The following is a 144,179-nucleotide window of genomic DNA, read 5'->3' on the forward strand; positions in this document are numbered from 1 at the left end:
AGGGAGACACCAGGCCGTGGTGAGGCCTCACATATACTACTGGAACATAGCTCTGGGGTCGGGCATGCAGGCACTGTGGGTGGAGAGACAAGTGGGGTTGGTAAGTGTGTGGGTTCTGCGGGTCGATGGGTAGGTAAGAGGTGGGGCAGAAAGCAACTCTGCACAGGTGGGCGGGCAAGCTGGCAAGCACTTGGGATGGGTGAGCAATGGGGCAGGAAGCACTGACACGGGTGGGGAGCCCAGGAAGCACCTGAAGTAAGTGATGGATGTAGGAGCCCTCAGGATAGCCACATTAGTTGAGCAACACATAGAACGATAGAATCATACAACATAGAAGGAGGGCATTTGGCCCATCATGGCTGTGCTGGCTCTTTGAAAGAACTATCCATGTAATCCCACTCCCCCGTTCTTTCCCCATAGCCCTGCAAATTTCCCCCTTCAAGTTTTTATCCAATTCCCTTTTGAATTTTATTCTTGAATCAACTTCCATCACTCTTTCAGGCAGTCCATGCCAGATCACAACAACTCACTGCATATAAAGTGTTACCATAGGTCACCTCTGGTTCTTTTGCCAATGACGTTAAATCTGTATCCTCTGGTAACTGACCCATCTGCCATTGGAAACAGTTTCTCCTTATTTACTCTATCAAAACCCATCAAGATTTTGAACACCTGTATCAGATCTGCGCACAATCTCCTCTGCTCTAGGGAGAACAGGCCCAGTTTCTCTTGTCTCTCCACATAACTGAAGTCTTCCATCATTTCCTGATCTACTCAATTTCCCTCGCCATTCTCATCTTCATAACTGCTTTAAGTCTCTCTTTTTTACTCAAGGCTCATCCCACTAGCTTCGTCCGTGCTCACCACTCACCAAATTTTGAAGACCCCAATCCACCACACAACCTTTTAGTCCTGAGACTTTTCAACACTTCATCCAGTTTTCACCACACACTCACCTCCACAACCCCTTCCCCACTCACCACAACCTCTTCCCCACACACCACAACCCCTTCCACAGGCACCACAACCTCTTCCCCACTCACCACCACAACCTCTGGTGGCCGATCTGATTGCCTCAGCTTCCTGATGAGAGGGTGAGGTTAAAATTAGCCCCTCTTCCCCTATAAGATCACCAGCTATGAAGGAGGTGCATCCCTTTAAATTTGAGCAGCAGCCAAATGTTTCTCATTCTGCATTACATGAGCTACTGTTACAAACTCAAAATGATGCCATGATCTTATGGTAATTATTGAAATGAGCTGGCCAAGCAGACTGTGGGCAATCAGCTTAATGCACCTTTTGTCAGCTTTGCACTAACAGCTCACCAGCCCCTCCTCTACTTCATCAGTTTCACAAAATGGGCCACTCCAGAGTCCAGGATGTGGGGAAATATAACAACATTGACAGAGAATTACATAGAATTTACAGCACAGAAAAGGCCATTCAGCCCATCAGGTCCATGCCAGTGTTTATGCTCCACTCGATGAATTCAATGGAAAGTGAGATCAGGCAGGGTGAGAAACTAGCATTGCAATATTTCCCGTCCGCATCCTGATGGGCAACTTATTAAAATTTCCCCCAACGTATCTCTGGTCTGTGCTTAACCCCAGCCAGCCTCAAACAGCTTGCAGTCCTTATATGGGCTCTCAACCCCGGGCCGGCATCACCCCTCCATGTTATAACCGAGCAGGTTATGTCACATGACATCAGTGAAAACCATGGCAACACAGAGGGACGTGGGTTTCACCAGTAGCTGAAGTGCAGATGCTGAAAAACAGAATTTAGTTTTTAAATTCATCAAATTATAAATGAAGAGATAATTCTTCTTGGCAATATCAGGGAAAAGTCATCGAGGAGACAAAGAGTGACATCAAGCTGTGAGTAAACAAAAGAATGAATCCTTAGTTGAGAATTACCCCAAGAATTAAAATGGTTTAACAGTGAGATTTCCCTTCAGATTGAACAGGCAGAGTCATAGCAAATAAAACTAGGACAGGGAAATGGGACTGAAGAGCCAGGAATGCCTCCTGCTGCCTCATTTCCATGGGAATGCTAGTAGGCCGAGTTCCAGGCCCAGGTCTGCCTCTTTGGTGAATCCTGGAGTGATGTAAATGGGTCATTGGCTCAGTGTTAATCATCTTCCCTCTTACTTCCTATCATTAGCAGCCGGGGAGAATCAGCTCCTTAATCTCTATGCGTCACAAGGCACTAAGACGTTGTTGAAAGAAATCAGAGAGGAGGTGTACAGGGCAGTGGGTACAGTAATGGAAGGTTCATAGAAAATGAACCTTAATTAAAGGAATATCTATTGGAATTCAGGGTAAACGGCAGAACAACAGAAGGAATTGGATTTAAAACTAGGAAAGAAAGAGCATTTATGTGGGGGGTCGATTTTGGGAGCCACCAGGACCTAGTAAGACCTCACATATACTGGTGAAAAAAGCTCTGGGGTCGGGCATGCAGGGAGGTTGGTAGGCACTGTGGGTGGATTGGTAAGTGCACGGGTTCTGTGGGTCGATTGGTGGGTGTCTTGTTTTACACACTTTGTATAAAAATAATAACTTGCAGGACAACAGAGTATTACAGTTTAACTCTTTTAATAAGCATTAGGTCTGTGATCTTACTCATACAGCACCATGGGGAAAAGCCTGACATTAGGACCCCTAGCCTGGGTCTTCAAAACAATAGTAGTCCTTACAGATGTCTGCAGGCCAATGACAAATCAGCATGTGATCACATGTGAATATAATAGGTATTCCTTACAGATGCCTGCGGGCCAATGATAATTCAATATGCAAATGTTACATCCCCTTTTAAAAGCAAAATGTTATGCATTACTTTTAAACCTTTCTTTTACATAATGTTCTCGGTAGCATAAACATATAAGTAAACTTAGCATTTAACTAGCACTGAAAACATCTCAACGTTTCAATAACGATGTACAGTTTTTTTTTAGGGCAGCGATCTGCCTACACCCTTTGACAGTTCACAAGTCAAGGGTAACTCTAGGCTTGACCTCTCGTCCTGACCTTGTGTGGTATGGAACTGAGCATGCTCCTGAATCGGTCAACAATTCAGGTTCAGGTTTAGGTTCAGGTAAGTATGATGTGTTTTGTGTATTGCTCTGTTCATCACACTCTGTTGAACTGATCCTCTCGTCGGAATGACGGTGTTGTTCCTTGGTGTTCAGGAGGTGCCTGCGATTGCGGCGGTACACCTGTCCTTCTGGGGTGCGGACATGATACGATCGCTCAGTGTCAGCTGGCTGGATGATGACTGCTGGCTTCCAGTAGTCATGCTCCTGGATTCTGATGGATTCTCCATTGTGCAGCGGCGGCAGTAGTCTAGCTGACCTGTCATAGTATCTCTTTTGGTGTTGCTGTCTCTGTACACGTTTTGCATGCACTTGCTTGCAGCTGACGACCTCTGGCTGCAGCTGCTGGTTGGTGCTTGGAAGGATTGAGCAAAGTCTGCGGCTCATCAACAGCTATGCTGGTGACTTGAAGTTGTCAACCGGAGTGTTGCGGTACTCAAGGAGACTGATGGAGGGGTCTCTTTTGTCCACTTTGGCTTTGTCCATGAGTGTTTTTGCAATCTGGACAGTTTTTTCAGCAAGGCCATTACTTTGAGGGTAATGTGGGCTTGATGTGACATGTGTGAAATCCCATGCCTTGGCAAACGACTCGAACTCTTTTGATTTGTATTGGGGGCCATTGTCTAAGACTAAAGTCTCTACCATGCCATGCCTGGCAAAGGCTGCCTTTAGCTTCTGGATCACAGCTGCAGATGTGGTGCTGTGAAGCTTGTCGAGTTCAAAAAATCTGCTGTAGTAATCAACAGCCACTATGTAGTCCTCGTTGTTCCATGTGAACAGATCCGTTGCCGCGACCTGCCAGGGCCTGTCTGGGATACGGTGAGGTATCATGGGCTCTTTGACATTTGATGGGCGGCGTTCTAGACAAATGGAACATTTTCCGACAATGTCCTCAATGTGTTTGCACATTCCGGGCCAAAACATAATGTCACATGCTTTTTGTTTGCATTTTTCCATGCCCATATGTCCAGCATGAATTTTTGTCAACATCTCTTCTCTGAGACTGGTAGGAATGATGATTTTCTCCCCTTTGAAGACGATTCTGTTGATTTGTGACAGTTCATCTCTGTGGTTCCAGAATTCAGATATGCTCTGAGGGCATTTCCTCCTTTCCTCAGGCCATCCTTCATGTATGACTTTGCTCAGCAGTGTGAGTTGTGCATCTTTCTCTGTTCCTGCTCGGATCTCCTTCAGTTTTGAGCCACTCCCAGGTAAGCTGTTGTACACCATGTGCACCTGCACATCCATGCCTTCACTGAGGCTGCTGTCCTGGTAGCTAAGAGACTTTCTGGAAAGCGTGTCTGCGACAGGAATGTCTTTGCCTGGACGGTGAATGATTGTGAAGTCGTACTTCTGTAGCTGAAGGATCATTCTCTGTAGCCTTGGTGGGGCTGCGGCTAGTGGTTTCCTCATGATTGACTCGAGGGGCTTGTGGTTGGATTCCACAATGACTTGTCGGCCATAGACGTACTGGTGGAAATGCTTACATCCAAACAGAATTGCATATAGCTCTTTCTCGATTTGAGCATAGTTGATTTCACTGTCTGTGAGAGATCTGGAGGCTTAGCCGATGGGCTTTCCTTCTTGCAGTAATACTGCGCCTAGTCCGTACTTTGACGCGTCCACTTGTAGTCTGAGCTCTTTGTTGGGGTCGAAGTAGGCAAGAACTGGTCCTGGTTCTCTGGTGATTAGGTCTTTCATTTTCTGAAATGCTGTGTCATGTTGTTTGTCCCACAGGAACTCATTGGATTGTTTGAGCAACTGATGCTTGGGTGCGTTGATTTCGGAGAGGCTCGGGGCAAACTTGGCTAAGTAGTTAACCATGCCTAGTACTGTCTCTAGCTCTGCGCGGTTCTTCGGCGGCTCCATCTTCTTGACGGCGGAGATTTTCTCTGGATCCGGCTTAATGCCATCAGTTGAGAGGCGATGCCTGAAATAACTGATCTTGGTCGATCCGATTATGTTTTTCTCGGGGTTGAGCCGGATACCTTTCTTCCGTGATCTTTGTAGCATCGCACGGAGGTTCCTGCCATGTTCCTCTCTATTCCTGCCATAGATGAGGATGTCGTCTATGATTGCGACTACTCCGTCGAGGCCTTCATAGGTTTCGTCAATCTTCCGCTGGAATTCATCCTGAGCTGAGATAAGACCAAATGGTAAACGCAGAAATCGGTAGCGTCCAAATGGTGTGTTGAACGTTGTTAGCTTAGATGACTCTTCCGTGAGCTTGATAGTCCAGTATCCTGATCATGCGTCCATTACACTGAAGTAACGTGCTCCCACTAGCTTGGGTGTGATGTCATCTAGCATTGGTAGAGGGTAGTGAGGGCGTTTGATAGCCTTGTTCAAATCTCTGGGGTCGAGACAGACTCTGAGCTTGCCTGTACGTGGTTTCTCAACCACTACTAACGCGTTGACCCACTCTGTCGGTTCTGTTTCCGGGACGATGATTCCTGTATTCTCCATGCTCTGCAGCTCCTCCTTCAGGCGACTACGTAGAGCAAGGGTATCCTTCTCGGTGGGCAAACCACAGGAGTTGCTGCTGGTTCAAGGTGAATAGTGCATTCACCTGGGAATAGTCCGATTCCTTTGAAAACATCAGCAAACTCCTCCATGACTGTCTGCTTCTCAACTGGTGCTGTCAATGATAGCACTAGCTTGACGAGGTCCATGTCTAAACATACCTTTAGACCTAGCACTGGAGGTGCTCAAGTGTCAACAATGTAAAAGTCCAACATCATGTCGCTTTCTTTGTACTTGCATTTCATCACGCATGTGCCTTTTATAATGAGCTGCTCACCCCCATAGCTGGTCAGTCTGCATGAGGTGGGCTGTAGCTCACACTCATCCTTCAAGGTGTGATACTCACTCAGAGGAATTACATTAACCTGAGCTCCAGTGTCTAGTTTAAACCTAAGCTCTGTGCCCTGTTTTGTTATCTCAATAACTGCAAAGGCTTGCTCAGTCTCTGAAATCTGTTTTTTCTGTGACACAGAATCAATAAACAGTTCCTCTGCATTTGGCTCTCTATCTGGCATTTGGCTGTCACTCACTGTGTGTACTGTTTTTCCAAAAACAATCCTGCAAACTTTAGCAAAGTGGTTCCGTTTACCACATTTAGCACATTGCCTTCATTTGGCAGGGCAGTACTCCTTTTCCCCATGCATCTGGTTTACACAATATGCACAGTTTTTGAAGCGTTTTATGTCTGTGTCGCTCATTTTTAGAACTCTCTCTGTTCTTTCTGTTCTGAAACACGCTCTCTGGGCGGTGTTCTTTGGTGTGTGTCTATTAACTGCATGCACTGTCTGTTCACGTGAGCTGTTCGTGGTGCCGGTTATGGTTTTCAACTGTGCTTGGGTTATCTCGTGCGATCTAGCTATGTCCATAATTTTGTCCAGCATTAGTCCGGACCCAACAGTCAAAAGTTTCTCTCTCACTTTAGCTGAATGTATTCCAAACACGATGCGGTCTCTGACCATCTCATCTTTATCTGCATATTCACAGTCTTTTACCAGCAGTTTTAACTCAGTCATGAACTGTTCAAACGACTCACTAACTCCTTGTACTTTCTCCTGAAACTTGTACCTGGCGAATATCGTATTTGTCTTGGGCATCACATATGATTCAAAATGGTCAAAATAACTTTTCAGTACCTTTGCTTCATCCGCGGTGAGAGACCATGGCCCAGAAATTTGGGTCCGGGGCTTCCCGCGGGTGCAAGCCCCCGACCTACACTTACCTAGCGTGCCAGCAGTTGACCTCTTGGCCTGCGTGGAATTCCTCTCCGAGGCCTGTCCCAGAGGCTGGCGCGCTATGCTGGCGTGTCCCAGGGGCGTAGTTAGTGCGAAGCGTCCCCTGAGATCACGTGAGCAACAGGCAGCCAATCGGAGCAGGGAATGCTCCATTCATAAGTCTTGACAGATAGACTTGTCAAAATGTATAAATGCTGAGGCTGTAAAACTGTACTTCACCTTCAAATAAATTTTTTAAAAAATCACACTTTTTAAATAAACTTTCAATGACATTAAATAACCATTTTAAACAAAAATTTAAAATTTTGAAAAAAATAATTTTATAAAAAAACGGGGCTGAAAATAAACTTACCTTGCTTTAAAGTATTTAAAAGTAAAAAACCTGTGGAAAAAATGTTTTAATTTTAAATAATTGACCACTTACCTTTGAAAATGAAGTCCTTACGGCTGCTTTTTACATTTCTAAAATGTACAGACTTACCCGCATGTTAAAACCTGAAAAAAAAAAGGAAGTTCAACGCGCACGCGCAGACTCCCGTGTGCACGCGTTCGACCTCTGAACCCCTTGGTTCAGAGGATCGGAAGTGCTGGTTTCCCGTGCATGCGTAGTGCATGCAAGATTCCGGCACTTCCATCGGGTCCACGCGTGAGTACTCCGTCCGTACTCACGCGTTGGGACCCGAATTTCTGGGCCCATGTTTTAAAAATGTCTCTTCCTTTTTCTCCGATTCACAGGAGTAGGTAGCTGCATCTTTCTTCCTCCCCTTTGCTTTTCAGCGGACCCGAGAACATCAACTCCACGTGTTGCTTGAACTTGCGCCATTCTACAGGTAAGCTCAAAGATCCCCAATCGATTCGAGGCAAGGGAGCTCCAACTATGTCCATTTTCAATCCCTGTTCTGACACCATGTCTTGTTTTACACACTTTGTATAAAAATAATAACTTGCAGGACAACGGAGTATTACCGTTTAACTCTTTTAATAAGCATTAGGTCTGTGATCTTACTCATACAGCACCATGGGGAAAAGCCTGGCATTAGGACCCCTAGCCTGGGTCATCAAAACAATAGTAGTCCTTACAGATGCCTGCAGGCCAATGACAACTCAGCATGTGATCACATGTGAATATAATAGGTATTCCTTACAGATGCCTGCGGGCCAATGTTAATTCAATATGCAAATGTTACAGTGGGTAAGAGGTGGGCCAGAAAGCAACTCTGCACAGGCAGGCGGGCAAGCTGGCAAGCACTTGGGAGATGGGTGAGCAACGGGGCAGGAAGCACTGACACGGGAGGGGAGGCCAAGAAGCACTTTAAGTAGGTGATGCATGTAGAAGTAGTTATGTAGGATCTAGTGAAACAGTTTCTCCTTATTTACTCTATCAAATCCCATCAAGATTTTGAGCACCTGTTTCAGATCTGCCCACAACCTTCTCTGCTCTAAGGAGAACAGGCTCAGTTTTTCTAGTCTCTCCACGTAACTGAAGTCTTTCATCATTTCCTGACCTACTCATTTTCCCTCGCCATTCTCATTTTCGTACCTGCTTTACATTACATCAGTGACTACACTTCAATAATACTTCATTGGTTTTAAAGCGCTTTGAGACGTCCGATGGTCGTGAAAGGTGCTATATAAATGCACGTCTTTCTTTAAGTCTCTCTCTTTCTTACTCAAAGCTCATCCCACTAGCCTTGGCTGTGTTCCCCACTCACCAAATTCTGAAGACCCCACTCCACCACACACCCTTTTAGTTCTGAGACTTTTCAACACTTCATTCAGTTTTCACCACCCACTCACCTCCACAACCTCTTTCCCACTCAACACAACCCTTTCCCCACTCAACACAACCCATTCCCCACTCACCACAACCCCTTCCACAGGCACCACAACCTCTTCCCCACTCAACACAACCCTTTCCCCACTCAACACAACCCATTCCCCACTCACCACAACCCCTTACACAGGCACCACAAACTCTTTCCCACTCAACACAACCCTTTCCCCACTCAACACAACCCATTCCCCACTCAACACAACCCCTTCCACAGGCACCACAACATCTTCCCCACTCACCACCACAACCCCTGGTGGCCGATCTGATTGCATCAGCTTCCTGATGGGAGGGTGAGGTTAAAATTACTCCCTCTTTCCGTATAAGATCACCTGCCATTAAGGAGGTCCATCCCTTTAAATTTGAGCTGTAGCCAACTTTTTCTCATTCCGCATTACACCAGCTACTGTTACAAACCCAAAATTATGCCATGATCCTGTGGTAATTATTGAAATGAGCTGACCATGCAGACTGTGGGCAATCAACTTAATGCACCTTTTGTCAACTTTGCACTAACAGCTCACCAGTTCCCCCTCCACTTCATCAGTTTCACAAAATGGGCCACTCCAGAGTGCAGGACATGGGTAAATGAAACAACATTTACATAGAATTACATAGAATTTACAGCACAGAGACAGGCCATTCAGCCCATCAGGTCTATGCCAGTGTTTATGCTCCACACGGTGAATTCAATGGAAAGTGAGATCAGGTGGGGTGCGAAACCAACGTTGCAATATTTCCTGACCGCATCCTAACGGGCGACTTAGATTAAAATTTCCCCCAATATATCTCAGGTCTGTGCTTAACCTCAGCCAGCCTCAAACAGCTTGCAGTCCTTATATAAGTTCTCAACCTCAGGCCTACATCACCCCTCCACATTGTAACTGAGGAGGTTATGTCACATGACATCACAGGAAAAACCATGGCAACCCAGAGGGAAGTGGGTTTCACCAGTAGCTGAGGTGCAGATGCTGAAAAGCTCTCGACAAGTAAGGGGTAAGTTTGCTTAAAGCTTACCAAAGTCTTTAAAATGTCTGGAGATCAAAATTGTTTGTTAACACAACTCAGTTTTTAAACTCATCAGGATCTGTGGTGCCCAAAACCATTTGTTTCCAGAATTCAGTTTGTAAATTGATCCGAATCTGTGGAGATCAAAAACTTTTTGTTTTCAGAATTTAGTTCTTAAATTCATCAAATTATAACCATAGGAATAATTATTCTTCACAATATCAGGGAAAAGTGATTGAGGAGGCAAAGAGTGACCTCAGACTGTGAGTAAACACAAGAAGGAATCCTTAGTTGAGAATTACTCCAAGAATTAAAATAGTTAAACCGTGAGATTTCCCTTCAAATTGAACAGGCAGAGTCACAGCAAATAAAACTAGGACAGAAAAACCAATGTGTTGAGCCAGGAATGCCTCCCTGCTTCCTTGTTTCCATAGGAACACGAGCAGGCTGAGGTCCAGGCCCAGGCCCAGGTCCGTCTCTTTGGGGAAGACTCAGGTAATCCTGGAGTGATGTAAATAGGTCATTGGCCCAGTGTTAATGGTCTCCACTCTTAATATTATTAGCAGCCGGGGAGAATCAGCACCTCAATCTCCATGCATCAGAATACATCTATAAGACATTGTTGAAAGAAATCAGAGATGTGGTGTGCAGGACAGTGGGTACAGTAATGGAAGGTTCATATAAAATGAGCCCTAATTAAAGGAATATCTATTGGAATTCAGGGTGGAAGGTGGAACGAGGGAAGGAATTGGATTAAAAATTAGGAACGAAAGAGCATTTGTGAGATGTGTGGGGATCGGTTTTGTGAGACACCAGGCCCTGGTGAGGCCTCACATATACCAGTGGAAGAAAGCTCTGGGGTCGGGCAGCAGGTTTGCAGGCACTGTGGGTGTAGAGACAGGTGGGGTTGGTAAGTGCGTGGGTTCTACGGGTCGATGGGTGGGTAAGAGGTGGAGCAGAAAGCAACCCTGCACAGGCCGGCCGGCAAGCTGGCAAGCACTTGGGATGGGTGAGCAATGGGGCAGGAAGTGCTGACACGGGTGGGGCGCTGAAACCGAATATCGGCGCGCTAGGTGCCGCAGCGCCACCCACTGCGGAGCGGCAGGCTGCGGTACTGCAGGCCTTCCTCCCTCTCTTAAGGGGGAGGTGCCTGCAACAGCGAGATCGCCACTCGCTAGTGCCGGCAAATGAGCCCGGCACCACGGAGAAGTGTCGGGCTCCCGGAAAACAGCCGGCAATGCCGTGGGGGGGGGGGGGGGTGGAGGAGGCCGGGGAAGGAGGTGCGGGCAGGCAGCCGCCGAAAAAGCGGCCGGCCGCACCTCCGCCTTAACTCGCCCCACTAACGCTACAGTACGGCCCCGTTTTCTGATCGCTGTTTGCGGCCGCTGCGGAAGAGGCGGCCGCAATTCAATATGGCGGTCGGGCCGGTAGCGGGGCGGTAGCGGGGCACTGCGCACACCGATGACGTCATCGGTGGCGGCGCAGCGCTACTGGCTAACGCCGCCATTACCGCAGCGCTGAATATCGGCGAAAGCTCAGCAAGTGGCGCAAAAGCCCTCTTTGGGCGAAAACTGGGCGCAAAGCCTACTGAATTTCTAGCCCTAAGTCTCTCTCTTCCTTACTCATCCCATTAGCCTCGACCATGCTTCCCTCTCACCAAATTCTGGAAAACCCACCCCATCACACAACCTTTTAGTTCTGAGCCTTTTCAACACTTCATCGAGTTTTCACCACACATGCACCCCCACAACCCCTTCCCCACTCAACACAACCCCTTCCCCACTCACCACAACCCCTTCACCACTCAACATAACCCCTTCCCCACTCACCACAACCCCTTCACCACTCAACATAACCCCTTCCCCACTCAACATAACCCCTTCCCCACTCAACATAACCCCTTCCCCACTCAACATAACCCCCTCCCCACTCACCACAACCCCTTCTCCACTCACCACCACCCATTTCCCACTCACCATAACCTCTTCGCCATTCACAACCAGAAGCGTTGGTGGCCAATCTGATCGGATCAGTTTCCCGCTGGGAGGGTGATATTAAAATTGACCCCCTCTTCCCATATAAGATCACCTGCCATGAAGGAGGTGCATCCCTTTAAATTTGAGCTGCAGCCAACTTTTTTGAATTCTGCATTACACCAGCTACTGTCACAAACTCAAAACAATGTCAGGATCTTATGGTAATTATTGAAATGAGCTGACCATGCAGACTGTCAGCTTAATGCCCCTTTAGCCAGCTTTGTGCTAACAGCTCACCATTCCCTCCTCCACTTCATCAGTTTCACAAATTGGGCCACTCCAAAGTCCAGGATATGGGGAAATGAATCAACAATTACATAGAATTTACAGAAAAGGTCATTCAGCTCATCAGGTCTATTCAGTTGTTTATGCTCCACATGATGACTTCAATGGAGAGTGAGATTGGGTGGGGTGTGAAACCAGTGTTGCAATATTTCCTGACAGTTTCCTGATGGCCGGTGTAGTGTATGTGCCTTTAAGGGGAGAACTACTTTTTACAGCTCCTGTATACTGTAGTACCGGCAGTGACCACACCTGTATATAACCCTGAGTAGGGATCTGTACTGTTTAGTTTTAGAGCAACCCTCATCCAGTAAACACCTGTTGATTGTTCCTCTGCAGTCTCTGTCGATTATTTGAAGTACACACTACCTAAAGATTCACGGATTCAACATTGGCGACGAGGTGATTCGAACCTACCTGCAACTCTGCAGAAGAAGGCCGATTCCATCAGTGCGGGCGTCGACCATCCTGAGAGGACTTGAGCAGGCAGAGGAGGCTGTGGAGAGCTGGGCTTGGTTCTCCAGCCGCGACGATCCAGCGCAGCGGGCTGGCAGCAGGTACGGCGCAGACCCTTCCCGGACAGCGGCGGCGGGAGCCGACCGACAGCACAGAAAAAGGCCGAGCAGCGTCGACGGGTAAGAGAGAGGGTAAAATGCACAGGGCGCAGCCGGGGTTGAAGACCGAGCGGCGTCAACGAGAGAAGGTGAAGCGCGCAGGGCGCAGCCGGGGTTGAAGACCGAGCGGCGTCAACGAGAGAAGCGCGCAGGAAAACGCGCAGAGCGCGGCCGGTGTTCAAGGGCTGAGCAGCGTCCATGGGGGAAGAAAGGGAAGCACGGGAGATGCCATTTTGAGCCAGCGGAGAAGAAGGGAGAGCGCGGGAGACGCCATTTTGAGCCAGCGGAGAAGAAGGGAGAGCGCGGGAGACGCCATTTTGAGCCAGCGGAGAAGAAGGGAGAGCGCGGGAGACGCCATTTTTAGCCAGTCTAACCACACCCAGGGATGCAGAAGAGTGGCAGGGTCACAGTGTTCGACAATGAAGTCGAAGATTGGGCGACATATGTAGAACGCATAGAGGTGTACTGCAAAGCGAATGAAGTGCCAGATGCCAGGAAAGCACTGGTATTGTTGAATTCCATGGGTGCAAAAACGTACGGCTTACTGCGAAACCTAGTCACCCCAGAGAAGCCAGTGGAAAAGGATTTTGAAAGCATAGTGGCAATCCTACAGGACCACTTAAACCCCACACCGCTGCTGATAGCAGAAAGATTTAAGTTTCACAAAAGGAACCAGCATAAAGATGAAAGTAATGCTGAGTATTTAACGGAACTGCGCAAGCTATCGAAACACTGCCAGTTTGGAACGGGACTAGCAGATACTTTAAGGGACAAGTTTGTGTGTGGGCTTCAAAGTGAAGGAACCCAGAAACGGCTTCTATCAGAAAAGGATCTTACGCTGGACAAGGCTTTCAACATGGCAGTATCACATGAGGCAGCCGCACGGGGCGCTGCAGAGATATAACGGAGACCGCAAGAATATGGCACAAATGAAATGTCATATGGAGCAGTGAAGTGTTATCGCTGCAGCAGAACAACACACGACCATAAGGATTGTTGGTTCAAGGACCAAGTGTGCAGACAGTGTGGAAAAGGACACATAATAAGAGTCTGCAGGTTGGGAAAGAAAACCAGCAGCAAGAAACCTCCACAGGAGAAGTACAAAAAGGTACATAAGGTGACGGAGAGTAGTTCAGACGAACAGAAAAGTGATACAGACTCCGGAAGCAAGGAGCTGGGTTGTCTGAAACTACATAATGTAACCAAAATGGAGGATCACCAAACTATCTGGGTCACGCTCAAGATAGACGGAGTCCAAGTGAAAATGGAATTGGACACAGGATCAGCCCTAACAGTCATAAACCAAAGGGACTACAAGCGGCTATTCTCACATATACCCTAGAGAGATACAGAGATTATCTTGAAGACGTACACGAGGCAAAAAGTCTACCCCAAAGGAAAAATAAGGGTGAACGTGATATACAACGGCAAGAAAACACCAAAAATGGACTTATATGTATTGCCAGATGGAGGACCACCACTACTAGGACGTGAATGGATCCGGAAGATACAGTTAGATTGGCATGCCATACAAGCACTGACGGTAGATGCCAAAAAGGATGACGATGTCACGCCTGGATGACTGTCAAAAATGCTAACTGACGCACAAGATGTGTTCCATGAGGGACTCGGAACACTAAAAGGCATAACAGCGATGATCAAAATAGAGGAAAATGCAAGCCCAAAGTTTTTTAAGACCAGACCGGTGCCTTATGCGATCCGCCCAGCCGTCGAAGCAGAGTTGGAAGGTTTGGAACGTTCTGGAGTACTGTCCAAAGTGGACTGGAGCAAGTGGGCTACACCCATCGTTCCTGGAATGAAGAGGTCGTTGAGTAATATGCCTGGGGAACCAAAGAAGATTCACATCTGTGGGGACTTTAAGGTGACAGTGAACCCAGTCCTTCACACGGTACAATATCCGCTTCCGAGGATTGAAGATATTTTTGCCTCGCTATCTGGAGGAAAACGCTTCACTAAGATTGATCTGGCCCAGGCGTACCTGCAAATGGAGGTAGAAGAAGCCTCGAAACAGTACCTCATGACCAACACTCACAAAGGTCTCTACCAATACAACCGGCTGGTGTTCGGGGTAGCATCAGCTCCGGCTATTTGACAAAGGGCAATGGATCAAGTCCTGCAAGGGATTCCAGGGACCCAGTGTTATTTGGATGACATCCTGGTCACGGGCGAAAATGACAGTGATCACCTTGCCAACCTGGAGCAGGTGCTCACTAGATTGAAGGAATATGGGCTCCGAGCTAATCGCCACAAATGCGAGTTTTTCCAGAAGCAGATCTCGTATTGTGGCCACGTTATTGATGAAGAGGGGTTACATAAGTCCCCTGAAAAGATTGAGGCAGTAGTCAAGGCTCCAGCACCGGAAAATGTGTCACAACTGAGGTCGTTCCTCGGGCTGGTGAACTACTGCCATAAGTTCTTGCCGAATTTGTCTAAGTTACTACACCCACTGAACACCCTACTGCAAATGGGGGTACCTTGGAAGTGGAATGACGAATGTAAATGAGCTTTCCAGAAGTGCAAAGAATTGATCACATCAAAAGAGGTGTTGGCTCATTTCAACCCAGCACTACCAATTCGGTTGGCGTGTGATGCATCACCCTATGGTATTGGGGCGGTGCTGTCGCACAAATTCCCGGATGGCTTGGAGAGGCCAGTAGCCTTTGCATCTCGGTCACTAACCTCAGCCGAGCGTAACTATGCCCAGATTGACAGGGAGGCCCTCAGCCTAGTGTGGGGAGTGAAAAAGTTCAACCACTATCTGCACGGGCAGAAGTTCAAGGGTGTTCCGGTGATGACTGCGCAACGGCTACAAAGATGGTCCCTTTTCCTAGGGGCGAACCAATATGAAATAGAGTATAAGGGCACGAAACAGCATGGAAACGCTGATGGGCTATCACGCCTGCCACTGCCTACTGCGGAGGAAGCACCAGCAGTGGACCCTGTCGAAATATTTTATTCGACTATAATTGAACGCTTGCCAGTAACTAACGCGGATATAGATAAGGAGACCCGAAATGACCCGACACTGTCTCGGGTATATGATTTGACGGTGAAGGGATGGCCAACACATGGAGACGCACTGTTGCCAGCATTCTCGTCCAGAAGAGAACAGCTGTCAGTATGCCAGGGGACCTTGATGTGTGGATCCCGAGTGGTAATTCCACCCAAGTTAAGGGAGAGAGTGCTCAATGAGCTTCATGAAGGCCATCTGGGAGGGGTGAAAATGAAAAGCCTTGCTAGGGCTTATGTGTGGTGGCCGGGGATCGATCAGCAAATCGAGGACCTGACAAAGAGCTGCTCAGGATGCCAGAAGGTCCAAAATGCACCACCACATGCCCCTCTACACCCATGGGAGTGGCCCTCCTCTCCATGGCAACGGGTGCATATTGATTTTGCTGGTCCATTCATGGACTCAATGTTCTTAATAGCAGTGGATGCGCACTCGAAATGGCCTGAGGTGATCAAAATGTCCTCCACCACCACGGAGAAAACGATTGCAGTCCTACGGACCATATTTGCCAGGAACGGCTTGCCAGAGCAGATTTGCTCTGATAAGAGACCACAGTTTGTGTCCGAAGAGTTTCAGAAATTTATGAAAAGGAATGGGGTAAGGCATTACACATCCGCCCCGTATCATCCAGCCACAAATGGATTGGCTGAGAGGTTCGTACAAACCTTTAAAAAGGCCGTAAGGGCCATGTGCGATGACGACATTCCACTGCAGCACAAGGACAATTTCCTCTTAGCCTACAGAAATGCGACACATGCAGTTACCAACCAGACCCCGGCCATGATGTTCTTTAACCGAAGGTTGAGATCTCGTCTGGATTTGCTCAGACCAAGTGTATGAAGAAATGTTGAGAATAAGCAATTCCAGCACATCAATGAGAAGCCGACAAGGCGCTTCAATGTAGGGCAACCAGTCTTGGCCCGCGACTACCGAACAGAGAAATGGCAACCAGGAACGATATGCACACGGCAGGGGCCACTAATGTACACAGTGAATGTTGGGGAGAACATTGTGAGACGCCATGTCGACCAGATCCTAGCGTCACAGGAACGAGTCAACCCCATGTCTCGCGTACCTAGTAATGATCCCAACATACAGGTAGCATCTACCCCAGAAACAGTAGTATCGGAAGCTGATGAACCAACCGACGACAGGGGGCCAGAATCGCCTCCGCACCAAGAGCAAGACACTCAGGAAAGGCACTATCCAGAAAGGACCAGGAAGCCGCCCCAAAGACTGAATTTATAAATGGACTATTTTCAGTTAATGTTGCATGTTAAAAGTGTTAATTGTTAAATGAATGTTATGGTACTGTTAATCTAAAAGGGGAGGAATTGTAGTGTATGTGCCTTTAAGGGGAGAACTACTTTTTACAGCTCCTGTATACTGTAGTACCGGCAGTGACCACACCTGTATATAACCCTGAGTAGGGATCTGTGCTGTTTAGTTTTAGAGCAACCCTCATCCAGTAAACACCTGTTGATTGTTCCTCTGCAGTCTCTGTCGATTATTTGAAGGACACACTACCTAAAGATTCACGGATTCAACAGCCGGCTTCAATTAAAATTGCCCCCAATGTATCTCAGGTCTGTGCTTAACCCCAGCCAGCCTCAAACAGCTTGTAGTCCTTATATGGGCTTCAAATTCAGGCCTGCATCACCCTCCACATTATAACTGAGCAGGTTATGTCACATGACATCACAGTGAAAACCATGGCAACACAGAGGGAGGTGGGTTTCACCAGTAGCTGAAGTGCAGATGCTGAAAAGCTCTCGACAAGTAAGAGGCAAGTTTGCTTAAAGCTTACCAAAGTCTTTAGAGTCTCTGGAGACCAAAATAGTTTGTTAACGCAACTCAGTTTCGAAACTCATGAGGATCTGTAGCGCTCAAAACAATTTGTTTCCAGAATTCAGTTTGTAAATTGATCCGAATCTGTGGATATCAATAACTGTTTGTTTACAGAATTCAAGCCTTAAATTCATCAAATTATAACCGAAGAGATAATTCTTCTTCACAATATCATGGAAGAGAAAGAGTGACTTCAGGCTGTGAGTAAATGAAAGAAGGAATCCTTAGCTGAGAATTACCCCAAGAATTAAAATGGTTTAACAGTGAGATTTCCCTTCAGATTGAACAGGAATAGTCACAGTGAATAAAACTAGGACGGGGAAATGGGACTGAAGAGCTAGGAACCCTGCTGCCTCGTTGCCATGGGAACGCTAGCAGGCCGAGCTCCCCTTTGGGGAAGGCCCAGGTAATCCTGGAGTGATGTAAGTGGGTTATTGGCTTAGTGTTAATCGTCTCCCCTCTTACTTGCTATCATTAGCAGCTGGGGAGGAACAGCCCCTAACACTCCATGCATCAGAAGGCATCTATAAGACATTGTTGAAAGAAACCAGAGAGGAGGTGTACAGGGCAGCGGGTACAGTAGGGTGGCCATACGACCCCGTTTTCCAGGGACAGTCCCCGGATTAGGTACTGTGTCCCCGGGCAAACAATGTCCCCGGAAGGGTCCCCAGTTCTGGAAACTAGTCCCGAATCAAATGTTCAGTGATTAAATGTATAATAGTTTCAGGTAATAAACAAGAACCCTGGCCTACAGATTTGGAAAATAAATTTAAAATTTCACCCCATTAGTTACGTCCAAAAACAACATATTATAAATTAGTTATCGCAGATACGGCTGATGTTTCAACAACCTTGGTCGTGATGTGCTGGAGGCGCCGCCCATCATGTCATCAAACCCCGGTGACTAATGTTTGATGGCGGAACTGACCAATGAAAGCAGGGGGAAATTGAGCTGCATCTACATTCATAAATAAATTAGACGAATAAAGTGTGGGCAGAGGCGGGATTATCCAGTGAAAGACGGAGGGCTAGTGGGTGGTGTACTTGTGAAAGAATGGAGCAAATACAGCGGGCCAAATTTAAGATATTTAACCAGTATCTTTTTAGTACTTGGATACCTTGTGTTCTTACTAATTCACATGCTTTATTCATCCCCTAGTTCTAAAGAACTCTGGTCCCAAAAAATAGATTTATTTTCATAGATGCTGATTGAGCTGTTTTTTTTGTTTCAAATTTCTAGATTATGTAGATTTTTAAAAATCTTATCTAATCAATCTTTAAAGCCCACAGATTCGCTTTTTAGCCCCTTTCATCTTTGATTTTAGCTTGTGTGCAGTGATACTGAAATATACACTTGTAGTACATTAGTGGCCAACAGTTTAGTGGGAATGGGATTAAGGGAGCCAGGAACTTGGTCTCATTCACCTAGATAGAGCAGAAAGTAAGGGAGAAACTAGAGAAAGGGCTAGGGCACAGGGGAGCCTTGGGAGAAGTTTGAGCTGGTGGACAAGGGGATTGGGGGATGTGGCAGAGGCAGATGAACAGATGGTCTTAATCTTTGTGACAAACAAGTCTGTGAGCTCCTTCCAGGTGTTGTTGGTGAGAACATTAGAATTTCCATAATACATACACTGGAGAAAATTCTGAAAGCTGAAAACCCTCAGCTTTTAGAGGGAAGGTGGGCTGAAGCAGGAGCAGAGATGGGCAATGAGCAGGAGGTGGAAGTGGGCGGTCTTTGTGATGGGATTATGGAGTTGGAAGTTCAGTTCAGGGAGGCTGTGGTGGCAAACCTTTTGGTTCAACCTGAGATAATGGCCAGAATAGAGAAGGAATCAATGGCCAAGCATCAGAGTGTGTGGTGGGACTGAAAACACTGGCTTAGGTGTTCCCAATGTTTAACTGGAGGAATTATTGGCTCATCCAGGATTGGATGTCAGATGAGCAATCTGACAACACAAAGGCAGTGGAAGTGTTGAGAGAGGCGGTGGAGAGGTAGAGGTGTGTGTCAGGCAGTCTCCAGAAAGCTTGGAACTAACGGGTGGATGCTGCTTGGTTGTACTTTGTGGTCATCAGTGTGCAAACAAAAGATAGGAACAGGGCATACCGTCAGAGACTAGTTGTGGTTGATGGAGGTTAATCTTTATGTATATTCCACTGGCAGAAGCAACAAAGTGGCCATGCCGGGATTCTTTAAACATGGAGATAGCGCAGCAATCATTAATAAATCTGTGAAAAATAAATGACATGGGCAGTGATATGAAGAAAGATTTTATGAATAGGCCGTACAGACAGTGGGTACAAAATACTGACGATCCCGAACAGTGTTATTGTATTATTTATAAACAGTGTCTGAGTGCATTTCAATAGTGTGACGTCACATCTGCGGTAATTATATGCCCATTTGTTTTGCATTTTTAGTGTATGTGTGCAACTGTTAAAATACAGGCTGCTAAAAAATTTGCCTCGCTACACTGCACAACCTACATTTTCCATCCTGGCTAGTTTGCTGCGCTCCCACCCTATGTGTTCCCGGATTTGGATTAGAAAATATCGGCAGCCTAGGGTACAGTAATGGAAAGTTCATATAAAATGAGCCCTAATTAAGTCAGGCGGCTTAGCTGGCAAGCATTTGGGAGGGGTGAGCAACGGGGCAGGAAGCACATCTTTACACAAAGGGTAGTGGAAATCTGGAACTCTCTCGCCCAAAATTTGTTGAGGCTGTGGGTCAATTGAAAACTTCAAAGCTGAGATTGATAGATTTTTGTTGGGCAAGGGTGTTAAGGGTTACGGAACCAAAGAGGGTTGATCGAGTTGAGAAACATCAGCCATGATCCATTTGAATGGTGGAACAGGCTCAGGGACCTGAATGGCCTACTCCGTTCCTATGTTTCTTCCTAATACATAATAGCCCGGATATTCCGATCCCTACGGGTGTGTACGCGCTGTGTACCCACCCGTAGGGACATCGGAAATACCGGTTTCAGGCATGCACAGCGCATGCGCTGAAAACTGGCATTTCCGATCTGTCAAGAATGGTCTTGACAGATCGGACGCCTGCCCGGGAGAAGGGCCTCTGCGGGCGGATAGTTCCACTTTTTGGAGACTCTCCGCCCGCAGAAAACCCTTACAATTCTTATGCCTGGTAAAAGCAGGTGTAAGATCTGCTTTTACCAGGATAAGAGTTGAAAAAAGTTTAAAAATTAAGTTTTTCACTGATTTATCATTTAAAAATACTTTAAAAAAGGTAAGTTTATTTTTAGCCCCGTAAAATACTTTTAATGTTTTGAAAAAAATAATTAATTTTTGTTTAAAATACTTAATTTATTGTAATTTCAAGTCATTTTAAAAATGTGATGTTTTTTCATTGATCTCCATTCATATATTTGACAGGTCTTCTGTGATTGGCTCCCCATGGCCCACGTGATCCCAGGGGCGCTGCGAACTACATGCGCCCCTGAGATATGTGGGCCCTGCACACTTGGGGGTCGATTTTGTCGAACCTGTCGGGAAGAAGTCGGGACTTCCCCTTTCGGGTTTCTGACCCGCCTACTTCGATGTCCGGCCAATCCGCGCGATTTTCCCTTGATTGACCTTGTTAAGCCCGTCCAGCGGGGCTCAGCAAAAAGAAAAAGGGTGGCTAAAGTAAATGTTGGTCCCTTAGAGGATGAGACTGGGAAATTAATGGTGGGAAATATGGAGATGGCAAAAACACTGAATGAATATTTTATATCAGTCTTTACAGTAGAAGACACTAAGAATATCCCAACGCTGGACAAACAGGGGGCTAAAGGGGGGGAGGAGCTAAACACGATCAAAATCACTAAGGAAGTGGTACTCGGTAAAATAATGGGACTCAAGGCGGATAAATCACCTGGACCTGATGGCTTACATCCTAGGGTCTTGAGGAAAGTGGCGGTAGGGATTGTGGATGCATTGGTAATAATTTTCCAAAACTCCCTGGACTCGGCAATAGTCCCGGCAGACTGGAAAACTGCTAATGTAACACCCTTATTTAAAAAGGGCAGTAGACAGAAGGCTGGAAACTATAGACCGGTTAGCCTAACATCTGTGGTAGGTAAAATTTTGGAGTCCATTATTAAGGAGACAGTAACAGGACATTTGGATAATCATAATTTAATAGGACAAAGTCAGCATGGTTTTATGAAGGGGAAGTCATGTTTGACAAATTTGCTGGAGTTCTTTGAGGAAGTAACATATAGGGTGGATAAAGGGGAACCAGTGGACGTAGTGTATTTAGACTTCCAAAAGGCATTTGACAAGGTGCCACACAAAAGATTATTGCTTAAGATAAAAAATCACGGGATTGGGGGTAATATTCTGGCATAGATAGAGGATTGGCTATCTAACAGAAGGCAGAGAGTTAGGATAAATGGTTCATTCTCGGACTGGCAATCAGTAACTAGTGGTGTTCTGCAGAGGTCAGTGCTGGGTCCCCAACTCTTTACAATCTATATTAACGATTTGGAGGAGGGGACCGAGTGTAACATATCAAAGTTTGCAGATGATACTAAGATGGGAGGGAATGTAGTGAGTGAGGAGGACATAAAAAACCTGCAAGGGGACATAGACAGGCTAAGTAAGTGGGCAGAGATTTGGCAGATGGAATACAATACTGGAAAGTGTGAGGTTATGCACTTTGGCAGGAAAAATCGTAGAGCAAGTTATTATCTTAATGGCAAGAAACTGGAAAGTACTGAAGTACAAAGGGATCTGGGGGTCCTGGTGCACGAAACTCAAAAGGTTAGTATGCAGGTGCAGCAAGTGATTAAGAAGGCCAATGGAATGTTGGCTTTCATTGCTAGGGGGATAGAATATAAAAATAGGGAGGTATTGCTTCAGTTGTACAAGGTATTGGTGAGACCGCACCTGGAATACTGCGTACAGTTTTGGTGTCCATACTTAAGAAAGGACATACTTGCTCTCGAGTCAGTACAAAGAAGGTTCACTCGGTTAATCCCGGGGATGAGGGGATGGACATATGAGGAGAGGTTGCGTAGATTGGGACTCTACTCATTGGAGTTCAGAAGAATGAGAGGCGATCTTATTGAAACATATAAGATTGTGAAGGGGTTGGATCGGGTGGATGCGGGGAGGATGTTCCCGATGATGGGTGAAACTAGAACTAGGGGGCATAGTCTTAGAATAAGGGGCTGCTCTTTCAAAACTGAGATGAGGAGGAACTACTTCACTCAGAGGGTGGTAGGTCCATGGAATATGCTGCCCCAAAAAGCTGTAGAAGCTACATCATTACATAAATTTAAAACAGAAATAGACAGTTTCCTAGAAGTAAAGGGAATTAAGGGTTACGGGGAGCGGGCAGGAATTTGGACATGAGTCTAGGTTCGGATCGGCCATGGCCCTGTGGGTAGCGGAGCGGGCCCAGGGGCCGTGTAGCCTGATCCTGCTCCTATTTCGTGTGTCTAATTCTGTTAGATTCAGGAGATGGTTCTGTGATAGTGGATTGGCGGTTAGGATCAGATCAGCCATGATTTTATTGAATGGCGGAGCAGGCTCGAGGGGCCGATTGGCCTACTCCTGCTCCTATTTCTTATGTTCTTATGTAATTAAGGGCCACCCGGCAACAGGTGACGTCACAGACTGCAATTTCATCTGTCAGGATTTCTGACAGATGAAATATCAGTGTCTCACAGCTGTTTGAAGCTGTGAAACACTGACAGTCTGATTTCTAAGCTGAGTCCTTTTACGCAGACTCAGTTAGAAATCTCAGCAGCACTAAAAGCTGCAGGCTGTCACTTTTGACAGATCGCAGCCGTTCAGCTTTAAGTTCCGGCTGACTGATGCGCTCCCGACGCCTACAGGAAGAAAGGCTGTTAAGGTAAGTAAAGGTAAGTAAAAGTTCTTTACACACTTTAGGCACACCAAACACACTTACCTTTACACTCATGCACCCATCACTCACCTGAGCGCCGACATCGCGACCCCTCCAACTCATTCAACCCGACGGCCCGCCGCGCCAACCTGGCGTGGTTTGGAGGTGTCGGGAAACCCACACGAAACCCCTCAAAATAGGGATTAGGCTAAAAGCTGCCTGTTAACTACCTGTTAACAGGCAGTTAATTGGCACTAATCCCTTCCCGCCTGGTTTCGGCGGGTCCCAGTGCGGGGTGGGTACCCGCCGCCCCTGAAACTTACGTGGGGCAGGGTTTTGGGCGGGATGGTGGCGGGACCCCCAAAGTCGGGATTTCCCCCCCCCACACGCCTGAAACCCCGCCTGACGGCTCCCTGAAAATCTAGCCCTTGGAGTTTGGTGAGGCCCAGGAGCAGAAGCATGTGCGTCCCGGGAGCCCTCAGGAAAGGGCGCAGATTTTTCCAGATCGCAGGTCTCCGCTCATCCCACTAGCCTTGTCCATTCTCCCCACTCACCAAAATCTGAAGAATCCACCCTACCACACAACATTTTGGTTCTGAGACTTCTCAACACTTCATCGAGTTTTCATCACCCACTCACCTCCACAACTCCTTCCTCACTCAACACAACCCTTTCCCCGCTCACCACAACCCTTTCCCCACTCACCACAACCCCTTCACCATTCACCACAACCCATTCCCCTCTTGCCACACCCACTTCTCACTCACCAGAACCCCTTGCCCACTCACCACAACCCCTTGCCCACTCAACTCAACCCCTTGCCCACTCACCACAACCCCTTCCCCACTCAGCAGCAACCTCATTCCCAGTCACCACAACCCATTCCCCTCTTGCCACACCCACTTCTCACTCGCCACAACCCCTTGCCCACTCACCACAACCCCTTGTCCACTCACCACAACCCCTTGCCCACTCACCACAACCCCTTGTCCACTCACCACAACCCCTTGCCCACTCAACTCAACCCCTTGCCCACTCACCACAACCCCGTCCCCACTCAGCCCAACCCATTCCCCACGCAGCAGCAACCTCATTCCCAGTCACTACAACCCCTTCCCCACTCACCACCACAACCTCCGGTGGCCAATCCGATCTCACCAGTTTCCTGCTGGGAGGGTGAGGTTGAAATTACTTTCACTTCCCGTATAAGATCACCTGCCATTAAGGAGGTGCATCCCTTTAAATTTGAGCTGCACCAATTTTCTCGCATTCCACATTACACCAGCTACTGTCACAAACTCAAAATGACGTCAGGATCTTAAGGTAATTATTGAAATGATCTGACCATGCAGACTGTGGGCAATCAGCTTATTGCCCCTTTAGCCAGCTTTGTGCTAACAGCTCACCATTCCCTCCTCCACTTCATCAGTTTCACAAAATGGGCCACTCCAGAGTCCAGAATATGGGGAAATTGTAGGAATTGACGAGTTCCTAACCAATAACTGAGGTCGACTCAGGAGATCAATCAAACAGGTCTTTAATGTAAGACTAAACGAGTTCAAACAGTTTGTTGAGATCGATACAGGAGAACCACGAAAACAGGTCTTAACAAGATGGAGATTCCATGAGGACTGCCCGGACAGTCACGTGGTTTGCGATGTGACGTCATCGCTTTTGCCCGCGTTTTCCCGCGCTCTTAAAGGGGCCACACCCCGTACATACAAACATTATATACAAAACACAGTAATGTCTAACACAATGGTACAGGCTTAGGCTGGTGTTAGAACATCATTAAAGGGAATTATATACAGTTGCCCAGAGTCATTCAGTGGCTCCGCCACAAAATAAATCAACAATTACACAGAATAACATAGAATTTACAGCACAGAAACAGGCCATTCAGCCCATCAGGTCTATGTCCGTGTTTATACTGCATACGATTACTTGGAGAGTGAGATCAGGCAGTGTGCGATACCAGTGTTGAACTATTTTCCATCAGTTTCCTGATGGGCAGCTTAGATTAAAATGTGTCTCAGGTCTGTGCTTAACCCCAGCCAGCCTCAAACAGTTTGTAGTCATAGAAACATAGAAGATAGGAGCAGGAGTAGGCCATTCGGCCCTTCAAGCCTGCTCCGCCATTCAATGAGATCATGGCTGATCATTCAATTCAGTACCCTGTCCCTGCCTTCTCCCCATATCCCTTGATCCCTTTAGCCTCAAGAAATATATCCAACTCTTTCTTGAATATATTTAATGAACTGGCCTCCACCGCCCTCTGTGACAGTCGTCCTTATATAGGTTCTCAACCTGGGGCCTGCATCACCCCTCCACATTGTAACTGAGGAGGTTATGTCACATGACATCACAGGGAAAACCATGGCAACACAGAGCGAAGTGGGTTTCACCAGTAGCTGTGAGGCAGATGCTGGAAAACTCTCGACAAGTAAGGGGCAAGTTTGTTCAAAGCTTACCAAAGTCTTCAGAATCTCTGGAGATCAAAATTGTTTTGAAACTCATCAGGAACTGTGCAGCTCAAAACAATTTGTTTCCAGAATTCAGTTTGTAAATTGATCCGAATCTGTGGAGATCAAAACTGTTTGTTTGCAGAATTCAGTTCTTAAATTCATCAATTTATAAACGAAGAGATAATTATTTTTGACAATATCAGGAAAAAGTAATCAAGGAGACAAAGAGTGACTTCAGGCTGTGAGTAAACATTAGGGAAGGCCCAGGTAATGCTTGAGTGATGTAAATGTGTCATTGGCCCAGTGTTAATCATCTTACCTCCTATCATTAGCAGCTGGGGAGAATCATGCGTCAAAAAGCATCGATAAAGCATTCTTGAAAGATACCAGAGAGGAGGTTTACAGGGCAGCAGGTACAGTAATGGAAGTTTCATATAAAATGAGCCCTAATTAAAGGAATATCCATTGGAATTCAGGGTAGAAGGCGGAACGAGGGAAGGAATTGGATTAAAATCTAGGAAACAATGAGCATTTATGAGAGGTGTGGGGGGTAGATTTTGGGAGCCACCAGGCCCTGGTGAGGCCTCACATATACCGGTGGAACAACACTCTGGGGTTGGGCATGCAGGCAGGGTGGAAGGATAAGTGGGTTTGGTAGTTGTGCGGGTTCCGCGGGTCAATGGGCGGGCAAGTAGGTGGGGCAGAAAGCAACTGTGCACAGGCAGGTGAGCAAGCACTTGGGATGGGTGAGCAACAGGGCAAGAAGCCCTAACGTGGGTGGGGAGGCCAGGAAGCCCTTGAAGTAAGTGATGGATGTAGAAGCCCTTAGATGGGCGGGTTGGTTGAGCAACACATAGAATGATAGAATCATACAACACAGAAGGAGGGCATTCGGCCCATCGTGGCTGTGCTGGCTCTTTGAAAGTGCTATCCAATTAATCCCACTCCCCTGCTCTTTCCCCATAGCCCTGGAAATGTTGCCCTTCATGTTTTTATCCAATTATTATTGAATCTGCTTCCACCACCCATTCAGGCAGTGCATGCCAGATCACAACTCACTGCGTAAAAAATGTTTCCTCTGGTTCTTTTGCCAATCACCTTCAATCTGTGTCCTCTGGTTACCGACCCTTCTGCCACTGGAAACAGTTTCTCCTTATTTACTCTATCAACACCCTTATGTTAGACTACATTCTTGTTCTCTTTTGTCTCATTACTTTTAACGCCAGATTACACGCACACACAGTTGTAGCAATGCAGGATCTACCTCATACCTGATAACAGCCAGTTAATTAAAAGTTGCTTGAGGAGTATTTTCAGTTTGGTTCCTGTGGACCCCAACCAGGACCAGGACGGGACACCTGTTAACCCAAAACTTGGAGAGACTCTTTACACTGAAAGTATGGCTGCTCTATACAGTCTCCTCAAACAAGTTTTGCTTCAGAACCTGTCCCCTGAGGGTCTCCCGACTATATCCAAATATGTAGAGAAGTGGAGAACATCACCGAGGGATTACAGAAGAGAGAGAGCAGTGGATACGACCTCTAAGCTGCTGACATTCTAGTGGCAGGAGCTTGATGTTGAAAATTGATGGCCCCGATTGACTTGGGAGCTTTAGTTTGTCAGCTGCTGCCATGATGTGTCACCCCCTTGCTTCTCATACGGCAGAGGGCCATGGACAGTTTGCACATCCTACTAAAGATCCAGGCGTGTTGTGAAGGTTTGAATCCAGATAAGCAAAATGAGCAGGAAGAGATTCTGAAACGAATCGGCCAATGATTGGTGAGCACGGACATCACAGTCCTCTTTCAAGGATGCTCCGAGCTCGCAAAGCTCATTTCCAAGCATTTACCCCGGGGCCAGCTGGTCAACTGCTCTTTGTGCTCTTCAGAGGGCTGGTTGGCCACCAGCCCAGCTGTTGCAACACAGCTGCTGTTATCACGAAAGCTTTTGTTAAGAGACGTGGCCCTCAGCTGGATGACCAGCTCTCAGAGATCCTCGAGGCACTGCACCTTCAAATGCCGGCAATTACACAAAAGAAAGTGAGACTTACACTTCTAGAAACCTTCGCCCTCCTCACTTTTCTAAAAAAAAAATCCATGTGATTTAAGCTTTTCATTCCACTTAAATTCAAATAGTGGAGCAGGAAACCTCCTTTGAGTTTCCAATCCCTACAGTTTAACTGACACTGCAGGTAGCTTCCAGTTACTATTTCATCTGCCAGCCATTCGGCATTGTCTCCTCAGGTTCCCCGAGGACGAGTGCACCAGCACCAGCTGGAGGTCAGTATCAAAGAAGACCCAACTGGCTATTACTACACTGAAACAACTGGTGCAATCAATGAACAAATCAGTGCCATTGAATGAAAGGAGCGATTCAGTGACAGAGGATGAGAGCCCTGATCCTCTGGCTGTTAAATGTGCTCTGCACGAGATGGTCTCATAGAAACATAGAAGATAGGAGCAGGAGTAGGCCATTCGGCCCCTCGAGCCTGCTCCGCCATTTAATGAGATCATGGCCATGGCTGATCATCCAAATTCAGTACCCTGTCCCTGCTTTCTCCCCATATCCCTTGATCCCTTTAGCCTTAAGAAATATATCTAATTCCTTCTTGAATATATTTAATGAATTGGCCTCAACTGCCTTTTGTGGTAGAGAATTCCACAGGTTCACCAATCTCTGGGGGAAGAAATTCCTCCTCATCTCTGTCCTAAATGGCTTACCCCTTATCCTTAGACTGTGACCCCTGGTTCTGGACTCCCCCGCCATCGGGAACATCCTTCCTGCATCTAGTCTGTCCAGTCCTGTCAGAATTTTATAAGTTTCAATGAGATCCCCTCTCATTCTTCTAAACTCCAGCGGATATAAGCCCAATCGACCCAATCTCTCCTCATACGTCATTCCTGCCATCCCAGGTATCAGTCTGGTGAACCTTCGCTGCACTCCCTCCATGGCAAGAACATCCTTCCTCAGATAAGGCGACCAAAACTGCACACAATACTCAAGGTGTGGTCTCACCAAGGCCCTGTACAACTGCAGCAAGACATCCTTGCACCTGTACTCGAATCCTCTCGCTATGAAGGCCAACATACCATTTGCCTTCTTAACCACCTGCTGCACTTGCATGCTTACTGTTGTGTCTGTGTATAATAAGACACAGACTGCAGGAGAAACAGTACAACAGGTGTTTACTGAATGAGGGTTACTCTAGAACTAACTATGCAGATCACTACTCAGGGTTTATAGACAGGTGTGGTCACTGCCGGTACTACAGTATACAGGAGCTGTAAAAAGTAGTTCTCTCCCTTAAAGGTACATACATTACAATTCCTCCCCTTTTAGATTAACAGTACCATAACGCTCATTTAACAATTAAATATCAAACTAATTACAGTTAACACTTTTAACATGCAACATTAGCTGAAAATAGTCTATTTATAAATTCAGTCTTTGGGGAGGCTTCCTGATTCTTTCCGGACAACGCCTTTCCCGAGTGTCTCGCTCTTGGTGCGGAGGCGATTCTAGCACCCTGTCGTCAGTTGATTCATCAGCTTCCAATGCTATTGTTTCTGAGATAGATGCGACCTGTATGTCGGGTTCCTCACCAGGTATGTATGGCCGAGACATGGGGTTGACTCGTTCCTGTGACTCTAGGATCTGGTCAGCATGGCGTCTCACAATGTTCTCCCCAACATCCACTGTGTACATTAGTGGCCCCTGCCGTGTGCATATCGTTCCTGGTTGCCATTTCTCTGTTCGGTAGTCGTGGGCCAAGGCTGGTTGCCCTACATTGAAGCTCCTTGTCAGCTTCTCATTGATGTGCTGGAATTGCTTACTCTCAACATCTCTTCGTACATTTGGTCTGAGCAAATCCAGACGAGATCTCAACCTTCGGTTAAAGAACATCATGGCCGGGGCCTGGTTGGTGACTGCATGTGTCGCATTTCTGTAGGCTAACAGGAAATTGTCCACCTTATGCTGCAGTGGAATGTTGTCATCGCACATGGCCTTTACTGCTTTTTTAAAGGTTTGTACGAACCTCTCAGCCAATCCATTTGTGGCTGGATGATACGGGGTGGATGTGTAATGCCTTACCCCATTCCTTTTCATAAATCTTCGAAACTCTTCGTACACAAACTGTGGTCCGTTATCAGAGCAAATCTGCTCTGGCAAGCCGTTCCTGGTAAAAATGGTCCGTAGGACTGCAATAGTTTTCTCTGTGGTGGTGGAGGACATTTTGATCACCTCAGGCCATTTCGAGTGCGCATCCACGGCTATTAAAAACATTGAGTCCATGAATGGACCAGCAAAATCAATATGCACCCGTTGCCATGGAGATGAGGGCCACTCCCATGGGTGTAGAGGGGCATGTGGTGGTGCATTTTGGACCTTCTGGCATCCTGAGCAGCTCTTTGTCAGGTCCTCGATTTGCTGATCGATCCCCGGCCACCACACATAAGCCCTAGCAAGGCTTTTCATTTTCACCCCTCCCAGATGACCTTCGTGAAGCTCATTGAGCACTCTCTCCCTTAACTTGGGTGGAATTATCACTCGGGATCCACACATCAAGGTCCCTTGGCATACTGACAGCTGTTCTCTTCTGGATGAGAATGCTGGCAACAGTGAGTCGCCATGTGCTGGCCATCCCTTCACCGTCAAATCATATACCCGAGACAGTGTCGGGTCATTTCGGGTCTCCTTCTCTATACCAGCGTTAGTTACTGGCAAGCATTCAATTATAGTCGAATGAAATATTTCGACAGGATCCACTGCTGGTGCTTCCTCCGCAGTAGGCAGTGGCAGGCGTGATAGCCCATCAGCGTTTCCATGCTGTTTCGTGCCCCCTTATACTCTATTTCATATTGGTGCGCCCCTAGAAAAAGGGACCATCTTTGTAGCCATTGCGCAGCCATCAGCGGAACGCCCTTCTTTGGATTAAGGATGGAGACAAGTGGTTGATGGTCAGTCAGCAAGGTGAACTTCTGCCCGTGCAGATAGTGATTGAACTTTTTCACTCCCCACACTAGGCTGAGGGCCTCCCTGTCAATCTGGGCGTAGTTACGCTCGGCTGAGGTTAGTGACCGAGACGCAAAGGCTACTGGCCTCTCCGAGCCGTCCGGGAATTTGTGCGACAGCACCGCTCCAATGCCATAGGGTGATGCATCACACGCCAACCGAATTGGTAGTGCTGGGTTGAAATGAGCCAACACCTCTTTTGATGTGATCAATGCTTTGCTCTTCTGGAAAGCTCGTTTACATTCGTCACTCCACTTGCATGGTACCCCCGTTTGCAGTAGGGTGTTCAGTGGGTGTAGTACTGTAGACAAATTCGGCAAGAACTTATGGTAGTTGTTCACCAGCCCGAGGAACGACCTCAGTTGTGACACATTTTCCGGTGCTGGAGCCTTGACTACTGCCTCAATCTTTTCAGGGGACTTATGTAACCCCTCTTTATCAATAACGTGGCCACAATACGAGATCTGCTTCTGGAAAAACTCGCATTTGTGGCGATTAGCTCGGAGCCCATATTCCTTCAATCTAGTGAGCACCTGCTCCAGGTTGGCGAGATGATCACTGTCATTTTCGCCCGTGACCAGGATGTCGTCCAAATAACACTGGGTCCCTGGAATCCCTTGCAGGACTTGTTCCATTGCCCTTTGCCAAATAGCCGGAGCTGATGCTACCCTGAACACCAGCCGGTTGTATTGGTAGAGACCTTTATGAGTGTTGATCGTGAGGTACTGTTTCGAGGCTTCTTCTACCTCCATTTGCAGGTACGTCTGGGCCAGATCAATCTTAGTGAAGCGTTTCCCTCCAGATAGCGAGGCGAAAATATCTTCAATCCGTGGAAGTGGATATTGTACAGTGTGAAGGACTGGGTTCACTGTCACCTTAAAGTCCCCACAGATGCGAACCTTCTTTGGTTCCCCAGGCGTATTACTCAACGACCTCTTCATTACAGGAATGATGGGTGTAGCCCACTCGCTCCAGTCCACTTTGGACAGTACTCCTGAATGTTCCAAACCTTCCAGCTCTGTTTCGACAGCTGGGCGGATCGCATAAGGTACCGGTCTGGCCTTAAAAAACTTTGGGCTTGCATTTTCCTCTATTTTGATCGTCGCTGTTATGCCTTTTAGTGTTCCGAGTCCCTGCTGGAACACTTCTTGTGCGTCAGTTAGCATTTTTGACAGTCGTCCAGGTGTGACGTCGTCATCCTTTTTGGCATCTACCGTTAGTGCTTGTATGGAATGCCAATCTAGCTGTATCTTCCGGATCCATTCATGTCCTAGTAGTGGTAGTCCTCCATCTGGCAATACATATAGGTCCATTTTTGGTGTTTCCTTGCCGTTATATATAACGTTCACCCTTATTTTTCCTTTGGGGTAGACTTTTTGCCCCGTGTACGTCTTCAAGATAATCTCTGTATCTCTCTAGGGTATATGTGAGAATAGCCGCTTGTAGTCCCTTCGGTTTATGACTGTTAGGGCTGATCCTATGTCCAATTCCATTTTCACTTGGACTCCTGCTATCTTGAGCGTGACCCAGATAGTATGGTGATCCTCCGTTTTGATCACATTATGTAGTTTCAGACAACCCAGCTCCTTGCTTCCGGAGTCTGTATCACTTTTCTGTTCGTCTGAACTACTCTCCGTCACCTTATGTACCTTCTTGTACTTCTCCTGTGGAGATTTCTTGCTGCTGGTTTTCTTTCCCGACCTGCAGACTCTTGCTATGTGTCCTACTTTTCCACACTGTCTGCACACTTTGTCCTTGAACCAGCAATCATTATGGTCGTGTGTTGTTCTGCCGCAGCGATAGCACTTCACTGTTCCGGATGACATTTCATTTGTGCCATATTCTTGCGGTCTCCGTTGTATCTCTGCAGCGCCCCGTGCTGCTGCTTCGTGTGATACTGCAATGCTGAAAGCCTTGTCCAGCGTAAGATCCTTTTCTGATAGAAGCCGTTTCTGGGTTCCTTCACTTTGAAGCCCACACACAAACTTGTCCCTTAAAGTATCTGCTAGTCCCGTTCCAAACTGGCAGTGTTTCGATAGCTTGCGCAGTTCCGTTAAGTACTCAGCATTACTTTCATCTTTATGCTGGTTCCTTTTGTGAAACTTAAATCTTTCTGCTATCAGCAGCGGTGTGGGGTTTAAGTGGTCCTGTAGGATTGACACTATGTTTTCAAAATCCTTTTCTCCTGGCTTCTCTGGGGTTACTAGGTTTTGTAGTAAGCCATACGTTTTTGCACCCATTGAATTCAACAATACCAGCGCTTTCTTGTCATCTGGCACTTCATTCGCCTTGCAGTATACTTCTATGCGTTCGACATATGTCGTCCAATCTTCGACTTCAGTGTCGAACTCTGTGATACTGCCACTCTTCGGCATTTTTTGGTGTGGTTAGACTGGCTTAAAATGGCATCTCCCGCGCTTTCCTTTCTTCCCCGCTGCGACTTAAAATGGCGTCTCCCGCGCTGCTGCCAACGCCGCTCTCGACGGTCCTCGTGGCAAATGGCGACGCCCTGTGGGTTTCGTGCGCTGCTCCTGCGCTGCTGCCAATGCCGCTCTCTGCGGTCCTCGTGGCAATGGCAGCGCCTCGCGTTTTCCTGCGCGCCTCTCTCCCCCGTTGACGCTGCTCGGCCCTTGAACACCGGCTGCGCTCTGCTCTCTCTCGTCTCTCTCCCCCGTTGATGCTGCTCGGCCCTTGAACACCGGCTGCGCTCTGCTCTCTCTCGTCTCTCTCCCCGTTGACGCTGCTCGGTCCTGAACACCGGCTGCGCCCTGTGCGCTCTGCCCTCTCTCTCCCCCGTCGACGCTGCTCGGCCTTTTTCTGTGCCGCTCGGTTGGCTCTAGCCGCCACTGTCCGGGAAGGGTCTGTGCAGTACCTGTTGCCAGCCCTTTTCGCTGGACCACCGTGACTGGAAAGCCAAGCCTGGCTCTCGACAGCCTCCCCTGCGATGCTCAAATCTCCGCTGGATGACGGGGCGGTTGCTCGTGGTCGATGCCCGTGCTTCTGGACTCGACCTCCTTCCACGGTTCTCCAGGAGCGAATCCCTGGGAGGTGATGCAGAGTTGCAGGTAGGTTCGAATCTGCTCGTCGCCAATGTTGTGTCTGTGCATAATAAGACACAGACTGCAGGAGAAACGGTACAACAGGTGTTTACTGAATGAGGGTTACTCTAGAACTTTCTGTACAGATCACTACTCAGGGTTTATATACAGGTGTGGTCACTGCCGGTACTACAGTATACAGGAGCTGTAAAAAGTAGTTCTCTCCCTTAAAGGTACATACATTACACTTACCTTCAGCAACTGGTGCACAAGGACACCCAGGTCTCGTTACACATCCCCTTCTCCCAATCTATTGCCGTTCAGCATCCTCCTCACAGCACACACGCCCACCCAGCTTTGTGTCGTCTGCAAACTTGGAGATATTACATCTAGGTCCCTCGTCTAGATCATTAATATATATTGTGAATAGCTGGGGTCCTAGCACCGATCCCTGCGGTACCCTACTAGTCACTGCCTGCCACTTGGAAAAAGACCCATTTATTCCAACTCTTTGCTTCCTGTCTGCCAACCAGTTCTCTATCCAAGTCAGTACCTTACCCCCAATCCCATGTGCTTTAACTTTACACGCTAATCTCTTATGCGGGACCTTATCGAAAGCCTTCTGAAAGTCCAAATACACCACATCCACTAGTTCTCCCTTATCTATTCTACCAGTTATATCCTCAAAAAATTCCAGTAGATTAGTCAAGCACGATTTACCTTTTGGAAATCCATGTTGACTTTGTCCGATCCTGTCACTGTTTTCCAAGCGCTCTGCTATTACATCTTTTATAATGGACTCTAGCATTTTCCCCACTACCGATGTCAGGCTTACCGGTCTATAATTCCCCGTTTTCTCTCTACCACCTTTTTTAAATAGTGGGGTTACATTAGCTACCCTCCAATCCATGGGAACTGTTCCAGAGTCTTTAGAATTTTGGAAGATGACCAGCAATGCATCTACTATTTCTAGGGCCACTTCCTTAAGTACCCTAGGATGTAGATTATCAGGCCCTGGGGATTTATCGGCCTTCAATCCCGTCAATTTCCCTAACACCATTTCCCTACAAATACTGATTTCATTCAGATCCTCCCTCTCATTAGACCCTATGTTCTCCGACATCTCTGAGAGGTTATTTGTGTCCTCCTTTATGAAGACAGAACCAAAGTATGTATTTAATTGGTCTGCCATTTCTTTGTTCCCCATTATAAATTCCCCTGATTCTGACTGCAAGGGACCTATGCTTGACTTCACCAATCTTTTTCTCTTCACATATCTATAGAAGCTTTTACAGTCATTTTTTATGTTCCCTTCAAGCTTACTCCCATACTCTATTTTCCCCCTCTTAATTAATCCCTTTGTCCTCCTTTGCTGAATCCTAAATTGCTCCCGATCCTCAGGCTTGCTGCTTTTTCTGGCCAATTTATATGTCCTCTCCTTGGATCTTATGCTATCCCTAATTTCCCTTGTTAGCCACGGTTGAGTCACCTTCTTTGTTTTATTTTTATGCCAAACAGGGATGAACAAATTCTGTAGTTCATCCATGCGATCTTTAAATGTTTGCCATTGCCTATGCACCATCAACCCTTTAAGTAACGTTCCCCAAATCCATCCTTGCCAACTTGCGCCTCATACCATCGTAGTTTCCTTCATTTAAATTCAGGACCCTAGTCTCTGAGTCAACTAATTCACTCTCCATCTTATTGAAGAATTCTATCATATTATGATCGCTCCACCCCAAGGGGCCTCGCACAACAAGATTGCTAATTAATCCTTTCTCATTACACAATACCCAGTCTAAGATGGCCTGATCTCTAGTTGGTTCCTCGACATACTGGTCCAGGAAACCATCCCGTATACACTCCAGGAATTCCTCCTCCACAGTATTGTTACTAATTTGGTTAGCCCAATCTATATGTAGATTAAAGTCACCCATGATAACTGCTGTGCCCTTATTGCACGCGTCTCTAATTTCCCATTTAATGCCATCCCCAACCTCAGCATTACTGTTTGGAGGTCTGTATACAACTCCCACTAACGTTTTCTGCCCCTTGGTATTTCTCAGCTCTACCCATACAGATTCCACATCATCAGAGCTAATATCCTTCCTTACTATTGTGTTAATCTCCTCTTTAACTAGCAATGCTACCCCACCTCCTTTTCCTTTTTGCCTGTCTTTCCTGAATATTGAATACCCCTGGATGTTGAACTCCCAGCCTTGGTCACCCTGGAGCCATGTCTCCGTAATCCCAATTATATCATATCCGTTTACATCTATTTGCGCAGCTAATTCATCCACCTTATTACGAATGCTCCTCGCATTAAGACACAAAGCCTTCAGACTTGTTTTTTTAACACTCTTAGATCTTTTACAATTATTATTTACTGTGGCCATGTTTGATTTAAACCCTTGATTTCTCTGACTGCCACTTTTGCTTTTCTCCTTCCTGTCTTTTGCTTCTATCCTTGCTTCCCTTTCCTCTGTCTCCCTGCACAGATTTCCATCCCCCTGCCATTTTAGTTTAAACCCTCCCCAACATCAGTCCCGGTCCTGCCCAGGTGCAAACCGTCCAGTTTGTACTGGTCCCACCTCCCCCAGAAGTGGTTCCAATGTCCCAGGAATTTGAATCCCTCCCCCTTGCACCATTCCTCTAGCCATGTATTCATCTGAAATATCCTTCTATTTCTACTCTGGCTAGCACGTGGCACTGGTAGCAATCCTGAGATTACTACCTTTCACAGAATCACAGAAACCCCACAGTGCAGATAGAGGCCATTTCGGCCCATCGAGCCTGCACCGACACATATCCCACCCGATCCCCGTAACCCCTACACCAACACATATCCCACCCTATCCCTGTAACCCCACGTATTTAATCCCCCTAACACTAAGGGTCAATTTATCATAGCCAATCAACCTAACCCGCACATCTTTGGACTGTGGGAGGAAACCGGAGCACCCGGAGAAAACCCACGCAAACACGGGGAGAATGTGCAAACTCCACACAGACAGTCGCCCGAGGCTGGATTCATATAGTGCAGGAGGAGCATGCTACGGGGCCGAGCTGTCCTGCCATGACTTACCCTTTAATTAATTTAAATTAATTTAAATCAAATCAGTACCACTAATTACACTACAATTAAATGATATACTCAAGGGCCCAGAGCTGCAGTCTGCAGAGGCTGTAAACACCTTGGCCTAGAAATTCGGTGGGCTGCGCCACCAGTTAGCGCCTAAAGAGGGCAGTCAGTGGCTTTAGCGCCACTGGCCGCGCCTCCTGCGATATTTAGCTGGGGCGCTAATGGTGGCGTTAGCCTGTTGCGCTGTGCCGCCACAGATGACGTCATCAGTGTGCGCAGCAATCCGTTACCGCCCCGATCGCGATATTTGGCAGCGACCGCCTCTGTAGCGCCGTTCGCAAATGGCGCCCGGTTCACGGGGCCTACCTGTGGCGGCAGTGGCGCAAAATAAGGTGGAGGTGTGGGGCGGCCGTTTTTTTCGGCGACCGCCTGCCAGCACCTCCGTCCCCGGCCTCCTGATCGCCCCCCGCGGCATTGCCGGCTGTTTTCCGAGAGCCCGGCACTTCTCCTCGGTGCCGGGCTCTTTTGCCGGCACTCGCGATCTCCGATCACGCTGATGCAGGCCCCTCCCCCTTAAGAATGGGAGGAAGGCCTGCAGTACCGCAGCACGCCGTGCCTCAGCGTGTGGCGCTGCGGCACGTTGCGCTGCGATATTCAGTTTCAGCGCCCTAAGAGGGACGCGGAGCGCCTCGAGCCTCGCCCCGTGTCACTCTTGGGGCACTCAAGCTGAATTTCCGGCGGTCGCTACTGCTCCAAACGCTGCGCTAAATCCGGCGCCCAGGCGAGCTTGGCGCCTCGTTTGCGGCTTCACCCAATTTCTCCCCCCTTGTTTTCTGACTTATTCGGTGCTCTGTTAATTCATCTTGAGTTCCTGTACCTATGTCAAATTGCCTTTTGACTCTATTCCCTGCTGTGAATTACAGCAGACAGAAAACCCGTCACCGACTCCAGCCTGCAAAAGCCGAGAGCTTTGCTTGCCCTCAGTGAAGACTCTGAAGGCCATGCTGAATCGAGCACACAATGAAGTGGTTGTAAATTTTGTCCAGGAGAAGGGAGGCTGGGATTTGATGTCGGACCCACACACCTACCACAAGGGGATTGCTCTGCTCGCTAGAGCGATGAGCGCCAGCTGATTGGGATTGTGGTGGATGTTGCACCTGTCCTGTCAACTACACAGGAGGACCAGAAAGCCACTGTGTCTGCCTTCGAAGCCAAGATGTTCCAGTGCAGCTACAACACTGCAATCTATCTGACAAAGTGGAAAACTGCCAGGTGTGTTCTGTGTACAAAAAGCAGGACAAATCCAACCCGGCCAATTACTGCTCCATCAGTCTACTCTCAATCATCAGCAAAGTGATGGAAGGTGTCATCAACAGTGCTATTAAGCGGCACTTACTCACCAATAACCTGCTCACTGATGCTCAGTTTGGGTTCCGCCAAGACCGCTTGGCTCCTGACCTCATTGCAACCTTGGTCCAAACATGGACAAAAGAGCTGAATTCCAGAGGTGAGGTGAGAGTGACTGCAATTGACATCAAGGCAGCATTTGATCCTGTGTGGCATCAAGGAGCCCTAGTAAAGCTGAAGTTAATGGGAATCGGGGAAAATGCTCCACAGGCTGAAGTCATACCTAGCACAAAGGAAATTAGTTGTGGTTGTTGGTGGCAAATCGTCGCAGCCCCAGGACCGCTGCAGGAGTTCCTCAGGGCAGTGTCCTAGGCCCAAACATCTTCAGCTGCTTCATCAATGACCTTTCCTCCATCATAAGGTCAGAAGTGAGGATGTTTGCTGTTGATTGCATAGTGTTCAGTTCCATTCGCAACTCCTCAGATAATGAAGCAGTCCATGCTGTAAAGTCCGCGCCTCAATAATACACGGACTTCGGGAGAACAGTTTAACAGGTACTTTACTGAACAAAGGGTACTCTTTTGTTTGGACCCCCCAAAAAAACCAAAACAGATTGGACTGTAAATTAACAAAAGTTCAACTAAAACTTAACAAATCAAATTAAAATTTGGTTTTCCGGGTTGATGATGCACTTCAGTCCCCGCGGCACCCACCGGTCACGGAAATACTCAAGCGTGCCGGCGGACACTGCGTACTCCATCTCCAGGGCCACCCGGGCGCGAACATGGCCGCGGAAGAGAGGCAGGCAATCCGGCCGGACGACCCCCTCGACCGCCCGCTGCCTGGACCAATTGATGGCTCTTTTAGCCAGGCCCAGGAGCAGGCCTACAAGGAGGTCCTCCAACCTGCCCGCTCCCCTCCGCACCGGGTGACCGTAGATCAAGAGCGTGGGACTGAAGTGCAACCAAAAATCGAGGAGCAGCCCCTTCAAGTAGTGAAAGAGGGGTTGCAACCTCTCACACTCGACATAAATGTGAAACACGGACTCCTCCAGGCCGCAAAAGGTGCAGGCGGCCTGGGAGTCCATGAACCTACTTAACACCATATTGCACGGCACCGCTGTGGTGATTATTCCTTGTTTAGTAAAAGTATTGTGATTGGTTGTTTGTTAACTGCCTTGGGATATATGTTGTAATCTCATTGGTAGTTGATGTCACATGATGTGTGGTGGCCACCTTAAATTCAGTTCTTTTCCAGCTTTGGTTGGGACTGGATGTGGAAAGATGTGCTGCAGATTTTAAAGTTAATAAAGCCTAGCTTTGGAAGGCAAATCTATTCTTTATTTCAACCGCTCCGTGCAACACCCTCCAGGCCAAGTCCCCGATGGAACAAGGGAGGACTCCCGCGTAGAGAGCCTCCATTGGGGACCTCCGCCGGTCGGCAAGACGCCACGCCAAGGCGTGTCCGGACGGCAGACAAAGATGGCAAAGTGGAGAGTGTGCAGGAGCAGCCCGTACAGGAAACCCCTCCGCGTGGAATGAAAAGGCACGGAGGGTATTTCCTCGAGACGGCTCAAGTTGTGAGGTGCCGGTTCCCGAGGGGAGTTTCGGGGCCGGGCGCCGATGAGGAATTCCGTCCGAACGGGGGTAAGCTCGGACGGGATCGCCCCACGTGCTTGAGCCGCCTCAATACACCTAGTGGAGTCGGGGCCCAGTGCCACTTTCACCGACTCGATGGCTTCGACCGCGAGCCGGACGTTAGCCCAGGACAGGCGCCGCGACAGCTCCTCCGGTGCCATCCAGCCCGCTCCTCCGCCATCGAGCAGGTCCCCGACTCTGGTCACCTTGCCAGGCACAGCCCTGCCCTCCGCCAGCCGCCCGAACCCGCGGTCGTGGAGGTGCGGATTGCTGAGCAGCGGCTCCCGAAGGAGAGCCGCCGCTCCTGACGGGGGAGAGCTCCGCCTGGAAGCGACGTAGTTCCAAACCCATAGCAGTTCCTGGTAGAAGACAGGCAGCTCCTGCAGGCTGGCATGCCTGCAGCCCACTTTCACAAACAGGAGCTGCATGTCGTAATTGAGGCCATGCAGCTGGCGGAAGAAATACGTCGCCAGCGCACACCATCTCGGAGGATTCTCGACGTACAGGTATCTCTGCAGCGTCTGACGATGGAAAGTCACAGGCTGGGTGCGAAGGCACACCAGCGCCTGACCGCCCTCCCTAAGCGGGAGACTCAGAACCGCGGCAGAGACCCAGTGCTTCCTTTTGTCCCAGAAGAAGTCGATGAGCTTCTTCTGCATCTTGGCGACAAATGCAGGGGGAGGGATCAAAGTGACCAACCGGTACCACAACATGGCGGCCACCAGCTGGTTTATGACCAGCGCTCGACCCCTGTACGACAACACTCGGAGCAGTCCTGTCCAGCGTCCTAGGCGAGCGGTGACTTTGGCCTCCAGCTCTTGCCAGTTCGCCGGCCAGGCGTCCTCGGCAGGGCTAAGGTAGACTCCCAAATAGAGGAGGTGCGTGGTGCTCCAGGCGAAAGGCCTGAACTCCTCCGGCAGGGAGTCCACCCGCCACTGACCCACCAGGAGTCCGGAACATTTCTCCCAGTTGATCTTGGCAGAGGATGCGTCCGAGTAAATCTGCTGGCATTCCCACATCCTCCGCAAGTCAGCGGGATCCGTGACTGTGAGGAGCACGTCATCAGCGTAAGCCAAGAGGACCACCTCCACGCCCGGCCCTTGCAGAGCCAGTCCCGTCAACCTCTTCTGCAAGGGGCGCAGGAAAGGCTCCACGCAAACGGCGTATAACTGACCGGACATGGGGCATCCCTGACGCGCCCCCCTCCCGAAGCGAAGGGGCGCCGTCAAGGACCCGTTAACTTTAATCAGACACTCCGCGGCGGCGTACAGAAGTCGGATCTGGGCGACGAAATGCGTCCCGAACCCGAATGCACGCAGAGTCCCGAAGAGATACTCGTGATCCACCCTGTCGAACGCCTTCTCCTGATCCAGGGAAAGGAAGGCGACCGACAGACCAGCCCTCTGGGAGTGGTGGACCAGGTCCCGGACCAGATGGATGTTATCGTGGATGGTCCAGCCCGGGACCGTGTAGGACTGGTTGGGGTGGATCATGTGGGCCAGCACGGTGCCAAGGCGAGCAGAAATGGCCCTGGCAAAGATTTTATAGTCCGTGCTGAGGAGGGAGACCGGGCGCCAGTTCTTAAGGAGGCGGAGATCGCCCTTCTTAGGCAGCAGGACAATGACCGCCCTGCGCCAAGAGAGGGGCATCTCCCCGGTCGCCAAACTTTCCCCCAGGACCCACGCGTTGTCGCCCCCCAAGACGTCCCAGAACGCCCTGTGGAACTCCACGGTCAGCCCGTCCAGCCCCGGGGACTTTCCCCTGGGGAGCTGGCGGCGGGCGGCGGTCAGCTCCGCCAGGCTTAGCGGAGCGTCCAATTTTTCGGCGCCCTCCGGGCTGACCTTCGGCAAGTCCTCCCACAAAACTCTGCGCGCATCCTCGCTGGACGGATCCGGAGAGAACAGAGCCCTGTAATAGGCGCGGGTCTCCGCGCTGATTCCCTCCGGATCCGAGACCAGACATCCGTCGTCGGCCAGCAGCCCCAAGAGCTGCTTACGGACCCCCCATCTTTTTTCCAGCGAGTAGAAGAAGGGGGAGCCGCGGTCCAGGTCCCGCAGGAGCTGGATCCGCGACCTCACGTACGCGCCTCGGGACCCGACGAGCTGCAAGTCCTTCAGCGCGCCCTTCTTCTCTTCGTACACCTTCCGCAGGGCCGGGTCCTCGACGACCTGACCGAGACGGGACTCCAGGTCGAGCACCTCCTTCTCCAACCGCCCGACCCGGGCCTCCCGCCTCTTGGTCGACCCCTTCGCGTACTCCTGACAGAAGAGACGGACGTGAGCCTTGCCCACGTCCCACCATAGCCTCAAGGAGGGGAAGCCCCCCCGCTTCCTTCTCCAGTCGGCCCAGAACCGACGAAACGAATCCCGGAACCGCGCGTCCTCCAGCAGCAGGTTGTTAAAATGCCAGTACGCGGACGCCCCCGCGCGTGCAGCAGAGCGAGCTCCGCCCATACCAGGTGATGGTCCGTGCACGGCACTGGCCGCATGGAAGCTGCCGGAATGCAGGAGACATACACCCGGGAAATGTAGAGGCGGTCGATTCTGGACCTTCCTCCCCCAGACCTCACGCTAGTGAAGGCGCTGGAGTCGGGGTGGAGATTTCGCCAGACGTCCACCAAGTCGAAGGACCCGACCAGGTCCCTCAACTTCTCCATTGCCACCGGGCTTCGCGGGCGACCCGAACGGTCCCTTGCCTCGAGGGTGCAGTTAAAATCCCCCCCGAGGATGACGCACTCGCCCACGTCGACGGAGCCCAAAAGAGCGGACACTTCTTCGAAGAAGCGCACTTGCTGCGCACCGGTCTGAGGGGCGTACACGTTCACTAGATGGAGCGGCATGCCCCCCAGGCGAACAGTGACCTGGAGCAAGCGGCCTGGCACGTGCTCCTTGACCCCCAAGATCTCCGGCTGAAAATGCGGGGCCAGCAAGATAGCCACCCCGCTGGAATTGTTGGAGAGGTGACTCATGCTGACCCCTCCTTGCCACTCCAGGAGCCACGTGGCTTCGTCTCCCGGAACGGTGTGGGTTTCTTGCAGGAAGCACACCGCATACTTCCCGTCCTGAAGGACCGAGAAGTTATTGAATCTGCGGCGCGCCTCCCTGCTGCCGTTGATGTTGAGGCTGGCTCTGGTTATCTTCATGTCAGAAGCATAGTGCAACCTTTACCTACACCTAACGGGGGGAGGGAGCGCAGCCGCTGGTCAGCCGCCACTTCCTCAGCAACCCAGTGAGGAACGTTCTGAGCCGACGCAGCTCGAGCGGGTTCACGCCCTCGTCCACGCCCATGATCTTAATGGCGCCGCGGACGGACACGATGAGCAGCGCCAGCTCTGACCACCTGTCGAGGGCCAGCCGGATCTTATTGTGCCGACCCAGGCACGTGGCCATAAAGTCCCGGAGTTCCCTTACGGGAATGAGGGGCGACTCAGCGAGGGGCATGAGGTCATCCATCGCCTCGTCGGCGCTGGAGTCCAAATCGTCCTCCGTGCCCATCACCGAGTCCCCATCCTCCTCCAGGGGGCCGTCAGCAGCGGCCGACCGTCCGTCGCACAGTGCGCAGTGAACGGCTCGGCTGCACCAGCCAGCCCCGCCTCCGCCCGGATCCCACCCCCACGATCGGCGGCAGAGGATTCCTCCCTGGGCTCTTCTAGGGGCACCGGGCCAGAAGATGGCGGCGGTTCAGAGCTCCCCTCCTCCCCAGATGCCCGAACAACTGGAGAGACCGGGGAGAGAACAATTCCCAGCTCCTCCAGTACGTCCGGCACCAGAGACGCAGCCAGGGGGCCATCCTCCTCCCCGTCACCAACGTCCGACCCAGCGGGTGGGGTGTCTTGAAATAAAACCTTGACCAGATCGAGCAGCCCCTGGGAGATGTCCGGGTCGCATTGGGCGAGCTCATCTACTTCAAACTCGCCCGACCCGGACCCCAGGCCGCCCGACCCGGCGAGGGGTAACGACACAGATAAAATGTCAATTGCCGCGGGTTGATCCGCGACACCCCCCACGGGCAGGGTCTCGTCCCCATCCCCGGGAGGCATGTGCCGGAAAGACACATCTGCCTCAGCCTCCCGAGGGACAGGCGACCCCCGCCGATCGCTGATGACGATGACAGCGGGGGGGGGGGGGGGCGCAGTACCCGCGACGGGCGACGATTCCCCCTGCTCGGAGGGACCTTCCTCCTCCCGGTCCTCCTCCTCTTCCAGGGGGTCGCGCCTTCTTTTTAACGCGGAGGGAGCGAGGGAGACCTCCATGTCTGCAGGGGCCTCCCTGTCCGCTCCCTCCGGCGGAGCAGCTTTGTCGGGTTCCTCGGGCCCGAGCCCGGCCGCAGGTATTGGCGTTTCTGCTACGGCGGTTGCGGCCACAGGCTCGGGCATGAGGCCCCTCCCACTCGCGTCTGCCCCAATTAACTCCGCGAGGAGCGCGGGTGTAAGGGGCTCAAGGGGCAAGGGCTGGCCTCCCACGGGGGGACCCGCCCTAAGGTGTTTAGTTTTATTCCGCGCCTTCTTTCTGGCCGGACGCGCTCCCTCCCCCCCGCCGGAGGCCTTGGTGGCATCGGCCTCCGACGTCGACTGCGCATCGGTTACTCGGGATGCGCGGGCAGACCCGGGGGGAGGAGCGGCAGCGGCGCCAGCCTCGGCCGCACTAGACGATCTGGCGGCCTTGGAGGCAGGGCAGTTTTTCCTGATGTGCCCCACCTCCTTGCAGGCGTGGCACCTTACACCGTCCGACGTCCAGAACACGCGATAGGCGGTCCTCTCGTGGAGGACGACGAACGCCCCGTCAGTGTCCTCCTCCCGCGCCAGCTGGATAGACAGCTGGCGCCGGAAGAAGACGTGGCGAAGGCTGGCCTCCCGGAAGCCGTGCGGGATGGGTGTGATCCCCGACCTCACCTCCCCAAGTTGTCGTAAATGGGGGAGGAGGAGCTCACCAGGAACATAGGGCGGGACGTTAGAAATGACGATCCTCTGCGCGGTGGCCTCGAGAGGATCCACCAGCAGGAAGGCCCCGCGCACGGTGAGCCCCTTGCCGACGGCCAGGGACACTGCCCGCTCCGACCCCAGGAAGAACACAGCCTTCCCATACATTTTTGAGGCCGCGACGATGGCTGAGGGGCCGACAACCCCAGCCATGGCTTTAACGCAGGCCTCAATGGTCATAGTGGGGTGAGTGTAGCTCTTCACCCCAAGCTTTTTTGTGATAAGTTTAAAGGGTGACGGGGCAGCAGAAGCCGCGGGAGCAGCTGTGGCTGTGGCTGCCACTCCCGCATAAGTCCTGGCTGGCCCCGCCACCGGCGAAGATGCAGTCGCCATTATGGGCTGTTTTTATAAGGGCTACACTCACCCCAAGTCACAGGCCTGAAGGTGTTAATGGCCTCAGGTATATATATTTTTTGGTCCTCTATTGAACAGAGGGAGCTGTTTAGATTGAAGGCACACCTCTCCCGTTATTGATTGAAATTGGGAGAGGGGCCTTCTCCCCTCTGCTCAATAGGCAATTAATAAATAAAGATGAACTTGAAGTGCCTCAGAGAAAGAGGCAGAGAGAGACAGAGAGAGAGAGGGGGGGATGGTGGGAAGGAGGGAGGCCGCAAGGGCAGGGTTGCCACTCAGGATGGTGGGTGGGTGGGTGTTGGCAGGGGTGCACTCTCCGATGGGAATTAAAAGTCTTTGATGGTGGTGGCCTTCTGGCAGGGGGAGAAGATGTCTTCACCTGGGAAAGCTGGAGATGCCCAGGCTCAGTCCTGCACCAGGTCTTAACGATGTTTAATGGAATTAAAGACTTCACCTAGGCAGCTCCAGCTGTCCCAGACCAGGCAAGAGAAGGGGTGCTTATTAGTGGTGTGTGTGGCCTAGTATTCAACAAGAGCCACACACACACACAGACACCCCTTGGTGTTCCGGTCTTCTTTCCTCCCCCCACCTACAATACAAAGTCTTTTGGAGAGTGCACCAAATAACACCCACCTGCAGATGTTCAGTGAAGATGTAATCCTTCCCTCCTTCCAAGCAGTTGATGGTGAGCATTGGTTGTTGCTTCTCTCCCCTCTCTCCCTCTCCTGGAATGGAGGCTGATTTGGGGAGGCTGTGGTGGAAAGGCCTCTCCTCTGGTAGGTGTTGGCCTCCTTTTTCCCTCTCCTCTCCTCTGTCCTCTCTCTCCAGGCACCTCAGTAGTTGTTGTTGTGATAGTGGTAGTGGTGGTCTGGCGTTCTCCTTCTCCTCCTCTCCCTGGTCAGGAGACCACCACTTTCCACTCTCCACTCTCCTGGTTTGGCTGCTCCTTCTCCTCCTGCTGACTGAGGCAGCTGCACAGCCAGCAATGCTGAGAATGAGGTCGGGTAACGTCAGACTGAAATACAGAAGCCTGCTAGGGCCTTTTGTACAGGGGTGGTCACTGCCAGTACTGCAGTCTAAAACCAGTTCTTCCCTTAAAGGTACATACATAACAATTCCTCCCCTTTTAGATAAACAGTACATAACATTCATTTAACAACTAAATAATAACTAATTACAATTACAATTTTCTGGGTACTATATATATCAACTGAAATAATCATTTATAAGTTCAGTCTTTGAGGAGGCTCATCTCGCTTTCCTTCCCCCCGTTTATTTTCTCTCTGCTGCCCGGTTCTTGAGCACCGACCGCGCCCTGTGCGCTCCACCCTCTCGCTCTCTTTTTTTTTCTTTTCCCGGCGACGCTGCGCGGCCCGTTTTGTAGAGCCGCTCGACCGAGCTCGAGCCCGCCGCAGTCCGGAAGGGTCAGCGCACTACCTGCTACCAGCACGATTTGCTGGAACACCTTAACTGGGGAGCCAAGCTCAGCCCTCCACAGCCTCTCCTGCAATTCTCCGAACACCGATGAATCCTTGGGCGGTTGCCTGCGGTCGACGCCCGTTGCTCAGACTTCGACCTCCAAGAAACCGCCTCACAGGGTGAGATCCCCGTGAGATGATGCAACACTGCAGGTGAGTTCGAACTTACTCGTCGCCACTGCAAAGTCCACGCCTCAATAATACATGGACTTCGAGAGAACAGTTTAACAGGTACTTTACTGAACCCAGGGTACCGTCAGACTGAAATACAGAAGCCTGCTAGGGCCTTTTATACAGGGGTGGTCACTGCCGGTACTGCAGTCTAAAACCAGTTCTTCCCTTAAAGGTACATACACAACACATGCCCAAATGCAGCAAGACCTGGACAACATTCAGGCTTGGGCTGATAAGTGGCAAGTAACGTTCGTACCATGCAAGTGCCAGGCAATTACTCTCTCCAATAAAAGAGAGTCTAACCACCTTTCCTTGGCATTCAACGGCATTATCATCATCAAATCCCCGGCCATCAACATCCTGGGGAGGTCACCTGTGGTTTCTTAATTTGCGGAGGAAAGGTCGAATGGTTCGAGACTGACACAAATATGGTTTATAGTAGCTATTTTATTGACAACAATTAAAAGATCAATACATGCAAGTATTTAAGTGGTAGTTAACAGAATAGGGCAGGAATTGATACTACCCACTCCTATCCTGGGTAGAGCCCAATGTCCCTTCGTCAGTCACCCGTCAAGCTGTACCTTCCTCTGTTGCTTTGACTCCGCACTCCTTTGGCATGACTCCTAGTTTTGACACTACAACTTGAACTGCAGACTCACCTGTTTTTAAACCCAAGGAACAAGAAATCTGCAGACTGCATTCTTCTCCTCTGAAGAGTCAATTACGTCTATCGATACCTCTATCCTATTTCCTGAAGCATCACAACTTTAGTTAGCATCTCTGTCTAACAGGTAATGGCCATCCTGTTTGTTTGACTATTGCTCAACTTAAACTGTAATTTTCTGCCTGGCATTTCAAAGGAACATGAGATCACATTGAAACCATCCCAGATGATTAATGTGATTTTGCAGCTAGTGTATGTATTGCCTGCAGTGTCTCCATTGTTCTGGCTAATCTGATATTAACATCTCACTTGGGATGCCTTCCACACAATCTGGGATGTTGCCAGCTCGTCTGCTTGTTCCTGCTTCCCCGATTGTCCCGACCAATCTCCAATATTAGCATATCCTAATTGGGGCAATGACCCCATGGGAGACCAAACGCAGATTGGGTGACCGCTTTGCGGAACACCTCCGTTCAGTCCGTAAGGGTGACCCCGAGCTTCCGGTCGCCTGTCATTTTAATTCACCGCTCCATTCCCACTCGGACCTCACCGTCCTTGGCCTCTTGTATTGTTCCACGGAAGCTCAACGTAAACTCGAGGAACAGCACCTCATCTTCCGATTAGGCAGTCTGCAGCCTTCCGGACTCAATATCGAGTTCAACAATTTCAGATCATAAGCTCGGCCCCCATTTCATTTTTTCTTGTAATTGTTCCACTCCTTCCTCCCCCCCCCTTTCCTTTTGTTTCTCTCTCACACCTGGCAGCTATCTTTTGCCCTGCCAGTACACTTTACACCTAATCCCAGCCTATTACTATCTCGTCTAGCTTCTAATCTCTTTTACTTCTTTTGTTTCTTTTATTCTTTTGTCCGATCGCAGCCCTGCCTCCGATCTAGTTTCTTTTCTTTCCAGTTTTGAAGAAGGGTCCAACCCGAAACGTCAACTCAAATTTCTGTCCACGGATGTTGCCTGACCTGCTGAGTTTTTCCAGCATTTTCTGTTGTTATTTCGGATTTCCAACATCTGCAGTATTTTGCTATCGACCCCATGATCTAATCAGTTTCTGACCTGCATCAGCAGTCTGTGGTTTTAAACAATATCACTTTAGATGATTTGCAATGCAGGAAGAAGAATATTGTCAAGCCAAAGATGTTCATTTTGCTTCTATGTCCAAAATTTCTACACACCATTGACCAGAAACTTAACTGGACCAGCCACATAAATACTGTGGCTACAAGAGCAGGTCAGAGGCTGGGTATTCTGTGGTGAGTGACTCACCTCCTGACTCTCCAAAGCCTTTCCACCATCTATAAGGCACAAGTCAGGAGTGTGATGGAATACTCTCCATTCGCTTGAATGAGTGCAGCTCCAACAACACTCAAGAAGCTCAACACCATCCAGGACAAAGCAGCCCGCTTGATTGGCACCCCATTCACCACCTTAAACATTCACTCCCTCCACCACCGGCATACTGTGGCTGCATTGTGTACTGTAATGTATGTACCTTTAAGGGGGGGAACTACTTTCTACAGCTCATGTATACTGTAGTACCGGCAGTGACCACACCTGTATATAATGCTGAGTAGTAATCTGTTGTTTCAGTTGCAGTTTGAACCACGTTGAGTAAACACCTGTTGTACCGTTCTCTGCAGTCCTTTTCTTATTATTACACGGACGTAACAGTGGCGACGAGCAAGTTCGAACCTACCTGCAACTCTGCATCACCTCCCAGGGATTCGCTCCTGGAGAACAGTAGAAGAAGGTCGAGTCCAGAAGCACGGGCGTCGACCACGGGCAACCGCCCAGTCATCCAGCGGAGATTTGAGCATCGCAGGGGAGGCTGTCGAGAGCCAGGCTTGGCTTTCCAGTCACGGTGGTCCAGCGAAACGGGCTGGCAACAGGTACTGCGCAGACCCTTCCCGGACAGCGACGGGCTAGAGACCGACCGAGCGGCACAGAAAAAGGCCGAGCAGCATCGACGGGGGAGAGAGAGAGGGCAGAGTGCACAGGGCGCAGCCGGTGTTCAGGACTGAGCGGCGTCAACGGGGGAGAGAGGCGAGAGAGAGCAGAGCGCAGCCGGTGTTCAAGGGCCGAGCAGCGTCAACGGGGGAGAGAGGCACGCAGGAAAACGCGAGGCGCTGCCATTGCCACGAGGACCGCAGAGAGCGGCGTTGGCAGCAGCGCAGGAGCAGCGCACGAAACCCACAAGGCGTCGCCATTTGCCACGAGGACCGCCGAGAGCGGCGTTGGCAGCAGCGCGGGAGACACCATTTTAAGCCGCAGCGGGGTAGAAAGGAAAGCGTGGGAGACACCATTTTAAGCCAGTCTAACCACACCCAAAAATGCCGAAGAGTGGCAGTATCACAGCGTTCGACAATGAAGTCAAAGATTGGACGACATATGTCGAATGCATAGAAGTATACTGCAAGGCGAATGAAGTGCCAGATGACAAAAAAGCGCTGGTATTGTTGAATTCAATGGGTGCAAAAACGTATGGCTTACTACGAAACCTAGTAACCCCAGAGAAGCCAGTAGAAAAGGATTTTGAAAACATAGTGTCAATCCTACAGGACCACTTAAACCCCACACCGCTGCTGATAGCAGAAAGATTCAAGTTTCACAAACGGAACCAGCATAAGGATGAAAGCAATGCTGATTATTTAACAGAACTGCGCAAACTATCGAAATACTGCCAGTTTGGAGCGGGACTGGCAGATACCTTAAGGGACAAGTTTGTGTATGGGCTTCAAAGTGAAGGAACCCAGAAACGGCTTTTATCTGAAAAGGACCTTACGCTGGAAAAGACTTTCAGCATTGCGGTATCATATGAAGCAGCAGCACGGGGCGTTGCAGAGATGCAACAGAGACCGCAAGAATATGGCACAAATGAAATGTCATGGAACAGAGAAGTGCTATCGCTGCAGCAGAACAACACACGACCAGAATGATTGCTGGTTCAAAGACAAAGGCCTAGAAATTCAGTACCCTTAGCACTGATTTTGCGGCGCTAGAGGGCCTAGCGCTGCAATTGGCGCCGGTTCCTAAATTGCCTGGGGCCCTTCCGCGGCGGTAGACCGGTAGCGCTGCGCCGGCACCGATGACGCCATCGGTGTGCGCAGCGTCCCGGTTGCCGTGGTAACCCGGCCCCAAGCCAAAATTCAGTTGCGCCCGCCTTGCCCGTGGCAGGCGCAACTAAGACTCTGGCAACAGAGTCTTCCCCCAGTGTGCGCCGGCGCATAAAGGTGGAGCGGCGGCCGGCCGCGTTCCCGGCGGCCGCCTGCCCGCACCTCCCTTCCCGGACTCCTGCATTCCCCCCCCGCGGCCCTGATCAGTGTCTCATGCGAGCCCGGCACTTCCCCGAGGTGCCGGGCTCAGATGTCGGGTCAATCCGCCGGACAGTTGTCGGCTGCAGGCAGCTCCTCCTTAACAGGAGGAGGAGGCCTGCAGTTCCCCCGCCTGCCGCACCGCATCGGGTGCCGCAGCGGGGGATTAGCGCCGGGAAACCCAAGTTCACGCCCGTTTTGAGGCGCTAAAGGAGGGTTTTAGCGCCCGCCGCCGTCTGGGCCCGGCGCACCCGAATTTTCGTCGGGCGCTGCCGCATTACCGCTGGCGCAAACTTTCTGGCGCTACAGCCCTGGCAAGACCAGAACCCAATTTCTAGGCCAAAGTGTGCAGACAGTGTGGAAAAGTAGGACACATAGCACGGGTCTGCAGGTCAGGAAAGAAAACCAGCAATAAGAAACCGACCAAAGGGAAGTACAAGAAGGTACATAAGATAACGGAGAATAGTTCAGACGAACAAAAGAGTGATAACGACTCCGAAAGCAGGGAACTGAGTTGTCTGAAACTACATAATGTGATCACAACGGAGGATCACCGAACCATTTGGGTCACTCTCAAGATAGCAGGAGTCCAGGTAAAGATGGAATTGGACACAGGATCAGCTCTAACAGTCATAAACCGACGGGACTACAAGCGGCTATTCTCACACATACCCTTGAGAGACACAAAAATTATTTTGAAGACGTACACGGGGCAAAAAGTCTACCCCAAAGGAAAAATAAGGATGACCGTTATATATAACGGTAAGGAAACACCAAAACTAGACCTGTATGTATTGCAAGATGGAGGACCACCATTACTGGGACATGAATGGATCCGGAAAATACAACTGGATTGGCATTCCATACAGGCACTGACTGTGGCTGACAAAAAGGATGATGACGTCACACCTGGGCGACTGTCAAAGATCCTAACTGACGCGAAAGAAGTGTTCCAGCAAGGACTCAGAACACTAAAAGGCATGACAGCGACGATTAAAATTGAAGAAAACGCAAGCCCAAAATTTTTTAAGGCCAGGCCGGTACCTTATGCAATCTGCCCAGCCGTCGAAGCAGAGCTGGAGAGTCTGGAACGTTCAGGTGTACTGTCCAAGGTAGACTGGAGCAAGTGGGCTACACCCATCGTCCCTGTGATGAAAAAGTCGTTGAGCAGCACGCCTGGGGAACCAAGGAAGGTTCGCATCTGTGGGGACTTTAAGGTAACAGTGAACCCGGTCCTTCACACCGTACAATATCCACTTCCGCGGATTGAAAATATTTTCGCCTCGCTATCTGGAGGGAAACGCTTCACTAAGATTGATCTGGCCCAGGCGTATCTGCAAATGGAGGTAGAAGAAGCATCAAAAAAATACCTCACAATCAACACCCATAAAGGTATCTATCAATACAACTGGCTGGTATTCAGGGTAGCATCAGCTCCGGCTATTTGGCAAAGGGCAATGGAACAAGTCCTGCAAGGGATCCCAGGGACCCAGTGTTGTTTGGACGACATCCTGGTCACGGGCGAAAATGACAGTGATCACCTTGCCAACCTGGAGCAGGTGCTCACTAGATTGCAGGAATATGGGCTCCGAGCTAACCGCCTCAAATGCGAGTTTTTTAGAAAACAGATCTCGTATTGTGACCACGTTATCGATAAAGAGGGGTTACATAAGTCCCCAGAGAAGATTGAGGCAGTAGTCAAGACTCCAGCACCGGAAAATATGTCACAACTGAGGTCGTTCCTCAGGCTGGTAAACTACTACCATAAGTTCTCGCCAAATTTGTCTATAATACGACACCCACTGAACACCCTACTGCAAACTGGGGTGCCATGGAAGTGGAATGACGAGTGTCGACGAGCTTTCCAGAAGAGCAAAACACTAATCACATCGAAAGAGGTATTGGCCCACTACAACCCAGCGTTACCAATTCGGTTGGCTTGTGATGTGCCACCCTACGGCATTGGAGCGGTGCTGTCGCACAAATTCTCGGACGGCTCAGAGAGGCCAATAGCCTTTGCGTCACGATCACTAACCTCAGCCGAGCGTAACTACGCCCAGATTGACAGGGAGGCACTCAGCCTAGTGTGGGGAGTGAAAAAGTTCAATCACTATCCGCACGGGCAGAAATTCACCTTGCTGACTGATCACCAGCCTCTTGTCTCCATTTTTAATCCGATGAAGGGCGTTCTGGTGATGACTTCGCAACGACTACAAAGATGGTCAATTTTTCTAGGGGCGCACCACTATGAGATTGAATATAAGGGCACGAAACAGCATGGAAATGCTGATGGGCTATCACGCCTGCCACTGCCTACTGCGGAGGAAGCACCAGCAGTGGATCCTGTCGAAATATTCCATTCGACTATAGTTGAATACCTACCGGTAACTAACGCTTGTATCGAAAAGGAAACCCGAAATGACCCGACACTGTCTCGGGTATATGATTTGACGGTGAAGGGATGGCCAGCATATGGCGACTCACTGTTGCCAGCATTCTCGACTATGAGAGAACAGCTGTCAGTGTGCCGGGAGACCTTGATGTGTGGATCCCGAGTGGTAATTCCACCCAAGTTAAGGGAGAGAGTGCTCAATGAGCTTCATGAAGGTCATCTGGGAGGGGTAAAAATGAAAAGCCTAGCCAGGGCTTATGTGTGGTGGCCGGGAATCGATAAACAAATCGAGGACCTGACCAAGAGCTGCTCAAGATGCCAGAAAGTCCAAAATGCACCACCACAGGCCCCTCTACACCCATGGGAGTGGCCCTCATCTCCATGGCAACGGGTGCATATTGATTTTGCTGGTCCATTCATGGACTCAATGTTTTTAATAGCCGTGGATGCGCACTCGAAATGGCCTGAGGTCATCAAAATGTCCTCCACCACCACGGAGAAAACTATTGCAGTCCTACGGACCATTTTTGCCAGGAATGGCTTGCCAGAACAGATTTGCTCCGACAACGGACCACAGTTTGTGTCTGAAGAGTTCTGGAGGTTCTTGAAAAAGAATGGGGTAAGGCATTACACATCTGCCCCGTATCATCCAGCCACAAATGGATTGGCTGAGAGGTTCGTACAAACCTTTAAGAAGGCAATAAAGGCTATGTACAATGAGAACATTCCGCTGCAGCACAAGGTGGACAATTCCCTGTTCGCCCACCGGAATGCGACACATGCAGTCACCAACCAGGCCCCAGCCATGATGTTCTTTAACCGAAGGTTAAGATCTCGCCTGGATTTGCTCAAACCAAATGTACGAAGAGATGTTGAGAGTAAGCAATTCCAGCACATCCATGAGAAACCAACAAGGAGCTTCAATGTAGGGCAACCAGTCTTGGCCCGTGACTACCAAACAGAAAAATGGCAGCCAGGAACGATATGCACACGGCAGGGCCCACTAATGTACACAGTGGACGTTGGGGAGAGCATCGTGAGACGCCATGCTGACCAGATCCTAGAGTCACAGGAACAAGTCAACCCCATGCCTCGCCCATACGTACCTGGTGATGAACCCGACGTACAGGTAGCATCTACCCCAGAAACAGTAGCATCGGAAGCTGATGAACCAACTGACGACAGGGGGCCAGAATCGCCTCCGCACCAAGAGCAAGACACTCGGGAAAGGCGCTATCCAGAAAGGATCGGGAAGCCTCCCCAAAGACTGAATTTATAAATAGACTATTTTCAGCTAATGTTGCATGTTAAAAGTGTTAATTGTAATTAGTTTGATATTTAATTGTTAAATGAGTGTTATGGTACTGTTAATCTAAAAGGGGAGGAATTGTAATGTATGTACCTTTAAGGGGGGAACTACTTTCTACAGCTCATGTATACTGTAGTACTGGCAGTGACCACACCTGTATATAACACTGAGTAGTAATCTGTTGTTTCAGTTGCAGTTTGAACCACGTTGAGTAAACACCTGTTGTACCGTTCTCTGCAGTCCTTTTCTTATTATTACACGGACGTAACATGTACCATCTACAAGATGCATTGCAGCAACTCGCCAAGGCTTCTTCGACAGCAGCTCCCAAACCCTCGCCCACTACCACGTACGACAAGGGCAGCAGGCGCATGGGAACACCACCACCTCCAAGTTCCCCTCCAAGTCACACACCATCCTGACTTGGAAATATATCCGAAAGCACTTTACAGCCAATGAAGTGCAGTCTCTGTTGTAATGTAGGAAACACAGCAGCCAATTTGCACACAGCAAACTCCCACAAGCAGCAATGTGATAATGACCAGATAATCTGTTTTTTAGCGATGTTGGTTGAGTATTGGCCAGGGCACCAGGGAGAACTACCCTGCTCTTCCTTGAAATAATGCCATGGGACTTTTACGACCACCTGAGTGCAGACAGGGCCTTGGAGTGGGACTCGCAGAACTGTACTGGAGTGTCAGCCTAGATTTTGTGCTCAAGCCTCTGGAGTGGGACTTGAACCCACGACCTTCTGACAGAGAGGCGAACATGCTACCCACTGAACCACAGATACCATTCTTTACAATATTTACAATATTTCTGGCATTTTCTATTTCTGTTTTCAGATTTGCAGCATTTGCAGTTATTTTGCTTCTTGCTAAGTGGGAAAGGTTTGTTTTCAGAGTTGTGATAATAATGACCCAGAAATTCGTGGGGCTGGCTTTTACCTGACCGAAGTGCAGCAGAGAGAGTACCCTGCCTGCCCCAGCCCAAGGCCATAAATCCTGGGGAGAGGGTCATTTGACAGAAAGATGGGCCACTGGCACCTGCAAAGTGGCATAAGTGATGCCTGGCCTTGCCTAGACCAATCTGCCCTTGTAAGGTGGCGCAGTACCATGTCACTCCACCTGGGCTGACCCCCGAGGCCCAAATGGACCAGAATCTTAGGTTCTGTAGGGTTTATTTTAACTCTCTTTTTACTCTTTAGGGTAACCCAGAGGCAAGATCAACCAAGCCTTTAAACTTTTCTAACAATTGGTTTTATTAACATTGAAACACAACAGTTTCAGAAGAATGAGAGACGATCTTATTGAAACATATAAGATTGTGAAGGGTTTGGATCGGGTGGATGCGGGGAAGATGTTCCCGATGATGGGTGAAACTAGAACTAGGGGGCATAGTCTTAGAATAAGGGGCTGCTCTTTCAAAACTGAGATGAGGAGGAACTACTTCACTCAGAGGGTGGTAGGTCCATGGAATATGCTGCCCCAAAAAGCTGTAGAAGCTACATCATTACATAAATTTAAAACAGAAATAGACAGTTTCCTAGAAGTAAAGGGAATTAAGGGTTACGGGGAGCGGGCAGGAATTTGGACATGAGTCTAGGTCCGGATCGGTCATGGCCCTGTGGGTAGCGGAGCGGGCCCAGGGGCCGTGTAGCCTGATCCTGCTCCTATTTTGTGTGTCTAATTCTGTTAGATTCAGGAGATGGTTCTGTGATAGTGGATTGGTGGTTAGGATTGTTGTGTCTGTGTGTTTATAGAGACACTGAAGACAGGAGTTGGTTTGATAGGTGTTTACTAAACAAAGTCTGGAGGGGAACTAACGGATACAACACAATATACAGGCTTATATAGCCCGAGTGGCCATTACCGGCATTACAGTACACATGGGGCTCTTAAAGGCACATACACTACAATTCCTCCCCTTTTAGCGAACCAGTACATAATATTTTAAGTAATTATTAATTACATGTTATAAGAAAAATAATATACACATTGCTGCAGTTAATTAATTATAAGTCAGTCTCTCTGGAGGCTTCCTGACTTGGTCCGGATAACGCCTCGGTGGTGTAGTAGTTTCTGGTGGTGTAGTAGGTTCTTTTGGCAAGGCTGATTCGACTTGAATGCCAGTGTCGGGTTCATCGGGTTCCAGTATCACCGGATCGGAGGTAGATATGGGTATCTCTACTTCATCGTTAGGCATATAGAGTTGTGGTGTAGGTTGTCCCTTTTCGGATGACTCTATGATTTGGTCAGCATGGCACCTTATTATGCTTTCTCCGATGTCCACGGTATACATCAGCGGTCCTAGTCGTGTGCAGATAGTTCCAGGCTGCCATTTCTCGGTACGGTAGTCCCGGGCCAAAACTTGTTGACCTATCTGGAAGGTTCTAGTTGGCCTTTCATTCATGCCTTGAAATTGCCGGTTCTCCACGTCCCTTCTGATGTTGGGCTTGATCAAATCCAGCCGGCATCTTAGGCTTCTATTGAAGAACATCATGGCGGGAGTTTGGTTTGTAACCATATGTGTTGCATTCCTGTATGCAAACAAGAAGTTATCCACCTTGTGCTGAAGTTTTATGTCTTCATTACCCATGACCTTTATGGCCTTCTTGAAGGTCTGGACAAACCTTTCAGCCAATCCATTGGTGGCAGGATGGTATGGGGCGGACGTGTAGTGCTTAACCCCATTGTTTTTTAAGAACTTCCTGAATTCTTCGGACACAAATTGCGGTCCATTATCAGAACAGATCTGTTCCGGCAGCCCATTCCTGGCAAATATGGTCCTTAATACTGTGATGGTTTTTTCCGTGGTGGTGGAGGACATCTTTATTACCTCCGGCCACTTGGAGTGTGCATCAACCGCGATTAAGAACATTGAGTCCATAAATGGACCAGCAAAGTTGATGTGTACCCTTTGCCAGGGAGATGAGGGCCACTCCCATGGATGTAGAGGGGCTTGGGGTGGAGCGTTTTGGACCTTCTGGCATCCTAGGCAGCTCTTGGTCATTTCTTCGATGTCTCCATGGATACCTGGCCACCATACAAACGCTCTGGCTAGGTTCTTCATTTTCACTCCACCCAGATGCCCCTCGTGAAGCTCCTTTAGCACTTTATCCTGGAGTTTGGGTGGAATCACCACTCTGGATCCACACATCAAGGTTCCTCGGCATACTGACAGCTGTTCTCGTCATTGCGAGAATGCTGGCAACAATGGTTCGCCATGTGCTGGCCATCCCTTCACCGTTAAGTCGTAGACTCGTGAGAGAGTCGGGTCATTTCTCGTTTCCTTTTCAATGGCAGAATTTGTTACTGGTAGACATTCCACTATGGTTGAGTGGAACATCTCCAGTGGGTCTAGTGTAGGTGCCTCTTCTACCGTTGGCAACGGTAGGCGCGATAAACCGTCAGCATTCCCATGCTGTTTTGATCCTTTGTATTCTATGTTGTATTGGTGTGCCCCTAGAAAAAGGGACCACCTCTGTAGCCTTTGCGCTGTCATAATGGGAACACCCTTTTTAGGGTTGAATATGGAGATGAGGTGTTGATGGTCAGTCAACAAGGTAAATTTTTGTCCGTGTAGGTAATGGTTGAATTTCTTCACTCCCCATACCAGGCTGAGTGCTTCCCTGTCGATTTGGGCATAGTTACGCTCAGCTGAGTTCAATGAGCGTGACGCAAAAGCTATCGGCCGTTCTGAGCCATCAGGGAATTTATGCGATAATACTGCTCCTATGCCGTAAGGGGATGCATCGCACGCTACTCTGATTGGCAGTGATGGGTTGTAATGAGCCAAAACTTCTTTGGACGTGATTAAGTTTTTGCATTTATGGAAGGCACGTTTACAGTCTTCGCTCCATTTCCAAATTACTCCTGTTTGTAGCAGTTCATTAAGAGGGTGTAGAAGAGTTGATAAGTTTGGTAAAAATTTATGATAGTAATTTATTAATCCCAGGAACGACCTTAATTGTGAAACATTTTCAGGTGCTGGGGCTTTTATGACCGCTTCAATTTTTTCAGGTGACTTATGCAACCCTTCCTTATTAATTATGTGGCCACAATATGATATTTGATTTTGGAAAAATTCGCATTTGGGGCGATTTGCTCGTAGGCCCCGCCCCGTTCTCTCAGCCTAGTGAGCACCTGCTCCAAATTGGCAAGGTGCTCGTTGTCGTTTTCTCCTGTTACAAGGATGTCGTCTAGGTAGCATTGAGTCCCCGGAATCCCTTGGAGGACTTGCTCCATAGCTCTTTGCCAGATAGCTGGAGCGGATGCTACTCCGAAAACCAGTCGATTGTACTGGTACAGACCTTTGTGTGTATTTATCGTGAGATATTTTTTAGAGGCCTCTTCAACCTCCATCTGTAGATATGCCTGTGCCAAGTCAATTTTGGTGAAACGTTTCCCTCCGGATAGTGAGGCGAAAATATCTTCTATCCTCGGAAGAGGATACGGTACCGTGTGAAGGACCGGGTTTACCGTCACCTTGAAGTCTCCACAGATGCGAATTTTTCTCTGTTCTTCAGATTTATCATTATTCAATGCTTTCTTCATGACTGGAACGATGGGTGTTGCCCACTTGCTCCAATCTATTTTGGATAATACGCCTGCATTTTCCAAATTCTCCAGCTCTGCCTCGACTGCTGGACAAATTGCGTATGGCACCAGTCTTGCTTTAAAAAACTTGGGAATTGCTGCATCTTCAACTTTTATTGAGGCAGTGATGCCTTTCAAGGTTCCTAGTTTCTCTTGAAACACTTCTTTGGCGTTGACCAAGATGTCTTTTAATCGTTCAGGTATGATGTCATCATCGTTTTTTTTCTTACTGGTCACCGTCAGTGCTTGAATGGAGTGCCAGTCTAAACGTATTTTCTTGATCCATTCACGTCCCAACAGCGGTGGGCCACCATCTTGTAGAATGTATAAATACAACTTTTGTATTTCCTTGCCGTTGTATACAACAGGCACCCTTATTTTTCCTTTGGGGTATACTTTCTGCCCCGTATATGTTTTCAAGATAATGGATGTGTCTTTTAAAGGTATATGCGGAAATAGCCGCTCGTAATCCTGTCGATTTATGACGGTCAGAGCTGATCCTGTATCTAGCTCCATTTTAACTGGGGACCCTGCTATCGCGAGGGTAACCCAAATGGTCTGGTAATCATCTTTGGCAAGTACATTATGTAATTTGAGACAGCTTAGTCTCTTGTTTTCGGAGTCGCTATCGCTCTTCTGGTCTTCGGAGGTACTGTCAGTCATCATTTGTACCTTTCTGTACTTTTCTTGTTGGGCCGTTGTTGGGATGTGGCTGGGGTGGCACGGCGCAATGAGACGGTCCTACCGTGTCCCAGGCTGTCGTTCCCCGCGGCGTCCACGGTGCAGAGGAGTAGGCATCCATGCCCCGGTAGGCTGCGTCCAATAATAGTGCGAGTTCAGAGGCCTTGTTGAGGTCGAGGTCACTCTGCTCCAACAGTCGCTGTCGGGTGTAATTGGACCTGTGGCCCGCTACAAAAGCGTCCTGGATAAGTTCCTCTGTGTACACGGCTGCCTTTACATCCTTACAACCACAGGCCCAGCCAAGCACAGACAGTGCCTGAAGGTATTCCTCGGTCGATTCCCCAGGTTGTTGTTTACGACTCCCCAGGAGGTGCCTGGCATACACCTCATTCACTGGGCGCGTGTACTGGTCCTGGAGGAGCTTGAGAGCAGCCGTGTACGAGGTCGCGTCCTGGATGACCGAGTACGCTCGGTGGTTCACTTTGGAGGTCAGGACATCCAGTTTGTCCTCATCCGATTTGACCGTTGCAGCGGAGGCGATCAGGAATCTTTCAAAGCACCTAAGCCAGTGAGCAAACTTGGTGGATGCGTCCGCCTCCCGATGGTCTAAGTCCAGGCATGCTGGTGTGAGGATCTTCTCCATTATAAAAAAATCTTGTTAATAAAATTGATGCGCTATCAATTACTCAAAAGACTGAGGTTAAGCGAGTAACTAACAGGCTTTTATTAACAAGAGAATGAAGGTGTGCCTCGAGTGGTCGACCAGTCCAGAATACAGAGGGACTGTGGAGCAGTCACCTTTATACCTGGACTCGTGGGAGGAGTCAGCCGAGGCATGTACAGACATGTACACAGTGGAATACAAACACCCACACAGGCAGGTATAACAGTGGTTTACCACAGAGAGGCCGATAGCTTTTGCGTCACGCTCGTTAACTGCAGCCGAGCGTAACTACGCCCAGATTGACAGAGAGGCCCTCAGCCTGGTGTGGGGGGTGAAGAAGTTCAATCACTACCTGCACGGACAGAAATTTACTCTACTAACTGATCATCAACCTCTTGTCTCCATTTTCAACCCTAAGAAGGGCGTCCCGATAATGACAGCACAACGGCTACAGAGGTGGTCCCTTTTCCTAGGGGCACACCAATATGACATCGAGTACAAAGGAACTAAACAGCATGGGAATGCTGATGGATTGTCGCGCCTACCGTTGCCGACGGTGGAAGAAGCACCTGCAGTGGATCCTGTGGAGATATTCCACTCGACCATAGTCGAATGTCTACCTGTGACGAATGCAAACATAGAAAAGGAAACACGAAATGACCCGACACTCTCCAGGGTCTATGATTTAACGGTGAAGGGATGGCCAGCACATGGCGAACCACTGTTGCCAGCATTCTCGCCGAGAAGAGAACAGCTGTCAGTGTGCAGAGGAACCTTGATGTGTGGATCCAGAGTAGTAATTCCACCCAAATTGAAGGATAGAGTGCTCAATGAGCTTCATGAGGGTCATCTGGGAGGGGTAAAAATGAAGAACTTAGCCAGAGCGTTTGTGTGGTGGCCGGGAATCGATAGAGAAATTGAAGAGATGACCAAGAGCTGTATAGGATGCCAGAAGGTCCAAAACGCCCCACCACAAGCCCCTCTACATCCATGGGAGTGGCCCTCATCTCCATGGCAAAGGATGCACATTGATTTTGCTGGTCCATTTATGGACTTGATGTTTTTAATTGCGGTGGATGCACATTCAAAGTGGCCAGAGGTAATAAAAATGTCCTCAAGCACCACAGAAAAAACGATCACAGTCTTACGAACCATATTCACCAGAAATGGGCTGCCTGAACAGATTTGCTCCGACAATGGACCACAGTTTGTGTCTGAAGAGTTCCGGAGGTTCTTAAAGAACAATGGTGTTAAGCATTACACTTCCGCCCCATATCATCCAGCCACCATTGGATTGGCTGAGAGGTTCGTTCAAACATTCAAGAAGGCTATCAAGGCAATGTGTAATGAAGACATACCCCTACAACACAAGGTGGATAACTTCTTGTTTGCCTACCGGAATGCGACACATGCGGTTACCAACCAAACTCCAGCCATGATGTTCTTCAATCGAAGACTAAGATGCCGCTTGGATTTGGTTAAGCCAAACATCAGAAGAGATGTGGAGAACAGGCAGTTTCAGAATATGAATGAAAGGCCAACCAAGAGTTTCAAGATAGGTCAACCAGTTTTGGCCCGGGACTACCGCACAGAGAAATGGCAGCCAGGAACGATCTGCACACGGCAAGGACCTTTAATGTATACCGTGGACGCTGGAGAGAGCATTGTAAGACGCCATGCTGACCAGATTCTAGAGTCACTGGAAAACGTCAAATCTACACCACGATCCTATACACCTGGTGATGAAACCGAAGTACCAATTGCATCTACCTCAGAATCGGTGATATTGGAAGCAGACGAACCAAACAACGACGTTGATCCCGAATCAACTTTGCCAGAAGAACCTGATACCCCAAAGAGGCGTTATCCGGACAGAATCAGGAAGCCTCCTCAAAGACTGAATTTATAATTGATTAACTTCAGCTAATGTATATAGCAACTGTAATTGTAAATATGTTATTTAATTATTAATCGAACGTTACGTACTGTTTAGCTAAAAGGGGAGGAATTGCAGTGTATGTACTTTGAAGAAGGAACTATATTCTGCAGCCCCTGTATACTGCAGTACCAGTAGTGACCACCCCTGTATATAAGCCTGTGTAGTAACTTTGTATAGTAGTTCCAGTTTTGTCTCCATTCAGTAAACACCTGTTATAACCAACTTCTGCAGTCCGTGTCTCAATTACACACGGACATTATAGGTCCCGTCCATGCCAGATAAAAAAAAAGTTTCCTGTAGGATTTATTTTTCAAATTAGAGCGAAGAAAATAAGAATGAGAGGAAGAAATTGGAAGGAAAAATTTTAATTAAAATCCAGGGCATTGGGGGGTGATATTTTGCAGTGTTAGTACAGGTCTGATGGGCCTAAAATCTACAACAGAACACCAATGCTTCCTTTAAGCCGAGCAGCCGCGCAGTGCTCTGGAGCTCCCACGCAGCCTGCTCAGCGGCTTTTAAATGGTATTTTGAATGCTCCGCGCAGCTCCTTAATGGGGCCGTGCACCCGAAAAAAAATTAAAGGGAACCTTGCAGAACACTGGTGGTGAACTGACACTCTGGCCCCAATATTAATGTAAAGGCGGTTTCTGAGTGGAAACCGGGTGATTGCATGCGCGAAACCCGGAAGTAAAGTCACTGAGTCGGATTCTCCTATTTCAGCTTGAGTGAGGCGATAAATTTTGACTTCTGGGTTTCGCGTCTCTAAGCTGCGCAGCGGGCGCGATGCACACCCGCATGACACGATCTCAGCTCTATTTAAAGGGGCAATGTAGAAATGGAAATTGGGGGAGCCAGGAGGTATTTAAAATGGATGTTGCTCATAGAGCAAGGGCAACACCCAGATTCAATGAGGCATTACTGGAATTACTGCTGGGCGCAGTCAGAGGCAGAGGGACTTACTTTTCTCAGCAGTAGGAGGAAGAAACCTGCGGCTCCCACCAAGAAGGCATAGCTGAGGAGGTGAGCAGCAAGAGCGCCGTGCCCCAGTCTTGGATGCAGTCCAGGAAGTGGTTTAATGACCTAACCAGGTCAGGAAAAGTGAGCACATTTGCTGATTCGCCTCCATCCTGTGGTTTACATAAGAACATAAGAAATAGGAGCAGGAGTAGGCCATACGGCCCCTCGGGCCTGCTCCGCCATTCAATAGGATCATGGCTGATCTGAATCTAGACTCACGTCCACTTCCCTGCCCTCTGCCCGTAACCCCTAATTCCCTTATCTGCTAGGAAAATGTCTATCACCATTTTAAATGTATTTAATGTTGCAGCTTCCACAGCTCTCTGGGGTAGCAAATTCCATAGATTTACTACCCTCTGAGTGAAGAAGTTTCTCCTCATCTCAGTTTTGAAAGGGCAGCCCCTTATTCTAAGATTATGCCCCCTAGTTCTAATCTCACCCATCAGTGGAAACATCCTCACCGCATCCACCCGATCAAGCCCCCTCACAATCTTATATGTTTCGATAAGATCGCCTCTCATTCTTCTGAACTCCAATGAGAAGAGTCCCAACCTACTCAACCTTTCCTCATACGTCAACCCCCTCATCTCTGGAAACCCCTCTCTTTCTTGCCAAGCGTTCTCCATGACATCACTCCTCACACCCACTCAACTTTCATCACTACCCAGCCTTCACTTTCTATGCACTTCCTCACTTCCCCATGCATCCATCCACCGTTGCCACTCACTCCAATCCTTACGCAATGTGATGCAGCTGTCTCATAGTCATGCTCACCGAATGGACTGCATCCATCGGGTGAATATCTTACCTTCACTCACTCCAGGTCTGTTTTTTCACCTCTTGTAGGAGAAGAGAGCGCAAAATGCAAGGGAGAGAGCGACAGGACTGCCACAAATAGTACAGCTCACTAATGCAGAGGAGGAAGTCCTGGAGATAAGTGACATATCTGCGTCCCTTTCAGTCGGAGATGGAAAGACAGGGAGCTTGGAGATAGCTGGTGACAGAATTACAAATATCTATGACACACATATGCTGACTTTACTTTATTAATGACTGAACTAGGAGAAGACTGAGTATGGTGATTGTCAAGATTGTGAGTTTGCCGCGACTAAATCATAACCCTTTCTTTTGTCTTCCAGAGCCTTCAGGCATACAACAAGTGTAAATTGTGCTTGACTAATCTACTGGAATTTTTTGAGGATGTAACTGGTAAAATAGATATGGGAGAATCAGTGGATGTGGTGTATTTGGACATTCAGAAGGCTTTCGATAAGGACCCGCAAAAGAGATTAGCGTGTAAGGTTAAGGCACGTGGGATTGGGGGCAAGGTATTGACTTGGATAGAGAACTGGTTGGCAGACAGAAAGCAAAGAGTTGGAATAAATGGGTCTTTTTCCGAGTGGCAGGGATCGGTCCTAGGACCCCAGCTATTCACAATATATATTAATGATCTAGACAAGGGAACTAGATGTAATATCTCCAAGTTTGCAGACGACACAGAGCTGGGTCGGCGTGTGTGCTGTGAGGAGGATGCCGAGAAACTCCAGTATGATTTGGACAGTTTGGGTGATTGGGCAGAAGCATGGCAGATGCAATATAACGTGGATAAATGCGAGGTTATCCACTTTGGTGTCAAAAACAGGAAGGCGGATTATTATCTGAATGGCAATAGATTGGGAGAAGGGGAAGTGCAACGAGACTTGGGTGTCCTTGTGCACCAGTCGCTGAAGGTAAGCATGCAGGTGCAGCAGGCGGTTAAGAAGGCAAATGGTATGTTGGCCTTCGTAGCAAGAGGGTTCAAGTACAGGAACAAGGATGTCTTGCTGCAGTTGTACAGGGCCTTGGTGAGACCACACTTTGAGTATTGTGTGCAGTTTTGGTCGCCTTATCTGAGGAAGGATGTTCTTGCCATGGAGGGAGTGCAGCGAAGATTCACCAGGCTGATACCTGGGATGGCAGGAATGACGTATGAGGAGAGATTGGGTCGATTGGGTTTATACTCGCTGGGGTTTAGAAGAATGAGAGGGGATCTCATTGAAACTTATAAAATTCTAACAGGACTAGACAAACTAGATGCAGGAAGGATGTTCCTGATGGTCGGGGAGTCCAGAACCAAGGGTCACAGACTAAGGATAAGGGGTAGGCCATTTAGGACAGAGATGAGGAGGAATTTCTTCATCCAGAGAGTGGTGAACCTGTGGAATTCTCTATCACAGAAGGCAGTGGAGGCCAATTCATAAATATATTCAAGAAGGAGTTGGATATATTTCTTAAGGCTAAAGTGATCAAGGGATATGGAGAGAACGCAGGGACAGGGTACTGAATTTGGATGATCAGCCATGATCTCGTTGAATGGCGGAGCAGGCTCGAGGGGCCGAATGGCCTAATCCTGCTCCTATCTTCTATGTATCTATGTCGCAGGACATGCAGGAGGATGATTGCTCAGAGGATCTTATTCCTTCTGAGGGTGCACCATCACGGGAATGTGATAAATCCATGTAGTGAAACAAGAACTCGAAGAGGCGATGTCTTAGAATTAGCACGAGTACTTTATTAACAACTGTGTAGCAAACAAAACAGGCCTGCATCCTGCATCCTGGCATTCCACCTTTGCTGACCTTGACAGGAAGCAATCCCCTGACCTTAGCAGCAGCATTGGCTACAGCACCACCTGGTGGATAACCTTAATCATAACATCCCAGATTACTATATCCCTCCTCCCTTAAGATTTCAGTATGAATTTCTTAACAAACAACCATTCCTAAGGGTCACATAAGAAGTCTCCAATCACCATGTTCCATACTCGACGAATCTAACAGGTCAGTATCAATCTCTCTGGTGGCTTGCGAGACCTTTGTGAATGTCTAACAGTAAGGTCCCTGCTTGTTTGTGGTGAAGCCACCAGCTGCTCCTGAACAGTGCTCGGAGTATCTGACTCTGCAACAATGGGTTCCTCTTGACGAATGGGTTCCTGTAGAATTGTCTCTGCCCCTGGTGGTGGCACCACAGATGCACTTGAATAACTGGGGGCCAACCTGTCCTCCGCCATTGCATCTGGAACCTTCATTTCAATTTCCCCTTGTCTGGTAAGTATCTGATCTACATGTCTGCGTACTACCCTACCATCTCCCAACATGACCTTGTATGATACTGGACCGGTCATTGAGTCTATGAAGCCAGGAATCCACTTTGGTCCATAACTGAAATTCCTGGTAAGGACCGCATCTCCTTCTCCAAAACTTCAGCTCTTTGTTCTTTTGTCATGGTTCTCTTTTTGTTTGTTTTGTCTGTTTTCCATTTTCCTTTTTAGGTCTGGGTGGACAAGGTCAAGAGTGGAGCGTAGTCTACGACCTAATAACATCTCAGCAGGAGAGAGTCCTGTGGTGGATTGAGGTGTTATTCTGTAGCTGAACAGAACCCGTGACACTTTGGCTGCTAAACTCCCTTCTGTACTTTTTTTCATCATCTCTTTAAATGTTTGTACGGCTCTCTCCGCAAGTCCATTTGAGGACGGATGATATGGAGCCGAGGCCACCTGCACTATGCCATTTTTTCTCAAGAACTCTTTTGTCTCTGTACTCACAAAACAAGTGGCATTGTCACTTACCACGATCTCCGGTAGCCCTTGATTACTGAAGCTCCGATGCAGGCAGTCTATAGTAGTAGTGGCGGAAGCAGAATTTACAGGATAAACATCCATCGATTTGGAATGTGCATCAATGATTATGAGGAACATCTTCCCCATGAATGGACCCGCATAATCTAAGTGCAATCTTCTCCATGGTTTATCTGGCCACTCCCAGGGGTGGTGAGGAGCCGCTGCTGGTGCCTTCCGGTGTACCTGACAAGTGCTGCATGTCTTGACGAGATTTTCTATCTCCTCATCTAGCTTTGGCCACCACAAGTAACTCCTAGCCAAGGCTTTCATACGCGAGACCCCAGGATGACACTGATGTAGTTGCTCTAGGATAGACTATCGTGCTGGCTGCGGAATAATCACTCGTGCTCCCCACAACACGCAACCATCCTGCACACTCAGCTCTGTCTTCCTGACACTGTAGGGTGTGAAGTCAGCCCCTTCCGGATGCTGTGGCCATCCCCATACCACATATTCTCGAACTCTAGACAGTACTGGATCTTTACCTGTCCATGTTCTTACTTGCTCTGCAGTCACAAGTGCCGTGTCAGTGTCCTCCAACATCAAAACTCTGTCCCCTAGAGCTGCACAGATAGGTGTGCCTGGCAGTCGAAGACGGCTCAAGGCATCTGCGTTCCCATGGTACTTGCCCGCCTTGTAGACGATGACATACTCATATGCCCTCAACGTCACTGCCCACCTCTGGATCCGGGGTGACACCATCTGTGGAACTGCTTTTCTTTGAAAAGAGAGAGAAGAGGTTTATGATCGGTGCATATGGTGAACTTCCTGCCATATATGTACTTGTGGAACCTCTGTAACCCAAACATTACTGCTAACTCCTCTTTGTCTAACTGGGAATAGTTTTTTCCGCTGGTGTTAGAGTTCGGGGCATAAACCCTATTGGTCTTTCAGTTCCATCTTCCATGCGGTGTGAAAGAACTGCCCCCACCCCGTAAGGTGAAGCGTCACAAGAGAGAATGATGTCTTTCTCTGCATTGTGGTGAACCAGCACATCCGACGACAGCATCAGTTTCTTGGACTGTTCAAATGAAACCCCCTGCTCCTCTCCCCACTGCCACTGAGTCTCCTTGCGCAGTAGTTTGTGAAGAGGTGCTAACACTGTTGACAAGTTTGGTAAAAACCTGTTATAATAGTTCCAACAGTCCCAGGTAAGCTTTTGACTCAGCCACATTGGTAGGAGCAGGGGCGTCCTGCAGTGCTTGTACCTTCTCCTTGAGTGGATGGAGCCCGGTGGCGTCCACTCTGTGTCCCAGGAACACTGCCTCATTCCCCAGGAAAGTGCACTTACTCCACTTGAGTCGTAACCCTGCCCTCTCCAATCTCTGTAGTACCTCTCTCAGAGTGCTCAGATGCTCCTGGTCGGTTCTTCCCGTCACCAGAATGTCATTCAGATAGATGGAAACATGTGGAATCCCTTGCAGTACACCTTCGATTGTCCTCTGGCAGATAGCTGGACTAGATGAGACACCAAACGGTAAGCAGTTATATGTAAACAAACCCTTGTGTGTATTTATGGTAACATACTTCTTTGATTCGTCATCCAGTGTAATCTGCAAGTAGGCATGACTCATATCCAACTTTGTGAATTTCTTCCCACCGGCCAGGTTTGCAAAGAGATCCTCTGTTTTGGGAATAGGATACTGCTCTAGTTTGGACACCCGATTGACTGTCAATTTATAATCTCCACAGAGTCTTACCGAATTGTCCGGTTTTAAAACAGGTACTATGGGAGCTGCCCATTCTGAACATTGCACTGGCTCCAGTATGTTCTCTCTCAATAGACGGTCAAGCTCACCCTCCACCTTTGGTTTCATGGCATAAGGCACAGGTCATTGTTTAAAAAACCTTGGCGGTGCCTCCTTGTCTACATAAATCTTAGCTGGGGTCCATTAAATGTGCCAAGTTCCTCCTTGAACACATTCTCATGTTTACTCAACACTTCTTGCAAAGTCAACTGTTTGCCCTCATCTATTTGATTTACTGCTCCCCAGTCTAATTTAAGTTCTTTTATCCAGCCCCGACCTAACAGGTTTGGTCCGGTACCCGATACTATAACTACAGGTAGTGTTCCACTGTGTCCCTGTGTTGCACAGTTACATTAGCTGTACCTAATGTCGCTACTCGTTCACCTGTATATGTTTTAAGATGCAGGGAGCAAGGCTTTAACTCTGGAACTTTTGCATGGTTCCACAATTTTGAGTACTCTGCCTTGTTCATTATGGTCACACCGCACCCTGTATCCACTTCAAAGTTCACCTTAGAATCATTTACTGTCAGTTGCAATGTGATAGGAGCCACTTTTGGAATGTTCTCTAACATGCTATACATTATGAACATGTCCTCTTCTTCCTCAGCTTCCCCACTGATGTGGTGTGCTCCATGTTTTTTCACTTCTCTTCCTTGGTTTTGCTTTTGGTTTGGATTCCTCCACAGGTGATTTTGCCCTGCATGCTCGTTTTATGTGTCCTTGTTTCCCACACTTGTGGCACTTTTCCTCCCGAAACTGGCATTCACTCGCCAAATGATCGCCCTTGCATCTATAACATGCCTTCACATGCTCACGTTGTGGTTTCTGACGCATGTTCAACTTGTGCACAATAACCTGACCTGCAACTTGCTTAGCATTAGCCCTGTCTGAACCCTGTATTTCTTTTACATCTCGGTTCACTGTCTCTATGGCTTGAGCAAGTTCCAATGCTTTTTCATAAGTAAGCCCAGCCTTGGATAATAATCTACACTGCATTCGGTCATCCATAATTCTGCAAACTAGCCTATCTCGCAGCATTTCCTTCAGGCTGTTCCCATAATTGCAATCTTGTGCTAATTTACGCAACACCGCTACATAGTCCATTACACTCTCTTCCTCTTTTCTGTTCCTTGAATTAAACTTGAACCGCTGTACAATCTCACTAGGCTTAGGGTTGAAATGTTCTTTTAGCAAGGCCACTAATTCAACAAATGATTTGTCTCCAGGCTTTTCAGGACTGAGCAGATTCTTCATCAAACTGTAGGTTTGGCTTCCCACTGAACTAAGCAGAATGGCTTTCCTTTTTCCGGCATCACTTATTTCATTTGCTTCGAAAAAATAACCCAACACTTCACAGTATTCCTCCCAAGTTTGTGCTTGAATATCAAAAGCGGAGACCATTCCTACCATGGCAGCCATGCTCTCTTCCAACTGGTAGCTAACTGTAGCTCGTGATTTTGTTGTTTAAACGTCCTGGCAGACTTCTCTTCTTTATTCAGTGTCCTTTTTTTTTACCTCATCGCCAAATGTGATAAATCCATGTAGTGAAACAAGAACTCGAAGAGGCGATGTCTTAGAATTAGCACGAGTACTTTATTAACAACTGTGTAGCAAACAAAACAGGCCTGCATCCTGCATCCTGGCATTCCACCTTTGCTGACCTTGACAGGAAGCAATCCCCTGACTTTAGCAGCAGCATTGGCTAGAGCACCACCTGGTGGATATTGATATGCCTATCAATTAGTCCAATAAAAGGCGACGAGTTAAGAACGTAACTGAAGGTTTTTATTGGCTAAATAACAGAGCCCACCCTCGTGGGTGATCCGATCCAACAGGGAGGAATACTAGCCAGTCAGCTACCTTTATACCTGGGCAGGTAATGGGCGGAGTCGGAGGTGGTCAGCCCAGGTATAACAGTGCGACAAGAGGCGACCTCGTGTAGTGATGTGACAGTGAGAACAGTGAGAACAATATACAGTGATAACTATAACAGTGGTTTACCACATTCACCCCTTGTTTAGATTAGAGTCCGGCGGGGTGAAGTGTATTACCAGCTCTGGTATGTCAGTCTGTCCGGAGGCTTCGTTAGCCTCTCCGATCGTCGCAGCGGCGGTGTTACATTATCCGGTGTTAAAGCTGGTGTCTGCGTAGTCGGCAAAGGCTCGTGGGGTTCCGGCATGCCGTCTACCTCGGCTGGACTCGGGGGGTTGGGAGGGGGGGGTGAGGGTGCGAGGTCTCGTAAGGAGACAGTGTCCTCCCGTCCGTCTGGGTAAGCCACATAGGCGTACTGGGGGTTGGCGTGCAGGAGGTTCACCTTCTCGACCAGGGGGTCCGTTTTATGGGCCCTCACGTGCTTTCGCAGCAAGACGGGTCCCGGAGAGGTCAGCCAGGTTGGTAGGGTGGTTCCCGTAGTCGACTTCCTGGGGAAGACAAACATTCGGGCATGGGGGGTGGTGTTAATGGCAGTGCAAAGTAGTGACCGGATGGAGTGCAGCGCAATCGGGAGGACCTCTTGCCAGCGGGAGGTTGGGAGGCCCTTAGACTTTAAGGCTAAGAGGGTGGCCTTCCATACCGTCGCGTTCTCTCTTTCCACCTGGCCGTTCCCTCGGGGGTTGTAGCTGGTGGTCCTGCTTGCTGCAATACCCCTCTCCAATAGGAACTGACGGAGTTCCTCGCTCATGAAGGAGGCGCCCCGGTCACTATGTATATAGTTCGGGAACCCGAACAAGGCGAAGAGTTTGTTCAGGCATTTAATGACCGTGTTACTGGTCATGTCTGGGCAGGGGAAGGCAAAGGGGAAACGGGAGTACTCATCAACGATGTTGAGGAAGTACACATTACGGTCGGATGACGGTAGGGGCCCCTTGAAGTCGATGCTCAGACGCTCGAAGGGGCGGGTGGCCTTGATCAGGCTTGCTCTGTCCGGCTTATAGAAGTGCGGTTTGCACTCAGCACAGATCTGGCAGTTCCTGGTCATGGTCCTGACCTCCTCGATGGAGTATGGCAGGTTGCGGGCCTTAATGAAATGGTAGAGTCTGGTGACTCCGGGGTGGCAGAGGTCATTGTGGAGGGTCTGAAGTCTATCACTTTGCGCGCTGGCGCATGTAATGCGTGAAAGAGCATCAGGGGGGTCGTTCAGTTTACCGGGCCGGTACAAGATCTCATAATCATAGGTGGAAAGCTCGATTCTCCACCTCAAGATTTTGTCGTTCTTGATCTTGCCCCTCAGCTTGTTATTAAACATGAAGGCAACCGAGCGTTGGTCGGTGAGGAGGGTAAATCGTTTGCCTGCCAAGTAGTGCCTCCAGCGCCGTACTGCCTCCACAATTGCCTGGGCTTCCTTCTCGACCGACGAGTGTCGGGTCTCGGGGCCCTGTAGGGTCCTTGAGAAGAAGGCTACCGGCCTACCCTCCTGGTTAAGGGTAGCGGCTAGGGCGAAGTCGGATGCATCGCTCTCCACTTGGAAGGGGATTGACTCATCCACTGCGTGCATTGTGGCCTTGGCTATGTCTCCCTTAATGAGGGAGAAGGCCGCGCACGCCTCTTCCGTGAGGGGGAAGGATGTGGTTTTCAGGAGGGGTCTGGCTTTGTCCGCATAATTGGGTACCCATTGGGCATAGTAGGCGAAAAGCCCCAGGGTTCTCCTAAGTGCTTTTGGACAGTGGGGGAGGGGTAGCTCCATGAGGGGGCGCATTCTTTCGGGGTCGGGGCCGATGACTCCGTTCTCTACTACACAGCCAAGGATGGCAAGGCGCGCTGTGTTAAACACGCATTTCTCCTTATTGTAGGTGAGGTTCAGCCGTTGGGCCGTACGGAGGAATTTCTCCAGATTCACGTCGTGGTCCTGCCGGTCGCGGCCGCAGATGGTGACGTTATCTAGGTAGGGGAATGTGGCCTGCAGTCCGTTCTGGTCAACCATCCGGTCCATCTCCCTTTGGAAGACCGAGACCCCGTTGGTGACACCGAAGGGGACCCTAAGGAAGTGGTATAGGCGCCCATTCGCCTCGAAGGCGGTGTACTGGCGGTCCTCGGGGTGGATAGGGAGTTGGTGGTAGGCCGACTTAAGGTCGATGGTCGAGAATACGCGGTATTGTGCAATCTGATTGACCATGTCAGATATGCGGGGAAGGGGGTATGCGTCCAGCTGGGTGTATCTGTTTATGGTCTGGCTGTAGTCGATGACCAGGCGATTTTTATCGCCGGTCTTAACGACCACGACCTGGGCACGCCAGGGGCTGTTGCTCCCCTCGATGATGCCCTCCTTCAGGAGACGCTGCACCTCAGAGCTAATGAAAGCTCTGTCCCCAGCGCTGTACCGCCTGCTCTTGGTAGCGACGGGTTTGCAGTCGGGGGTGAGGTTAGCGAACAGGGAAGGTGGCGGCACCTTGAGGGTGGATAGGCTGCAGGTGTTACGCGGTGGGCGGTTTAACCTTCGCTGGTTGTCGACTGTGAGTGGGGGGAGGGGTCCACCGTATGCTAGGGTTACACTTTGGAGGTGGGATTGGAAGTCCAGCCCTAGTAGGACGGCAGCGCAGAGCTGGGGGAGGACGAGGAGTTTAAAGTTTTTATACTCTGTACCCTTAACCGACAAGGTCACAGCACAGTAGCCGCTAATGTCCGTGGCGTGGGACCTCGATGCCATCGAGATTCGGTTGCGCGTTGGCAGGACAGGGAGGGAGTAGTGGCTCACCGTGTCTGGGTGGATGAAGCTCTCCGTGCTTCCGCTGTCGAACAGGCAGGTCGTGGCGTGGCCGTTTACTTTGATGTCCATCATCGACTTGGACAGGTGGTGTGGGCGGGCTTGATCCAGAGTGACGGAGGCTAGCGTGTAGGTAAGCGAGTCGTTGTCGTCTGCGGGCGAGGCGGTCGTCGGGTCCGGGGGCCCGGTGGCAGTCGGGCGTGGTGTGTAAAATGGCGTCTCCCACGAGGTAGGACAAAATGGCGGAGAAGATGGCTGCCCCCATAACTCACATGAGGCACTATTGGGGTCGGTTGCCTTGATCAAAGATGGCCGCCCCCATGACTCACGTGTGGGGATACTGGCCTCAGTTGCCGTGAAAGAAGATGGCCGCCCCCACAGTTCGCATGAGGCACTGCTGGCCTCTGAAGATCCGCTCCTGCAGGCCTTAGAGAAATGGCCTTTCTTCCTGCAGGTTGTGCAGGTAGAGTTCCTGGCTGGGCAGCGCGACCTCGGGTGCTTCTCCTGGCCGCAAAAGAAGCAGCCGGCGGCCCGATCGCGGGTGCCCGATGTCGGAGCCGGTACCGGGGGTGGCGGGCCCGGTCGGGTCCGGGACGCCGACGCTGAGGTAGGTCCCGGGGGCGGCGCTGCGAAGGGTATTGCGGTAGGGGTCGGGCCCGAGTCCCAGGGTCGCGAGCAGTACCTGGAAAACGCCTCCTGGTCCTGATGGGCCACCTCCAGGGAGAGAGCGAGGGCTTCAGCTTTGTCCAGGTCGAGGTCTTTAGCTTCAAGCAGTCTTTGCCGTGAGTAGTCGGACCGTAGGCCTTTCACAAAGGCATCGCGGATATTATCTTCCGTATTTTCAACAGCCGTCACCGCTTTAAAGTCACAGTTCCTGCCGAGTGCTCTTAGCGCCCGTAAAAATTCAGCTACAGACTCTCCTGGCTGTTGCGGGCGGGATCTTAGGAGGTGCCTGGTGTACATGTAATTTACCGGGCTGCGGTACTGCTGTTTCAGTAGGTTGATAGCGGCCTCGTACGTAGTCGTGTCCTGTATGAGTGCGTATACTCTCGGGCTCGCTTGGGCGTTCAGAAGTCTTAGTTTGGATCTCTGCGGGGCGCCGGATTCTTCCAGGTAGGATTCGAAGCAGTCCAGCCAGTGTTTGAAGTTGAGGGCTGCGTTTGGTGCCTGTGGGTTTAGATCCAGGTATGGTGGTTTCAAGGCTTGCAGCCAAGCCGGCTGGTGTGGCCCGTTGTCTGGAGGCTGCTGTTGCTGTGCTGCTGGGTGAGCTCCTTGCTGTTGCTGTTCATTATCAGACATCTTTAAAATTTAGCCAATAAAATTGATATGCCTATCAATTAGTCCAATAAAAGGCGACGAGTTAAGAACGTAACTGAAGGTTTTTATTGGCTAAATAACAGAGCCCACCCTCGTGGGTGATCCGATCCAACAGGGAGGAATACTAGCCAGTCAGCTACCTTTATACCTGGGCAGGTAATGGGCGGAGTCGGAGGTGGTCAGCCCAGGTATAACAGTGCGACAAGAGGCGACCTCGTGTAGTGATGTGACAGTGAGAACAGTGAGAACAATATACAGTGATAACTATAACAGTGGTTTACCACAGATAACCTTAATCATAACATCCCAGATTACTATAGGGACCTACAGCCATACACCAGCGCAAATACTCCCAATTCAGTGGGTCCACTTCAATAGTTAGTTGGGTTTTCACCTGGTGATTCACAACTCGTAAGTGAGCACGAGCAGACACTGGTGTCAGGGACAGCTGTGGAGAGTCCACATTGGTGGTGGGTGGGGGGGGGCGCAATCTTCTCCAAGCTCTGCTCAGCTGGACACAGATGCTGAATCCCGGGGTCTATCATTGAGAAGGAGAAAGCTAGAGGTGCATCAGTAACTTAGTCAGGTACTGACAGAGGTGCCACACACACTCTCCACAATAGCAGAGAGGATGGAGGAGTCCAACTCGATTGCTAGTGGATTGCTGGCACAGGGAATTGCGAGAATGTCTGCCCTGGAGAGAGAGGCCATCTTCACGGAGTTTCAAGCACAGCTCTGAAGTGAATCCATGCAGGCCATGATCACGGCCGTGCAGACCTTGGATGCTAACTTGTCTGCCACCTTAAATAGGATGACAGGAACCTTATCGGTGGCTTTACAACACGTCACTGATCTTCACCAATCTGGTCTGCAGCAGTGTGGGAGGAGTGATGTGGCGCTGGCCCAGGAGAGGGGTGATGGCGAAAGGGGAAATGGAAGTGGAAACTCCACTAAAAGCGCATCCACTTCTCACCCGTTGCACCTCCCCCAGCCAGTACCCGACATGCTGCCTCCTCTCCCTATGGCTGAGTCTGCCCATGCACAGGTGCAGGTGGAGCAGTCTTTAGCAGGGCCCTCAGGGGCTCCAGAACCCAGAGGCCATAGGCCAAAAGTATCTCAGCAGTCAGGGCAGGGATTTGAGCAGCCTGCCTCTACCTCTGCTATAGCCACACAGGATGCACCACGTAGAAGCAGCAGGAAGTGTAAGTTCCAGAAATTGTAATTCACCAAGGGTATGTACATGGGTGTTTGACCAAACATTACACTGGTAAGTTTCCTTTTTTTATAACGCCACATAAAATTTATTGATTAGCATTACTTCCACGTCTTGCACATTATTGCTGCCCAAGTGTCAACTCGCCCTTTCACTTGTTTCATGATGAATGTCAATACATGACAGGACCCATTGGGTGGATGTGCAATGGGTGGATGAGCGGTTGCAGGACTATTTAGTGCAAAGGGAGAGTGGGGGGTGGCGAGGGGGGGAGTTGGTGTTGGTGGTGGCTTTCATTTATTATTTGTTCCAATCAGAATAATTGACGGAACCTTCGAGCTATTAGGGCATCCTGGGCATCAATGTACGTGGCTGGTCTGGTGATGGGTGCTCATCTTCATATACCTCCTCCTCTTCTTCAATGTTCTCCTCATCCAAAGATGAGTGATGAGCCCCTTCGTCGTCCTGAAATCCTCTCTGCTGCGCAATGTTGTGCAGGACGCAGCACACCATTATCATTCTGGACACCCTTGCTGGCGAGTACTGAAAGGCGCCTCCAGGCCTATCTAGGCACTCAAAGCGCATCTTCGACATTCCAATGGCTTGCTCGATGTCACACTTGGTGGTCATGTGGCTCTCGTTGTAGCGCTCCTTGGTGGGGTTCCTCACAGGTGTCATGAGCCAAGTTTGAAGTGGGTATCCCTTGTCTCCTAGGAGCCAGCCCTTAAGTTAATTTCATAGAACTAAAAGGCCTGGAATATTGGACTGCCTCAGTATGACTGCATCATGACAGATCTCAGGGAATCTGGCGTACACCTGCATGACCCTTGTCCTGTGGTTACACACCATTGATGGTGTAATATCCCCTGTGGTTTATAAAAACTCCTGGTTGCTGTGGTGGTGCTCGGATTACCACGTATGCGCAGTCGATGGCACCCTGCACCTGGGGGAATCCAGCTAGAGAGGCAAATCCGAGCGCTCGCTCATTCTGTCATCACAGGGGAAGCTTACATAACTCCCAATGCTGGCAAACAATCCATCCGTCACCTGTCTTATGCATTTATGTGCAGCAGACTGCGAGACCCTTGGGATGTCTTCGGTAGCGCCCTGGAAGGAACCAGAGGCAGAAAAATTGAGGGTGGTGGTGACCTTCACAGCCACCGGTAATGCATGACCACCAGGTCCAGCAGCAGCAGGTCTTCTTCTAGGAGGCTGCAGATGTCTACGGCCATCTGATGTGTCAATCTCACTGCTCTTCCGAGAGGCATAGGAAGCTGAGCCGCTGTCTGTAGACCCTGTTATGAGGGTACTGCCTCTTGCAACCTCGGCCCCTCTTCTGTACACTTCCCTTCCATGCACCCTTCTCCCATGCACCCCTCTCTCGTGCACCCCCCTCCCATGGAAATAGGTTGCGGTCACGCTTCAATTTTCTTCGATATTTAGCAGACCCCATCCCACCCATTATTGGGTGTTAAAATTCTCTCAACCACCCTCACTCTCAGAGGTTACGAGGACACTTTTTGGAGGTGGAAATTCACCGTGACGTAGGATCATAGGGAGTGCTTTTGTGAGCTGAGAGACGCATACATTGCTGGTGTGAGTAGAAGGAGCGTAACTCCACATCTGTACACCATGCACCAATCGGCTGGCTGCTCGCACCAGAAAGTGTTCTGGTCCCCAGCACCGGGACATAAGTGTGAGGTGGTGCATTTTGTAGCAACAAAGATTAACAATGCCATAAAAATGCAAACAAAGCACTGGGGTTCATTTCTAGAGGAATAGAATTCAAAAGCAGAGGAGTTATGTTAATCTTCTATAGAAGCTTGACTAGACCACACTTGGAGTACTGTGCACAGTTCTGGTCTCCATATTACAAAAAGGATATAGAAGCACTGGAGAAAGTCCAAAAAAAGTTTACAAGGATGATACCAGAACTGAGAGGGTTCAATTATTAAGAAAGACTGAACAGGTTGGGACTCTTTTTTCCTAGAAAAGAGAAGACTGACCTAATAGAACTCTTTAAAATTATGAAGCGGTTTGATAGGGTTGACGTAGAGAAGATGTTTCCATTTGTTGGTGAGTCTAAAACTTGGGGTCGTAAATATAAGATAGTCACTAATACAATCCAATAAGGAATTCAGGAGATCCCCACCCTGTGAAACATCTTTACTCAGAGAGTGATGAGAATGTGGAACTCGCTACCACAAGGAGTAGTTGAGGCAAATAGCATAGATGCATTTAAGGGGAAGCTAGATAAGTGCATGAGGGAGAAAGGAATAGAAGTGTATGTTGATAGGGAGATATGAAATAAAGTGAGAGGAGGCTTGTGTGGAGCATAAACACCGGACAATGGAAAAGGCAGGTCAAAGAGGAGATGTGTGATGTAAGATATGATCTTACAAAAATGACGGACAGGAAAATACCTACTGGTCCATCCAACCTGTCCCATATGTTCGTGATTTCTTATGCACCATGATATATACACTCCCCACCCACCATGGAATCTCCTGGGAGAGGCAAAAAACATAATAAACCCAGGCCAATTAGGGGAAAATAATGGAAAATTCCTCTCCGACCTCCTTAGGCAATTGAAACTAGTCCAAGCGATCACCTTGGCCCTGATTTACATTACAGGAAACCTACTTGGTGATATCCGCCCCAGCCAGAAACAGGTCCACCCTGCAGTTGAAGGAATTCTGCGAATCAGCGTTCACCGCACGAGCTGACAGCCTGTTCCACAGGTCCATGATTCTCTGGGAAAAGAAAAACTGCCTAAAATCCAATCTAGTTCTGCTCTGACGCAACTTGTAAGCATGGAATAGCGGACCCAGGGTACCAGTGGAGGTACAGGACATTGTAAGTTTTTAAGAGGGTGATGGATATATTTTTGACAGACAGATTGAAGGAAAAAGAGGTCAAGTCGGGGGAAGGAGTCTGTGACCCTCAGGGCTACCAAGTGAATGGACATTTGTGGTCCTGTATGGTCCTGTGTAGGGGAAAGAGATTTGTTTAAGAACATCACCCATCTCCACTCCTGATGCTGAAAGCCTCTTCCATTCTTTTGTTACCTCCAGACTCGACCATTCCAATGTTCTCCTGGCTGGCCGACGTGTACAGTACGCACTGGGTGTAGGATTCGCAAAATTGAACTTTATATTATAAAGGGTCGAATGGCAGAAGAGGCCATGCTTTTAAAGACTATTTTAAAAGAAGCCTAGGAAAAAGGGGCATTCAAAATGGCCGCCAGACCCCATGACCAACTTATTGGGACACTTTAAAATGGTTCCTGCAGTCTTCAGACAGTTTTGTGGATTCAGCCCACAGTAAGTTCTGGAAGCCGTTTCTGAGAGAACGAAACCAGACACCCACATATACATATAGATTGGATGCAGATCCAGTCAAGATCGGCCTGTAGATAAAGGCCATCTAAATGTTTACCTAGACAAAAGGGAACAGTTTCATATTCATGAGAAGAGCATCAAGGACCCGTTAAGGACATCACCAGGACATTAAAAACAATGAAGGTCATTCCAGACCAGAGATGGCCATCCCAAAGTATTTAAAAATATAATAATTACCCCGCTGTGCGATAAGCCCGCCAAAAGTTAAAACAAAAAACTAACCTGATTTGGCGCGAGATAAGGGCTTCTGATGAGAAGTATATCTGGGAACCCGGGGGTAGCAAAAAAAAGGGCAGTCATCGTGGTGCTACCATCGTATCGGTGGCGTCATCGCTAGAAGGAGAAGAAGACGGTTCGAGCCGGCATCCCGCCCCGGGGTAAAACATCGGGAGATCATCGACCAACCCCGGGCTGTTGACGAAATGGGAGGCCATCGACCCACTCCGGCTCGGGAGAAGAGACAACGAAAACTGAAGAAACTATGGGGGCCAGCCCGAGGCTCCTCTGACTGGGGTCGAGCAGACGATCCCTGACCCCACCGACATCCAGGCCAGCCGGTGTCCAGCCGTCCCCGACCCCCACCTCAGGAGAGAGATGTGGTGCAGCTCGCTGGGGCTCCACTAACCATGTGGAGACAGGACGCCTGAAAGGATCAAAACACAAGACTTCAAAACTCTATACTTTTCCCATTGGACTGGTGAGCATGTTTCTGGCCCTTCATAATTGGATCTAGATAGGTTAAAGGGGGTGGTCATTTTGGGTATAATTAACATGAGTTGTCCCTCGATGTTCCGTGTGTTTCCCCATTTCATGATGATCTTTGTAGAGTATAATATGCCTGTATTTGCCTTAGTTAGTATTGTGTCGTTATGATTTGTTTGTGTTTTTCCCTCCCATGTACCCTCTTATTTGCTTGCATTTGATTTGTTTTACATTATGCAATAAAATTCCATTTTGTTTCATCAAACTTGGTCTATAAGAGTTTTCTCTACATTGTAGTTCCTGCCCCAAAGTCCAGAGTACAGAATCTAAGGGGCGAGTGGGTCGAACCACTCATGGTTTTACTGTGCAAGAGAAAGGGGCCTCTAGAGAGAGAAACCTCTGCGATCTAAAACCCCTTACAGAAAATGGCGACCGTGGCAGGACTCTGGCAGCAGGATTGCAATGTACTAGATCCAAGTTTGAATGGACGAAATGGTATGGATGAGAGGATAGCGGATTATGTCTTTGGCAAGGTAAATCTCACTAAGCAGTGGATTTCCGATCTCTTACTGGATGGGCGTCCAGTGGACGCAGCCATCAGGTGGACAGAGAGCAAAGAGCATAAGAAGTCAGTGGAGAAGGCAGTGTGGCTGATGTGTTACAAGAAGCAGGTCCAGATCTTGGACCGAGTCATTGCAGCACAGGCAGCCAGGATCACAACCCAGGCAGCAGAGATAGAGGAAAAGGCCATGGGTGGGGAAAAACTCATCACAGCGCTTCACGCGCTGAATCAGGAATGCCAAGTGGTAGCTAGTCAACATCAGGCTAGGATAGAGTACCTGGAGTGCCAGGTTACTGAAGCAAAGATCAATGAAACGAGGATACGGGAGAAAAACGCCCGCCTCGCACAACAGCTAAGAGCGCAGGAGGAGAGCAGTTGAGGTTAAGGCAGCTTACAAGCTAGCCCTCGAGCACGGGTTTGAGAGCACAGACCACGGCCCCTGCCAAAAGACCATAGAGGACCTAAGAATGGCCCTGGTTAAGGCAAAAGGCATGGTGTGTCTCGTCAGCCTGAAAGCCAGTCACATGGACTTTTTAAAGGAATTGAAACAGCCGATTCCAGCCGAAGTAGTTGTGGCACCAGCCACTGAGCCCTCAGCACCGCTGAGCTATAGTGAGGCTTGGCCGGAAAAACAGGGGGTGGTAAAAGAGGAGGTAGCCGAGGTGGAATGTGAGGAAGAACAGCCACTGGTAGCAAAGCCGGGACCGGCACCAATGTGTCCTGCTCGGCAACAGAGGTTCGGTCCCAACACCGCAAACGGCAATGACGGACCCCACCTGAACCAGCTCGTGGTGCCCTACAGTGCCCAACAAATAAGATCCATGGTGACCCACCTCCCAAGACTCACAGTAAAGGGAGATCCCTCAGTTCATTTCAGGGAGATAGAGGAGACAGCCGCCATTAATGATTGTGACGATCAGGAACAGGCGAAAATGTTGCTCTTCTCCCTGGATTACACAATCCTTCAGTGCCTCTCAGATGAGAGTAAGAGGGGACGGAAAGGGTATGTGGATCTCAGGGAGGAAGTTTTAGAAGTAATGGGAGTGGACGACGGTAGTCCGTTCGACCGTGTGGAAGGGACCGTGCAGCTATCTGGAGAACCCCCACGGGTTTTCGCAGAAAGGCTGTGGCCAGTGTATCGACGCAGTTGTCCGGGTGTGCCTGAATGGGTTGCAATTAGCGCCGAACAGCGGGTTCATTGGCTCCGTTGCTTAGTTACCAACAGCTTGCCACAGATACGGGCCCTAGCCAGATCTTGGTTTGATCCCCAAGGTCCCGGTGTCACGGAGGAGACGGTGCTCCTCCAGCTCAACGTTGCGTATAAGAATTGTAGAGGTCAGGAAACACCTCCCCAGAAGGGAAAGGTGCATGAGGCAAAACCCGCAGCTCCAAGCAAGAAGGAGTGGCGTCAGGAGGGGAATCGCCCTGCCCAAGCCAAGCTCAATTGCTACGGGTGTGGGAAGGATGGACATTGGCGCAAGGACTGTAGAAATCCGTGGAAGGATAATAAGGGAAAATTTCCCGCAGCCCAAGCCCAAGCCCAGACCGCCACCCCAGCACCAGCCCAAACCCAAGCCGTAGCTCCTGCCCCAGCACAAGGAGTTGGTGCAGCTATGGATCCCGCTGCGATTGAATCAATTATAGAGACGATGCGGTCTCTTATGATTTCGCAGGGGAAGATAGCCATCACCACTGGTCTTGTCGCTCCCGAAACCCCGACTGTTGTGCCCCAATGACTAGAGCCAGCGCAGCCTGTCGACCTGTGTCCTCTAGAAAGACATGCACAGGAAGAGACCTCCTATAAAATGGAGGAATACCTGCTGTGCCAGGTTGCGGAGGCTAAGTTAGTTGAGCAGGCTTTAAGGGAGGAGAACGCCAGGTTAACAGCGAGGGCTGGCAGTTTAGAGGGTCAGCTAAGGGCTTGTAAATGGTTTCACATCAATCAGTGCAAGCTGTTTAAACCGGGTGCAAGAGAGTCAACAACTGAAGCCAGGTCTGAGGGTGAAAATTCTCAGCCTGAAGCGTGCAACAAGTCACAGACCCCACAGCTGGAACTGTAGCCTGCTTGGAGGGAGAAACTGTCCCGCCCACCTGGGAGGTTTCCCCTATGGCCTGGGACTCGGACGAGGAGGAGCCCGAACAGCAAGGCCCTGCCCTCAACACGATTCTGGAGGAGGTGGAGTCGGAGGATGGAGGTCCCGCCCTCGACTCAAGCGTGGGGGAGGCAGAAATTGGGGGCAGAGATTCTCCACCTGTAGGGACAGGTGAGGAGGAGCAATCTGCCACAGGCCCAATTCCCGAAGGGGCGGAGCCTGAGGGGAGGGAGCCGAAGCCCACAGTTGTGGAAGAGCCACGGGCTGTGAACGCTGAAGTCCCACCCGAAGGTCCATTCGCTAAGGGAGCCTGCCCAAATCCCAAAGGGGCGGAGCCTGAAGGAAGGGAGCCGAAGCCAGCAGCTGTGGAAGTGCCACGGGCTGTGAGGGCTAAAGTCCCACCCGAAGGTCCGCTCGCTAAGGGAGCCACGCCAAAAGTACCTCTTCGCAGGTCAGCTCGTATGCCTCAGACGGTGAAACCTTGGCCCGATTCCCCCATCTTCAGTAAACGCTGATTAGGGAAATCCCCGGTAAAACGCAGTCCTCGTACAGCAAAAGGCTGTGAGGAACCCAAGCCACAGGTCACTGCAGCCCCACCACAGGGAGCGGCAAGCTGCAGTCCAAACAGGGATTAGGCAAGCCGCCCGGGGATGGGCGGCGCTGTACATAAGTTAAGTTTAAGTTTAGGTTAAGTTTTAGGTGTACATACATTAAAGTGATTAGCGTTATAAGTAGTTTTGGAATCTGCCCAGTATGTGTGTTGCTTTGGATCAAGGTCGAAAGACCCGATCATGCCTTCACCTAAGCCAGAACCTCTCGGGAGCCTGGCTATATCGTTTAGTTTTGTTACAGGAACCAGAAAGATGAATAGGATCCTTGTCGTGGCCATGATAATCGAGTACAGTGTGGCCTATCGGGGCCGCACTAAGGACTCCACAGTATATGGGTGCTCTGGCAACAGAGGCCCCATCGCGATCGACGGAACCGGCCCGCGGGACGCTGAAGAGACTGCTGCCTACTTCCATGAAGGAAGATGGCCAGGCTGGCTGGGGTCGAACTCTACTGAATACTCCAGCCAGTCAGAGTTTGCATACAGAGAGACATCTCTGATGTGCCCCAGGGTGCAGATCATTGCACCCAGAATAAGCGTCACCGTCGGGAAGAAGATTTGCCTGGTTTGCAATGGACATGTACCTTTGAATCGCTGGTGGTGGCTGCGCAAGTTGAGCAGCACCATGAAGAACTCCATGGTCGAGTGGGAGAGATTGGGTAACAACACCCATCGGACTATTACGGGGACTCATGGGGGGTTGAGTGTCTGCTGGGACAAATGGTGGGAACCAGATGAGGGGATCTACATCTGTATGTGGGGTTCAGAATGCGCTTGCCCCACAGGCGTCTCCATCTTTTTCCAAAGGCAGTGGCAAGATGCTGGGAGAGGAATGAGGTGGGACGTCAGCACATGGGCGTGCGGAGTCCCATACTCTCAGATCCCAGTAAACGCCACTGAGCTCATCACCCGCCCCCACAAGCCCCTGCCCACAATTCTGGTAGCCAAAGCCTGCAAGGAAGGGTGCCCCACCACTACCAAGGGACCCGGGAACGGATTGGTATTAGTACCCACAGGTCAGGTGCTGTACCAAGGGGTACACTACGCGGTGGCTTCGGTGATTTTAAACCTCACCGAGGTGCGGTTGCCAGAGTGGTGCCCCAGGGAAATGGAGCAATTATACCAGGTCCTGTTAACAAACATGTTTAAACAGTTTTATGAATTCGACTTTGCCGATGTCGACAAAGCCGAATTGTACACCACACCACATGAGGTCTTGGACAGGATAGGGAGGCAAAGAAGGGGTGCAGTAAATGATATTTTCACAGCTTTTAATACAGGAACTTCCATCATCAACACACTGGATGATGTGGAGCTGCAAACCCAAATCAATGGTTTGAAAACACAGTTAAGAAAGATACTGACTGACGAGAATAAGGTAGTGGGTTCTGAGTTACATGAGGACCAGGCCATGACACTACACTTAAAAGAGATAATAGCTGAGCTGGAGAAACATGCCAAAATGGTAAATGCTCTCATCAGGGAGGATCGGAATGCATCAGAGGGCCGCAGTAACCTGGAGGATTTGAAACAAGGTTTAGTCCCCTCCTGGATCAGCAACAAGCACCTCGCAGCCCTCCACCCTTTTGAGAATGCATTGAGTCCGTGCCAGCTCAGACTAGCTTCAGAGGCCTACCCAGTCCCTGTGGACTGTGGATGGTCTAACTACACCATTATGGGTATAGTGGTAAGAATGCCGGTGATGGGAAAGACAGCTAAACCCGCCCCGGTATACAGGGTTGAGAACATTGGAGTCATTCAGGGGGGTGCGCACATTCGCTACACAGGGGTCCCACCTTACGTCATTCGATGGGAGCATGCAATGATGGGTACCAACCTCTCGGGGTGCCGGAGCCGGGGAGCACACATCATCCTGTGTCCCCAGCACTTGAATGCCCATTCAAAACCACAGTGCGGGTTCAGAACTGCTGGCGCGGAGCCTATAAATTGCAACATGGAGGCAATGGCACAAGGCCATGTGCCCCCGCAGGTGGCATATATAGGAGGTGGGACATACTGTGTCACCACTGCAGCGCCCCACTACCCACATGGACAGCACGGTTGGTGTCCGGTTAGTGACAGCAGCTTCTGTTTCAAGCCCAGGGCAGAAGTTCAAGTGGGCCAAGAGTGAATTGTCCCCATTCCTGAACCTTCCACTGTTCACATCACTGTTAAGGAGAATTTCACTGATCTGTAGCGATTCGTTGCACATTTTGGATATATCATTCCCCCTCTCCCTGAACACCTCACCAAGATATTAAAAGCCGTTGTTGTTTCACAGAAACATTTCTATACACTGGAGCAGAAGACTTTAGAGATAGGGGCAGACATATTGGATATAGTGACCCCACCGTGGTGGGACCTGTTCACTAATATAGAAGTCTGTTCTTGGATTAGGATAGCCTCCCACATTCTTGTAGTGTGCCAGGTTATCATTGTAGTTTATTTACTGTTTGTACACTGTAAAAGGGTCACACATTTGCAAAAGTATGAGAACAGAGAGGAATGGAGGGAGCATTATGTGTGGGTAGAAGAAGAGACACCCGTTTAGATTTTTGCTGCTCTGTATAAAGTTAAAGTTTTCCCTCCCTCCTCTGTATTATTTTGATATGTATTCATGTGCATTTGATTTTTGTGTGTGTACTTTATTTTTATTCTTGAAGTTTATTAGATGTGTTGTTATTAATAAAAGATAGTGTGTATGCACCAGGTGATGTAAGGGTATTAGGCCCTCCTCCAAGCCTGGAAGTGAGTATGTCAAATTTTCACATCTGAAGTATTGCCATCTATAAATGCTTAATGTACACTAGGTTTTTCTGAAATGCGAAATGCATGTGTCGTGGGGTCATAGATAGGTAAATACTGGGGATGGTTTGATTATGGAAAGTCAGAAAATTTTGCTCACCCAGAATTATGATACTTCAAGCAAGTTACAGTATCATCAGCGGGGAGTGTAGGATTCGCAAAATTGAACTTTATATTATAAAGGGTCGAATGGCAGAAGAGGCCATGATTTTAAAGACTATTTTAAATGAAGCCTAGGAAAAAGGGGCATTCAAAATGGCCACCAGACCCCATGACCAACTTATTGGGACACTTTAAAATGGTTCCTGCAGTCCTCAGACAGCTTTGTGGATTCAGCCCACAGTAAGTTCTGGAAGCCGTTTCTGAGAGAACGAAACCAGACACCCACATATACATATAGATTGGATGCAGTTCCAGTCAAGATCAGACTGTAAATAAAGGCCATCTAAATGTTTACCCAGACAAAAGGGAACAGTTTCATATTCATGAGAAGAGCATCAAGGACCCGTTAAGGACATCACCAGGACATTAAAAACAATAAAGGTCATTCCTAACCAGAGATGGCCCTTTACCGGCCATTCCAAAGTATTTTAAAATATAATAACTACCCCGCTGTGCGATAAGCCCGCCAAAAGTTAAAACAAAAGACTAACCTGATTTGGCGCGAGATAAGGGCTTCTGATGAGAAGTATATTTGGGAACCCGGGGGTAGCAAAAAAAGGGCAGTCATCGTGGTGCTACCATCGTATCGGTGGCGTCATCGCTAGAAGAAGGAGAAGAAGACGGCTCGAGCCGGCATCCCGCCCCGGGGTAAAACATCGGGAGATCATCGACCAACCCCGGGCCATTGACGAAACGGGAGGCCATCGACCCACTCTGGCTCGGGAGAAGAGACAACGAAAACTGAAGAAACTATGGGGGCCAGCCCGAGGCTCCTCTGACCGGGGTTGAGCAGACGATCCCCGGCCCCGCCGACATCCAGGCCAGCCGGTGTCCAGCCGTCCCCGACCCCCACCTCAGGAGAGAGATGTGGCGCAGCTCACTGGGGCTCCACTAACCACGTGGAGACAGGACGCCTGAAAGGATCAAAACACAAGACTTCAAAACTCTATACTTTTCCCATTGGACTGGTGAGCATGTTTCTGGCCCTTCATAACCGGATCTAGATAGGTTAAAGGGGGTGGTCATTTTGGGCATAATTAGATGAGTTGTTGTCCCTCGATGTTCCGTGTGTTTCCCCATTTCATGATGATCTTTGTAGAGTATAATATGCCTGTATTTGCCTTAGTTAGTATTGTGTCGTTATGATTTGTTTGTGTTTTTCCCTCCCATGTACCCTCTTATTTGCTTGCATTTGATTTGTTTTACATTATGCAATAAAATTCCATTTTGTTTCAACAAACTTGGTCTATAAGAGTTTTCTCTACATTGTAGTTCCTGCCCCAACGTCCAGAGTACAGAATCTAAGGGGCGAGTGGGTCGAACCACTCACGGTTTTACTGTGCAAGAGAGAGAGGCCTCTAGAGAGAGAGACCTCTGCGATCTAAAACCCCTTACATGGGTAAAAGAAACGATTCACTCCCGGGTACTGTGCAGCTCGTGTGGTCAGTGTGACCAAGGTGCCTGCCTGACACGTGCTAGTCTGGGTGGAGATTGAGGACTGGTGCAATGTGAAAGCAATATGATTACTGCCAGGAAACCAGGTACAAACCTGCATTATTTGCTGCTTGTGGATGAGGCGTTAAACCGAGGCCCCATCTGCCCTCAGTTGGGCGTAAAAGTCCCGTGGCACTATTTCAAAGAAGAGCAGGAGAGTTTTCCTGGCCAATATTTATCCCTCAACCAACATCACTAAAAACAGATTATTTAATCAGTATCACATTGCTGCTTGTGGGAGCTTGCTGTGCGCAAATTGGCTGCTGTGTTTTCTACATTACAACAGTAACTACACTTCAAAAAAGTACTGCATTGGCTGTAAAGCACTTTGGGATATATTTCCAAGTCAGGATGGTGTGACTTGGAGAGGAACTTGGAGGTGGTGGTGCTCCTATGCGCCTGCGGCCCTTGTCCTTCTAGGTGGTAGAGGTCGCGGGTTTGGGAGGTGCTGCCGAAGAAGCCTTGGCGAGTTGCTGCAGTGCATCTTGTAGATGGTACACACTGCAGCCACGGTACGCCGGTGGTGGAGGGAGTGAATGTTTAAGGTGATGGATGGGATACTTTGTCCTGGATGGTGTCGAGCTTCTTGAGTGTTATTGGAGCTGCACTCATCCAGGCAAGTGGAGAGTATTCCATCACAATCCTTAGTTGTGCCTTGTAGATGGTGGAAAGACTTTGGGGAGTCAGGAGGTGAGACACTCATCGCAGAATACCTAGCCTCTGACCTGCTCTTGCAGCCACAGTATTTATGTGGCTGGTCCAGTTAAGTTTCTGGTAAATGGTGACCCCCAGGATGTTGATGGTGGGGGATTTGGCGATGGTAATGCCGTTGAATGTCATGGGGAAGTGGTTAGACTCTCGCTTGTTGTGAATGGCGTCCAGGTCTTGTTGCATGCGGCATGAACTGCTTCATTACCTGAGGAGTTGTGAATGGCACTGAACACTGTGCAGTCATCAGCGAACATCCCCACTTCTGTCCTTATGATCGAGGGAAGGTCATTGATGAAGCAGCTGAAGATGGTTGGGCCTAGGACACTGCCCTGAGGAACTCCTGCAGCAAAGTCCTGGGGCTGTGCTGATTGACCTTCAACCACCACAACCATCTTCCTTTGTGCTAGGTATGACTCTAGCCAGTGGAGCGTTTTCTCCCCGATTCCCACTGACTTCAGTTTTACTAGGGCCCCTTGATGCCACACTCGGTCAAATGCTGCCTTGATGTCAAGGGCAGTCACTCTCACCTCACCTCTGGAATTCAGCTCCTTTGTCCATGTTTGGACCAAGGCTGTAATGAGGTCAGGAGCTGAGTGGTCTTGGCAGAATCCAAACTGGGCATCAGTGAGCAGGTTATTGGTGAGTAAGTGCCGCTTGATAGCGCTGTCGATGACACCTTCCATCACTTTGCTGATGATTTGAGAGTAGGCTGATGGGGCGGTAATTGGCTGGGTTGGATTTGACCTGCTTCTTGTGGACAGGACATACCTGGGCAGTTTTCCACATTGTCAGATAGACCAGTGTTGTAGCTGTACTGGAACAGCTTGGCTAGAGGCGCGGCTAGTTCTGGAGCACAAGTCTTCAGCACGATAGCCGGGATGTTGTTGGGGCCCATAGCCTTTGCTGTATCCATTGTGCTCAGCCGTTTCTTGATATCACGTGGAGTGAATCGAAGTGGCTGAAGACTGGCTTCTGTGATGGTGGGGACCTCGGGAGTTGGCTGATATGGATCATCCACTCGGCACTTCTGGCTGAAGGTGGTTGCAAATGCTTCAGCCTTGTCTTTTGCACTCACATGCTGGGTTCCACCATCATTGAAGATGGGGATATTCATGGAGCCTCCTCCTCCTTCCATTAGTTGTTTAATGGTCCATCACCATTCATGACTGGCAGGACTGCAGAGCTTTGATCTGATCCGATGATTGTGGGATTGCTTAGCCCTGTCTATAGCATGCTGCTTCCACTTTTTAGCATGCATGTAGTCCTGTGTTGCAGCTTCCCCAGGTTGGCACCTCATTTTTAGGTACATCTGGTGCTGCTCCTGGCATGCTCTTTTACATTCCTTATTGAGCCAGGATTGCTCCCCTGGCTTGATGGTAATGGTAGAGTGAGGGATATGCCAGGCCATGAGGTTACAGATTGTGGTGGAATACAATTCTGCTGCTGCTGATGGCCCACAGCGCCTCATGGATGCCCAGTTTTGAGCTGCTAGATCTATTCTGAATCTGTTCCATTTAGCACAGTGGTAGTGCCACACAACACGATGGAGGTTGCCCTCAGTGTGAAAACGGGACTTCGTCTCCACAATGACTGAGCGGTGGTCACTGCTACCAATGCTGTCATGGACAGATGCATCTGCGACAGGTAGATTGGTGAGGACGAGGTCAAGTAGGTTTTTCCCTTGTGTTGGTTTTCTCGCCACCTGTCACAGGCCCAGTCATATCCTTCAGGACTCGGCCAGTAGTGGTGCTACCGAGCCACTCTTGGTGATGGACATTGAAGTTCCCCACCCAGAGTACATTCTGTGCCCTTGCTACTCTGAGTGCTTCCAGGTAGTGTTCAACATGGAGGAATACTGATTCATCAGCTGAGGGAGGGTGGTGGGTGGTAATCAGTAGGAGGTTTCCTTGCCCATGCTTGACCTGAAGACTTCATGGGGTCCGGAGTCAATGTTAAGGACTCCCAGGCCCACTCCTTCCTGACTGTATACCACAGTGCCACCACCCCTGGTGGTTCTGTCCTGCTGGTGGGACAGGACATACCCAGGGATGGTGATGGAGGAGTTTGGGACCTTGGCTGTAAAGGTATGATTCTGTGAGTATGACTATGTCAGGCTTGACTGGTCTGTTTTTACGACAGCTCTCCCAATTTTGGCACAAGTCCCCAGATGTTGGTGAGGAGGATTTTGCAGGGTCGACTGGGCTGGGTGTGCTGTTGCTGTGTCCGTAGCTGGTGCTGAGGTCGATGCCGGGTGGTCCGTCCGGTTTCATTCTTATTATTTTGTTTCGTAGCAATTAGTTACAATTGAGTGACTTGCTAGGACATTTCAGAGTCAACCACATTGCTGTGGGTCTGGAGTCACATATAGGCCAGACCAGGTAAAGACGGCAGATTTTCTTCCCTAAAGGACATTAGTGAACCAGATGGGTTTTTACAACAATCTGATAGTTTCATGGTCACCATTACTGATAGTAGCTTTTTATTCCAGATTTATTTAAGTAACTGAATTTAAATTCCCCAGCTGCCATGGTGGGATTTGAACTCACGTCTCTGGATCATTAGTCCAGGCTTCTGGATTACTAGCCCAGTGACATTACTACTATGCTACCGTTCCCATAGTCTCTATGGACCTCCACTGTTTTTAGATTTTCACCATTTAGAAAGTACCCTGTTCTATCCTTTTTACGTCCTAAGTGGATGACCTCACATTTGCTTACATTGAAATCCATTTGCCACAGCTTTGCCCATTTACTTAATCTATCAATATCCCTTTGTAATTTTATGGTTTCATCTACACTGCTGCATATCTTTGTGTCATCAGCAAATTTGGATATATGACTTTCTATGCCATCATCTAAGTTGTTAATAAATACTGTGAATAGTTGAGGCCTCAACATAGATCCCTGTGGGACACCACTAGTCACATCCTGCCAATTCGAATATCTACCCATTATCCCTACCCTCTGTCTCCTGCCACTCAGCCAATTTCCTAACCAGGTCTATAATTTGCCTTCAATTCCATGGGCTTCTACCTTAGTTAACAGCCTCTTATGTGGGACTTTATCAAATGCCTTCTGGAAGTCCATATAAATAACATCCATAGATATTCCCATGTCCACTACTTTAGTCATCTCTTCAAAAAATGCAATCAGGTTTGTCAGGCATGACCTACCTTTCACAAATCCATGCTGGCTCTCTGATCAACTGAAAATTTTTGATGTGTTCAGTCATCCTATCCTTAATTATAGACTTATGTTCCAGTCCTACTCAGGTCCCCCCCCTCACCTCTTTTTCCGGTACATTGATGACTGTATCAGTGCTGTTTTCTGCTCTCGCCCTGAACTAGAAAATTTTATTCATTTTACTTCCAATTTCCACCCTTCCCTCACCTTCACATGGTCCATCTCCGACTCTTCCCTTCCCTTCCTTGACTTCTCTGTCTCCATCTCTGGGGATAGGCTATTGACAAACATTCACTACAAGCCCACTGACTCCCACAGCTACCTGGACTACACTTCCTCCCACCCCGCTTCCTTTAAGGACTCAATTCCATTCTCCCAGTTTCTCCATCTCCGCCACATCTGCACTGACGATGCCACCTTCCATACCAGTGCTTCCGACATGTCTTCCTTTTTCCTCAACTGAGGATTCCCCTCTACTGTGGTTGACACGGCCCTTGACCGTTTCCGTTCTATTTCCCACACTTCTGCTCTCACTGCTTCCCCTCCCTCCTGGAACCATGATAGGGTTCCCCTTGTCCCCACCTTTCACCCCACCAGCCTTCACATTCAACGGATCATCCTCCGCCATTTCTGCTACCTCCAGCGTGATCCCACCACCAAACACATCTTCCCCTCACCTCCCCTTTCAGCATTCCGAAGGGACCACTCCCTCCGTGACACCCTGGTCCACTCCTCTATCACCCCCAACACCCATTCCCCTTCGCCTGGCACCTTCCCGTGCAAACGCAGGAGATGCAACACATGCCCTTTTACCTCCACCCTTCCCACTGTCCAGGGCCCCAAATACCCCTTCCAGGTGAAACAGTGATTTACTTGTACTTCTTCCAATTTAGTATACTGTATTCGCTGCTCACGATGCAGTCTCCTCTACATTAGGGAGACCAAACGCAGATTGGGTGACCGCTTTGCGGAACACCTCCATACAGTCCGTAAGGGTGACCCCGAGCTTCCGGTCGCCCGTCACTTTAATTCTCCGCTCCACTCCCACGTCCTCGGCCTCTTACGCTGTTCCAATGAAGCTCAACGTAAGCTCGAGGAACCGCACCTCATCTTTCGATTAGGCACTTTACAGCCTTCTGAACTCAACATAGAGTTCAACAATTGCAGACCATAATCTCTGTCCCTATTCTTTCTTTTCCATTTTTTTTTCTCTCCCACATGGCAGCTGTCTTTCATTCTGCCATTTACACTTCATCTAGAGCCATCTTTTGTTTCTTAACATTACCATCTCCTTTTGCCTTGCACCATCTCGTAATGTCTTTTAATCTCTCCTGCCTTCCATCCTATCACAGACCTTCCCTTTTGTTCTTTCCTCCCCTCCCCCCGCCCCTGCACTTGCACTTGCTTAAAAACCTGTTCCATCTCCAGCTTTTTCCAGTTCTGACGACAGGTCGTCGACCTGAAACATTAACTCTGTCTCTATCTCCACAGATGCTGCCTGACCTGCTGTGTATTTCCAGCATTTTCTGTTTTTATTTCAGATTTCCAGCATCCGCAGTATTTTGCTTTTGTATTAGACTAACTCTCTCCTGGTTTAATCACTTTACATCTTTTAGTTTTCCCTTTATCTGTACTGCCTAAAGTACAATTTCTGACTGTTACTGTACTCTCTTCACTTTCATTTGTTTTTGAACGACTATTTGTACTACAATTTCCAACTGAGCCCTTTCCCCCCATTTACTAGTTTAAAGTCCTTGTGACCGCCCTATTTATTCTTTCCGCTGGTCCCAGACCTGTCCCAATGGTACAATTCCTTCCTGTCCCAATACTGGTGCCAGTGCCCCATGAAATGGAACCCCTTTTCCCCACACCACTCATTTAGCCACGTGATCACCTCCCTGATCAGCTTATCCCTACGCCAACTAGCACGTGGCTGAGGTAATAATCCAGAGATTGTAACCCTTGAGTCCTGTTCTTTAATTTAGCTCCTAGTTCCTGGTACTCCCCAAACAGGACCTCTTGCCTACTCTTCCCTATGCTGTTAAAGACATTTTTGTGCGGATCACCTCACTCAATGGGCAAATATGTTGCCAATGTGTCTTATGGCAATCAGATCAACCCCACATGCCACCACAGGTATCTCATCATACTAGGCAATGATGGGAAGACTGATGTGCACGCCAGGACACTTGTTGGTAACCACAGCAACTCCTTTGTTGTTCAGGGCAGTAGGAATTAAATGGTTCAATCAGATGGCAAAGTATGTAAATGAGACCAATCAATTTGTGGCAAAAAACATTGGAAAATCTAAACAGCAGACTAAGCAATATTTTCACAAAAAGTCAAGCCATTGAAATATGAGGCTGGTGATGTAGTGATGGTACTAAATTACAGTAAGAAAGAATACCTTTTTGAACCAAAATGGAAAGGACCTTTTACTTTTGTGGACATGCCAGGCCAGCCATTTACCCAATCTGGTGTATAGGTAAAGGTAACAAAAAGGTAACTAAATGGTACCATATCAACCAGCTTGTCAGTCCGAAGTGAAACTGATAACTAACATAATAATATGCTTGGTTTACAGAACTAAAACTGGAAATGGAGATTGGATGGTATTGGCTGCTCGGACTGATATCCGACCTGGGGGCGGGTCCACAGCCAACGATTCAAGCATGCAATATCATGGTTGATGGAGATGGAGTTCAGAGAGGAACCAACACACAGCTGGACCAGTCACTACTGGGACTATATGTACTGGGGACAGGAAGCTTATGAATTGTGGGCTGAATGAAACCATAGTAACAACTTACCAGATCCCTGAAGGGCCGGGACTTTGTATTCAATGTTCAGAATTGCATCACATGTCTCGGTGGTGTTGAAAGTGGCTGTTGTTATATTTATATTAAGATGTACTGTTTAAAGTGCATGCTTAGAAGGCTTAACCAATGCACTAATAATCTGGAGCTAGCTGCCCTTGCACAGGAAGAAGATGACGACTGGTGGTCCTGTTGAGGGAAGTGCTGAAAAAGAAGCCAGCAAGTGGTTGGTGGAACAATTAAACAACTGAAAGAAGCCCTGATGTCCATAACTCATCTGGTATACAAACAACATTACGAAGCCCACCTTTTGCTTCACCCCGGTGGAACAAACTCAAATTGGACACATTATGCTGCAACCACTACCCCAACATAATGAGGTTAGTTGGGAGATAATAATTATGAGAGATTGGCACTGACAGTGACAGACTCTCAAGGTGGGGGACTATATGAATTTTGGGCATAGAAGCAAAATGAATATCTTTTGCTTGGCAATATTCTTCTTCCTGCATTGCAAATCATCCAAAGTGATATTGTTTAGAACCACAGACTGCTGATGCAGGTCAGAAACTGATCAGATCATGGGGCCATTGCCCCAATTAGGATATGCTAATATTGGAGATTGGTCGGGACAATCGAGGAAGCAGGAACAAGCAGATGAGCCAGCAACATCCCAGATTGTGTGGAAGGCATCCCAGGTGAGATGTTAATATCAGATTGGCCAGAACAATGGAGACACCGAAGCTAATACATAGACTAGCTGCAAAATCACATTAATCATCTGGGATGGTTTCAATGTGATTTCATGTTCCTTTGAAGTGCCAGATACAAAATGACAGTTTAAGTTGAGCAATAGTCAAACAAAAAGGATGGCCATTATCTGTTAGACAGAGATGTTAACTACAGTTGAGATGGATCAGGAAATGGGATAGAGGTATTGATAAATGCAATTGACTTTCCAGCAGACGAGAATGCAGTCTGCAGCGTTCTTGTTCCCTATATTTTAAAAGCATAAGCCAGTCTGTAGTTCAAGTTGTAATGTCAAAACTAGGAGTCACGCCGAAGGAGTGTGGAGTCAAGACAAGAGAGGAAGGTACAGCTTGACGGGTGACTGGCGAAGGGACATTGGGCCTTACCCAGGAGAGGAGCGGGGAATATTATTCTTGCACTATTCTGTTAACTACCGCTTAAACACTTGCATAGAATCATAGAAATTTTTGGCACAGAAGGAGGCCATTCGACCCATTGGGCTGGATTTTGTCATGGGGCGGACTGGGGTCGTGTCATCTGCTTTTTGAGTTATCCACCCGATTCCAAATCGATATGGGAGATTGATGCCATTTTCACATAATTGGGCAATTGAGTTCCAGCGTGTGGGAACACATAGCCCAATTAGTTTTTTCAGTCTGAAACTCGCCTCCGATGACGTCATCAAGTGCTGCTGCATTTAAGGTCTGCAAGAAGCCTTGCTTCTTCTGCAGACTGCCAACCTTTTGGCCTTTGCATTGAGAGGGACCTGGAGGCAGAATGAGCAGCGGGAGACCTAAGTCTGCTCCCAGATTTGATGACGTCGCCCTGCAAGCTTTGGTGGAGGGAGCAAGAGCCAGTAAGGAGGTGCTCTTCCCTTCTTCAGGCAGGAAGAAGCCTCCCCAGCAGACGAAGGCTGTGTGGATCCAGGTGGCCCAGGAGGTCACCTCGTTGTCGATGATCCACAGAACCTGGCTTCAGTGAAGGAAGAGGTTTCATGACTTTCTGCGCACTGGAAAAGTGAGTATGACTTTGCCAGCACCCTCAATCTGCTCCCCATTGCCTCTCCTCACCAGCACTCAGCTTTAGCAACCACTTCCTCCACATCCCACTTGACACTCACATCCCTGCACCCTTACCCATTCCCTCTCTCTCTATGGCCACATTCACCTAACTATTTGACTATGCAGCCCTCACACTCCTTATCACTGTGATGCTATGAAAACAACTTACAAAACATAGGGAGGGCCCTTGGTCTTGCCAACTCACTCCATCTTTGTCTCCTTCTAAGCATCTATGCTATGGATTCTCTATGCTCACTGCTTCATTCTCACTCAAACTCCACTTGTCTCCCTCATTGCAGGAGAAGAGAGCTCACAATAAGAGGGAAAGAACGAGGACAGGAAGAGAGCCACCCTCAGTAGCCCTCCTCACCCCTTGGGAGGAGGCGGTCCTGGAGATCGTGGGACTCGAGGACGATGCGCAAGTGGGGGACGGACAGACGGGTGCACCAGAGAAAGCTGGTGACAGAATAGTTTTCCATCTCTCTCATTGACATTGCATGAGTCGCTGATAATGATTCTGAAGTTCTAACAGATGGACTTATGATCATCTGCAATATGCAATGTGCATGTAACCTTGGCCTCACATCTCTGACTCTTTCCTTTACTCCCCCACAGGACCATCGCAAGCACCCGTCCCCACTATCCAGGAGGAACAGCCTGAGCCTCCAGACTCCTCAGAGGAAGCTGCAACCTCTGAGGGCGCAGCGTCAGCAGAATTCAGCACACCCAGCACCAGCGCAGACACTCACACCTCGGTGGGACCATCGCAAGATAGAGTAGTGTTGTCACCTAGTGTATTACAGCTCACAAGTGAGCATCAGCAGATTGTGGAGACAGGGACAGCATTGGAGAGTTCTAGTCGGAGGACGCAGGACTCTCCCAGCTCGGCTCAGCTGCATGTCGGCCCTCTGCCTCTGGGTCCATCCAGAAGAACAGCGGTGCTGGAACTCCAGGAACAGGTGCAGGAGTCTCTGGCAGGATTTGTCTCCAGGGTCGCTGCGAGTGTGGAGCGAATGGAGGAGTCCATCGCGAACATGAGCAGAGCCTTTGTGGAGTCATTGGTGCATGAACGCAGCACCACGGAAAGGATGGCAACCTCCATGGAAAGGATGGCTACAGTAGACGAGAGGATGGCTACGGCCATGGAGGAGCTAAGTCGCCAGAGTGTAGAAAACCTGGTGAGTGTTCAGAATAGACTGACATCTCTGGAGGAGCGGTGGTCAGCTATTGAACAGAGAAACCAGACCTTCATGGAAGTCCTTCTGAGTAGGACTGCCAGTGCAGATACAGGTCCCCATGGCCCCCCTGATGTGCAGCAAGGTTCTCTCAAGCCACTTGCAAGCATTGAGGTGGACCTGACTCATGAGAGGGATGTTAGTGGCAGAGAACAAGGAAGTGGGGGCTCCTCTCCAAGCGCTCACACTTCCATGCCACTGCCAAGTCCTCGGTCAGAGCCCCACCAGAGTCCCCACCCAACTGAGATCGGCGTCTCAACCTCTGCACAGCCTCAGGAGCAGCAGACTGTTGCCAAGCCCTCACAGCTTCGCAACCCCAGAGGACGCCCGCCAAAGGTTTCGAGACAGGAGCAGCAAGAAAGTGAGAAAGTGAACAAGGGGCCTCCGCATCTGCTGAAGCCACAGGGGAAGCACCACGTATGAGCACGCGTAAGAGGAAGATAATGCACAAGTAGTCACAAAGATAGTCACTTGGGTGTAATGTGTTTAATTTTGAAAAGCCATCAGTTGCTTATTGGCATAAAAAATTCTGATGGTAAACTGTTGCAGTTGTGGAGTGTGTCATTTCGCTAATGGGACTTTCACATTGAGGGCTTAGGGCGACTTGCAATTGTCAGTATGGTGGGCAGAGTGATAGGAATCCGCAGGTTCTTGGCCATTGTCGAAAGTCTGATAAGAAGGTGCGAGGCAAAAGTGTTTGATTGTGCAGGCTAAGCAAATCTGGCCAAGATGAGTGTGTCCCTTGCATCCCGGGCAGCAATGTAGTCGCGCGCTGGCGCCTTCTGGCCTGTGCAGCTTCAGGTGGGTGAGCAGCAGCTTGGCACTCCTGTTGTTGCTGCTGCTGTTGGTGGTGCTGTTGCTCATGGTTCTGCTGCTGCTACGGCTGGTCTTAATCCGAATCTGATGTCCAGGAGGAAAGGAAATAAATGGTTCCCATGCTTCTGGTATATGTCTCAGTTGAGGAAGCGCTCAGTCAAGGTGGCGAGAGGGGTTTCCCAGGAGGTCACACTGGAGATGGGTGTCAGGCTCCAAACTTCCACAACAATGGGTATGCCTGCTAAAAGTTCCCCCAGACCTGAGACAACAAAGTTCTGCCACCTGCAAATGATGATTGCTGAAAACTCCTTTTTAATGGTGGAGCTGCAGCTGTTGGTAAGCAGTCAACTTGTGAGGCCGCCAGGATTCACTGGCGTGCTCCAGAGGAGACGTGCAGGATGTGGGAAAAGTGGTAAAATCAGAAAGGCCTCTCAAAATGGGATTATAGAGGCACTTAACTGGTTGTTAAGGGCCTTAAGGAGCTATCCTGCCTCTTGGAGGTGGGATGGAAATGGGGTAAGAAAACACGCATTTGGGAAAATTGCTCGGAGGCGGGATGGAGGCAGGATTGGGCCCGGCTGCCATTTTTTGCGATTTTACCACTTCACACGCCTCCAATCCCGCCTCCTCGGGCCTGGCAAAATCGAGCCCAAGAACTCTGTTTCTCTCTCCTGATCTGTTGAGTATTTGCAGCATTTTCTGTCTTCTCAGAGGCCTTCCTTTACCATCCGAGGCCTTCAAAGCATCCAGCAGTACTCCCTACACATCTATTGCACCAAGCCACTACCTCAATAAAATCAAAAAAATCCAGTCCAAAAGCTTAAATGCAAACTTACCTGAAAGATATGTGTGTCCCTTTAAGAGGTGCTGACATCGCCAGTGTCAGCCTGCTTGTTTGAATTCAGCCCTGGGGTCGAAGTTCGAAGTGGTGACGTTAAGTCGGCGTTGCACGCCGATTGACATCACCAGGCCGCCATTTATTTCTCCAGGGTGCTGCCAGTTACCGGCAGTGGAAAGGAAGGGAGGAAAATGCAGCCGCTGCTGGACCCACCATCAGCTGGCGAAAGAGCAGCGGCCGGCGTTTTAGCGCCATCATGGCGCTAACATGTGGTGCTGAGGAGATGAATTTCTAGCCCTCTGTCTTTGGCCCCTCAACTACATCATCTCTCTCCGGTGCTATATTAGTCACTTTGATCAATACAGCCAACCCACCACCCACCCCCCTCCTTTTTTTCCTCCCCTATCTCGCCTGAATACCTTGTAGCCAGGAATATTAAGTTCCCAATCCTCCCCTTCTTTGAGCCAGATCTTTGTTATTGCTGCCATCGTGGCTGGGTTTACCACTGTCAACCGGGGCTTTCACGGTGTCACAGCAGGCCAGCAATCTGTGCTCCAACAGATTGCTAGGAATGATGAGGCGCAGCACCGGGGGTGTGGCAGTGAGTCAGTGAAGCAGGACCCTGCTGTCCTCTTTCAAGATGACAGTATTCCTGTTCCCACCTCTGCCACTCCGCCATTGTCCTTGCCACTGCCTGTCAACCAGCCAGCCCAGACTGCTGGCGCCCATGCTAAGGTGGTGCAGTCTACAGCCGGACTTTCTAGGTCCAGAGCTGCTCAAGGTCGTCCTGTAAGGCCATCTGAAGTCTCCCGCATGGAATGTCAGCAGCCTTCCACCAGCCATGCTGCAACCACTGGGGGAGCACTTCATAGGAGCACTAGATTTGGAAAAGCCACACGAAAGACAGGCACTAAGGGATTGCACAAGGGTGATTACTTAATATTTTTCATGTAAACACGTGCGAATTGATTTGTGATAAATGTATTAATTTTGTTTGGAATCTTTTGTGGTGTCTCTCATTTCAGCTCTGTGCCCAGGAGGATGCTGAGACAGGGATGGTCTGATGGGGATGTGGCGAGCAACGGGGATCTAGGGTTACACTCATTGGAATTGGGTCTGATGAACTGTTCACGGAGAGCCCGTCCGGAAGGATGATTGGCTGCCTGCCACCTCCCTCCCTCCTCTTCCTCTTGCTCCTCATCGTCCTCCTCATACTCTTCCTCCTTGTCCTCCTTTCCCTCGTCCTCCTCCTGATGTGGTGCCACAATCCCTGGTGGTAAGAGCTGCACCCTCATGATGGCCAAGTTGTGAAGCATGCAGCAGACTACCACGAAATGGGACACCTGCTCTGCCGAGTACTGGAGGGCTCATCATGAGCGGTCCTTAATTAAAAATGTCCTAGTAAAGGATCCCCTTGGAATGAGTGACCATAACATGGTTGAATTCCATATTCAAGTAGAGGGTGAGAAGGTTGGATCTCAAACAAGCGTGCTGAGCTTGAATAAAGGAGACTATGAAGGTATGAGAGCGGAATTGATTAGAGTGGACTGGGAAAATAGATTAAAGGGTAAGATGGTACATGATCAGTGGTGTACATTTAAGGAGTTATTTTACAACTTCCAAAAAAAATATATTCCACTGAGGAAAAAAGGGTGTAAAAGAAAAGATAGCCATCCGTGGCTAAGTAAAGTAATTAAGGATAGTATCCGACTAAAAACAAGGGCATATAAGGTAGCCAAATCTAGTGGGAAGATAGAAGATTGGGAAGTCTTTAAAAGACAACAAAAAATAACTAAAAGATTGATTAAGAAAGAGAAGATAGATTATGAAAGTAAATTAGCAAAAAATATAAAAACGGATAGCAAAAGTTTCTATAGTTATATAAAAAGGAAAAGGGTGGCTAAAGTAAATGTTGGTCCCTTAGAGGATGAGACTGGGAAATTAATGGTGGGAAACATGGAGATGGCAATAACGCTGAACAAATATTTTGTATCAGTCTTTACGGTAGAGGACACTAAGAATATCCCAACACTGGACAAACAGGGGGCTCTAGGGGGAGAGGAGCTAAATACGATTAAAATCACTAAGGAAGTGGTACTTGGTAAAATAATGGGACTTAAGCCGGATAAATCCCCTGGACCTGATGGCTTACATCCTTGGGTCTTGAGGGAAGTGGCGGTAGGGATTGTGGATGCATTGGTAATAATTTTCCAAAACTCCCTGGACTCAGCAAAGGTCCCGGCAGATTGGAAAACTGCTAATGTAACTCCCTTATTTAAAAAGGGTAGTAGGCAGAAGGCTGGAAACTATAGACCTGTTAGCCTAACATCTGTGGTTGGTAAAATGTTATAGTCCATTATTAAGGAGACAGTAATGGGACATTTGGATAAACATAATTTAATAGGACAAACTCAGCATGGTTTCATGAAGGGGAAGTCATGTTTGACAAATTTGCTTGAGTTCTTTGAGGAAGTAACATACAGGGTGGATAAAGGAGAACCAGTGGACGTAGTGTATTTAGACTTCCAAAAGGTATTTGACAAGGTGCCATACAAAAGATTATTGCTCAAGATAAAAAATCACGGGATTGGGGGTAATATTCTGGCGTGGGTGGAGAATTGGCTCTCTAACAGAAAGCAGAGAGTTGGGATAAATGGTTCATTCTCAGACTGGCAATCAGTAACTAGTGGTGTTCCGCAGGGGTCAGTGCTGGGTCCCCAGCTCTTTACAATCTATATTAACGATTTGGAGGAGGGGACCGAGTGTAACATATCAAAGTTTGCAGATGATACAAAGATGGGAGGGAAAGTAGTGAGTGAGGAGGACATAAAAAACCTGCAAAGGGACATAGACAGGCTAAGTAAGTGGGCAGAGATTTGGCAGATGGAATACAATACTGGAAAGTGTGAGGTTATGCACTTTGGCAGGAAAAATCATAGAGCAAGTTATTATCTTAATGGCAAGAAACTGGAAAGTACTGTAGTACAAAGGGATCTGGGGGTCCTGGTGCACGAAACTCAAAAAGTTAGTATGCAGGTGCAGCAAGTGATCAAGAAGGCCAATGGAATGTTGGCTTTAATTGCTAGGGGGATAGAATATAAAAATAGGGAGGTATTGCTGCAGTTATACAAGGTATTGGTGAGACCGCACCTGGAATACTGCATACAGTTTTGGTGTCCATACTTAAGAAAAGACATACTTGCTCTCGAGTCAGTACAAAGAAGGTTCACTCGGTTAATCCCGGGAATGAGGGGGTGGTCATATGAGGAGAGGTTGAGTAGATTGGGACTCTACTCATTGGAGTTCAGAAGAATGAGAGGCGATCTTATTGAAACATATAAGATTGTGAAGGGGCTTGATCGGGTGGATGCGGTGAGGATGTTCCCAATGATGGGTGAAACTAGAACTAGGGGGCATAATCTTAAAATAAGGGGCTGCTCTTTCAAAACTGAGATGAGGAGAAACTTCTTCACTCAGAGGGTGGTAGGTTTGTGGAATTTGCTGCCCCAGAAAGCTGTGGAAGCTACATCATTAAATAAATTTAAAACAGAAATAGATAGTTTCCTTGAAGTAAAGGGAATTAAGGGTTACGGGGAGTGGGCAGGAAATTGGACATGAGTCTAGGTTCGGAATGGTCATGGCCCTGTGGGTAGTGGAGCGGGCCCAGGGGCCGTGTAGCTTGGTTCTGTTCCTACTTCTTGTGTTCTAATTCTGTGTTAGATTTCAGGAGATGGTTTTATTCCTATTCCTGGCTGGGGTGGAGATCGCCTTTACAGAAGGTAAGTACTGTAGAAAATATAGGGACAGAGTGATCTCCTGGAAGAGTTTCGATCGCCTAGATGGGTCGGAGAGGAATTTCCCAGATTTTTTCTCCCAAATTGGCCATTGGGTTTTTTATCTGGTTTTTCGCCTCTCCTGGGAGATCACATGGGTTCGGGTGGGATGGAGAGTGATAGAAGATTTGAGGTTAGGATCAGATCAGCCATGATCTTATTGAATGGTGGAGCAGGCTCGAGGGGCCGATTGGCCTACTCCTGCTCCTATTTCTTATGTTCTTATGTTCTTAAGGCAGTGGAACTGTTGCTTCAGTAGCCCAATGGTCTGCTCGATGAAGTTCCTGGTGGAAGCTTGGCTCTCATTATATGAGTGCTGAGCATGAGTGTTGCAGTTGCGGAGGGGAGTCATGAGCCAGGTGGACAGCGGATAGTCCTGGTCTCCGAGCAACCACCCTCGGGTTTGCTGTGGTGGCTGGAAGATTGCTGGCACACTGGATGATGCAGGATGAAGGCACCATGACTGCTGCCAGGATAGCGGGCATTGACATTGCGGAATCACTGTGTATGGTCGCACACCACCTGCACATTAAGTGAGTGACAGCCCTTGCGGTTACGGAAAATCTCAGGATTGTTATGCGGCGCCTGCAAAGCCACGTGGGTGCAGTCAATGGCGCCCTGCACCATGGGGAAGCCCGCTATCCTGGCAAAGCCACATGCACACTTGTCCTGCTTCTCTCTGCTCAGAGAGAAGACAACATAGTTCCTTCTCCTGGTGTAGAGAGCCTCAGTGACCTCCCGGATGCAGCAATGGACGGCAAACTGAGATGTTAGCTATGTCTCCTGCTGCAGACTGGAAGGATCCGCTGGCGAAGAAATTGAGGGCCACACTGACCTTGAAGCCACTGGGAGAGCCATGCTCTCAGGCTGCAGGTGTGGTTGCAGGAGGTGGCAGAGTTCTGTGAGCACCTCCTTGCTGAAACGGAGCCTCCTAACACACTGCTCCTCGCTTAAGTGGAGGTAGGAGAAGTGCATTTGGAGGACCCTAGGTGGGTAAGGCCTCCTGTTGAGAGCCCTCCTGGTCCACCTCCTCCCTCTGCACACATGTTCCCACCTTCCTCGCAGCCTCCACTCCCTCTGCCGCAGATCCTGGAGCATGAGGTCACGTGCCAGTGCAGCCCTCATGACTGTGAGCAAGTGTTGCGAGCAGAAGCCTTTAAAAAATAATGAAGGTGTTCTGCACTTGCAATACACTCCCTGTTACCAAAGAACCTTGAAAGAAGTTAATAAAGCCGGTGGAGTTGCAGAAAGTAGCACAGAGCCAGTCAAACTGCATAACCATGTCAGATGCAACTGATTGTTGATGATCCCTTTAAATATCGTTGCTGGAGCCTCCTTCCTGCAGTTGAACTCTTGCTCTCCCTGTTGTTGTTTAGGCATGCCGATAAGTTGAACGGTGAAATCCAATATTGCAGATCAGATGTCAAGTGAGCGTTGCACACCCACTGACGTCAAAATCTGGTTCCTTTCAATTCCTCCAGCGATTATGTTTATTGGCAGTGCTATTGACCCTCGCAAAATTGTGGCTGCCATGGGACCCACCACCAGCTGGCGGAAGAGCACCAACCACCATTTTTCGTCATATCATGGTGGTAATGGGTGGTGTTAAACACCCAAATTGTTAGCCGTATATCTTTTGTCATCCAGGGAGCTCTAGCTTTCTCTCTCATACCAATGTGTCTATGCTGTACCCGAACCATCTACAGGAAGCCAGGACCTTCTACAATGTTCCCAACCCTGAGAGTCCTCAGTGCCTCCAGTGCCTTCAGACCCTCCTCAGTACCTCCAGACCCTCCTCAGTGCCTCCAGTGTCTTCAGACCCTCCTCAGTACCTCCAGACCGTCCTCAGTGCCTCCAGTGTCATGCGTCAAGAATCACACTTCATTCACTCAAATATCATATTCAGAAAATTTAAACAAATCTCAATCCAAGAGCTTCATAGCTTACCAATCAGAATAACAATAATCAACTCTACACAAACAAATGAGCTACTCCCAGGTAAACAACACAATTTATAACATAACAAACATGCAAAAACATTCAAAACAGAAGTTGATAGATTTCTGACTATTAAGGGCATCAAGGGATATGGCGATAGGGCCGGTGAATGGAGTTGAGGCAGAAGATCAGCCATGATCTCATTGAATGGCGGAGCAGGCTTGAAGGGCAGAATGGCCGACTCCTGCTCCTATTTCTTATGTTCTTATATTCTTATGTTTGTATTAGAAATTTGCTAAATATCTTCCAATTTTCCCATAAATGTTCTGCCATGAGGCATAAGTTTTGCCATGAGCCTGGGGCTTGAGCTTTGCTCTGAGGCCACTATCAGCACTCCTGTGTGACAGGTTTTTGGCTGTCTGGTTCAATGCCACAGATATCCTGCAGAGGAGTTTTACCAGAATGGTACCAGGGATGAAAGACTTCAGTTACGTGGAGAGACTGGAGAAACTGGGGTTGTTCTCCTTACAGCAGAGAAGGTTAAGGGGAGATCTGATAGAGGTGTTCAAAATCTTGATGGGTTTTGATAGAGTAAATAAGGAGGGTTGGTAACCAGAGGACACAGATTTAAGGTGATTGGCAAAAGAACCAGAGGCGACATGCGGAAAAACACTTGTTAAGCAGCGAGTTGTTGTGATCTGGAATGCACTGCCTGAACAGATGGTGGAAGCAACTTCAATAATAAATTTCAAAAGGAAATTGGATAAAAACTTGAAGGGAAAAATTTGCAGGTCTGTGGGGAAAGAGCAGGGGAGCGAGACTAATTGGATAGTTCTTTCAAAAAACCGGCAGAGGCATGATGGGCTGAATACCCTCCTTCTGTGTTGTATGATTCTATCATTCTGATTTGCCCAACCAACCCGGCCATCTTGAGGGCTTCTACATCCATCACTTATTTCAAGTGCTTACTGGCCTCCCCACCTGTGTTAGTGCTTCCTGTCCCGTTGCTCACCCACCCCAAGTTCTTGCCCGCCTGCCTGTGCACAGTTTCTGCCCTACCTCTTACCCACCCATCGACCCGCAGACCCGCGCACTTACCCACCCCACTTGTCTCTCCACCCACATTGTCTCCCCACCTCCCTGCATGCCCGACCCTAGAGCTTTGTTCTACTGATATATGTGAGGCCTCACCAGGGCCTGGTGTCTCCCAAAACCGATTCCACCGCCCGCCCCCCACCCCCCGCCCACACCAAAACTCTCATAAATGTTCTTTGTTTCCTGGATTTTAATCCAATAACTTGTTTCGTTCCACCTTTTACCCTGAATTCCAATTGATATTCCTTTAATTAGGCCTCATTTTATATGAACCTTCCATTACTGTACCCGCTGACCTGTACACCTCCTCTCTGGTATCTTTCAACAATGCCTTCCGACGTATGGAGATTGAGGAGCTGATCCTCTCCGGCTGCTAATGATAGGAAGTAAGAGGGGAGACCATTAACACTGGGCCAATAACCCATTACTTCACTCTAGGATTACCTGGGCCTTCCCCAAACTGGCTGACCTGGGCCTAGGGCTGGGCCTGCTAGCATTCCCATGGAAACGAGGCAGCAGGGATACATTCCTGGCTCTTCAGTCCCATTTCCCTGTCCTTGTTTTATTCGCTGTGACGATTCCTGTTCAATTTGAAGGGAAATCTCACTGTTAAACCATTTAAATTCTTGGGGTAATTCTCAACTAAGGATTCATTCCTTCGTTTACTCACAGCCTGAAGTCACTCTTTGTCTCCTCGATGACTTTTCCCTGATATTGTCAAGAAGAATTATCTCTTCGTTTATAATTTGATTAATTTAAGGCCTGAATTCTGTAAACAAACAGTTTTTGATCGCCACAGATTCGGATCAATTTACAAACTGAATGCTGGAAACAAATGGTTTTGAGCACCACAGATCCTGATGGGTTTAAAAACTGAGTTGTGTTAACAAACTATTTTGACCTCCACAGATTCTGAAGACTTTGGTAAGCTTTAAACAAACTTGCCCTTACTTGTCGAGAGCGTTTCAGCATCTGCACTTCAGCTACTGGTGAAAACCACCTCCCTCTGGGTTGCCATGGTTTTCACTGTGATGTCATGTGACATAACCTCCTCAGTTATAATGTGGAGGGTGATGTAGGCCCGAGGTTGAGAGCCCATATAAGGACAGCAAGCTGTTTGAGGCTGGCTGGGGTTAAGCGCAGAGCTGAGATACATTGGGAGCAATTTTAACCTAAGCCACCCGTCAGGAAACTGACGGGAGCTAGTTGAACGCTGGTTTCTCACCCTGCCTGATCGCACTCTCCATTGAAGTCATCATGTTGGGCATAAACACCAGCATAGACCTGATGGGCTGAATGGACTGTTTCTGTGCTGTAAATTTTATGGGGGAGAAATTCGGTGGGTTAGCATCTCCCGTTAGCGCCACTGGGGGGGGGGGCGATAACGGGACGCTAACGACTTAACACCCGGGCGTGGCGAGATGAACAACTCCCGCTAACTTGACTGGGAGGTTTGCGGCAGCGGTAACGCTTTGCATCATGATCTCCTGCGCCTGGAGATCGTGACGTCATTGCCGTGTGCATCACCCCGGACCTGAACTTCGGTTCCGCCCCCTACAGCATCGCCGGGTGAAAACACCAGCAGCTGTAGGACGTGTTGTTCGGGAGGCCAAGAACTTTGGGGGCGGAAGTTAAAAGGGAGGTTGCCGAGGTAAGTAACAACATTTATTAAATTTTTAAAAAAATGTTGTTTGAATATTTTTTCAATTCACCTGGGCCGCGATCGATCAGTCTGGCACTCTACTGGAAGGCATGGGGCTGATCGGGCCGGATCGTGGCCGCCGTCGGGGGCCAGCTAACTGGTCCCAATGCAGAGCCTGCAGCGATGGCCCTTCCCTATAACGGAGGGAAGGAGCTTGGATCGCGGCAGTGCTGCACGGGACATTGTGCAGCGCTGCACCACTACCGTCCCGCCTGCATCCTTCAGTGCTCCAGGAAGGAAGTGGGGCGCTTGATTTAGTGCTCCATTTCCTTCCTGGAGCGCTAAACCCAATTTCGTGAAAGCTGGGGATCATTAGCGCCTGGAGCTAAATTTCCCAGCTTTCAAAAGTTACCGCCCCCAAACGGGGCGATAATGAATTTCTCCCCCCTATGCAATTCTATGTAAATGTTGCTTCATTTCCCCATATCCTGGACTCTGGAGTGGCCCATTTTGTGAAACTGATGAAGTGGAGGAGGGAATGGTGAGCTGTTACTGCGAGGCTGACAAAAGGGACATTAAGCTGATTGCCCACAGTCTGCATGGTCAGCTCATTTCAATAATTACCATAAGATCATGGCATCATTTTGAGTTTGTGACAGTAGCTGGTGTAATGTGGAATGCGAGAAAGTGGCAGGTGAACTGATACGGGAAGAGGGAGTAATTTTAACCTCACCCTCCAAGCGGGAAACTGATGCGATCGGATTGGCCACCAGAGGTTGTGCTGCTGAATGGATAAGGCATTGTGGTGAGTGGGGAATGAGGTTGCTGGTGAGTGGGGAAGGGGTTGTGGTAGTGAGTGGGTGGTAAAATCTCTATGATGAGACGTGTTGAAAAGGTTCAGATGGAAAGATTGTGTGGTGGGTTGGACTGTGGGGCCAATATCGGGTGCAGTCTACTGGCTAATAAAATTTGGCCTAGGCTCTGCACTACTTGAAGGGGAGGTGCTTTGTTGAAGATGCACTCCATTGTCAATGTGGATAAATCCATGGCCCAGCAGGCAAGAGAGAGGGCACATGGTGAGTCACCGGGCATGAGTGGGCTGCGGCCAGGCCCAGGGGAAAGGGCAGCTCGGGTGACCTTCAGAAGAAAGATGATGGCCATGCACATGGAAATGCTTGGTGCAATGCCAAGCCTGCCAGAGAGCCTCTTGTCAGTGTTAAGGAGCATGGAGGAGTCCGGCTCCAACATTGCACGGGGCTTTGCGCGGAGCTTGGAGCCCATGATTTCCAGGATGGAAATAATGGGCGACTCCATTGGAGCACTTGTGGATCCAACCATGATACTGGGTGTGATGGGTGATGTTGCAGCATCCATTACAGCACAGGCGGAAGCGACCCAATGTCTCAGTGCTGTAGTGGAAGCTCAGACTGGTCTCATGCAGGCTCAGCTTGGTGCCACGTAAGGTCAGACTGCTTCCATGCAATCTTAGCTTGCTGCCATGCGAGCTCAGACATGCCATGATGGCTGCGCTTATGAGTATCAAAAGGGGTTTGCAAGGTGTCACAGCAGTCCAGCAATCTGTGCTCCAACAGATGGCTAGGATTGCTGAGGTGCCGCCCCGGGGGAGTGGGAGTGGGTCTGTGGAGCAAGAACCGGCTGTCCTCTCTCAGGATGACAGCATTCCTACTCCCACCCATGCCACTCCACCAGTGCCCTTGCTGCTGCCTGTCAGCCAGCTAGCCCAGACTGCTGCTGCCCATGCCAAGGTGGTGCAGTCTATGGCTGGGTCTTCTAGGCCCAAAGCGGCTCGAGGTCGTCCTGCAAGGCCATGTGCAGTCTCCCCCACGGAAAGTCAGCAGCCTTCAACCAGCTATGCTGCAGCCACTGGGGTAGCACTGCGTCGGAGCACCAGCGTAGGCAAAGGAACACGAAAGACAGACACTAAGGGAATTGCTCAAGGGTGATTAGTTGACGTTGTTGTGTAGTTTGGCATTGATTAATTTCTAAATTATGTTTGGAATGTTTGTGGTGGCTTTCATTTCAGCTTTGTGCACAAGAGGACGCTGTGATGTTCCTTGACAGAGGGATGGTAAGGTGGAGAAATGTTGAGCAATGGGGATGCACAAAGTCAGAATTACCCACACTGTGCCCACTTCCGGCAGAATTTTTGACAGAAGTCAAAACGGGTAGACACATGACAGGTCTCGGCCCTGAACGGGTGCAGTCTAATGACCAATAGGTTTTGGCCTAGGCTCACTCCACCACTTAAAGGGGAGGTGCTTTGTTGCACAAGCAGCTCATCCTCCCTTTGGAGCAAGCCATGGCACAACAACCTAGAGAACGAGCTAGAAGATTTTCAGATGCTGCACTGGAGGCCTTGGTCCTGACGGTGCAACAAAGGTGGGCTGTCCTTCACCCACAGGGAGGCAAGAGGCCATCCAAAGTCATGTGCAGAGGGATGCGAGAACATAATAACTAGGAGCAGGAGTAGGCCATTTGGCCCCTCAAGCCTGCTCCACCATTCAATGAGATCATGGCTGATCTTCTGCCTCAACTCCATTCACCAGGCTTATCGCCATATCCCTTGATGCCTTTACTAGTCAGAAATCTATCAACTTCTATTTTGAATATACCCAATAACTGAGCCTCCACAGCCCTCTGGGGTAGAGAATTCCAAAGATTCACCATCCTCTGTGTGAAGAAATTTCTTCTCATCTCAGTCCTGAATGGCCTACCCTTTATCCTAAGGCTGTGGCCCCTGGTTCTAGACTCCCCAGCCAAGGGAAACATTCTCCCAGCATCCACCCTATCAAGCCCTGTAATAATTTTGTATGCTTCAATGAAATCTCCTCTCATTCTTCTGAATTCAAGAGAATACAGGCCTAGTTTACTCAATCTCTTCTCATACGACAGTCCCGCCATCCCAAAAATCAATCTCGTGAACCTTCGTTGCAGTCCCTCTATGGCAAGTATATCCTTCCTTAGGTAAGGAGACCAAAATTGTACACAATGCTTCAGGTGTGGCCTCACCAAGGCCCTATATAATTGGAGTAAGACTTCTTTACTCCTGCACTCAAATCCTCTTGTAATGAAGGCCAGCATACCATTTGCCTTCCTAATGGCTTGCTGCACCTGCACATTCACTTTCAGTGACTCATGTTCAAGGACACCCAGGTCCCTTTGAGCATCTGCATTCCCCAATCTTTCACCATTTAAGAAATACTCTGCCTTTCTGTTTTTTCTACCAAAGTGGATAACCACATTTATCCACATTATATTCCATCTGCCATGTTCTCGCCCACTCACTGAGCCTGTCAAGATCCCCTTGAAGCCTCTTCACATCCTCTTCACAACTGACACTGCCACCTAGCTTTGTATCATCAGTAAATTTGGAAATGTTACATTTAGTCCCCTCATCCAAATCATTGATATAGATTGTGAATAGCTGGGGCCCAAGCACCGACCCTTGTGGTACCCCACTAGTCACATCCTGCCATCCTAAAAAAGACCCATTTATCCCTACTCTTTGTTTTCTGTTTGTTAACCAATTCTCAATCCATGCTAGTATATTACCCCCAATTCCATGTGCCCTAATTTTGTTCACCAACCTCTTGTGTGGGACCTTATCGAATGCCTTCTGAAAATCCAGATGCACCACATCTACCAGTTCTCCTTCGTCTACTCCACTAGTTACATCGTCAAAGAACTCCAATAGGTTTGTCAAACAGGATTTCCCTTTCATAAATCCATGTTGACTCTGCCCAATTTTACTATTAGTTTCTAAGTGCCCAGTTATTGCATCCTTTATAATAGATTCCAGCATTTTCCCAACTCTTAATGTGAGGCTAACAGGTCTGTAATTCCCCATTTTCTCTCTCCCTCCTTTCTTAAATAGCGGGGTTACATTTGCTATCCTCCAATCTGCAGGAACCATTCCAGAATCTATAGAATTTTGGAAGATGACAACCAATGCATCCACTATTCCAATGGCCACCTCTTTCAAAACCCTAGGATGTAGTTCATCCAGTCCTTGGGATTTATCGACTTTTAGTCCTATTAATTTTGCTAGTACTGTTTTTTTACTAATAATAATTTCTTTAAGTTCCTCATTCTCGCCACACCCTTGGTTTTCTCGTATTTCTGGGAGGTTTTTGTGTCTTCCTCCGTGAAACATAGAAACATAGAAACATAAAAGATAGGAGCAGTAGGCCATTCGGCTCCTCGAGCCTGCTCCGCCATTCAATGAGATCATGGCTGATCATCCAAATTCAGTACCCTGTCCCTGCTTTCTCCCCATATCGCTTGATCCCTTTAGCCTTAAGAAATGTATCTAACTCCTTCTTGAATATATTTAATGAATTGGCCTCAACTGCCTTTTGTGGTAGAGAATTCCACAGGTTCACCACTCTCTGGGTGAAGAAATTCCTCCTCATGTCTGTCCTAAATGGCTTACCCCTTATCTTCAGACTGTGACCCCTGGTTCTGGACTCCCCCGCCATCGGGAACATCCTTCCTGCATCTAGTCTGTCTAGTCCTGTTAGAATTTTATAAGTTTCAATGAGATCCCCTCTCATTCTTCTAAACTCCAGCAAATATAAGCCCAATTGACCCAATCTCTCCTCATACGTCATTCCTGCCATCCCAGGTATCAGTCTGGTGAATCTTCGCTGCACTCCCTCCATGGCAAGAACATCCTTCCTCAGATAAGGCGACCAAAACGGCACACAATACTCAAGGTGTGGTCTCACCAAGGCCCTGTACAACTGCAGCAAGATATCCTTGTTCCTGTACTCGAATCCTCTAGCTATGAAGGCCAACATACCATTTGCCTTCTTAACCACCTGCTGCACCTGCATGCTTACCTTCAGCGACTGGTGCACAAGGACACCCAGGTCTTGTTGCACTTCCCCTTCTCCCAATCTATTGTCATTCAGATAATAATCTACCTTCCTGTTTTTGCCACCAAAGAGGATAACCTCGCATTTATCCACATTATACTGCATCTGCCATGCATCTGCCCTGTAAGAATTCGCAATAATTTACAGTTCTGAAGATTCATGTTTTTGATTAAAGGATCCCTGAGCGAGGTGCTTTTAAGTTTCCAAAGATAAAATGGCTGTCACCACATGGACAAAAGAGGTTTGGAATGCAGCTTTCTGTGTCTGGAAGTAAGGTTCAATGAAGACAAAGGACAATGCTTTGTTTACAAAGCAACTGAATGCTATTAGCATTTGTTTAGATACACCTGAAACTGCAGAAGAGACGTTTGCACCTTGAATGGGAAGCGTTAACTTTAAATGGGTTTCCAATCACCCAGTACTGGACTATAGAGCAGATGTAGCTCCCTTTTGTTTCAGCACAGGGAGCTCTGAAAATCACATTAACTCAATCTAACCACTTTGAGTTAGCCTATCACAGCTTTGGGGCTAATTTTGCACACAGCCCTTGCAAGGCACGGATGTGAGGGGCTCACCAGGTATAAAAAAAGGGCTGAGCAGCCAGCTCGCTCTCTTGGCTCTTGGCTCTTGACTCTTGACTTCCTGGGACGATAAGGTGAGCTCTCTCTCTCTCTCTCTCTCTTCGCTGGACCATGTGAGCAGAGATTTTCTGACTCTCAACAAGGCAACCTAGCAGGAGTTAAGTGGGGATGGTGATTTAAGGGAATTGCTAAGATTGTTTAAATACATTGTAGCCATCGTATCCCTCGTTTTTGCCGTGTGTACCCCCTTGATATATAGTTTTACAATTTTACTGTGTTCGTGTGGGATAGTTAGATATTGTGATTGTAGTTTCTTTTAGTTAATAAAGCTTGATTTTTTTCTCTCATCCAAACCACGTGTTCCGTTTTAATATCATTAATTATAAGTTCCTCCACTCAACTAAAGGAGGGGTAGCGATTCGAAACCGCTGTTTTAAAATTGGTTTTATTGGAATTGGTCTGATGTGCAGGCAAAGGCTGCAAGACCAGGAAAATTGCTTTAAACCAGTTTAAACGAAGCCCCCGAAATCCTTACAGCCCAATCACCCAACCTGTCCATATCATACTGGAGTTTCTCGGCATCCTTCTCACAGCACACATGCCCACCCAGCTTTGTGTCGTCTGCAAACTTGGAGATATTACATCTAGTTCCCTCGTCTAGATCATTAATATATATTGTGAATAGCTGGGGTCCTAGGACCGATCCCTGCGGTACCCCACTAGTCACTGCCTGCCACTCGGAAAAAGACCCGTTTATTCCAACTCTTTGCTTCCTGTCTGCCAACCAGTTCTCTATCCAAGTCAGTACCTTACCCCCAATCCCATTCTGTGAAGACAGAAGCAAAGTATTTATTTAATTTCTCTGCCATTTCCTCATTCCCCATTATAAATTATCCTGTCTCTGACTGTAAAGGACTTACATTTACCTTCTCCAGTCTTTTGCTTTTCACATACCTATAGAAGCTTTCAGAATCCATTTTTATATTTTTGGTTAGTTTGTGCTCATATTCCATTTTCCCTTTCTTTATCAATTTCTTAGCCCCCCTTTGCTGATTTCTAAAAAGATCTCTATCCTCAGGTTGACCGCTTTTTCTGGCAACTTTATAAGCTTCCTCCTTTGACTTAATACTAGCTTTAATTAATTTTATTAGCCATGGTTGGATCACTTTTCCTTTTGGGCTTTTATGCCCTAGAGGAATATATGTTTGTTGCAAATTATGCATTATTTCCTTGAATGTTAGCCATTGTATGTCCACCTTCATACCTTTTACTGTAGCCTCCCAATCTACCATGGTCAACTTGTCCCTCATACCCTTGTAGTTTCCTCTGTTTAGATTGACGACCTTAGTTTCAGATTGGACTACATCACCCTCAAACTTAATGTAAAATTCAATCATATTATGGTCACTTGTCCCTAAAGGCCCCTTTACCACAAGATTATTGATTAGCCATTTCTCATTACACAGTACCAGATCGAGAATAGCCTGTTCCCTGGTTGGTTCCTCCACATACTGCTCCAGGAAACCATCTCGCATGTAATCCAAGAATTCATCCTCCACACCATTAGTGGTAATTTAATTTTCCCAATCAATGTGTAGATTAAAGCCCCCCATGATTACCGTATTGGAAGAGATTACTGAATCCGTCACCCCACCAGAGTGGTCCCAAGGACCTGGATCCAGTGCCGAAAAAAGTTTAATGACCTCACACGGCTGGTCAAGGTGAGTGAAGGCTTCAGCAAATGCCATATCCCAACATCTGCACCACAATCCTCACACTGCTCAATGCACCACACGCCCAGCACTCACCTACCACCAATCTCTAGCAATCACCACTCATACCTCACAATCATAGCTTCACTTCACCCTCACACACTTACCACTGCTGCAATGCTCATACCCACATCTCACACCGCGCACGCACTGACAGCTATTCAACAATGGCAGGCACATCACCCAAACACATTGCACTTATGTGGCTGGTCCAGTTAAGTTTCTGGTCAATGGTGACCCCCAGGATGTTGATGATGGGGGATTCAGCGATGGTAATGCCGTTGAATGTCAAGGAGCAGTAGTTAGACTCTCGCTTGTTGGAGATGGTCATTGCCTGGCACTTATGTTACTTGCCACTTATCAGCCCAAGCCTGAATGTTGTCCAGGTCTTGCTGCATGCAGGCACAGACTGCTTCATTATCTGAAGAGTTGTGAATGGAACTGAACACTGTGCAATCATCAGCGAACATCCCCACTTCTCACCCTATGATGAAGCAGCTGAAGATGGTTGGGTCTAGGACATTGCCCTGAGGAACTCCTGCAGCAATGTCCTGGGGCTATGATGATTGGCCTCCAACAACCACAACAATCTTCCTTTGTGCTCTAAACCTCTCCGCCTCTCTACCTCTCTCTCCTCCTTTAAGACGCTCCTTAAAACCTATCTCTTTGGCCAAGCTTTTGATCACCTGTCCTAATATCTCCTTATGTGGGTCAGTGTCAAATTTTGTTTGCTAACGCACCTGTGATGTGTCTTGGAACGTTTTACTATGTTAAAGGCGCTATATAAATCCAAGTTGTTGTTGTTGCAAGAAATAGTGAGCGATACACCTGTTATGTTCACAGCTGTTTCTGCGTCGGGGACCAGACAATGAATGGAAGTTGGCCGATGGAGTGATCGTAGTGGGACCAATTGAAGAAAAGACCCATAACGAGATGGAGCCTCAGCTAGCTCAAAACTGGCACACATGAAATGGAAGTTTCAGGCAAGTACAGTTACTGCACTGACCTTAACGTTCCACCTAATTAAGCTATTTATCGGCTTTCTTGTGGCACATACGTGGCATGTGAGATAAGGTCATGATAACGACAACTCTATCATTTGCCTCAGACTTTTACAACTCCTTCTTTCTCATTTTGACAGAGGCCAAGGTTAGAATGCTGATATGAAAGATTTAGTGGCCCACCCCTCCTTGAACTGTCGCAGCATCAATAATCAATATTCTCCAGTCAGCCAAGTATCATTACTGAGTCCACATATATTAGCACATCAAAGAGTTGAGCTTTTGTGAGAAAGCATGCATTAAAAGTGTTTGTTCAACAAACTTGTGCAACTCAATTATTATCATTTATTTTTCATTTCCCCGTTTCCCAAAGGAACTGTTCATTCCCAGACAAGTACCCTCCTGCCATGATGCTTGTCCTCTGATAACCAAGCCCTCTTTCACCTCTCTCCTCTCACTGTCACAAACTTGCTTGTCGATTCATTCCTCTCGACTCGCATAACCTCAACCAATATAAGTTTGACCAGTATTGCCGCAACCAATATAACCTTAGCCCCCATAACTTCAACCAATATAACTTCAACCAGTGTAACCCTTAACCAGCATAACTGCAGTCAGTAAAATCATAGAATCTGTAAGGTGTTTGGTTTCCTCGTCCTTACAAGGGTTCTTTGACTCTGGGTTTTACAGGAACAAAATGGTAGATGACACAATGGTTTAGGTTCAACCCAAAACTGTTAGTTTATTAAAACCAACAAAACACAGACAAAACCCTGTTGAGATTTGGCTGAAACTTACAATCACCCATCTGGCCGGTCGTTACCGTTGTGGATTGTAGGCCTGGATCGGAGATGACCTGTCCCCGTCCTCCTTTATCTGACTGCAGCTGCCTACACAGCGCAAACCCCTTGTAGAGTCAACTGATACTTACAATCACCCGTCCGGCTGGTCGTGGCCGACATCGATTGCAGGCTGGGAGCTGGAGATGATCGTCTTCCCTTCCTTCTTACACCTGGCAGTTGCTGTAGTCAGAGCTAGCTTCCAAGAGAGCGCGAGAGAGCTCTTCCATCATGCCTATTCGAGTCTGGGTTTTCCAATGCACACCTAGTAAGCCAAACCACAGGATATGTACAGGGCTGAGGGATGGAAGATAATTCCTTATCTTGTCTCCCCCCCCCCCCACCATGGTACATATTTAATGTGATTTAGTATTACTGCTGATGTGTTCTGCCCAAGGTTCAAGTGTTTTTCATTGAGGCAAGGAAGTCCATTGTTCCAGCGAGACTGGTATCGTTGTCTTGTCCATTGAAGATCCATCGAAACCCATTAAAACACGAAGTCTCATTGTGTAAGGGGTTTTCCTTGAGAGATTTCCCTGAGGTTTCTCTCTCTAGAGGCCTCTCTCTCTTGCACAGTAAAACCTTGAGTGGTTCGACCCACTCGCCCCTTAGATTCTGTACTCTGGACTTAGGTGCAGGAACTACAATGTAGAGAAAACTCTTGTAGGCCAAGTTTGATGAAACAAAATGAAATTTTATTGCATAAGGAAAAATTATCACATCAAATGCAAGCAGATAAGAGAGTACATGGGAGGGAAAAACACAAAACAAATCATAACGACACAGTACTAACTAAGGCAAATACAGGCATCTTATATTCTACAAAAATCATCACGAAATAAGGAAACACATGGAACATCGAGGGACAACAACTCATGTTAATTGTACCCTTAAAATCCACCCCCTTATTAAACCTATCTAGATCTGATTGTGAAGGGCCAGAAACATGCTCGCCAATCCCACTAGGAAGTGCACGGTTTTGAAATCGAGTCTGTGTTTGGTCCTTTCAGGCGTTTCGTCTCCATGTGGATCGTGGAGCCCCTGCAAGCTGCGCCACACCTCGCTCCTGAGGTGGGGGTCGGGGGCGGCTGGACACCGGCGGGCCTGGATGTCGGCGGGGTCGAGGATCGTCAGCTCAACCCTGGTCAGAGGAGCCTTGGGCTGGCTCCCATCGCTTCTTCAGTTTCCTTTTCTCTCTTCTCCCGAGCCGGGGTGGCTGGAAGGTTTCTTCTCTTGGGACCTTTATTTTTTTGTTTCTTCTCCCAAGTTGGGTCGATGGCCTCTCATTCTGGCAATGGCCTGGGGATGGTCGATGATCTCCCGATGTGTTTCCCCGGGGCGGGACGCCGGCTTCGAGACAGCCTTCTCGATGTTGGCCTTTTTCTTCCTCCTGCGAGTGCCTGCTTCTTCTCCTGGGTGTCCGGATTCAAGCTGTGTGTCCAACTGCCGAAAAGTCTTCCAGATATACTTTCTTCCAGAAACTTCCATCTCCCGCCCAAAATCAGGTTAGTCTTTGTTTTACTTTTGGCGGGCTGGGAGCACAGCGGGGTAGTTATTATATTTTAAAATGTCTTAAATGGCTGGTAAAGGCCCATCTCTGGTCTGGAATTACCTTAATTGTTTTTAATGTCCTGCTGATCTCGTTATCTAGTCCTGGGTGCTGTTCTCATGAATATGAAATTGTCCCCTTTTGTCTGGGTCAACATTTAGATGGCCTCTGTCTCCAGGCCGATCTTGACTGGATCTGCATCTAATCCATATGCATACGTGTGGGTCTGGTTTCGTTCTCTCAGAAACGGCTTCCAGAACTTGCTGTAGGTTGAATCCACAAAGCTGTCTGAGGTTGTGCAGGAACCATTTTAAAGTGTCCCAATAAACTGGTCACATGGTATGGCGGCCATTTTGTATGCCCCTTTTTCTGGGCTTCTTTTAAAACAGTCTTTAAAAATCATGGCCTCTTCTGCCATTTGACCCTTTATAATACAAAGTCCAATTTTGCGAATCCTACAATTGTCCAAAGTTAAATCACCTATTCACCATTAAATCACCTATCGAGACACTCATTGTCCAAAGTAAATGTCTTTTCCAAAGTTAATTTAAAACTCACAGGTGTGTCTGTGCTTCTAGGTTTAACTGTATCACTGGGCCAAACAGGCTTCCAGCATTTTGCTGTTGTACAGGATTTTTTTGAAATCTACATTCCCCCCTTTAATGTCTCTTTATAAACTAGAGACATTACACTTGACGAATTCTACTTCTTCTTTGCCTTTGGGTGCATTGCCGGTCTCAACCAAATCTTTACATTTCACTTTTATTGCATACATACATACCTTCGGTTCAAACACTCTGAACCTCCCATTTCAATCTTTCAAGTTTCCCCCTTCTTGTCTTCCTTTTTAATTTACACAACAAGATTAATAGATACAACATAATACACAATTGTAGAATTACCAACACATGCGACGCGATTCGAATCCAAGGAGAGATCTCAATATTGAGTCCCACATCCCACCACGGAGGGGTAGTCATCTCATCAATTTCCTCCCTTTCTTTTTCATTCTTTTGCTGTAACGCGTAATAATGTTTTTGAGACAACGCTAGGTTCTTCAATAGCTTAACCAAATGTTCGGGTAACGGCAGGATATCGTATCCAAAACGCGATGTGTATTCTTGGAGGTTGGGTAAAGTACCGTTGACTGTGATCCCGATGTGTTTGTGGTCTGAGATGGGGATTATCCTTTCTTGTGCTACTTGTGTCTCTACCTGGAGCTTGAAGCAAAAGGTGGAATCTTGAACTGGACACCAGGGGCTGGATTTTGATACTGGAGGCGTGTAGGAGGTGGGACTACAACTTTTGGGGTTGTAGTCCCGCCTCCATCGAGTTTTGGCCAACCCACGCGATTTTTCACTTGATTGACCTTGTTGAGCCCGCCCAGCGGGCTCAGCAGGCCAATTAAGGGCCACCCGGCAACAGGTGACATTACAGATTGACATTTCATCTGTCAAGAGCTTTTGACAGATGAAATATCAGTGTTTGATAGCTCTTTGAAACTGTCAAACACTGACAATCTGTACTCCAAGTTACAGGAAACTCTCGTTTAAACGGCACCTAAATATCCGGAATTCTCTATTAACCGGCAAAATTCTCACTCCGAAAACAACACCTCAATAACTGGCAATGTTGCCGAGTCCGAGTCTCGCGCGGTGGCCGAGTTAGTCAGTGGGGGTAGTTCTCCAAACTGCCACTACTCGGCTTCTTGGCACTGTCGGAAGTCGGGACACCTCAATGCCCCTGTAACAGGAGTCTGACTCTCCCGCGCTGCCGGTAGTCACTTCTGATCCGCCATTTTACAGAGGTACTGTGTGTCTCCCACGCTGCTGGTAGTCTGCATTGCATTACCCTCAACTGGCAGTACTGTACTTAACCAAGCATCTTCTACCATCCATTTAACACAACATTCTGTAGGTGAGTACCCAATTACTGTATACTGCACATTTCTTGTTTTTATTTCTTTTTCTTTGTTAAAAATAGCCTCGGTAGATAACCCTCTCCGTCATCCAGAATTTTTGATCAACCGGCAACACGCCAGTCCCGTCGGTGCCGGATAACAAAGAGTTTCCTGTAATTCCTTCCTCTCAGGCTGATTTAGAGATCTCTCCAGAACAGAAAGCTGAATGCTGCAACTTTTGACAGCTCGCGGCCATTCTGCTTTCTGTGCTGGTGAGATGAGGGACTCCCAAGACCTCAAGGAAGGAAGGCTGTAAAGGTAAGTAAATGTAAGTAAAACTTCTTTAAACACTTTACACACATCAAACACACTTACCTCTGCACTCATGCACCCATCACTCACCTGAACACTGGACATCTCGAACCCTCCAAGTCCTTCAGCCCGACGGTCCGCCTCGCTAACTTGGCGTGGTTTGGAGCCGTTGGGAATCCCACACTTCAGCAATAAAAATAGGGATTAGGCTAAAAACTGCCTGTTAACTACAGTACCTGTTAACAGGCAGTTAATTGGCACTAATCCCCTTTCCGCCTCGGGGAGGCGGGTCCCAGTGCAGGTCGGGTATCCGCCTCCTTTGAAACTGGCATGGAGGCGGGTTGGGGGCGGGATGGGTTCGTGCCCCCCGATTTCGAGATTTTAACCCCCCACACGCCTCCAATCCCGCCTCCACGGCCCAATGAAAATCCTGCCCCAGGAGTCCCTGTGTATTCTGTACCGACTTTTGCTAGTGGTTACACAGTAGGCTTCGTTACCCTTGTACGCAACCTGGGACGGGACATGGCTGTGAGCCATCACTTCCATGATACAGCTGATAGGCTGCCCGTCTCCATATTCAAACCCACATACTGGCCGATCGAAAGGATTCAAATAGTAGGGGCATAATACCACATGTGTACCTCCTCCCTGACATCCCTCCAGACTAGTGCCGGTTATCGAGTTCCCCAACTTCACCACGTACTGAGGGGTTTTATGATGCTTCACATGTACCCCATTTCAAATTACACCAATGTTTTCTACCTGGTATACCGGTGCGGGTCGTTGCGCCTGATCCATCACCGGCATCCTCAGAACTATCTCCATTACCGTTTGTTTATTCTGACCACAGTTGACAGGGACTGGGTACGCTTCGGAGGCCGACCATAGCTGACACGGATTCACGAGGTTGTTATAAGCGCTTAAAGCCTTTAGGTGCCTGTTACTGATCCACGACGGTACGTGGCCTTGTTTTAAATCCTCTAAATTACTGCGCCCCTCGTTTAACAACCAGGCCCCATACATGACACACACATAATTTTGGGCAGCCCGATCCGACGCATTTCGGCCCTTCTTTATTAATACATTGATGGTCTGAGCGTGAGTCTCCAGCTCAGCTACCATTTCCTTTAGATGAATCGTCATCACCTGGTCTTCCTGCAATTCATGACCTTCAATATCATTACCCTCCCCCAGTATTTTCCTCAGCTGGTCCCTTAGGGTATTTACTTGTAATTGCAACTGTGCATTGTCCATACTGTTGACCAGTGATGTCCCTGTATTAAATACCGTGGCCGCATCATTAATCAGTCCCCTTTTTTGTCTCCCCTAGCCTGTGTGGCTGTTATTTACCGGTTTGTACACTCCCCCCCCCCCCCCACTGACTTTCGTCCCCATAATTCTTCTCGTAGAATTGTCTGAACATTTCTTTTATCAACTTTTCATACAACTTTTCTGTCTTTGGCGGGCACCACCGGGGCAACTGTAACTCTGTTAAATTAAGAATAACCGACACTACTTCGTAATATACGGTATGATACATCATTTTTCCTGTTGGGATCAACACCAGCCCATTTTTAGGCCTGGGTGCCATTACGGGACATTTGACCTCTGTACGCTGCGTCTCTGGGGCTTTCGGTAGAGGCTTCATCTTGCTCACGGCCAGTTCGGTCGCTTTGACTGCTTTTGGAGGATCCAGGGTCACGTAAGAGTCAAAGCTCTGAGTCCAATTCACTCCTGACCCGGAGTCCTGCCACTGCCGTTTGAAAGTAATGGCAACCCCCCCTTTGCAGTCGTGGCCCGACCCGACCACGCACACACAAACTCCTTGCTCCTTCTTCCACCATTTATCCCTTCCTTAGTTCCCATGGTCCACCTGTTTGAATTATTACCCAACTTTTCCCATTCCGTGGATGAGTTATTTTTACCTTTGTCTGTTTTCCGCAACCACCAGGTGCTCCCCTTACATTCCAGACAAACCCATCTACCCTCTTTCACCCGTACCCTCTTAGTCGTGATGTTTACCTTTGGGTAGGACATCGACACTGCCCCAATCTTGTCCCCGGTTCGCCTTGAATACTTGGTCGAATTCGACTCTAGCCAACCCGGCCAATTCCCATCGTGGGAGTATGTAATTGTACCATTATTACCCTGTGTCGCCCCCCACCGAGTTATGGTGGGGCCAGTTCCTCCCATACACCCGTATGTAAAGAATGTCTCGCTGTCTTCCCGATCTCCCCACCCTGCTTTAATCAGGATCATCCACACGCTCATCCGCAGCGTCCACCTCATCTTGCGTCCTTGATTTGATTCGTTTCTATAAAAACAAAACAAAAGAATAACACTGCTCTGTGAGGGGTCTCCCCTTCACAGGTCACACTTAACTGATACACATATTTACACTTTGGTTCAATCGCTGTTTTCGTTTTTTCTTGTCCCGATGTTTGGGCTTCTTGAGGCCCGGGGGTGGAGTAGGAGGAGGTGTCCAGAGCACCCTGGGTCTCAGCACCTGACTACTTCGTCTCACCGCTCCGCCCTCTGAGTCGTCCTCATCATCCCACAGCACGGGAGAAAGGCTCACATTGATCAAACTCATTACGGTTCCTTGGGCCTTGGCCCGTTTTGTGCTTCTCTCTCCGGAGTCGTACAGCTTGCACTGGTTGGTGTGAAACCATTTTACTCGCCTCGGCAGCTGGATCGCATAGACCATCGGACTTGCCTTATCCACAATATTATAGGGTCCCTTAAATGATGGCTTGAATGCCCCTACTCTGGCATAATTCCTGACCATTACCTGGTCCCCAACCTTCCACTCCTGTGTTACCCGTGGTTCCAACAGCATTTGATTCTGTTGGTGCTGCCTTCCCATATTGTTAGCTGCCTCCCAATGCAACCCCCTTAGAGTATGGTACAGATCTCCAACAAACCTGTCCCGTGTGACCTGCTTAACCTGTGCTTCGGTCAGGACTGGTACCAACACGAGTCGAGGTCCTCATCGACCTCCCTGTCATTAACTCATGCGGGGTGTATCCCGTACTTTTAGAGAGACTGGCTCTGATGCTCATTAGGACCAGCGGTAGGACCTCATCCCATCTCTTCGGGACCTCTCCTATCTCTTTCCTAAGCCTCTCTTTTAAGGTCCGGTTCATCCTCTCTACTATACTCGATGATTGGGGGTTATGCGTCACATGCCACTTTCCCTGTATTCTAGCAGCTTCAGGGTGGCCTGCATTACTAGTCCGGTGAAATGACTTCCCTGATCTGACTCTACTATCAGGGGCAGTCCCCACTGGGAAAACTAGAACCTTAGCCGCGTTTAACGCTGTTGCTGCCCTACAAGGAAAAGCTTCCATCCATTTCGAGAAAGTATCCACTAATACCAGACAATATTTATTGCCCCTACTTGTGGTGGGCAGTGGCCCAATGAAATCTACCTGTATAGACTGCCATGGTCCCTCTACCCTCCTCGTGTGTCCCAACGGGACCTTCCTTTGGTGGGGGTCTGGATTATTCGCTGCGCACACTAAACAGTTCTTACAATAATCCCTTGCATTTTCTCTGAGCTGGGGCCACCATCCCACAGCCTCCACTTTATTCCAAGTCATTTCTAGCCCTGGATGTCGGGCCCCCGGACCCCCATGAGCTAGCTGCAAAAATTCTTCCCTGTACTGCATGGGCATGACCCACCTATTCCCCTTGAATAACATCCCCTGTTTCACTGCTACGTCTGCTGCTCCAAAAGGTCCCTCTACAGGCTTCCCACATTCCTTATCTTTAATTACTGTTTTAAGGGCTGCATCTTGCAGCTGAGCCTGTTTCAAATCGGGTGGCAATTGTACCTCCTTGGGTCCCTCTTTTCCCTTTACAGCCATGATCTGTCCAGATTGGTACGGGACCCAAGGTATCCCTTCCCCTGCCCCCATTTTGGCCAGTATATCAGCCTCCTGATTTCCTTTCCACTTAGGCTCTGTCTTGGAATGTGCTTTAACCTTTTCGATGTAGTAATCCTGCTGGTTACTACCCGTGACGTTCAGAATGACTTCTAACAGAGGGGCCGTCACCAACGACTTCCTGTCTGAGGACTTGAACCCTCGCCGAGCCCATATTGTTAGATATTCTGTGCCGGAGTTGCAAGTGAACATTGAGTCCGAACATATTGTAAAGGGGGTTGGGAATTCACTGGGGTGTGTGACTACATACGTCACGGCCGCCAGTTCAGCCTACTGTCCACTCAAAATGTTGGGGAGTTTTATGGCCTTCTCTATCCCTGCCTCTTGATCATAAATCCCGCAACCTGTCCTTCTTTCTCCGTTAGTCACTGAACTAGACCCATCCACGTAAATGTCTCTACCTGTCGGGTGTTCCCCGGCCCGGAATCCCACATCTACATCCCACACTCCTTCTACTGAGCACACATGAGCCGTCCCCGGATAAACCAGATTCGGGGCGAGCTTTGGCTCCCCTAGTCTTTCCACTTTCAGGTCCAACTGAGAAAGCAGCAACGTCCAATGGGCAATCCTACTGCTACTCACTGTCCCGTCCTTCATCCTACCGTCCAGTAACATTTGTGTCGTGGTGTGACAGGTCAATAGGGTCACTGTAGCTGACCCTGTGAACGACCGAAAGTGTTTGATGGCCCAAAAGGTCGCCAAAAGATGCCGCTCGCAATTAGAAAAGCTCTCTGTAAGAACTCGGGAGGCATAGGCCACCGGTCTCAACTTGCCGCTCTTAGAGTAACACTGCGCTTAAACTGTCCCCAGTAGCCGCTACCTCCAGGTAAAAGTCCTGGTCCCCATTTATTGCTCCTAATGCGGGTGCCATTTGTAGGTCCTCTTTTAAGCATGTAAATGTTTCCTGGCAACTTTCACCCCACTCCCATTCTACTCCCTTCCTAAGAAGCCTCAGCAAAGGGGCTGCCGTGACTGCAAATCCTTCAATAAACTCCCTGCAGTAACCCGTTATTCCCAGGAAAGACCTTACCCCAGACACGTCCTTCGGAGCGGGTAGTTCCTGGACTGCCTTTCTCTTCGCTCCATCTATAGCTCTTTCTCCTGCTCTAATGGTCAATCTTAAAAATTGCACCTCCCCTTGTCCAACTTGGGCTTTCTTTGGATTTACTTTAAAACCTGCTTCCTTTAACAGCTCCAATAATTCACTCAGTAATGGCCCGTGATCCTCCGTACCTTCGGAGAATAAAACAGGTCATCCACATATTGGATCAACTGGTCAGACTGACTAAAACCCTTTAGTGCCTTGGCCATGCTTTGGTGGAAAATTGAGGGACTATTGTGAAACCCTTGTGGAAGACACGGCCACGTATACTGCTGTCCTTTAAATGTAAAGGCGAATTTATACTGATCCTCCCACCTCATGGGAATGGACCAGAACCCGTTTCAAATATCCAATACTGTAAAAGTTGTTGCCGCCGCGGGGATATTCCCTATTAAGTCTGCTACTGCCGCTACCGTGGGCGCACAGGCTGGAATATTCTTATTCAGAACCCAGTAATCTACCGTGGCCCTCCATGATTTATCGGACTTCTTTACCGGCCAAAGGGGTGAATTTACATGGGTGGCTATCGTTCTTAATAACCTAGTTCCATCAGGGAATTTATAGCAGTTTCCAAGTCCATTTCTGCTTTCTGGGGCCGCGACATTGGGTCCCCATCTACCTTCACCTCTACCCCCGTTACTCTCCCGCAATCACTGCCTGAAAGGGTGGTAGAGGCAGGAACCCTCACAACATTCAAGAAGTATTTAGATGAGCACTTGAAATGCCATAGCATACAAGGCTATGGACCAAGTGCTGGAAAATGGGATTAGAATAGACAGGGCTTGATGGCCGGCGCGGACACGATGGGCCGAAGGGCCTCTTTCTGTGCTGTATGACTCTATGGCCCAGAAATTCGGGTCCCAACGCGTGAGTACGCATGGGGTACTCAAGTGTAGGCCCAACGAAAGTGCCGGTTTTGTGCATGCACTGCGCATGCGCGGGAAACCGGCACTTCCGTTCCCCTGAAAGAAGGGGTTAAGAGGTGGAACGCGTGCGCGGGAGAGGCAGCGCGTGCGCATTGAACTTACATCTTTTTTCCAGGTTTAGAAACATAGAAACATAGAAGATAGGAGCAGGAGTAGGCCATTCGGCCCCTCGAGCCTGCTCTGCCATTCAATGAGATCATGGCTGATCATCCAAATTCAGTACCCTGTCCCTGCCTTCTCCCCATATCCCTTGATCCCTTTAGCCTTAAGAAATATATCCAACTCTTTTTTGAATATATTTAATGAACTGGCCTCCACCGCCCTCTGTGGCAGAGAATTCCACAGGTTCACCACTCTCTGGGTGAAGAAATTCCTCCTCATTTCAGTCCTAAATGGCTTACCCCTTATCCTTAGACTATGGCCCCTGGTTCTGGACTCCCTGGCCATCATAAACATCCTTCCTGCATCTAGTCTGTCCAGGCCTGACAGAATTTTATAGGTTTCGATGAGATCCCCTCTCAATCTTCTAAACTCCAGTGAGTATAAGCCCAATCGACACAATCTCTCCTCATACGTCATTCCTGCCATCCCAGGTATCAGCCTGGTGAATCTTCGCTGCACTCCTTCCATGGCAAGAATGTCCTTCCTCAGGTAAGGCGACCAAAACTGCACACAATACTCAAGGTGCAGTCTCACCAAGGCCCTGTACAACTGTAGCAAGAGGGTAAGTCTCCAGAAGTTAGACATGTAAAAAGCAGTCACAAGGCCTGCTTTTAACAAGGTAAGTGGTGAATTAATTAAAATTAAAACATTTTTCCACAGGTTTATTATTTTTAAATGCTTTAAAGAAAGGTAAGTTTATTTTTAGCCCCGTTAGAAAATGTAATTAATTTTTTCAAAAATTTAAATTATTGTTTAAATAGTTATTTCATGTAATTTATAGTTATTTTAAAAATGTGATGTTTTAAAAAAAAAATATTTGAAATTTTAGTGATGTTTTGGGGCTTATAGTATTTATAGGTTTGACAGCTCTTCCTGTCAAACATATGAATGAAGCATTCCCTGCTACCATTGGCTCTCCATGGCCCACATGATCCCAGGGGACGCATCGAACTAACTGCGCCCCGGGATACACAAGCACTGCACGCTGGCAGTTGAAGGAGGCCCAGGATCGCAATTCCACGGGGGCCCACAGCTCAATGGCCGGCGCGTAAGGTAAGTGCAGGTCAGAGGCTTGTACCCGCGGAAAGCCTCCGACCCGAATTTCTGGGCCAATGACTCTATGTCTGTGCGTGGCAAACACATCTATATTCTCCCGTACATGCCTTTGATATCTGGCCGGGATACTATCGACCAATTGTTCCAGGTCATAGCTCCCTTTTGGCTTCACCGTACAGGTGCTGCCTTTATCCTTACTGTCCCTGGGAATCACTACAACCTCACCTATCCTATCTGCATCGACTGCCCCCCACAGGCAGTTGTTTTTCATGTCTACTATGGCGTGGTGTGCCAACATATAGTCGGCCCCGAGAACTCCCGAACTGGGCTGTTCCCACTTCATCAAAATGCATTCCCATTTCATTATGTTGGGTCCTAATTCTATTGTTATGGGTTTCGATACCGCCCCAGCCTGTTCATTACCCGTGAAACCTGCTAGTGTAAATGGGACTCCGCTCGACCATGGGGAGGTGGTTGGATTCGGTGAGTGGACCACCGTGCTAGAGGCTCCTGTATCTACCAAATACCTTCCCCTAATGGTCTCCACTTTCACATCTACACATGGTCTGCCCCACTCATCGTAGATGAGCGGACACAGGTACTCGGGCTGGGTGCGGCCCCGTCACAGTGTAGGGGGGCATCTTTTCTGGGGTTTACGGTAATTTACCTGGTCAGCAGCCCTTGCCTGCACTCTGACCAATTCCAATCTTTTACCTGGTTTACGGTAATTCACCTGGTCAGGCAGCCTTTTGCTGCTACACTGTAAACCAATTTCCAGACAGCAGTTTCGAATCGCTACCCCACCTTCCAGTTCTGACATGAGGAACTTATAATTAATGATATAAATTAAAACGGACGAATGATCTGGATGTGAGAAAGTCAACTTTTATTAAACTAAAGAAACTATAATCAAATTTTAAACCATACCACACGAACACAGTAATTACAGTAAATTGCTTAACAGGGGAAGGCAGACGGCAAAAACGAGGGATAAATGTCTACAATGTTAATTAAACAATCTTAGCAATTTCCCCTAAATTACCAGCCCCTAACTCCTTACTCGGTTGCCTTGCTGAGGAGTCAGAAACCTGCTCACCTGGGGTCCAAGGAAGTAAGAGAGAGATAGCTTCTCAGGAGCTATCTTTATATCCTGCCAACTCCTGCTGTTTGGCGCTGAAAAGGGTCTGTGTGCAAAATTCACGCCCAAAGTCCGAATACACAAGAGAAAGACCCTGATTGGCTGACTCAGATGGGCTTGGAGTGGTTTGTCCCACCCACATCCGGAGTTTCTGGGCTAACAAAAGGGAGTAATGGATGATTCAAAAACCCATTCATTCCCAACTGTTCTTGCAAAAGTCCTTTTCCGGAGTTTCGTTGTGTCTCAATGTGTGTAAGGGCTTTGAATGGGTTTGGATTTCTGTGTAAACAGAAACCGATTGTTCTGCGGTTACTGCTCAAGTGGATAATCCCTTATGTCAATAAACAAACATTGATTGCTTCTGAGAAGGGAAACTCCCTTTGATAGGCAGGTCTGACTGCCACTGTTTGATCCTCCCACTTTTTCACAGACATACTCCAAGCTGCTTTTGTCCTGGCCATGCTCTTTCCTGATGGCCATTTTAAAACCCCTTTTGATTCACCAAACTCCAGGGAATAATTTTATTAATAAAATGTACTGTCTTAAGCTGTGTGAATTTTTCCACAGAGCTCCTCGATTCCGGTGTTGTCCACGTGCAGTCCATCTCAACGCAGCCTTTTGCGGTTCTGGGCATGGCTTCAAACATTGTAGACAATTCACATCACACTATTCTTCGTCCACGATGTGGACCAATATTTTCCGATCTTCAGGGATTTAGGGGATTTTTGCAAACCCCTACAGTCCACCCTTTGGATACTTCCAACTTGATTGTAGTATCCACTCGAAGGAGTGAGCAAAATTTTCTGACCCCCGACACACATCCATCCCCTGTGTTTACCTACAGCTACCTACCATTGATCCCCCGACCTGTCTATTCCCCTAAAATTCGAGAAAAACCATGGTACGGTAGGCATCTTATGGATACATCAGTTTACAATAAGGGGTCTCATACCCCTGCATCACTTGTTACATTATACAATGCAATCAAAATTTACAAACACTTGTTACATTATAACTTATTACAAAATGTTGCAATCTTAGTTATACAATGTAATCAAAATGATCCCAAGCACGGAGAGGATCCTACACCTTTGCTCAACTTGGGGCTGTAACACAAAATACAAAAAATCTTGAATAACATGCTTAAACAAACCCGACCATCACGTGCCAATGATGGGTCGCGAAATTTGTGTGGGTATTGCTCCACCCACCCGGGCAGTAAATGTACCTTCCACCCCCCCTTGAATGGTCTGAAACCTTTGAAACATACAGAATGGATTTACAGACCAGCCTGCTCCACCAGCCCCGAGCCGTTCCCGTGTCCCTTTGTGGAGGCGGGGTATCCCTCATGTTTAAAATTACCTAGGCAGAGACCGAGACCGGGGAGTATGGGATCGCGACTCCCAGTCCCTCCCCCTCCCGTCTACCCTTGACTGGCTGCAGAAAATGATGGGTGCCTGTGTGGCGGCTCTCCCTGGCCCCACACTCAAACTTGGATCCCAGGTCCAGCCACCCACTCATCCTCCCCAGCCACATTTACACTCTAACTTTGCCCGTGGGCCCCCGGGTGAGTTCTTCCCTTCCCCAAACGCACCCACACGACTCGTGGGTCTCCCCCTCCCCTTTACAACCTTTCCTGGGCCATCACCACCCACTCCCGGGGAACGCATCCCTATCTGACAAGGCGCCCGCGCTTCCCCACCATGACTCCTCAACAGCGAGGTCTCCTGCAAGTGAACTTCGGTCAGGATAGTGCTGGGTTGGGGGCCGTGCCCCACCCAGCTGTGGCCATCTCTTCCACGTAGGAGGAGTAGGCAAGTTCCTCCGGACCCTGTCCAGTTTCTCCCGAAGGTCGCTGCGGGGTTTCTCTCTGGATTTGTCCAGTGGCGAGGTGATCCCCAACATTCCATATCTCCATATCTTCATTCGATGCCCAACTCGGGCTGGGCGAACAGGGCTGCTTCTTTGTCCAGTCTCCTGCAAAAACTTAAAAGGACATGCAGCCAGGTCTCTGACTGACCTGCTGCCTTAGGTGGAGGCATGGTCAGGTCCCTCGACCTCGAACCAAAATACAAACATTTGGCACACTTAAAACTTAAACTTTATACTTAAACTTAAAACTACCAGTTAATTCTAAACTTAAAATACACCTTAAAAGCACGCTATATTCAAACCAAAGCTATAATACAAATGCCGCCAGTCTCCGGGTGGCCAGGCTAATCTCTGGCACTGTCGCAGATTACTGCTGGCTGCAGCGAAGCTGGACTGCCTCCTGCTTCTGGTCCCTCACAGCTTATGGCTGTTGGTTGGGGAGATCTGTTCTTTGGCTTCTCCCCGGTTCGGGAGCATTGCTCTTTGTGGCAGGTACTCTGGTGACCACCTTTTCTTGGGCTTGCAGACCCACTGAGACTTTCTGAAGGGCGTCTCTGTGGGGGAAACTTTGGCTGGCGGACCCTGAGCCTGAGTCGCAGCCCTAGCTGGCTTGGAACCTTCTCCCCCTGGTGCAAACAGCCTGCACTGTATAAGATACCTGGTAGCCTTTCGGTACTACAGGTTTGTCTCCTTTTCCCTACCCACTCCTGTACTGGGGGCAGGTGTTCCATCACCACCCGCTGCTGGTGGCTGGAAATTTTCCTCCCCATGTCCAAAACCTGTTACCAACTCCCCTGCAAGGGGAATTGCTATCCTTGCCTCCCCAGGGTCCCACATCATGGGGGGAACCACTCTCGAAGCGGGCTGGGAAGCTGGTCCCTTTAAACAGGTGACTGCGCCTGCGCGAATCTCCTTCCCTGAGTCCCTCGGCAGAGGCTGTGAAGCCTCTGGCTTCAAGCAGGTGACTGCGCCTGCGCAGGGAAACTGAGAAAGAGCCGCTGTGGTCCCGCCAGCAACTGCGCCTGCGCAAACCTCCTCCTTGGAGTACCGCGGCAGAGGCTGTGAAGCCTCTGGCTTCAAACAGGCAACTGCGCCTGCACAGGGAAACTGATGAGGAGCCGCTGGGGTCCCGCAGGCAACTGCGCCTGCGCGAACAGTCTCTTTAAAGGGCTGGGGAACTGCTACACTCTCACAGGCAACCGCGCCTGCACGTTCGATTTGTTTGAAAAGGATAGGAGGAACCGCTGGGTCTTCCAAGCAGGCCACTGCACCTGCGCATATGTATTGGTAAGCGGGGACCTTTAAACGGCCGACTGCACCTGTGCGCGTGGCGTCACAGTGGACAGGAGCCGCTGGGGGTTCCAAGTTCGCGACTGCGCCTGCGCGAACCTGGTGTTGGCAAACCTCTCCCCTCAGGCGCGCGACTGCGCCTGCGCGGGAAAACTGATGAGGATCCGCTGGGGGTACGGGCTGGGGAACCATGCTTGCGCGAGCAGTCTCTGTGAATGGATTGGCAGCAGCCTGCAGATTTCTAATCTCAGGTTGCTGTTTCTCTGTTTTTGAGCCACATAACTTGTTCAAGTTTGAACTTTGGCCAAAACTTAGGTTCCACTGGGGCAGGGAAGTGTCCCAATTTGTGGGCTGGACAACTTTTCCCTGGAAACAAGCCACAGCACCTGTCTTTACAGGCTGTGAACTTGAACTTGTCTGGTCAGCAAACTCATGTTCTCTTCCCCGGGTGGCTTTAAATGGGGAATTTTGGACTTGGACCTGCCTTTGGTCTGGGGCCAAAACTATCCCCTGTGTGCCTCCCTTGTCCCGGATTTCTGCTACCGGACCTGCTCTACAGGGGTCCCAGAACTCTCCTTCCCTGTTCCCCTGCTTAAGCAGCTTAGTCCTCCTTAACTCCATACCCAAACTCTCTGTCTTTCTGTTACATGGGGTATGATCTGCTCCACTAAACCTTTGGTCGCAGGCCAGCTTATAAACTGCCTTTACCTCCCTAACCTTCTCCTCCTGCTCTGTTACTTCTGAGGTGAGGTGGGCATTCTCTTCCTGCAGTCTCATCTCGTTCCTCTTTGCTTCTATAATTTGGCACTTTAGGAACTCTATCTTGTTCCTCGCATGGCTTTTTCCCTCGCTAGCTTCTTGGGTGAGGTGTGCGATTTCCTCCTGTAGCCTCATCTCACTGTCCCCAGACTCTGTGACTTCCAGCACAAGGCGCTCTATCTCTGCCTGGCATTTCGTGACCTCTAGTGTGAGGCGTGCATTTTCTTCCCGCACCCTCATCCCACCCTCCTTAACCCAGCCACCTATACCAGGATAGGTCAGCCTACACGCTGCCGCTAACATCTGCAGGGCTACCCACAGACTGAAAGCAAGCAAAACGAGAGCTGATGCTTTCTCCAGATCCAGACCACCTATCAAATCAAAAACTGCCTCCAGTCCTGCTGCGGTCGCCAATGTGTAGGGGACATCTTTTCTGGGGTTTACGGTAATTTACCTGGTCAGCAGCCCTTGCCTGCACTCTGACCAATTCCAATCTTTTACCTGGTTTATGGTAATTCACCTGGTCAGGCAGCCTTTTGCTGCTACACTGTAAACCAATTTCCAGACAGCAGTTTCGAATCGCTACCCCACCTTCCAGTTCTGACATGAGGAACTTATAATTAATGATATAAATTAAAACGGACGAATGATCTGGATGTGAGAAAGTCAACTTTTATTAAACTAAAGAAACTATAATCAAATTTTAAACCATACCACACGAACACAGTAATTACAGTAAATTGCTTAACGGGAAGGCAGACGGCAAAAACGAGGGATAAATGTCCACAATGTTAATTAAACAATCTTAGCAATTTCCCCTAAATTACCAGCCCCTAACTCCTTACTAGGTTGCCTTGCTGAGGAGTCAGAAGCCTGCTCACCTGGGGTCCAAGGAAGTAAGAGAGAGATAGCTTCTCAGGAGCTATCTTTATATCCTGCCAACTCCTGCTGTTTGGCGCTGAAAAGGGTCTGTGTGCAAAATTCACGCCCAAAGTTTGAATACACAAGAGAAAGACCCTGATTGGCTGACTCAGGTGGGCTTGGAGTGGTTTGTCCCGCCCACATCTGGAGTTTCTGGGCTAACAAAAGGGAGTAATGGATGATTCAAAAACCCATTCATTCCCAACTGTTCTTTCAAAAGTCCTTTTCCGGAGTTTCGTTGTGTCTCAATGTGTGTAAGGGCTTTGAATGGGTTTGGATTTCTGTGTAAACAGAAACCGATTGTTCTGCGGTTACTGCTCAAGTGGATAATCCCTTATGTCAATAAACAAACATCGATTGCTTCTGAGAAGGGAAACTCCCTTTGATTGGCAGGTCTGACTGCCACTGTTTGATCCTCCCACTTTTTCATAGACATACTCCAAGCTGCTTTTGTCCTGGCCATGCTCTTTCCTGATGGCCATTTTAAAACCCCTTTTGATTCACCAAACTCCAGGGAACAATTTTATTAATAAAATGCACTGTCTTAAGGTGTGTGAATTTTTCCACTGAGCTCCTCGATTCCGGTGTTGTCCACGTGCAGTCCATCTCAATGCAGCCTTTTGCAGTTCTGGGCATGTTTTCAAACATTGTAGACAATTCACATCACACTATTCTTCGTCCACGATGTGGACCAATATTTTCCGATCTTCAGGGATTTAGGGGATTTTTGCGAACCCCTACAACAGTGAGGTTGCAGATGCGCTGGGTCCTCTGTCACCCACAGCAGCATTACCTTTCCCTTTATCCTTGCCCATAACCTGCTGTAATGCGGTCACTAGGATTTTTACTGGGTCGTCTTCTACCTTTTCTCGGTTCGTCTGTACCTCGGGACCCTCGTGCCCTGGTTTCCCCCCTTTCAGGAGCTTACATTCCTTACTCCAGTGTCCCAACTTCCCACAGTTAAAACACGCCTGGGATCTACCCGCATTACTTCCCTCCTGCCTCCATTCCCTTTTACTCCTCACATTCCCTTTCACTTCGTGCACCTTCCCCCTGTGTTTCTCATTTTCCCCCCTTGTCCTGACTTGAAAGCTAGAGTCAGCTTCCTCAGCACACCCACCTCCGTATTGTGGAGGTCCTCTGGGTCAAACCATGACTCGGCCTTTGATCTGATTCGCGGCAAACTGTTGGACACTACGGTCCTCAGCCAATGATTCCTGGGAGCCCCTCTTAAGTCTGTGCGTACCACATCTTCTCCAGTGGCCCTCATGTAAGTCGGCCACAATCTATCTGCAAACGTATCTGGTGACTCGCCTGCCTGCTGCCTAGTCTGCTCTACCTGCAAGAACGGACTACCTTGGCTGTGCCCCAGTTCTACCAAGATCTCATCTTTTAAGCCGTGCATGGTTCCTCCCCCTAACTTGGTGGCTGCCGACAAACTCTGATATCGCTTCCCATCTAGGGAGAACAGCATCAACTTCCTCATCTCCTCCTCGTTGCCCCCTACCTGCTCTACATTGGCGAAATGAACGGAGGCGTCCCCTCCCTGCTTTAATTTAGCCACACTCGTCAGCATTTCCTGTAGCTGAGGCGGCATAAATGGGAGCACATAATCGCTCTGCAACAGCGCTGGGCCACCACCCATTGGTGGCGGACCGAACTTCTGCTGTCGTAGGGGACACATCGGTCTCGGTGGTCCCGGTGCTTCGGGAGCCGGCCGATGCTCGCCATACAGGGGCCCATCATCTGATTCTTTACCCTCCATATCCCAGTCTTCCCCAACTTCTCCAGGTGCCATGAGACGAGCCATTCCACTGGCCCCGGATAGTTTGAGGGTCAACTTACAGATCTTTTCATTACAAGGCCCGTGATCTGCCCCCTCATAACCCGGAGTTCAGGCTACTCTATACACTACCTTGATATCTTTCAATCGTTCCTCCGCCTCTTCGGCTCTTTCTAGATTCCTTTCACTTTGTTCGCAGTGAGTCTGACACTGCCTCTTACCCTCTGTCACCTGACACTGTAAGTATTCGAGATTGTTCTGTGCCCTCTCCTCCTTAATCTTTCTCTCCTGCCTTTCCTCACTTAAATCTTTCGTCAGTTGCTCTATGACGGTGTCCTTCTCGCTTGCCTTGGTTTCTAGTTCCCTTTTCTCATCTTCCAGCTGTTTCACCTTTTCCCTGAGAATTGAGGTTTGCTTCTGTAGACACAGTAGCCAAATCGCCTTCTATCTCGTTCTTTTATGGTTACTACTAACCGCCCACTCTGCCGCTTTCTCCTGTGGAGAGTACATCAGTTCTTTTTCCCCTGGCTCAGAAATGTTTACTTTGGCTAACTTAGCCTCCCTGAGATTACCTTAGCATCCCTGAGACTACCTCAGCCTCCCTGAGACCACCTTAGCCTCCCTGAGACTACCTCAGCCTCCCTGAGACTACCTCAGCCTCCCTGAGACTACCTCAGCCTCCCTGAGACCACCTTAGCCTCCCTGAGACTACCTTAGCCTCCCTGAGACTATCTCAGCCTCCCTGAGACCACCTTATCCTCCCTGAGACTACCTTAGCCTCCCTGAGACCACCTTATCCTCCCTGAGACTACCTCAGCCTCCCTGAGACTACCTCAGCCTCCCTGAGACTACCTTGGCCTCCCTGAGACTACCTCAGCCTCCCTGAGACTACCTCAGCCTCCCTGAGACCACCTTATCCTCCCTGAGACTATCTCAGCCTCCCTGAGACTACCTTGGCCTCCCTGAGACTATCTCAGCCTCCCTGAGACTACCTTGGCCTCCCTGAGACCACCTTATCCTCCCTGAGACTATCTCAGCCTCCCTGAGACTACCTTGGCCTCCCTGAGACTACCTCAGCCTCCCTGAGACTACCTCAGCCTCCCTGAGACTACCTTAGCCTCCCTGAGACTATCTCAGCCTCCCTGAGACTACCTTAGCCTCCCTGAGACTACCTTAGCCTCCCTGAGACTACCTCAGCCTCCCTGACACTACCTCAGCCTCCCTGAGACTTCCTCAGCCTCCCTGAGACCACCTTATCCTCCCTGAGACTACCTTATCCTCCCTGAGACTACCTCAGCCTCCCTGAGACTTCCTTATCCTCCCTGAGGCTAGTTTAGCCTCCCTGAGACTTCCTTATCCTCCCTGAGACCACCTTAGCCTCCCTGAGACTAGTTTAGCCTCCCTGAGACTACCTCAGCCTCCCTGAGACCACCTTAGCCTCCCTGAGACTAGTTTAGCCTCTCTGAGACCACCTTATCCTCCCTGAGACTACCTCAGCCTCCCTGAGACTACCTCAGCCTCCCTGAGACCACCTTAGCCTCCATGAGACCACCTTATCCTCCCGAGACTACCTTAGCCTCCCTGAGACCACCTTATCCTCCCTGAGACTAGCTTAGCCTCCCTGAGACCACCTTATCCTCCCTGAGACTAGCTTAGCCTCCCTGAGACCACCTTAGCCTCCCTGAGACTAGTTTAACCTCCCTAGGGTTTGTTGCCCTTACTTTGTGCCTTATTTTGTTCCATACCTCAAGAGTTCTGCCGACAGTCGCCAAGATATGGAAGGTGTTTGGATTCCTCGTCCTTACAAGGGTTCTTGGACTCTGGGTTTTACAGGCACAAAATGGTAGATGACACAGTTTTAGGTTAAACCAAAACTGTTAGTTTATTAAAACCAACGAAACACAGACAAAACCCTGTTGAGATTTGGCTGAAACTTACAATCACCCATCTGGCCGGTCGTTACCGTTGTGGATTGTAGGCCTGGATCGGAGATGACCTGTCCCCATCCTTCTTTATCTGACTGCAGCTGCCTACACAGTGCAAACCCCTTGTAGAGTCAACTGATACTTACAATCACCCGTCCGGCTGGTCGTGGCCGACGTCGATTGCAGGCTGGGAGCTGGAGATAACCGTCTTCCCTTCCTTCTTACACCTGGCAGTTGCTGTAGTCAGAGCTAGCTTCCAAGAGAGCGTGAGAGAACTCTTCCATCATGCCTATTTGAGTCTGGGTTTTCCAATGCACACCTAGTAATCCAAACCACAGGATATGTACAGGGCTGAGGGATGGAAGATAATTCCTTATCTGGTCTCCCCCTCCCCCCACCGTGGTACATATTTAATGTGATTTAGTTTTACTGCTGATGTGTTTTGCCCAAGGTTAAAGTGTTTTCCATTGAGGCCAGGAAGTCCATTGTTCCAGCGAAACTGGCATCGTTGTCTTATCCATTGATCATCCATCGAAACCCATTAAAACAGGAAGTCTTATTGTCCAAAGTTAAATCATCTATTCTCCGTTAAATCACCTATCGAGATGCTCACTGTCCAAAGAAAATGTCTTTTCCAAAGTTAAATTAAAACTCACAGGTGTGTCTGTGCTTCTAGGTTTAAATGTATCATGCCCTTACCACTGGGCCAAACAGGCTTCCAGCATTTTGCTGTTGTATAGGTATTTTTTAAAATCTACAAATCATAGAATCATAGAAAGTTACAGCACGGAAGGAGGCCATTTCGGCCCAACGTGTCCGCGCCAGCCAACAAAGAGCTATCCAGCCTAATCCCACTTCCCAGCTCTTGGTCCGTAGCCCTGCAGGTTACAGCATCCCAAGTGCACATCCAAGTACTTTTTAAATGTGGTTAGGGTTCCTGCCTCTACCACCCTTTCAGGCAGCGAGTTCCGGACCCCACCACCACGTGGGGCTTTGCGATCAGGAAGGGTGGGGAGCAATGTTCCCGCTATAATTTTTTTCTGGTGTGCGGTTCCTTTAAATTTGTAGCGTGCGCGGTATCTTTTCCAGCGGCAGCAGCTGGTGAGCAGTCTGTGCGGGACCTCCCGATTGCTGCGCTGCCGCGCACCTTAGGGGGAACGTTGGTGGGGAGCCCAGGGCAGGGGAGGCCTGAACTTTCCGTGTGGGGCCCAGAGGAGCACGCCTGCTTCTCCTGGCTCCACAGGAAACTAAACGCAGTTAAAAAGCAATAACCTCACCTCTTCGGGCTCTAGTTTTACCTGGCAGGAACGGCACACCAGCTTCCCTGTTCAGGCCGCCGGTTAAAATAGTCGTCAGGTCCCCATGATGTCATTGCACCCCGATCTGCATATTTAAAGAGGACCCCGCCGGTGTCCTTACTGCCTGCTCAGAAGAGCAGGTTAACATTGAAGACTGCAGAAAGGGAGCGGGATTCTGCTGGGTAATTCTCCCAGGCGATTTTAACTACCGCCTGCCCGGCTTCCACTGGGTGGCCAGGGTTATAATCGCCCAAAAAATAGAAAATGCTGGAGATACTCAGCAGGTCAGGCAGCATCTGTGAAGAGAGAAACAGAGTTAACGTTTCAGACAGCTGCTAACAGTCCCTGTGAAGCCTATATCTGTGAATGTGATCGGCAAGCAGCCGTGTGCTTTGCTGAAGCTCCATACAATGAAGAATATATACATCTGGACACAGAGAAGCACTGCATTTAAAAACACTACACCATCACAGGGGGGAAAAAATAAAGCTCAATCACATTTAACCGTTCTATTCCACTTCTTTTAATACAGTAAACCCCTCCTCACACCTGCCAACCTGCAAAACTCAGAAAAGTTAATTAAACAGTTTCAAACAAGGCAAAAAGCTCAAAACAACTGAGAAACAGTCCTGAATAATCCCAAGGCCGCTGCTTCATGGCGAAAGAATACGTTAAAATCCTTCCTATTACACTGAATTTCAGGATCTTTGTTATTGTTTTGAGATGGCATGCCGCAATTCTGTTTGATTTTATGCGAAAACTGAAATCCATTAGACGCGCAGATAATATGTGAAAAGAAATAGTCCCAATGGGATGTAGTAAGACATGAACTGGGACTTAAGCTGCAGCTGTACTCAATGTTCCATCAGTTGTAATACAGGGGAAAAAACAAGTACACAAAATTGCAATTTTTGCAGTGGTGGATTTAGAAATTTTTAAAGGGAAAGTGTGCTCTGATGATGCAAAATATATATTGGGGTGGGGGGATGTGTGCATGTCCCTCCCCCCCAGAAATTTGCAAACCCTCTGATCATCCTTTTAACCTGTTTCTGAGTGTTCTATTTTCACCCGGGAAACCCTTCACTCTGCAGGGTATATTTTTGGCCACCTAAAGCAAATCACACAGCAGGATCCCACAAACGGCAAATAAGATCAATGACTAGTTAATCTGTTTTTGGTGGTGATGGTTTGAGGGAATAATATTGGCCAGGATACCAGGAGAACTCGCTGATCCTCTTCGAATAGTGACATGGACGACGTTCAGGCTTGGGCTGCTAAGTGGCAGGTAACATTCACGCCACAGAAGTGCCAGGCAATGACTATCTCCAACAAGTGAGAGTCTAACCACTGCCCCTTAACATTCAATGGCATTACCATCGCCGAATTCCCCACCATCAACATCCTGGGGGTCACCATTGACCAGAAGCTTAACTGGACCAGCCACATAAATACTGTGGCAACAAGAGCAGGTCAGAGGCTAGGTATTCTGCAGTGAGTGTCTCACCTCCTGACTCTCCAAAGCCTTTCAAACATCTAAAAGACACAAGTAAGGAGCATGATGGAATACTCTGCACTTGCCTGGATGAGTGCAGCACCAACAACACTCAAGAAGCTCTACACCATCCAGGATAAACCAGCCCGCTTGATTGGCACCCCATCCACCACCTCAAACATTCACTCCCTCCACCGTGGCTGCAGTGTGTACCATCTACAAGATGCACTGCAGCAACTCGCCAAGGCTTCTTCGGCAGCACCTCTTAAACCCGCAACCTCTTCCACCTAGAAGGACAAGGGCAGCAGGCACATGGGAACACCACCACCTCCAAGTTCCCCTCCAAGTCACACACCATCCTGACTTGGAAATACATCGCCGATCCTTCATCGTCACTGGGTCAAAACCCTGGAACTCCCTACCTAACAGCACTGTGGGAGTACCTTCACCACACGGACTGCAGCGGTTCAAGTAGGTGGCTCACCACCACTTTCTCAAGGGCAATTAGGGATGGGCAATAAATGCTGGCATTGTCACCGACGCCCACATCCCTTAAAAAAAACGAATCAAAAACCCCACCGAATTTCACATTCACCTAAGCAAGCAGACCGGGCCCCGGTTTAACGTCTCTTCCAAAAGACGGCATCTCTCCCTCAGTACGCCACTGAAGTGTCAGCCTAGGCTATTTGCTGAAGTCCTGAAATGGGCCTTTAACCCACAAACCTCTGACTTAGATAGGTACCTGTTACATCCGTGAATAATTGAGACACGGACAGCAGGAGTGAACAAAATAAGTCTTTACTGGTGGAAGTCAATAGTGAAACTAAAAACACAGAGGCTCACTAGCGCCTTTTATACAGGGGTGGTCACTGCCGGTACTGCAGTCTGAGACCAGTTATTCTCTTAAAGGTACATACACAACAGTACCAACTCCACCAAAATCATTAACATGGATATAGCGAACATGTCAGCAACAAAGGAAACTATTCCTCTGCCCCTCATCAATAAAGTTTAATTTCTTTAAATAAAATGTTTTATTTAGTTTGCCTTGCCTCCATAACAACAGTTCAAAAGTATTTCAAAGAAATTCCCAAAGGCCTCACATATGACATGCAAATAGAAATAGTTCCAATGAGAGTGCAGTGGTAAAGAAACTGATCATAATTTATGCACTTTCTAATGTTAGATTATTGTCGTATTGTAGGAACGGAGGTTCCTATCAAAAAGACTGAGTTCGACCCAGGTAATTAAATTAATGAACTTTAATGAAATCAAACGAGTTTAAACTGGAAACTGCTAGAACACATCAATAACAGGTCTACTCTCCTTGAGGGCTCCATGAGGACTGATCCTCTTATCAGGAGAGTGACGTCATCACGTTCTTCCCGCCATTGGGGCATCACATGACTAACGGCATGACATCATCACGTTGAAACGGTGCTGTAAAGGTAACTAGGCATTGTACAGTCAAACAGTGTAATTAAAGGTACAGGCACAGATAGTAACTACATTGCTGTTAAAGGAATTATGTACAACCGCTCTGAGTCCTTTGGTGGCTCCGTCACATGCGCCCCCCCCCCCCCAGAATTGTCTTTAACAGAAAAGGTGAGGCGAGGAGGAGGCCTGATGAGCCTGTCCGATTGACTTCGATACCCTGGTAGAGGAAGTTGATGACCGGTGGACGAGTTGGCAGTCGGTGGCGGCTGTGCAGGCGCGGCGAGCGCAGTCGGGTTGTCAGGCGGCTTTGGTTGATCAGGTGCGGCGGCAACGGGCGGTCGGCCACCTTTGGGTGGTTGAGCGACTACGACAGGGTGGTCCAGGTCCAGGTGAGCCAGCTTCAAGCGGTCCACCGAGATGTGATCTGGTTTCCCTCCGACGTCGACCAAAAAGGATTTGTCTCCCGGTTCGATGACGCGGAAAGGACCAGTGTAAGGGGGCTTGAGTGGATCTCGGTGAGCGTCGTGTTGGATGAAGACATGCTCCGCATTCTTCAGTCCCAGTGGCACGTAGGAGGTCTGCAAACCGTGATTGTATGTAGGTATCGGGGCAAAGCATCTGGCCGCTTCTTGGTGGCGAACGAGTTGCCGGGAAGCAGACCATGGCTCTGTGGGAGAAGGGAGGAAATCTCCTGGTACACGGAGCGGCTGGCCATAGACGAGTTCAGCCGAAGGCGATTGTAGATCATCTTTGGGCGCCGTACGGAGACCCAACAGGACCCATGGGAGTCTGTCCACCTATCCTGCGCCTTGAAGACTGGCCCGAAGAGAGGCTTTAAGCGACCTGTGGAATTGCTCGCAAAGGCCGTTTGCCTGCGGATGATAGGCGGTGGTGCGATAAAGTTTGGTACTGAGCCCCTGAGCCACAGCGTTCCAAAGATCTGAGGAAAATTGTGGCCCGCGGTCAGAGGAGATGTCCGCCGGTACCCCGAAACGGGCGACCCAACAGGAGATGAAAGCTCTAGCGATGTCTGCCGACGTGGTGGAAACCAAAGGAATTGCCTCTGGCCACCTAGTGGTGCGGTCCATTATGGTGAGGAGATGAGTATAACCCTGAGAAGGCGGAAGCGGCACCATGAGGTCCACATGCACGTGGTCGAAACGATGCTCCGGAACAGTGAACGCAGCCACTGGAGCCTTGACATGACGCTGGACTTTGGCCTTCTGGCATACGACGCAGGTATTAGCCCAGTCACGGACATCGATGTGCAAACCTTTCCAGACGAACTTGGCTGACATAAGCCATTGCGAAGCCTTCATCCCTGGGTGCGACAACCCATGTATGGCATCAAAAACCCTCCGGCGCCATGCGACTGGCACTATGGGATGAGGAACTCCCATGGAAACGTCGCAAAGGAGCGTGGCACCTGCGGCCTGGAAGTCGACGTCGGTCGCTTGGAAGCTAGAGGGAACGGTTTGATATGATTGGACCTCCGAATCCGAAACCTGATCTGTCGCCATGAGGGCGTAGTCGATTCCCAGGTGCACCACGTGGACCGTCGCACGGGAGAGGCAATCTGCCACAAGGTTGTCCTTACCAGACACATGTTGAATGTCCGTGGTAAATTCGGAAATGAACGTGAGGAAACCTACATGATATAAGGGGTTAATTTCGGGAGCTTGCTGGGTAAAAGTTTTCAGACTTGACACAGGTCAAGAGTACAGCCAAGAACAGATGTCTGCCCTCTTAATGAGAATGTAGAAGTGAGACAATGGGTTCCGTTTGAAGTACCCAGTGACCTAATAACTTGTTAGACCTAGTCCCCAGATACATGATTAAGATTAAAGAGGACCTCCGGTTACACGATTCATATCCTGTTATAGATTAACAGTTGACTTATGTGTCCAGGATCCTTCTGTCAATATGTCATAAGACCTAATGATTAATCTAAAATGTATCCTGATTGAGGAACAAAGGAATGTCAATTAAACTTGTTTGTTACACTGTATAAATATGGAACGCTTATGCTGTATCATTGGAATAGTAGCCTCACCCCTTGAGTGGAGGTACTGATTCCCCTTGCTGCAAGAGAAATAAAAGGCCTGTCCGTCTGACAAATCCAAGAGTGTATTGAGTCATTACCCAGAGCTAAAACAAAAGGCACTTCAACAATTTGGAGGTCCCACCGAGATGGCTTGCTGTACCAATTGGTGAGTTAACAGACGCCGAGTACGTTGCTCGGTTAGGAAAATCCCATCGGCCGAAGGTGGTGTTTTGCCACATTTTTGGGACTTTCCCTGCCAAAAGCATAGCTGCGCATAGTCTGTTTAT

The 144,179-nt window shown here is 48.8% G+C and overlaps 2 long non-coding RNA genes and 1 pseudogene across 3 annotated transcripts in view; 2 read left to right on the forward strand and 1 right to left on the reverse strand.

The window, feature by feature from the left end:
* The first annotated feature begins 9,582 nt into the window (after positions 1 to 9,582).
* On the forward strand, positions 9,583 to 76,151 carry LOC147104606 (uncharacterized; annotated as a pseudogene).
* Positions 76,152 to 98,205: 22,054 nt separating this feature from the next.
* Positions 98,206 to 108,167, reverse strand: LOC147104607 (uncharacterized). Its single transcript, XR_015072371.1, has 3 exons — positions 107,959 to 108,167; positions 106,543 to 106,619; positions 98,206 to 98,626 (listed from the first exon to the last, which is right to left on the reverse strand). It is a non-coding gene; the product is annotated as an uncharacterized LOC147104607 (long non-coding RNA).
* Positions 107,795 to 144,179, forward strand: part of LOC147104608 (uncharacterized) — a 42,973-nt gene continuing 6,588 nt past the window's right edge. For both annotated transcript variants that reach the window (XR_015072369.1, XR_015072370.1), the window contains exons 1-3: positions 107,795 to 107,897; positions 115,983 to 116,122; positions 117,990 to 118,484. This is a non-coding gene — a long non-coding RNA (uncharacterized LOC147104608). The remainder of the gene's footprint in view (positions 107,898 to 115,982; positions 116,123 to 117,989; positions 118,485 to 144,179) is intronic.

Source organism: Somniosus microcephalus, chromosome 19 (genome assembly GCF_052327205.1).
Source record: "Somniosus microcephalus isolate GS21.2 chromosome 19, FLI_Smic_1.0, whole genome shotgun sequence".
Taxonomy (NCBI): Eukaryota; Metazoa; Chordata; class Chondrichthyes; order Squaliformes; family Somniosidae; genus Somniosus; species Somniosus microcephalus.